At 43.6% G+C, this 140,741-nt stretch overlaps 6 protein-coding genes across 15 annotated transcripts; 4 read left to right on the plus strand and 2 right to left on the minus strand.

The window, feature by feature from the left end:
* The first annotated feature begins 307 nt into the window (after positions 1-307).
* Positions 308-18,958, plus strand: EI24 (EI24 autophagy associated transmembrane protein). 4 transcript variants are annotated; one of them, XM_008259712.4, is made up of 11 exons: positions 308-447; positions 5,361-5,473; positions 9,074-9,219; positions 9,781-9,841; positions 11,568-11,634; positions 12,171-12,295; positions 12,590-12,709; positions 13,018-13,129; positions 14,127-14,238; positions 14,625-14,699; positions 17,794-18,958. In XM_008259712.4, the coding sequence occupies exons 2-11, from the start codon at positions 5,432-5,434 to the stop codon at positions 17,954-17,956; spliced, it is 1,023 nt and encodes a 340-aa protein (XP_008257934.1). In that variant the 5' UTR covers positions 308-447; positions 5,361-5,431; the 3' UTR covers positions 17,957-18,958. The 4 variants fall into 4 exon arrangements, with proteins under 4 accessions (XP_008257934.1, XP_051704206.1, XP_051704200.1 ...); XM_051848240.2 differs by lacking the exon at positions 308-447 and adding an exon at positions 472-610; XM_051848243.2 differs by lacking the exon at positions 308-447 and adding an exon at positions 537-666.
* A 5,763-nt stretch (positions 18,959-24,721) lies between these two features.
* On the plus strand, positions 24,722-56,410 carry STT3A (STT3 oligosaccharyltransferase complex catalytic subunit A). 3 transcript variants are annotated; one of them, XM_008259704.4, is made up of 19 exons: positions 24,749-24,857; positions 25,309-25,491; positions 27,223-27,348; positions 28,737-28,797; positions 32,695-32,816; positions 34,560-34,705; positions 36,238-36,328; positions 37,713-37,819; positions 39,222-39,386; positions 41,859-42,039; positions 42,786-42,941; positions 47,346-47,437; positions 48,385-48,540; positions 48,783-48,971; positions 49,664-49,780; positions 49,898-50,000; positions 53,572-53,760; positions 54,836-54,951; positions 56,133-56,410. In XM_008259704.4, the coding sequence occupies exons 3-19, from the start codon at positions 27,261-27,263 to the stop codon at positions 56,169-56,171; spliced, it is 2,118 nt and encodes a 705-aa protein (XP_008257926.1). In that variant the 5' UTR covers positions 24,749-24,857; positions 25,309-25,491; positions 27,223-27,260; the 3' UTR covers positions 56,172-56,410. The 3 variants fall into 3 exon arrangements, with proteins under 3 accessions (XP_002708712.1, XP_008257926.1, XP_051704167.1); XM_051848207.2 differs by having other exon boundaries at positions 24,772-24,857; positions 25,309-25,458; XM_002708666.5 differs by lacking the exon at positions 25,309-25,491 and having other exon boundaries at positions 24,722-24,857.
* Positions 56,411-60,052: 3,642 nt separating this feature from the next.
* On the plus strand, positions 60,053-94,162 carry CHEK1 (checkpoint kinase 1). 4 transcript variants are annotated; one of them, XM_008259670.4, is made up of 13 exons: positions 60,053-62,670; positions 63,449-63,533; positions 64,629-64,852; positions 65,924-65,988; positions 66,078-66,147; positions 69,749-69,937; positions 71,054-71,158; positions 74,387-74,482; positions 78,339-78,447; positions 78,653-78,830; positions 79,075-79,206; positions 87,800-87,901; positions 89,628-94,162. In XM_008259670.4, exons 2-13 carry the CDS (start codon positions 63,469-63,471, stop codon positions 89,721-89,723), a joined length of 1,431 nt encoding a protein of 476 aa, XP_008257892.1. In that variant the 5' UTR covers positions 60,053-62,670; positions 63,449-63,468; the 3' UTR covers positions 89,724-94,162. The 4 variants fall into 4 exon arrangements, with proteins under 4 accessions (XP_008257892.1, XP_051704189.1, XP_051704178.1 ...); XM_051848229.2 differs by lacking the exon at positions 60,053-62,670 and adding an exon at positions 62,685-62,804; XM_051848218.2 differs by lacking the exon at positions 60,053-62,670 and adding an exon at positions 62,736-62,839.
* LOC103348994 (NADH dehydrogenase [ubiquinone] 1 beta subcomplex subunit 1) lies at positions 93,936-94,112 on the minus strand. Its single transcript, XM_008259659.4, has one exon. It carries the CDS (start codon positions 94,110-94,112, stop codon positions 93,936-93,938), a length of 177 nt encoding a protein of 58 aa, XP_008257881.1.
* Positions 94,163-107,091: 12,929 nt separating the features above from the next.
* Positions 107,092-114,935, minus strand: ACRV1 (acrosomal vesicle protein 1). Of its 2 annotated transcripts, none has more exons than XM_070078296.1 (4): positions 114,807-114,935; positions 112,486-113,127; positions 111,038-111,154; positions 107,092-107,457 (listed from the first exon to the last, which is right to left on the minus strand). In XM_070078296.1, the coding sequence occupies exons 1-4, from the start codon at positions 114,856-114,858 to the stop codon at positions 107,333-107,335; spliced, it is 936 nt and encodes a 311-aa protein (XP_069934397.1). In that variant the 5' UTR covers positions 114,859-114,935; the 3' UTR covers positions 107,092-107,332.
* An 18,954-nt stretch (positions 114,936-133,889) lies between these two features.
* LOC103348992 (protein PIP-1) lies at positions 133,890-135,220 on the plus strand. Its single transcript, XM_008259653.4, has 3 exons — positions 133,890-134,034; positions 134,590-134,703; positions 134,857-135,220. Exons 1-3 carry the CDS (start codon positions 133,965-133,967, stop codon positions 134,985-134,987), a joined length of 315 nt encoding a protein of 104 aa, XP_008257875.1. The 5' UTR covers positions 133,890-133,964; the 3' UTR covers positions 134,988-135,220.
* Positions 135,221-140,741: the final 5,521 nt, after the last annotated feature.

A 140,741-nucleotide genomic window follows, 5' to 3' on the forward strand; every position in this document is an offset into this window, starting at 1 on the left:
GTGATCTCTGTATGAGTATTTTATTGTGCTCCTGTTAACAGACTCCGTAGGATTTTATAAAGACAAACGTCACTGGGCAGGTAAACGGTGACCACAAAGCACAGGATTGAGAACTGGATCCCAGGACAGGTGGCGGGAGCGTTTCGTGCCGCCGCCAGGTGGAGCCAGGAGCCCCAGTGCCCGGCAGCGCGGCTTGGCGACAGCGGGCCCGAACCGACTACATTTCCCAGGCTCCCTCGCTGCACACGGCCCGCCCCCTCGCCGCCGGGCCGCGCCCCTTCGTGCCCGCCCACTTCCCAGCCGCCCCGTGCGGCCGGGCATGCCCAGTGCGGGCTCAGTGGCCCCGGCCCTGGGAGCTCCCCGGCGGAGCGGACGCCGGGCGCGGAGGAGCCGAGCGGCCGGCGGCGGGCGAGGGACCGGGCCGAGCCGCGGCGGCCGGGGTGCGGGGTAGGTGCCGGTTCTTCGGCGCGGGCCTGAGAGGCCCGTGCAGCCCATTCTAGGAGGCCGGGGCCGTGAGGGCAGGCCCGGCTCCGACGCGGGTGCGGGAGGGGAGCCCGGCGGGCAGGAGCTGGCGGCAGCGGGCAGAGTCGGGGCGCAGGATCCAGCGCAGGTGAGACGCGGCCGCAGGTGCTGCGCGGGCGGCTTGAGCCGTCGGTGCGGCTGGAGGTGAGCGTGGTCCGCACCTCATGGACGACTGTGGCTGGGGCGGGAGACCGGCTTTCCGCCGAATTGCCTCGGAGCTGCGGCCGGGAGGAGGCGGGTGGCCGGTGGCGCCCCGGGAGGAGCGAGCACGTTTCCCTCCTGTGTACCTGGGCTGGGGTATGCCAGGTTCCTGCTTTCCGGGACTCGGGTTCAGTGGCTTGAAGATGAGGGTGCATTGCTGTGCCCCGGTAGATGCTTGACATGTTCTAATGACTGTCAGGAATGTAGTGGCCCGCTCTCGTTCAAGGTTTCCCAGAGGTGGTTTGTCGGTGGAGTGCTCGAGTTAAACAGAAATCGTCACAGCAAAGCTCAAGTAGAAAGTCCCGACGGAGCTTTCCAACACCAGTTCGCTTGCTGTAACTTTTTATAAATCCTAATTATTTCATCCGAAAGGCAGGCAGAGACGCATCTTCTTTCTGTCCTTTGGTTTACTCCCCAAATGCTGGCGACAGCCAGGGCTGGGCCAGCCTAAAGCCAGGAGCTAGGAATTCAATCTGAGACTCTGGCATGGGTGGCCCTGGCCCCCATTACTTGAGGCCAGGACTCCAGGATGAACATAAGCAGTAAGCTGGAACCGGAAGCAGAGCCAGAACTCAACCCCAGGGCACGCCGACATGGGATGCAGGTGTCCCCAGTGGCGTCCTGACTGTTGTGGCAAACTTTAGGCCCAGTCGTTCTAACTGTGAGCGAGTCATTTAACCTCCAAGACTTGTATCCTCCACCTGTGAAAGTGCCGTGAGCCAGAGGCATCTTAGTCCCAACCAGCTCAGCTGTAAGATTCCCTGTGTCATTGGGACTGTGAGGGTCTCAAGTGGTGACAGGCTGTTTTTCTTCATAGTCCAGCTGTTTGTCAGATGTATTCCTCATACATCCCTGGAGGCGGGAAGTTAGGATCTCAGCCTAAAGTTGAAGTGACTGATTATCCTTCAAAGGCCACTGCTGGTTAGTGGCAAGAGCCAGGTATTAACTGGCCAAGGTTCAAACAAAGCAAATGAATCAGACTGGGGCAGACAGAAACTAGGACTAGGTTCAGCTTCGCCTCAGTGCCCTGAGAGAAATCCTGCCTGATTAATAGGCTTTCTTGTTACTGTTATTGTTATTGTTATTGTTATTGTATTTATTTGAAAGAGTTACAGAGAGATGTAGAGCCAGAAAGATAGAGAAGTCTTCCATCTGCTGGTTCATGCCTCAAATGGTTGCAATGGCCAGAGCTGAGCTGATCTGAAGCCAGGAGTTTTTTCCGGGTCTCCCACATGGGTGCAGGGACCCAAGCACTTGGGCCATCTTCTACTGCTATGTCAGGCCATTAGCAGAGAGCTGGATCGGAAGAGGAGCAGCCAGGACTTGAACCTGCACCCATGTGCAGTGCCTGCACTGCAGGTCAGGGCTTTACCCTGCTATGCCACAGCGCTGGCCCCCTAATGGACTTTCTTATACCTCAGACCAGCTTGTTCTTCAGTGGGATTATGTTGTACAGATTCTAAGTCTAAGTTTTTATTTTCATTCTTTTCCATGTTATAGTTTTTTAGTACTCTTAATTTTATTAAAAATGATTTTTAAAATTAAAATTAATTTGAAAGAGTTAGGAGTAAAGTTTGTTTTTTTTTTTTTTTTTTTTTTTTGATAAGCAGAGTTACAGAAAGAAAGAGACTGAGCGAGCTCTTCCATCTACTGGTTCCCTCCCCAAATGATCTCAGTGTTCAGGGCTGGGCCAGGCTGAAGCCAGGAACCAGAAGCTTCTTCTGGGTCTCCCACACGGGTGCAGGGCCCCAAGCACTTGGGCCATCCTCCACTGCTTTCCCAGGCACATTAACAGGCAGCTGGATCAGAAGTGGAGCAGCCAGGGCATGAACCAGCACCCAAATGGGATGCTAGCATTGTGGGAGGTGGCTTTACCCGCTGCACCACAATGCCAGCCCCCCAACCCCAAGTACTCTTAATTTATAAGTGAGCCTGTGACTGGTTACGAGGAAGGATCCACAGTTATTTTTACAAAGTAGTGTCTTGCCCATCAGCATTGAGCTTTACTGTTCCCCTGGCATGTGCTTGCATGACTGGAACTCGGAAGTGTTTGTTTTGTGGAGGGAGGAGCCGGGGTACTTCTTATCCTAGATTCTTTACCTGAACTGAGAGCATCTGTTAGGATTTGACCTAAGGAGCAGAAGATGCCAAGGGTGTTGTGCAAGTAGCTTTCCTGCTACTGCAGTCCCTGCTCTTCCAGTTCTGAGTGACCTCGGTCTAGCTGCATCAGTGAGTGCAGTTGGTGAAATGGTTAAAGGTCAGGGAAAGTGTGTTTATGCTTTGAAACTTATACAAGCTGATGTGTGTGACATTCTGTTATTAATGTCATGCCTCTTAATACCTCTTAAATTGAGAATACTGTATTTACTGGTTTAGTGGGAATTGAAAACTATAGAATCACAAATCCTTCTTTTACAATGTTTTTAACTTTATTTTTTTATTTATTTTTTCAGGTAGAGTTATAGACAGTGAGAGAGACAGACAGAGAGAAAGGTCTTCCTTCCATTGGTTCACTCCCCAAATGGCTGCTACAGCCAGCGCTGCACCGGTTTGAAGCCAGAAACCAGGTGCTTCCTCCCCGTCTCCCATGTGGATGCAGGGGCCCAAGCACTTGGGCCATCCTCCACTGTCTTCCCGGGCCACAGCAGAGAGCTGGATCAGAGGTGGAGCAGCTGGGACAGAACCAGCACCCCAACCAGGACTAGAACCCGGGGTACTGGTGCCGCAGGTGGAGGATTAGCCTAGTGAGCCACGGCACCAGCCGGCCCTATTTATTTTTAAATATAACTTTTTAAAAAAGACTCATTTATTTACTTGAAAGCCAGAGTTACAGAGAGAGGAGAGGCAGAGAGAGAGAGAGAATCTTCCACCTACTGGTTCACTCTCCAAATGATCACAATAGCCAGGGCTGGGCCAGACCGAAGCCAGGGGCTTTATCCCACAGGGTGGGGCTCCCACCTGGGTGCAGGGGCCATGGACTTGAGCCGTCTTCTGCTCTTTCGCAGGTGCAGTAGCTGGGGCTGGATGGTAAGTGGAGCATCTGTGCTGCTATCTTAGATGCACACAGCTTAACATGCTATGCCACAATGCTGGCCCCAGTTTTATTAATTTATTAATTTGAAGGAGTTATGTCTAGAGCGAGATCTGCCATTTGCTGGTTCACTCCTCAGGTGGTTGCAATGGCAGGGGCTGTGCCAGGCTGAAGCCAGGAGCCAGGAATTTTCTTGTGGGTCTTCCAAGTGGATGCACAGACCATCTTCCACTGCTTTTCCCAGGCCATTATCAGGGACTGGAAGTGGAACAGCCGAGATTCGAACGTTTGCCCTTATGGGATGCTGGCATTGCAGGCGGCAGCTTTACCCACTATGCCATAACCCTGGCCCCTTAATTTTACTTTTTATAATTTTTATTTATTTGAAAGGGAGAGGGAGAGATCTCCGGTCCACTGGTGTACTCCATGAATGCCCACAACAGCTGGGGCTGTGTAGGCCAGGTGGAACCCAAGTGGCTTGTACTCATCCTCATCTCCCACATGGATGGCCAGGATCTTTGTGCTTGAGCCATCACCTGCTGCCCCAGGGTGTGCATTAGCAGGAAGCTGGGTAGGAAACAAAGGAACCAGAACTTGTACTAGGCACTCTGCTGTGGGATGTGGGTGTCCCAAGCAGCCTCTTAACTGCTGCTCCAAATGCTGCCTCTTGACCTAGTTTGAAATCTGTTTCTTGCATACTTGTTAAAAATTATACATATGTATATATTTAAAATTAGAAAACAGGAAGACCTGTTTAGAGGTCTTGGTTGGTGATTTTATGTCACACCTTAAACTTCCCTGTGTGCTGGAGGGCTCTGTGTTGGACTGAAGTGCCTATTTAGGAAATTTTGTAAGAACTTCTGTCTTGGGCTTGCATTTTCATTCAAGCATTGGAGTGTATACAGCAAGCACAAAAATTGCTTCAGAAGAAACTTTGATGTCATCAAGCTTTTCATCTCTAAAAGTGCTTAGAAAGTGTAGCAGAGAGGCTGGTGCTCTGGGATTGCAGGTAAAGCTGCCACCCTGCAGTGCCGACATTCCAAATGGGCACCCACTGGAGTCCCAGCTGCTCCACCTCCGACCCAGCTCTCTGTTACGGCCTGGGAGAGCAGCAGAGGATGACACAAGTCCTTGGGCCCCTGCACCCATGTAGGAGACCTGGAGGAAGCCCCTTGCTCCTGGCTTTGGATTTGCCCAGCTCTGGCCGTTGCGGCCATTTGGGGAATGAACCGGCAAATGGAAGATATTTTCTCTCTCTCTATCTCTCTTTCTCCACCTGTTTTTCTCTCTCTAACTTTGCCTTTCAAATGAATACATAAATCTTTAAAAAAAACTATAGCAGAGATTGTTAGGTGTATGGAGGTACAAAGGAGACTATTGGTCTGAGAGCGTATTTTCCCCATGCAAAAGTGAAAGAGAAGTTAGTGATTAACAGAAAATATGGATTTTAGGTTTCAGTGGTTCCAGGGACACCTGAGTTCACTGCTAGTGCTGGAGTGTGCTGCTGTTCTGTTAGAACACAGTATGTGGGCTCATCACGTAGAAATGGGCGTGCAGTAACTGCTTTGAGATAAGTGTTTTTTCTCATGTGTTCTCTATTTTCCAGGCCCTTCATGATGAGAGATTTGGGGGCATTTCTCTCTCCTCTGTGTAGTCGATAGATTGGGTAGTGAAGAGATGGCCGACAGTGTCAAAACCTTTCTCCAGGACCTTGCCAGGGTGAGTACCTCTTGTTCATCTCTTGACCATGTTTTTCACTAGGTAATGCTTTAGGTGTTTTTGGAATTTTTTAAAAGACCTTTTTATTTGAAAGGCAGAGGGACAGAGAGGTTTCTTCCATCACCAGTCGTGGCTGGCAAGGCTAGGAGTCAGGACCCCATCTTGGACTCCCGTTTGAGTGGCAGGGACCCAAGTTCTGGGCCATCTTCCCCTGCTTTTCCAGACACATTAGCAGGAATGCTGAATTGAAAGCAGAGCAGGGTCCGGCGCTGTGGCGAAGTGGGTAAAGCTGCTGCCTGCAGTGCTGGCATCCTATATGGGTGCCGGTTCAACTCCCGGCTGCTCCACTTCTGATCCAGCTCTCTGCTATGGCCTAGGAAAGCAGTAGAAGATGGCCCAAGTCCTTGGGCCCCTGCACCTGCGTGGGAGATCCAGACGAAGCTCCTGGCTCCTGGCTTTTGATCGGCGCAGCTCCGGCCATTGTGGCCAATTGGGGAGTGAACCAGCAGATGAAGGAGACCCCTCCTCCCCACCCCTCGCCTCTCCTCCTCTGACTGTGTAACTCTGGCTTTTAAATAAATAAATAATTCTTTAAAAAAATTTCAGAAAGGAAAGAAAGCAGAGCAGCCAGGACTTGAATAGGTACTCAGTGCTACAACACAACATTGGCTCCTCTTAGGGAGTTTTTATCATTTCTGTTGGATCCTTCACAAGTAGGTTTTCATTCTAGTCTGCACTACTCAAGCAATAGGTATTTGCATTTTTCAAAAAAAGATTTTTTTTTTTCTGACAGGCAGAGTTAGAGACAGAAAGGTCTTCCTTTTCTGTTGGTTCACCCCCCAGATGGCCATTATGGCCGGCGCGCTGCACTTATCCAAAGCCAGGAGCCAGGTACTTCCTTCTGGTCTCCAATGCGGGTGCAGGGCCCAAGCACTTGGGCCATCCTCCACTGCACTCCTGGGCCACAGCAGAAAGCTGGATTGGAAGAGGAGCAACTGGGACAGAATCTGGCGCCCCAACTGGGACTAGAACCCGGGGTGCCGGCACCGCAGGCAGGGGATTAGCCAAGTGAGCCATGGCGCCGGCCGATTCATTTATTTTTTAAAGCAGAGTTACAGAGAGAGGGAGAGACCAAGTGAGAGATCTTCAATCTGCTGGTTCACTCCCCAAATGATCACAACAGTCAGGTCTGGGCCAAGCCAAAGCCAGGAGCTTCTTCCAAGTTACCCACGAGGGTGCTGGGGGCTCAAATACTTGGGTCATCTGCTGCTGCTTTCCCAGGCACAGTAGCAGGGAGCTGGATCAGAAGTGGAGCAACCAGTACTCAAATTGGTTCCAGTATAAAATGCCTGTGTCAACAGTTTTACCCATTATGCCACCAACACTGGCCCCAACTTTATTTTTAGGGAAAGATGTTGGATTTGGTTTTTAAGCTTATACGTTGGATTTGGTTTTTAAGCTTTTATTTTTTTATCTTGTTAGGATTAAAATCTTCCATCTGCTAGTTTATTCCTCAGATACTGACAGCAGCTGGGACTGGGGCTGGCTGAAGCTAGGAACCTAGAACTCAATCCAGGTCTCCCACATGGATAGCGGTGACCTAGCTGCTGGAGCCATCACCTGCTGTCTCCCAGGGTGTGCGTTAGTGGGAAACTGGAACCAGGGGCAGAGCTGGACTTGAAGCCAGGCACTCCAGTATGGCATGAGGACATCCCATTGTTTTATCACTTAACCACTGCTCCAGACACCTGCCCCGTTATTTTTATCTGTGAAGAAGCTTGGAGACTGTCTAGTTTCTCTGGTATTAGAACTTTGGTTAGCTTGTGTTCAGAGGATTGGGTTTTGTTTCAAGATTTATTTGAAAGCAGAGCAACACAGAGATAGGTTGATCTTCCATCTACTGGTTTACTCTCCAGATGGCTGCAGTGGTTTCATAGTATTGATGGGTGTGGTGGAATTAGAAAACTACTGTTTTTAAGCCATGTTGGTCAAGGTTGGTTTGGGATGGTAAACTTGGGGCTGGGATGGGGATGGTGTCTTGGTGAGCAGGGCATTTGTGTAGTCTCAGAAATGTCTCCCCATGGATTGTTTATTAGTTGCCAGAGGAAAAATTTGCATCATACAGTGGAGAAACTGGGAAATATCTTGACTGTATGTAAAATGGTCAGCCAGCCATCAGGTACCTCCTGTGACTGAGCCTTGTGGGCACACCTTCACATCTGTGAAATGCCTGCCGAAAGTGCTTAGCCCAGACCTAATCGTGAGGAAGCAAACTCAAGTTGAGGGAATTCCCTAAAATAATTGGCCTGTATTCTTCAGAAGAAAAGCAAAGACTAAGGAGCTTTTACGGTTAATGGAGACTGAAGAGATGCCAGAACTAAATGCAATGTGGTTCTGGACTGAGTTTTTCAGGGGTGAAATGCTGTAGAGAGTGTTACTGGGACAAATGGAGAAATTAGAATATGGAGCAGGTTAAGTATTTCTGTATTAAATTTCTTAAAAATTATCTTATGGTTATATAAAATATTATTCTTGGGAAATGTCCTGAAAGGGCCAGCATTGTGGCACAGTGGATTAATCCTCTGCTTGTGACCCCAGCATCCTGTATCATGGGGTCAGTTCTAGCGTCCGGTCTGCAGTGCTTCCAGTCCAGCTTCTTGGAAATGCTCTTGAGAGGAAGACAAAGTACTTGGGTCTCTGCCACCCACCTGGGAGACATGGATGGAGTTCCTGTCTCCTGGCTCAGCTGTGGCTGTTGAGGCCATTTGGGGAGTAAACCAGTGGATGAAAAAATGTGTGTGTGTGTTTATCTGTCACTCTGCCTTTCAGAAAAATAAATACATCTCAATACACAGGAGAATTTAAAAAAAAGAAGGATCAAGGTACAGTAGCAACTGATTGTCCAGTAATTCAGAAACTGTGTGTGTGTGTTTATAGAGAGGGAGAGAAAGATTGACTTACAAGTAATATGGCAAAATGTTAGACTGGTGAATCTGACAAGGTATTTGGAAGTTCTACATTATTCTTGCAACTGTTTTGTAAGTTGGGAATTATTTCAAAATTTAAAAAAAATAAAGGTCCTTTAAAACCTGTAGAACAATAACTACAATGGTTTCTACTATTTCACTTCTTTCTCTTTTAATTTGAGAGCTCCTTTGAGTCAGTCTTTTTTACCTTTTTAAATGTTCTTTGGTGGGAGGGGTAAAGGTTGTTTTTTTTGGTTTGTTTGTTTGTTTTTTAAAGGCAAGGTTGCAAAGAGAGGCATAGCCTGAGATCTTTCACCCGACGATTGACTCCCCAAATGACCACAACAGTTGAGGCTGGGTCAAGCTGAAAGCAGCCTGGAACTCCATCCAGGTCTCCTTACTGGGTGGCAGGGATCCAGGCACTCCGGCCATCTTCCACTGCTCTTCCGGGTGCATTAGCAGGGAGTTGGGTCAGAGGTGGGGCATCTGGGACTCATATGGGATGCAGGTGTTGCAGGTGGTAGCTTAATCTAGCGTACCACAATGTTGGCGCCTTTTATTTCATTTTTTGTAGCTTTGAAAAGGCATCTTCTCTATCATCTTGCTTCTTTAAAAATAATGTCCTTGTCTATAGGGTATCAAAGACTCCATCTGGGGTATCTGTACCATCTCCAAGCTAGATGCTCGAATCCAGCAAAAGAGAGAAGAGCAGCGTCGAAGAAGGGCAAGCAGTGTCCTGGCACAGAGGAGAGCCCAGAGTATAGAACGGAAGCAAGAGAGGTAAGGAGAGTTGGCTGCTGCCAGGAAGGATCCCAGCGCCACTGTGGGAAGTGACTGGATGCTCATTGTGGAATAAAGCCCCATGTCGTGACTCAGAGCTTCACTATACCCATTTTGTCTCTGTACTTCCTCCCAAATCAGTTTACAGGTGGTTTTTCTCTCCCAACACATTCACTTAAATGGGTGTCTAGCAGTAATCCTTGTTTAAGTGATAATTTTTCAGATGTCACGATGTTGAAGAGAAAGTTAGAATGGTAAATAGAGAACCACAGCAAAATTATTTGGTTTGATGGATACTTCTACGGGTGCCCTAACCCAAGACTTCTTCCTTGAATCCTCCCCAGCCTTCGATTTCAGAAAATCATGTAGTGTTTTTCAGAAAAACTGGTTCATCAGACATATCTTCAGTCATCTCTCTTTGACTGATATTAGAACATTGGGAGAATGTTAGCTGCTGAAAAATAAACCAGGAGAAGGTGTAAAGTGGAGAGCTATTGAATGACGGTTGGAAATAATCTGTCTGTATGCCTTGTAAGATAAAGTATATGTGGTCTTTTCTAGTGAGCCACGTATTGTTAGTAGAATTTTCCAGTGTTGTGCTTGGAATGGCGGAGTGTTCTGGGTATGTACTTTTTCTTCAAATTCCATATGCCTTATAAGCATTTTTAGGTTGTTGCTAGGTTAATTGTTTTCGACTTTTCTTGAAACAGTAAGAAAAATAGCTTTTAGCTATTTGTCAGTGCAGTAACTCAGGATTCTATGCACCTGCAATGATTTTATTCCTATGTATGAGAAAATACTTCTATGTAACAGGCATCAGAGATAGCCCTGAATATATACTTTTGTGTTTTCTAATGAGTCATTTAGAAGTTTTAGTAATATTGCAGATGGCAGTTTTTCTTGGCACTGTCTAGACATTTTGGCTAAGAGCAGCTATTGGGATCAGAGGGCAAGGCAGATATGCCTGAATTAGAGTAGGCTTCTTCCTGCTTCTCATGGTGATTGATTAGACTTGATTGCTGTTGAAACCAAAAGCAGACAAGCTTGCCTTTTGTTAACTGGGAATACAAGCTTAAGAGACATTCGGGTACTTCAAAGAAAAAGTAGTTAATTATTTTTTACTTGGTATCTAGTGTCATTCAAATCATTGTTTTTAAAGATTTTAATTATTTGAAAGAGATACAGAAAGAGAGGAAGGGGAGAGAGGGATTTTTCTTTCCACTGGTTTGCTCCCAAAATGGCTGCAATGGCTGGGGCTGAGCCAGGTCTCTGGAACTCCGTCTGGGTCTTCTGTGTGGGTGCAAGGGCCCAAACCGGTGTTCATATGGGATACCAGCACTGCAGGCAGTGGCTTAACCCACTGTGCCACAACACTGGCCCTTCAACTTATCTTTTTTTCTTTTATAAAGATTTATTCATTTATTTGAAAGAGTTATAGAGGGAGAGACAAAGAAATCTTTGATCTGCTGATTCACTCCCCAAATGACTGCAATGGCCAGAGCTGGGCCTGGCTTAAGGCAGGAGCCTGGAACTCCATCCGGGTCTCCCACAGGGGCCTAAAGACCTGGACTATGTTCTACTGCTTTCCCAGGCACTTTAGCAGGGAGCTGGATCAGAAGTGGAGCAACTGGGACTTGAACTGGCATCATTGCAAGTGGCAGCTTTAACCCACTACACCATGGTGCTGGCTCCTCTTCACTTCAGTGTAAACTTAACATTTCACCATGGGACCGGCGCTGTGGTGCAGCGGGGTAACGCCAAGGCCTGAAGCGCCGGCATCCCATATGGGCGCCGGTTTGAGACCCGGCTGCTCCACTTCCTGTCCAGCTCTCTGCTATGGCCTGGGATAGCAGTGGAAGATGGCCCAAGTCCTTGGGTCCCTGCACCTGCGTGGGAGACCCTGAAGAAGCTCCTGGCTTCGGATCAGCGCAGCTCCAGCTGTTGCGGCCATCTGGGGAGTGAACCAGTAGATGGAAGAGCTTTCTCTCTGTCTCTGCCTCTCTCTGTAATTCTTTCAAATAAAATAAATCTTTAAAAAATTTCATCAGTGGTTTCAGGTGTTAGCTTTAATTTTTAATTAATAAATGTTTCAAGGTACTTAGTAGATGCTTGTATTGTGCCTGAATACTATTGCATATGTTGTTCTATGTCCCCCAGAGTTTCATTGTTATATAGGCAGAATCAGGCTATTTCTCAAGTGAAAGTAGAAATGGGTCTAATTTTGGTGCTTATTCTGCACTTCTGATTAGTAACAGGCCCCTCCATCAGGAAAATAATGACTTTGAAATTTAAAACCCTTGTTTTAAAGAAGGGCTTTTGATGTTTACTGTATTGCTTCTCTCCTTTAGTTCAGTCTCCTCTTGTTTTATCGAGTGTTTATTCCTGTGCTTCAGTCAGTAACAGCCCGCATCATTGGTAAGTGTATATCTTGCTTCCTTGCTTCTGCTGGGGATGGAGGTGGGAGGTATTGAACACTTCCTGTGTGCCAAGAGCTTTAGATCTTTCTTTTTTAAGATTTATTTATTTTTATTTATTTGAAAGGCTGAGTTACAGAAAAGCAAGGGAAGGATAGAGATCTTCTCTCCACTGGTTCACTCCCCAAATAACACAACAGCCAGAGCTGGGCCAGGCCAAAGCCAGGAGGTTCATCCGGATGTTCTGCATGGGTGCTGGCTTCGGCCTGGCCCAGCCCCAGCCACTGTGGCTATTTAGGGAATGAACCAGTGAGTGGAAGATGTTCTTCTCTCTGTAGCTCTGCTATTCAAATAAATAAAAAATAAATCTTTTAAAAAAAAAAAAAAAAAAAAAAAACAGACTGAGCTGGGTGTAGTGATGTGTTAGCACAAAACAGAAAGAAGAGTGGGGAAAGAAAGAATAGTCACAAACCAGGGCTTCATGTCAGGTCTTCCGGTTTTCCATTTCTCCACTTAAGAAGTCTTCCCCTTTCTCAGGTGACCCATCCCTGCATGGAGATGTTTGGTCATGGCTGGAATTCTTCCTCACATCCATTTTCAGTGCTCTTTGGGTGCTCCCCCTGTTTGTGCTCAGCAAAGTTGTGAATGCCATCTGGTTTCAGGTAGGTCCAGGGCAGAATGGGGAGTGGGTCCTACAGCGTGATGGGGTGACAGGTGACAGGCTTCAGCCTGTGTAGGGACCTGTTTCCCAGCCTTTACCTTTATGGCCATGCAGCCAGTGGGTGACCATTGTGCGTTTATAAAATGGAAGAATTGTCTCAAGTCACTGAAGCTTCTCATTGCCTGGGGACTTTTCTTACCTAGCATTTCTAGTGGCCGAGTAGTGGCTTTAGCTTTGGGGACGGATGTCAGAGTCATTTAATTTGTGTTCTGGTGTGCTGCTTTCTCTGTTACAGGATATAGCTGACCTGGCATTTGAGGTATCAGGGAGGAAGCCTCACCCCTTCCCTAGTGTGAGCAAAATCATTGCGGACATGCTCTTCAACCTTTTGCTGCAGGCTCTTTTCCTCATCCAGGTGAGACGGGTCTCCTGGGCACACGGACAGGTTAAAAGGAAGCTTCACTAAAGGGAGCTTCATAAAGACAGGATTTGACATTTGTACTGGTGTATATATATGCTTTCTAAAAGGTAATGATTTTTAAATAAATTTCTCAGAGAACAGCTTGGGAAGTTACAGATCATAAAATTATAAGAAACATGAATTTAACTGCTCCTCTCAGCTATCTCGGGTATTTTCATTCTCCTGCTATTCAGAAATATGACAGGGGATAATATTAGGTTTCTGGAGTTTTAGAATTAAGATTTGCCGTGTTTGTTCTTCAGGGGATGTTTGTGAGTCTCTTTCCCATCCATCTTGTCGGTCAGCTGGTTAGTCTCCTGCATATGTCCCTTCTCTACTCCCTGTACTGCTTTGAATATCGTTGGTTCAATAAAGGTAAGTCCATCAAAAGAACCCCAGAAACTTAGAGGCCCATGTTGGAAATGCTACTGCTAAGTGGATTTAAACCAGTCAGTACTTAACACCCTTGGCAAACCATCTTGGGAAGAAGGTAGCCTCATTTAGCTTAGTGGGTTTAACTGTTAACTTTGAATCTGGGAGAGGTGGCAACATAGCATTATTCTTTTGGTACTTAATATGATGTAGCTCCAACTGGACCACAAGATGACATAAATGAGCATAAGGTTTTTCCTGTGTTAGAGAAATTAAGTTGACAACAATGCATTCAGATTCTTTTGGGTATTATTTAAAAAGACCTTGGCATGTGTGTCTGGTGAGTGTGGTTAAATGAAGGTAACTGATTTGTACAGGATGCAGCCTTATTTGATGTTCTCCTTTATTCCAGACTAGTCTTGACAAAGGAACAAAGGATGCTGGTGCTGAAGTCCTTTTTTTAAAAAAATAATTTTTTTTTATTTATTTGAAAGGCAGAGTGAAAGAGATCTTCCATCCACCATTTCACTCCCCAAAATGGCTGCAATGGCCAGGGCTGTACTAGGCCAACCAGGAGCCTAGAGTTCTTGTGGGTCTCCCACGTGGATGAAGGGGTCCAAGTACTTAGACCATCTTTTGCTGCTTTCCCAGGCACATTAGCAGGGAGCTGGATCAGAAATGGAGCAGCCAGGTCTCGAACTGGCGCCCATATGGGATACTGGCATTGCAGGGGAGGCTTAACCTAGGCCACAACACCAGCTCTGGTACTGAAGTCCTAATTCACTTAGCCTGTCAGCCTTGAAATTGTGATTATTGTAAAACTTTTGTGCACAAGCTTTATATCAGATTTGCACAATGCTAATTTATATGCAGTAGCTGTGTTCTAAGTGGTAGATTTGTACCCAAAATTTAAGCCTTAAATAGTTTGTTGACTGTAGTTATTGAGTTACTTGACTAAAAGGAAATTGCAGTATAATTGCATTTGGCTCACTTATTTTAGGAATTGAAATGCACCAGCGGTTGTCGAATATTGAAAGGAACTGGCCTTACTACTTTGGATTTGGTTTACCCTTGGCTTTTCTCACAGCAATGCAGTCTTCGTACATTATCAGGTCAGTTGGATGGAGGGATTTGAAGTAAAGATCATTCCTGTAGTGAACACCTCCACTCACTTGGTTCTATGCTAGGCCCTCTACATCCTTTTTTATCATTAGGAGGTGTGAGATTTTTCTCCTTGACAGAGACATTTGTCAGCATTAAAATTTAGTCTGCATGCCTCCTTATCCTGTATTGTTTTGTCTGTACTGCCTCCTGGAACAGTATTAAACATCCCAGTGCTTAGAAAAATATTTTTCTCTTGAACAATGTGTTGATATATTAAGGTTTCATTAAGGTGTTTGCAGTAGAGGGAAAGGAATTTGGGGCCTCTTATCTTCTCCAAAGTCATGTGACTAATTATTTTTGTATATCCCGTTTTTATTTTTTTCTTTTCTAACAGTGGATGCCTCTTTTCCATCCTGTTTCCTTTATTCATTATCAGTGCTAATGAAGCAAAGACCCCTGGAAAAGCATAGTAAGTATAAACTAGTAGTGAGTGAAAGTTTTTCTCAGGTAAATGAATGGGGCTGTAACAGTATAACTACATCAATGGGAATTTTTTTTTTTTTTTTTTTTTTGAGCTCTTATATTGGAGGAAAGCCTGAATCTATAAAGATGGAAAAATGCCCTGGATATATCCCAAGATTTTCCCATGCATATATGCACACACTTATATTCCTAAAATTGATTATTTTAAACATTCTGAAAATTTAACAATTCAGGGGTGGGCATTTGGCGCATTAGTTAAGATGCTACTTGGGATGCCCACATCCCATATTAGAGTACCTGGGTTTGAATCTTAGATCCACTTCTTTTTTTTTTTTTTTAAGACATTTATTTATTTGAAAGAGTTACAGAGAGAGATAGATACAGAGAGGTCTTCCATCCGCTGGTTCACTCCCCAGATGGCCTCAATGGCCAGAGTTGTGCCTTTCTGAAGCCAGGAGCTAGGAGCTTCTTCCGGGTCTCCACATGGGTGCAGGAGCCCAAGGACTTGGGCCATCTTCCACCACTTTCCCAGGCTATAGCAGAGAGCTGGATCAAAAGAGGAGCAGCCAGGACTAAATCAGCGCCCATATGGGATGCCGGCGCTTCAGGCCAGGGCTTTAACCTGCTTTGCCACAGCGCCGGCCCCTAAGTCCACTTCTGATTCTAGTTTCTTCCTAGTATGCAGCCTGGGAGGCAGCAGGTGATGACTCAAGTAGTTGGGTCCCTGTCATCCATGTGGGCGATCTGGATTGGGTTTCTAGCTGCTGGCTTTGGCTTGGCCCAGCCCTAGCTCTTGGGGGCATTTGGAGAGTGAACCGGTGAATAGAAGATCTCTGTCTCTCTGCCTTTCAAATAAAAAACAATTAGAATTTACAGGGACCAGCACTGTGGCATAGCAGGTAAAGCTGCCGCTGGCAGTGCTGGCATCCCATATGGGTGCCGGTTTGAGTCAAGCTGCTCCAGTTCTGATCCAGCTCTGGTCATTGCAGTCAACTCTCGAGTGAACCAGCAGATGGAAGACCTCTCTTTCTCTCTCTGCCTCTTATTCTCTTTCTGTGTAACTCCGACTTTCAAATAAATAAATAAATCTTAAAAAAAATCAGAATTTAATAATTAAGTATAAGGCACATGTAGTTAGGCCTACTTTTGTGAGAATGAACATTTATGTAAAGATCCATTTTATTTATTTGAAAGGCAGTGTTAGAGAAAGAGATCTTTGCTCACTTACTCACCAAATGACCACAATGGCTGGGGCTGAGCCAGGCCAAAGCCAAGAGCCTGGTACTCCATCTGGTTCTACCATGCGGGTGGCAGGGTCCGAGGCACTTGGACCATCTTCTGTTGCTTCCCTGGACACAGTAGCAGGGAGCCAATGGGAAGCAGAACAGCCTGGACTGAAACCGCTGCTCTGATATGGGATGCCAACAGTGCAGCCAGCAGTTTAACCTGCTGTGCCAGTCCTGAGAACGTCCAACTTTTTTTTTTTTAAGTTTTTCTATTTATTTGAAAGGCAGAGTTACAGAGAGAGGAAAAAGAGACAGAGAGAGAGAGAGATCTTCCATCTGCTGGTTGACTCCCCAAATGGCTGCCAATTGCCAGGGTTGGGCTAGGTCAAAGCCAGGAGCCCGGAATTCTTCCAGGTCTCCCATATGGGAGCAGGGGCCCAAGCACTTCGGCCATCTTCAGCTGCTTTCCCAGGCACATTAGCAGGGAGCTGGATCAGAAGTGGAATGGCTGGGTTTGAACAGGTGCCCACATGGGATGCTGGCTTCATGGGCGGAGGTTTAACCTGCTATGCCACATGTCAGCCCTGGCCAACTTCTAAGAAAAGTAAGTGAACTATGATCTAGCCACTTGAGTTTATTGATTATGATAGTCAAGGAGTTGGCATTGTTGTGTAGCAGGTAAAGCCACCACCTGTTATGCTGGCATCCCATAAGGGCCCCTGTTTGTGACCTGCCTGCTCTACTTCTAATCCAGCTCCCTACTCAGGCCTGGAAAAAGCAGTGGAAGATGGCCCAAGTGCTTGGGCCCCTGTCACCCACATGGGAGACTTGGATGAAGCTCTTGGCTCCTGGCTTTGGCTTGGCCTAGCTCCAGCTATGTGGCCATCTAGTGAGTGAACCAGTGGATGGAAGATTCTCTCACTCTCTAACTGACTTCAAATAAATAAATTAAAAAATAAAATAAAATATTGGGCGGGCGCCGTGGCTCAATAGGCTAATCCTCCACTTGCGGCACCGGCACCCCAGGTTCTAGTCCCAGTTGGGGTGTCGGATTCTGTCCCAGTTGCTCCTCTTCCAGTCCAGCTCTCTGCTGTGGCCTGGGAGTTCAGTGGAGGATGGCCCAAGTGCTGGGCCCTGCACCTGCATGGGAGACCAGGAGGAAGAACCTGGCTCCTGGCTTCGGATCAGTGAGATGTGCCGGCTGCAGCGCGCTGGCCACAGCGGCCATTGAGGGGTGAACCAATGGCAAAAGGAAGACCTGTCTCTCTGTCTCACTGTCCACTCTGCCTGTAAAAAAATAAAATATTTTAAAATGACTTTTTAGCAAAAATTTATAACAGCTCTGTAAAAATTTTATCACTTCAAAGAAAAATTATTTATTTTGGTTAAACCAATGAAGGATACTTGTATTTAGAAATGTTAGGTCTGTTTGGGACTTTTGTACATTCCCTTTATAGCTATTACTGACATTGGCTTCCTCTCACAATTTTTGAAACCTAACCACAGATAGCATGTGATATATTCAGACATGGCTTGAAATTTGTGCCCTGGAATCGCCACAGAAAAGTACTTCTTTGGTCAGATTTAATCTTAAATATATCTTTATTTCCTGTAAAAGTCATAAAACTTTGAAACTGGTGATTCCTGTACATTCATGGCAGCAGCAGACCTTAGTACATTCTTTAGTTTCCCGTTCAGTCCGCGTGTTTAATGCTAGTACCACCTTGATTGCATTTTGTTGCCTGTCTTTCCCTTTGTAGTTTTATGTTTAATGTGGTCAGATAGGTTGCCACATAACTGAACAATACTTTTGATCTACTGGGATGCTAACCGGTTGGGTCTCCTGCCATTTAGTCTTTTCCAGTTGCGCCTGTTCTCCTTGGTGGTCTTCTTAAGCAACAGACTCTTCCACAAGACAGTCTACCTGCAGTCTGCCTTGAGCAGCTCAGCCTCTGCAGAGAAGTTCCCTTCACCACATGCATCTCCTGCCAAACTGAAGGCTACTGCAGGCCACTGAGTCACCTGCCACCAAAGGGGGTGGGAGGAGGCTGAGGCAGCTCTTTGACCACCTCCCCAACGGGGGAAGGCAGGACCCACTCTGCCAAGGGCCCTCTGCGCATGCCCTTCTCTCTGAGGAGTTGGAGTTTTTGCCTCTGGTGCACGTAAAGCGGAATCTTCTTGACACCAATGTGGGTTTTTAACACCTCCGTGAGTCTGAGAGGACCACAGGTTTTTCTGCAGCTATTTTCTAGCATTTGCCAGCCCCTGTGCCTGGACTGATTGGAATACTTTGTTTTCTCCCTGTGCCATTGGCCCTCCCACCTCTCCTTCCTGCCTTCTACCACCCTTGGATGAATGGGTTTTGTAATTCTAGCTGTTGTGTTTTGTGGATGTGTTATTTTTGTTGTTTTTCTGTGAAGCACATACATTGGATGTGGGAGGTAATGGAGAATCTTGGTTGCTCCTGGTCACTCCCTTTATAGCCATCACTGTCTTGTTTCTTGTAACTCAGGTTAGGTTTTGGTCTCTCTTGCTCCACTGCAAAAAACAAACAAACAAACAAACAAACAAATAAATAATGAGCCTGAAGAGAATGGGGACAGGAGGAGGAAAGACCTTACAGCCAGATCTGTTGGGTTTTGAGGAGTGGTTTTTTTCTTCCCCTTGAAGGGGACAAAGCTTTTTTTGCTGGTACATTTAAAGCTCCCAGCTGTGTGGGGGGGTACCAGTTCTGGACAAGTGCCACTACAACACAGGATGCTTAGAGAACCTGAACTTTTCAACTCTGGAGGGTGGAAATTTACTGTTAGCCACTGCCGGGTCTGCTGTTTCAGAGGAGTATTGGGTGCTGCAAATAGGAACTGAAGGGGTAAACTTATTAAACCCATAAAACCTGTGATTGGTTGGTGTTTTCATGTCATTTTAAGAGAAATATGTGTGTGTGGGGGGATGGGGCAGATGTCAAAACACTTGTACAATTAAAAAAGTCACAATTAAATGTGAGCTGGTTTCCCACAAAGTGTGTAATGGTTGAATTTATAAAACATGACCTTGAGAAATGTGTTCATAAAATATATGATTTTGTCTTAGACAACCTCAGTGTAGAGATTAGCCCTGAAAAATGTTCCTTGAGGAAGTTTGCACTATGATTATAATCATGTTCACATTTTCTGGAAGAGGTGGGGTTGTTTTAAAGTCTATACGTACATCTCTGTACCATGTATTCATTACGTGAGAGAAGCTCCTTCTAGATCTTTCAGTGTGCTGAACATCCCACACTGGTCAAAGGAGGAGCTAGACAGTTGCTTTAACAGAAGCTTTTACTGTGTCCGAGACAAAATAAGGAATTAAAAATATTGTTGGGAGTTACAAACCAGCTTTAAAGTTTGTATGCAATTGATGGAGAGTTTTTACAAAGTGGGCATCTTGGAAGTGATTACTGTTTCCTGATTTTTCACAGAAATTTGTGAAAGACATGATTTAATATTTTCCCCTGTGACATCTCTGGTCATTTGACAAAAATAGCATTGCACAAAACTATGTCCAGGTTGCTATAGGGGTATCTGATTAATATTTCATCAGATTGTAACTGAGAAGCAAACTGCCTTATTTAAACTTAGTATTTTAAACTGAGTTTTAAACAAGTTAGCTTAGTTAAACAGCTACTTTTTTGCTGCCTGGAACTTGTATCAACTAGAAGCATCTCAGTGTAGTTTAGAAGGATAAGGGAAGTTGAGTAGATGAAATGGCATGCCTGGCTATAGGAAGTACTTAAGTTTGGGTGATTGGGCTAATCTAGAAACTCAAGTGGACAGATTCACACATTGACTTGTGTTAACTGCTCTATTTTTTTTTTTTTTTGAAAGAGTTACAGAAAGGTAGAGAGAGAGAGAGAGAGAGAGGTCTTCCATCCTCTGGTTCACTCCCCAGATGGCCGCAATGGCTGGAGCTGGGCCAATCTGAAGCCAGGCGCCAAAAACTTCTTCCAGGTCTTCCAAGCAGGTGCAGGGGCTCAAAGATTTGGGCCATCTTTTACTGCTTTCCAAGACCATAGCAGACAGCTGGATTGGAAGCAGAGTAGCCAGGACTCGAACCGGCACCCTTATGGGATGCTGGCATTGCAGGTGGCGGCTTTGCCCAGTATGCCACAGCACCGGCCCCATTGCTCTACTCTTAATAAAGGTGCTATGGTTTTAAGAGGTATTGACAAGTCCAGAAGAGGGAAACTAATGCTCAGAGGTTTATAAACCACCTTAAAAGGATAACATCTGTGAGAAAAAAAGGGCAACTATGATGTGTTCACTTGTTTATTCATTTTCTTCCCACTGGTATTTTCTAATGATAGCAGTGGTACATTCAGCTTTTGTGCTCGTGTTCACCGCCATCATGGAGGTTGCTCTGGCAAAGGTGATCAGTTCAACCCTAGTGAGGTTCTTAGTTTACCATCATCTCACCCCTCATTAATGTAGTCTTCCTATGGTGTATGACCCACATATAGAAATTAAAATGGCTGGCGCTGCGGCTCACTAGGCTAATCCTCCACCTGCAGCGCCACCACCCCGGGTTCTAGTCCCAGTTGGGGTGCCGGATTCTGTCCCGGTTGCTCCTCTTCCAGTCCAGCTCTCTGCTGTGCCCCGGGAGGGCAGTGGAGGGTGGCCCAGGTCCTTAGGCCCCTGCACCCACTTGGGAGACCAGGAGGAAGCACCTGGCTCCTGGCTTCGGATCGGTGCAGTGCCAGCTGTAGCGGCCATTTGGGGAGTGAACCAACGGAAGGAAGACCTTTGTCTCTCTCACTAACTCTGCCTGTCAAAAAAAAAAAAAAAAAAAAAAAGAAAATTAAAATGAAGATGACTTCAGGGGGTATATGTAACTTACACCTTGGAAACAATGGCAGCCATACATGAATGAAATATGTAGGACAGATTTAAAGTGAGTTCATAGAAACAGTTATTAGGGTAACAAGTAGTAGAGTATGTGCAAGGCGGTAGTAACTCAAGGGTGTACAAGAAAGGTAAATACTGGCCTCTTGACTAAGAGTCCAGTGAAGGAGACAAACAAATTAACATTTTAAGAATTATGTGATCAGGGCTGGTGTGTAGCGAGTAAAGCTGCCGCCTGCAACGCCAGCATCCCATACGGACACCAGTTCATACCCCAGTGCTCCACTTCCAATCTAACTCTGCTAGTGGCCTGGGAAAAGCAGTGGAAGATGGCCCAAGCACTTGGGTCCCTGCCACCTATGTGGGATACTTGGATGAAGCTCTTGACTTTGACCTGGCCCAACCCTGGCTGTTTTAACCATCTGAGGAGTGAACAAGCTGATGAAAGATTTCTCTGTCTCTCCCTCTTTGTAACTTTGACATTCAAAAAAAAATAAATTAAAAAAAATAAATTACATGATCAAATAGTATTTTTCCTTAGATCTCAGAAGTGAATAAAACACTGTAATTTGGAGAAGGAGAGATTACACTATACGATCATAGTCGCATCCTTAGTAATTCTCTGATTTCAAATCTAAATGTTTTGTAGTGCTTTGAGATCTATGGAAAACAGTGACCAGTTGATCATTTGATAAATAATTCATTTAAAAAAAGATTCAAGAGGCAGAGTGACGTCTCAAGAGAGAGATCTTCCATCTGTTGGTTCACTGTCCCAAATGTAACAGCTAGGACTGGGTCAGACTAAACCAAGGAACCAGGAGTTTCATCTGAGCCTCCCATGTGGGTGTCAGGGACCCGTGTACTTGGTCATGACCCACTGCCTTCACTGGCACATTACTGTGGTGTAGTGGGTAAAGTTGCCGCCTGCAGTGCCAGCATCCCATATGGGCATCGATTCAAGACCCGGCTGCTCCACTTCCGATGCAGCTCTCTGCTATGGCCTAGAAAAGCAGTAGAAGATGGCCCAAGCCCTTGGGTTCCTGCAGCTGTGTGGGAAACCTGAAGGAAGCTCCTGGCTTCAGATTGGCGCAGCTGTGGTCATTGTGGTCAATTGGGGAGTGAACCATTGGATGGAAGGCCTCTCTGTTTAACTCTGATTTTCAAAATAAATAAATAAATCTTAAAAAAAAGTGGAGTATCAGAGTCAACACTGGCATAGCGAGCCGTCTGCAGTGCCAGCATCCCATTTGGGTGCCAGTTCAAGTCCCAGCTGCTCTACTTCCAATCCATCTCTGCTATGGCCTGAGAAAGCCAAAGAAGATAGTTCAGTGGGGCCAGCGCTGTGGCACAGCGCGTTAACGCCCTGGCCTGAAGCGCTGGCACCTCATGTGGGTGCCGGTTCTAGTCCCGAGGCTGCTCCTCTTCCGATCTGGCTCTCTGCTGTGGCCTGGGTAAGCAGTGGAGGATGTTCCAAGTCCTTGGGCCCCTGCGCCCACATGGGAGACCTGGAAGAAGCTCCTGGCTCCTGGCTTTGGGTCTGCACAGCTCCAGCCGTTCTCTGACCTTGTTTTCCTGATCTTGATTTCATTTAGACATATGTCTGCTCCCTATGCAGTGGTGTCAAAGACCAATCTGAAAAAATAGGCTTATAAACTTTGACTTCTGAAAATGTTGACTTAATTTTATCACTTGGAAACTTAATAAGAAACTTGTTCAAGAGACCAGGGTTGTGGCAGAGCAGGTTAAGCTGCCACTTGCAACATTGGCGCCCCATATCAGAGCACCAGTTCACATCCTGGTTGCTTTGCTTATCATCCAGCTCTCTGCTAATGCCAATGTGCCTGGGAAAGCAATGGAAGATGGTCCAAGTGCTTGGGCCCCTGCCACCCCGCTCTGGCTGTTGGAACCATTTGGGGAGTGAACCAGCAGATGGAAATTTTCTCCGTCACTCTGCCTTTGAAAGAAATAAATCTTTTATTTAAAGATTTATTTATTTGAAAAACAGGTACAGAGATAGAGAGAGAGGTCTTCCATCTGCTGGTTCACTCCCCAGATGGCTGTAATGGCTGGAGCTATGCTGATCCGAAGCCAGAAGCTAGGAGTCTCTTCTGGGTCTCCCAACGTGAGTGCAGGGGCCCAAGGACTTGGGCCATCTTCTACTGTTTTCCCAGGTCACAGCAGAGAGCTGGGTTGGAAGAGGAGCAGCCGGGACTAGAACCGGTGCCCATATGGGATGCCAGCGCTTCAGGCCAGGGCTTTAACCTGCTGCACCACAGTGTCCCCCCTCCCCCACGAAAGGAATAAATCTTAAGAAAAAAAATATTTTTGTTGTTGTTGGATAACCTTGTTAGGTGGTTCCCAAACCTTTCCCAGGGAGAGTTTAGAGGAATCAGCTGCTGCCCTGTGCCAGGAAGGCTATTAGGTCCAATACATACATGATAAAGCCCTAGGGGGATTTTCACAAATCACCATGCCCAGGAAGCCCTCCACCCACCAATATTCCAGAAGAGGGAGGGGGAATGAGAAACAGTGGGCCCATACCTGTATCGATAAAAACTCCAGTCTGAAGTCTTGGTTCTTTACTGAGATGCCCACCTGGTCTGTCAGGTGCATTCTTTTCACTGAACTTAGTTATTGTGCTCATTGCTACTCTGTCTCACATCTGAAATTAAGTTCATGCGCACGCAACGACCTCTGATCAGCTGTCCTCTGTTAATACTTGGGCCTGCGCCAACCATACGGGAGACCCGGATGGAGCTCCTGGTTCCCGGTTCAGCCTTATGGCTCTCTGGGCAGTGAACCAGACGATGGAAAATTTCTCTCTCCCTCACTGTCACTCTGCCTTTCAAACAAATAATGTTTTTTTTAAGGCACTTTGTTTTGAAGAAGGACTTACTTGAAGGTCTGTAATTCCTTCAGACTCAGGTTAGGTAAAACTACATTGCACACAAAAAAGGAGATGTACTGTATCATAAGCTCCGGGGGATAAGCCTTGCCCCGTGAACTTTGTAAACACTACACGCTTATCTGGAGCACCGATTTATAGAATGCGCCTTCAACCACTTGGCTGGTTTGGGAGGGCAGTCGATGCACCCCTTTCCTTTGGGGAGAAGTGCAGGAGTCCTTGATGATGGGACCCTCCACTGGCCGCACCAGGGCCTCCTGAGGGCCCAGGCTCGGTGGGCAATGCAGCTCTCTCTGGCAGGCACCTTCCAAAGAGGGGAGCCGATGGCGGGGCTACCCGCCTCTGGGAGAACGCTGCCCCTCTGCGGCGGCGGAGAGCCCCCGCGGAACCGCAGCCCACCCTGTAGGCCTGGGTACTCGCTCTCAGAGCCAGGGTGCCGAGGAAAGGGGAAGGCCTCGCTGGGGCAGTTCCCGAGCAGAGACAACAGACCCCGCACAAGATGGGCGATGCGGACTCGGCGGGCGGCGTGTGAGTTTTCACTGCGAACAGGTAGAAAAGTAGTATTCCTTCCTCTTCCTTCCTCTCCTTTAACCTTTTATTAGGTAACGGTCAGTTTTTACCTCTACCAAAGAAAAAATTCCTCAAATCAGAACGGCAGCTTCACAATCCCGCCTTTGAGATCTGTAGTTTCGGCCCGCTCTTTAGCGTATTTCCGCTTCTGATCACATGACTGGGGTAACCTCGCCACACCTTCCCACCGCAGCTCCTTTCCGGACCGCAGACCGACACGTCACTTCTCGACCGTCAACCAAACTGTTCAGAGCACGTTCTTTCCGCGCTCTTCGCTTCCTCGCGCGGGCCTATGACAGCTCGGCGGGAGCACACAGTCCCGCCTCCAGACGGCGAATTGACATTTATGTTGACCAATTAAAAAGCGGTAGAGCGGTGGGGTCCGCCCTTCTCCCCTGGACAGACAGGGCCACAACCCTATAGCTCTCCGGAGTTGTCGTATTGGTTCGAAGCCAGCCAATGGAGTGCGTTCCGGGAGGCGGGCCGGCTGTTGCCAGGGTTGGGTGCGCCGCTGAACGGATGGCAGAAAAGAGCTGAGCGGATTGCTGAGGACCGCTGGGCAGGTGAGCAGGCCATAGGATATAACTTGAGCATGAATGTCAGGAACTGTATAGGGCGTTGGTGGAGCTGAACGAACTGCAGGAGGCAGGGCTCTGAAAGGGGGAGGGGAGGAGGGCATAGGGCCTTGTAGAGGGGGCGTGGGGTGTGGTGTGCGGAATCCCGGAATGGTAGGGTGCGAGGGGTCTGGGGAGGGATTCTGCTTAGGTCAGGAGGAGGTGGGAAAGACCGGATCCTGGGCTGCTCGTGGGGGGAGGGTGCGTAGGATGCCCAGGTGGTGGTGCTGGGTGGGTGGTGGCAGAGGTGTTTGGTTCTGTGAGGGTGGGAGGGAGAGGGAGGTGGGACCCGCAGGAGAAACCAGACGGACGGCGAGTGGAGGGGTGCGAGGGGGTGTGGGACCGTGTGTAGGGCAGCGGGGCTGGTGGGAGTTAGACAGACAGGTGTCACAACCTGCAGGGCCCAGCAGAGGAAGAGTGGATCCCAACAGTCTCCGAGTGCCTTTGCCCTTATTTGCCTTGGTGGAGTGTGCAATTGACCAGAGAGCACACGCTGGAAACTGGCTTACGGTCCTGCCTTAAATGACCAGCTTCCTCACTCAGCTTAAAGGTAGAAGGCCTACACTTAACTCTTACCTTCCAGGTATGTGGTCTGTATCAGTTTAGCGGCGTTAAATTTGCTTCTATTCCAGGCATTTCAGAAAACAGTCCCAAGTCCGAGAGGTAGGGACGGGTTGTTGACTTCCTGTAGTTAGATCTGCATTTTTGATTTCAAGATTTTCCTTTGGGATTTTAATTAAACACGCACCTATCTAAAATTGCTCTTCAGGGATGGTTAATTATGGAAAAGATGCTTAACTTCTCACTGCAGGGCACAGGAATATGTGGTTCTTCATGCCCTTGACCGAGTCCAGCGTTATTTTTTCCTCTTCTCCAGTAGCAGTGGGGAAAAGATCAGGGAGAATACAGTTCCTGTATTTCCATCATAGTCTAGAACTGTGTTATGTATTCTTTGTTATTAGTTTATCACTGGGCCTTGATGGACTTACAGTTTAAGAAGGTGGTACTGTCTTATACAGAAGTAGCTAACTTCTCCAGTAAACATGCTATAAAAATAATTTTTGTCCATCACATGATTACTATTCTGACCTATCTTGCAGACTACCTGCCTCAATATTTTTTAAGTATTTGTTTATTTATTTGAAAGGCAGAGTTTCAGAGAGGCAGAGGCAGAGGCAGAGAGAGAGGCCTTCCATCCGCTGGTTCACTCCTCAATTGGCTGCAATGGCTGGAGCTGCACCGATCTGAAGCCAGGAGCTTCTTACAGGTCTCCCACGTGGATACAGGGGCCCAAGCACTTGAGCCACTGCTTTCCCAGGCCACAGAAGAGAGCTGGATCAGGAGTGGAGCAGCCAGGACTTGAACTGGCACTCGTATGGGATGCTGGCACTGCAGGTGGTGGCTTTGCCTGCTACGCCACAGCGCCAGCCCAATGTTTGGTTTTAAGTTATAATTTTTTTTCCTCTCTGACCTTTTTCTGCTTCAGTAAGAAAAGTTTATTTTCTTTTCCCTCCAGATCTGGTGCCAGGAACTATCTTTGTGTCATGGACTCTGACTTAGTTACAGGGATGCTTTGAAGCATCACCTGAAGGGAGTGTAGACCTGAGCGGTAGATACAGTGTGATGTTGGGAGTTGAAAGTACAGTGATTGTGCGTATTGCCCCCTCCCTTTCTTGAGTGTATGATTGTACCTTGTTAGTGATCAGGCATGCTGCTTTCTCTACCCTACAGCCCCACTGGGATTGGAACAGAAACTCTTGGAGCCAGTTAATTGAAGCTTCAATTTAGGGCTGAAAATTGCGCTGATTCAGTCGTGACTTCTATTTTTCCCCTTTCTACTTTCACTTCTGTACTCAACGCTCATTCCTTGCTTTTTTTCATATCGTCCTGCCTTTTCCAGAAGGCTCTCTCCATTTCATTATTTTTTTACCTTCATTTCCAGCTTTTCTTTTTAATTTTTACATCTTTCCCCTCCACTCTCTTTTTTGTGTTTCTGTTTCTGCTTTACTCTTTTTGTACAGTATGCTTGCCAGTTGTGCTGAGGTACTTGTTAGCTGGGAGGCAGTGAATAATTTAATTATGGGTGCTTTACTCTGATCACTTTATTTTAGTCTTGACGCATAGATCTGGCTTGTGTCTACTTCCTTGCAAGGAGGTCATACTTGAGGCATCACTTGGGTCTTAGTATTAGTTCTGACCCTCTCTGGTGTTTTAGTAGCTCATCTGTATGGTTTTCTTTCATCATAAACCATGAATGTTAATTAAGTGAATTGAAGGTGATCAATATACTGTGGTCTTGACTTTTCCATTTTAGCTGTTTGAGTGTCGTCTGTGGCCACCATTGATGTCAAGATGACTAAGCTTGGATTTTTGCGGTTGTCCTATGAGAAGCAGGACACACTTCTGAAGCTTCTCATTCTGTCAATGGCTGCTGTGTTATGTGAGTGTGCACGTGGTCCTTTCTTTCTTTAGGGATATAATGGAGAAAATCTTAATATACCTTGTTTTTTAAAATTATTTTTATCTTATTTGAAATAAAGATAGAACAAGAGAGAAACACACAGAGATAACCCATGCACTGGTTCATTCCCCAGGTGCCTGAAATAGCCAGGGGTAGGCCAGGCCGAAACCAGAACTGAGAACTCAGTCCAGGTCTCCTATGTGGGTGACGGAGACTCTAAATTATTATTTTTTATTTTATTCATTTATTTATTTGAAAGGCAGAGTTACAGAGAGGCAGAGGTAGAGAGAGAGAAAGGTCTTCCATCCACTGGTTCACTCCCCAGATGGCCATAGAGCCAGGCGCTTCTTCTGGGTCTCCCATGTGGAAGCAGGGGCCCAAGCACTTGAAGCCATTTCTACTGCTTTCCAAGGCCATAGCAGAGAGCTGGCTTGGAAGTGGAGCAGCCAGGACTCAAACCAGCACCCATGAGGGATGTGGCCCTGCAGGTGGCAGCAATCCCCACTACTCCACAGCATTGGCACCTATTATTTTTCAACAGAGAATTTTTTTAAGGATTTATTTATTGAAAAGACAGAATTGCAAAGAGAGGGAGAGGGAGATCTTCCATCTGCTGGTTCACTTCCCAAATGGCCAGGCCAAAGGCAAGAACACGGAATTCCATCCAGGTCTCCTGTGCAGGTGGGCCTTCCACTGCCTTCCCAGGTGCATTAGGAGGGAGCTGGATCGCAAGTGGAGCAGCTAGTACTTGAACCAGTGCTCATATGGGATGCTGTTGCAAGTGGCAGCTTAACCCAGTGTGCCACAATGGCAGCCCTGGGATCCAGGTATTTGAGCCATCATCACTTGCTGCCTCCCAGGGTGTGCATTAGTAATAAACTAGAGTCAGAACTGAGCACAGGCTTGAACCTCGGCATTAGTATTTTTGAAAGATCCTTGACTACTTTCTCTGTTTTTTAGATTTTTCCAGCTCTTCATTAGTCAAAAGTGTTGTCTAGCATGCCATATCTTTTGGTTTGCTCCAAGGTTAAAGTTAATTGTGTGTGAGGAAGGAGTCAACATTTATAAAAGATGACCACGTATGTTGAATTTGGTGTTGATAGGTGAATGTAATTGTTAAGAGGGTTTGTATAGTAAGTAGTTAAGTGGCTCCCACCTTAGTGGAAAATATAGATGCCATTGTCAGAGGAAGACAAACTTCTTTGTTTATTGTACGTGGAGAGAGGTAAAGACTTTATTCAAGTATTCTTTTATATTTGCTATGACCTCTGTGCTGAATAATGCTATTTTCTCAGTAATACTGTCTATCTACAATTGATCTTTCATGGCACATTCCCATGAAAATATTAATTCTCTGGTTTTTGCAGCTTTCTCCACTCGTCTCTTTGCTGTCCTGAGATTTGAAAGTGTTATCCATGAATTTGATCCGTGAGTACTCTGCTTGATCTGGTGTAATTTGCTTTTGGAGGAATTCTGGTATACAGATTTCAGATTTAAGTTCCAGTCAGTTCTCAATGATGAGAATATGCTTTCAGTATGTTTACAGGGAAAAGATATTTAAGTTTTCCAAAGGAGACAATTATCCTTTTGCACCATTCTATTGAAACTGACCAGTGAGTGTTAAGTTCAAAAAATGTGGGCAGTATAGCTGGTGTGCCTGTGTATCACTCAAGACCTGGCTGTGCTGAACTATCTTTTATTTTTATTCATTTTTTTGACAGGCAGAGTTAGACAGTGAGAGAGACAGAGAGAAAGGTCTTTGTTCCATTGGTTCACCCCCGCAAATGGCCACTGCGGCCAGCGCGCTGCGCCAATCTGAAGCCAGGAGCCAGGTGCTTCCTCCTGGTCTCCCATGCGGGTACAGGGCCCAAGCACTTGGGTCATCCTCCACTGCCTTCCTGGGCCACAGCAGAGAGCTGGACTGGAAGAGGAGCAACCGGGACTAGAATCCAGGGTACTGGCGCCGCAGGCGGAGGATTAGCCTAGTGAGCTGCGGCGCCAGCCAGCTATGCGAAGGGAAGTCTGGCTTCTTAGTTTGCTCAATAGCAAATTTAGGAAAAGGGGCCAGGTGTGAACTTAAGGCTCAAAAGAGAATTACAAATCACGAACTGTTTAGCAATTTATTTGATAGAAATTGGTTTTTTGGTTAAATTCTAAGGTATTGAAGAAAATTTAAAGCCATGTTTGATTAGGGATTTTTTTAGATAGATGAATAGGCGAAAGCCCTTAGTGATAGCAGTAACTAACATATTACTAATTATTCATTTTGTTGGAAACACTGTTTCATGGATTTCTCCAAATCACAATAACCCGTGAGATGGAGGTATTATTATCTAGTTTTCACAAATGAGGAGACTTGTGCTGAGAGAGGCAGCTGTCCAGAGTTACACATGTTAGTAAGTGCAGGAGCTAAGATTTGAATAGAGTTTCATTTGATTCTAGAGACTGGAGTCACCGAGTTACTTTCCTTCAAGTAAAGACTCATAAAAATTTGTAGAGCCAGAATAATAAATTTTTGAATTCCTGTTCAACTTGTGGAACATTGATTCTAAAGTTTAATGCCTACACTCATTTGCAATGGCTGAAACTGGGCCAGGCCAAAGCCAGGAGCAAGGAACTTCATCGGGGCCTCCCATGTGGGTGCAAGAGCGCGAGTACTTGGGCCATCCTCTACTGCCTTCCTGGTGGCACTTTAACAGGGAGCTGGATTAGAAGTGGAGTGGCTGGGACTTGAATTGACACCCACATGGGATGCTGGCACGTGGGCCCTTGGAAGAGCAAATATTGAGGTGAGACTGTCAGGGGAAACAAGTATCTGTTCTGTAGTCAGAGCTGGAAGGGACCATGAAAGTATGGGATTTGAAACATGTTTTGTAGAGAAGGAAACTGAGGCCCACAGAGTGACCCTAGTCCAGACATATTTCCATTAACTTATGCTTCTTCTGCTGCCTGCTAGTGGATTAAGGACACACTTAACCCTGTCACTTAAGTTCTGTCACATGTTGACTGTTCTCTTCCCTTCTGTCTCTCTTGACAGTTATAAAAATAACAGTCATCAGTGACAAACAGAAGGACAGAGATTTCTGCTATCTGCTGCTTATACTTCAGCTGTTTTTTTTTTTTTAATGATTTATTTTATTTATTTGAAAGAGTTACAGAGAGAGGTAGAGACACAGAGAGGGGTCTTCCATCTGCTGGTTCACTCCCCAGATGGCCACAACAGCCAGAGCTGTGCCGAGCCGAAGCCAGGAGCTAAGAGCTTCTTCCAGGTCTCCCACGTGGGTGCGGGAGCCCAGGCACTTGGGCCATCTTCTGCTGCTTTCATAGCAGAGAGCTGGATCAGAAGAGGAGCAGCCGAGACTAGAACCTGTGCCCATGACGGATGCCAGCACTTCAGGCGAGGGCTTTAACCTGCTGCGCCACAGCGCTGGTCCCCCTATACTTCAGCTATTAAAACCTGAATGACCAGGGACAATGACAGGAGAATGGATAGTCATGATTATCTGTAGTAATTAAACTAAGTTAGTTTGAGGCCCTATTATTTATTTACTTATTTTTGCTTGCCTTTCTTTTTTTTCATATTTCTTTTAAAATTTCTTTTTAAAAAATATTCACCAGTGTATTTATTTGAAAGGCATACTGACAGAGACAGAGAAGTTTTCCATCAGCTGCTTCACTCCTGACATGGCCATAATGGCCAGGCCACAGCCAGGAGCCTGGGAGTCCATGTGGGTCTCCCACATACGTGGCAGGTCCATCCTCCACTGCCTTCCCAGGTACATTAGCAGGAGCTGGATGGGAAGCAGAGGAGCTAGCACTCGAACTGGCATTCCATGTCAGAATCAAAAGCCATGGAATGCCAGTTTCATAAATGGTGGTGTGCCACAATGCCAACCCCTTCTTTTTATTTTTAAAGTTTTATTTATTTATTTATTTGAAAGAGTGACAGAAGGAGAGAGCTAGTGAGAGAAAGAAAGAAAGTGATCTATTCTCTGGTTCATTTCCCTAATGGCCACAACAGCCAGGGCTTGACCAGACTGAATCCAGGAGCCAGGAATTCCATCCTGGTCTTCCATGTGGGTGACAGGGACCCAAGCACATGAGCCATCCTCTGCTCCTTCCCAGAGAGTTGAATCAGAAGTGGAGCAATGGAGAGACGGGTATTGTGGCATAGCAGGTTAAACTACCTCTTAGAATACTGGCATCCCATATGGATGCTGGTTTGAGTCCTGGCTGCTCCACTTCCAATGCAGCTCCCTGCTGATGCTCCTGGGAAAGCAACAGAAGATGGCCTAAGTGCTTGGGTCCCAGCCACTCACATGGGAGACTTGGAAGAAACTCTTGGCTTCTAGCTTTGGTCTGGCCTAGCCCTGGCCCTTATGGTCATTTGTGGAGTGAACCATCAGATGGAATGTCTCGCTCCTTTTCTCTCTCCCTCTTTGTAACTCTGTCTTTCAAATACAGAAATAAATCTAAAACAATAGTGGAACAGTGGCACTTGAATTGATACTCTGATGTGGAATGTAATCATCCCAAGCAGTAGCTTAACCCGCTGTGCCACACAGCTCACCCCAGCCCACTGTGCCACAAAGCCCATCCTTCTTACTTCTTTTTACAAGTATAACTTAAGAGAAATATTATATAGCGTGGTCCTAAAGAACTTTGTCTTTACTTTTAAAACTTTAAGCATTTTATTTAAGATTTTTTAATGTAATCTCTATTTTTATGGTACTATGTCAAGAGCGTTCGGAATTATTTTAAATAACATGAGTAGATCTTGTTACAAGTTTAAACTCTGATTAAGAAGTTTGTGTTCTTGGCATGGGTTAATTTTTTTGCTTCCTGCATATGGTGTTATACCAACATCTTTCAAAGATGCTCATCACTTGAAGTTATCATTGTGTCCTTGTGTGTGGTATAGAAGTTATTTTTGGCATGTTCCTGTCACTCAGAAAGAACCAACATGTGTTGGTGCCCACATCTTGTTTTCTGGGTGCTTGAATTCCCTGACTGGTCACAAGGGCTTCACATGCCAGCCTGCTAAAATATCGTGTTTGAACTCTATGTGGTAAAGTTATTCTGCGGTCTCATTTTCTTAGGGTGGAAGAAATATTTTAGTTCAAGCAAGTGTGGAGCTAGAAATAAGGAAATTTAAGTAAAGTGATTTTCATGGCACAACTTTTGGTATCAAACTCACTTTCCTTTGAATAGGGATAAATTCCTCAATGGTGTAGCCTGAGGAGCAAAATTCAGAGCAAATTAGTATAAATGTTTGAGTATGAAGAGGAGGAAACATCCTTTTTTTTTTTTTTTTTTTTACTATAGGTACTTTAATTATCGGACTACCCGGTTCCTGGCCGAGGAGGGGTTTTATAAATTCCATAACTGGTTTGATGACCGGGCCTGGTACCCTTTGGGACGAATCATAGGAGGAACAATATACCCAGGTGAGGGGTTAGGATTTAAAAAAACAAAAAGCCAAAGAGCAGCTCAAAAGCAATAGCCCTTTCTGCACGGTTTTGCATTCATTGGTTTCAGTTATGTACAGTTATCCATGATCTAAAAATGCTAAATGAAAAATTCCAGGAATAAATAGTGTGCTGTAGCATGATGAAAACTCCTGCAGTCTTGCTTGGGATGTGAATCTGCCCTTTGTCCGACATATCCACACTGTTTATACCACCTGTCTGTTAGTCATTGAGCTGCTGCCTCCGGTTATGTTTGGTTATAGGGTTCAATACTATGGCATATGTTCAAGGATTCACTGGGGGCCTGTTTTAGTCCATTTTCTATTGTAGTAGATTCTCAAGACTGGGTCATTATTTTGTTTTTTGACACATTTTTTAAAAGATTTACTTTATTTGAAAGGCAGAGTTACAGAGAGAAAGAAGGAGCAAGAGAGAGCGAGAGAAAAAGATATCTTCTATCCACTGGTTCACTTTCCAAGTGGCTGCAACAGCTAGGGGCTGGTCCAGGCCAAAGCCATTAGCTTGGAACTCCAATCATGTTTCCCACTTGGGTGGCAAATGCCCTAGTTCTTGAGCCTTCTTCTGCTGTCTTCCCAGGCACATTAGCAAGGAGCTGGATTGCAAGTGGAGCAGCCGGGACTTGAACTGGTGCTCTGATATAGGATGCTGGCTTCGCAAGCAGTGGCTTAACCTGCTGCAGCACCCATGCAAGCGCCCCCAAGACTGGGCAATTTTTAAAAAAGAGGTTTAAGGGCCTGTGCTGTGACATAGTGGGTAAAGCTGCTGCCTGCAGTGCTGCCATCCCATATGGGCACCGGTTCGAGTCCCGACTACTCCACTTCCGATCTAGCTCCCTGCTATGACCTGGGAAAGCAGTAGAAGATGGCCCAAGTCCTTGGACCCCTGCACTCGTGTGGGAGACCCAGAAGACGTTTCTGGCTCCTGGCTTCGGATCGGCACAACTCTAGCCGTTGCAGCCAATTGGGGAGTGAACTAGCAGATGGAAGACCTCTCTCTCACTCTGCCTCTCCTTCTCTCTCTGTGTAACTCTGACTTTCAAATAAATAAATAAATCTTAAAAAAAAAAAAAAAAGATTGGGCACTAGCATCTGCTTGGCTTCTGATGAGGGCCCTGTGCTTTGTTAAGTTAGGACAGAAAGCAGGGCAAGTGGGCACATGCAGAGTGGAAAAAGAGGGCTGAATTTCCACCACAGCTAACCCATTTCTGTGAGAAAACCATCGATGTCTTCATGCATGTGCAGAGACTGTGACCTAGACACCTCCCGTGAGGCCCTACCTCCCAGCAGTGCTCCATTGTGGAGTTAAGTCTCCACACTGGTTTTAATGGGAATAAAGCGTATTCAACTGCAGCAGAGTATTGGAACATATCCCTTGTGGGTAAGGGGGTACTACTATATCTGTATGCTATAGTACGACATCTTTCACTTTTATTCGATTCTTCTTGTGACACTTGTAATTTCATTCTGATTACAGAGTTTCAAAAGTGTAGCTTATAAAGATAGAATAAGTGTGGGAGAGTAGAGATGGGTGAGTTTACAATCTGGACTTGTGATTGAATATTTAGGAGACAAATTCATAGGCATCCTACAGTTGCCATAGTAGTGTTTCTGGTGGTTTCTTTATTGATACTCTGATTTTCCCTTTTCCTCTTAAGGTTTTTGTCTTATTAGAACAACCTAATGCAGTTTCTTCCTGTTACAGGCTTAATGATTACCTCTGCTGCAATCTACCATGTGCTGCACTTTTTCCACATCACCATTGACATTCGGAATGTCTGTGTGTTCCTGGCCCCTCTCTTCTCCTCCTTCACTACCATCGTCACGTACCACCTTACCAAAGAGCTCAAGGTGAAGGCTTTGGGTGCCTGGAGCTTGGGAATGAATGTTGTTGAGCCTCTCCAGTTGATGCTAGAGGGTTGTGGGACTGCGAGCCTTCGAAGGGCCTGGAGACCAAGGCTAATGACAGCTTTTATTGGACTGAATGACTTGGGTTCATTCCAAGCCCTCCCTAGGATTTATGGATTCTTGTCATTATTAACTGCGTATCCTCATGAAAGAGTGTTTGAGAGTCAAATGTAAATTGCTACATAAAGGGAAAAAAAATAAACAAAATGTCAGTCCTCAAAGTGTAGGGAAGAAGGGAAAAATAACTTCATGAAGTTTTCCAAAGTGGTTAGTTCATCTGCCAGAGATAAGCACTTGGCAATTAATTGCTGACTTTTTTCCAACATTTGTTTTAAAGTTCTTAAAACATTTGACTTCTATAGTAGGTTCAATAATGCTGACTGTCTTTTTCCAGATTTCAGCACTGCTGACCCTTGCTCCCTGGATGCTATTCTTAGTTTTTGGCTGTGGTGCCAGGGAGATACCGGAGAGGTGATAAACTAGTTGGAGGGCTTGGGAAATCTGAGTTTAATTTGGAAAACTGTTCATCCTTCTCCTTGCTGCCCTTGTCCCAGACAATTTCTTGTTGTGTTGGAGTGTGAGTTACATATTTTTCTCCCCACCTCCCGTTTTTTTTTTTTAAGATTTACTTATTCTGAAAGTTAGAATTAGAAGGAGAGATAGAGAGATCCAGATCTTCCACCTGCTGGTTCACTCCCCAGATGAGAGAGAGAGGCGAGATCTTCCATCTGTTGGTTCACTCCCCTGATGGCTCCAATGACTAGTGCTGGGCCAGGCCGAAGCCAGGATCCAGGAGCTTCAATCTGGGTCTCATATGGGTGGCAGTGGCCCAAACAGTTGGGCCATCTTCTGCTTTTCCCAGGCCATTAACAGGGAGCTGGATCAGAAGTAGAGCAGCTGGGACATGAACTGGCACCCATATGGGATGCTCGAATCTCAGGTGGCGGCTTAACTTGGGATGCTACAAGGCCAGCCCTTTTTTCTGAGCTCAAAAGTTCCCTGATGATATTCCAATATAATGATCTAAGCTCCTGGCTTCTTCCTTTTAGGTAGATTATCACCTACTCTGTTGACTTTGTAGCTCAAATAATATTCTTCTTTTGGTTATCCTCACTTGGCATTTAGAAGCATGACTGATGTTTCTGTGATGTACAAATACTGTTAGGGGTAAGGACTGATAAGCCTGGAGGTACTGAAAGTCAATCTGTTCTGGGGCAGCATCGGTGGTTGACAGTTCTCATGGTGTATCTGTCTTCAGCATCTGTGTACTCCGTTTCAGACTTGGTGAACCAATTCCCGTCATGGGGAATTGGTTGTGAAATTTGTAGCTTGCTTGTGCTGTGAGCATTTCTAGCATCCCACATCTACCTTGAAAATTATTGGGCTGTTTTCTGGACCCATTATAAACAGAATGGACTAGTTCTGTATCCCGAGTAGAGTGGTGTGAAGGTCTTATTACCCTTCTTTTCTTGCAGGATGCAGGGGCTGGGCTGCTTGCTGCTGCCATGATAGCTGTTGTCCCTGGATATATCTCCCGATCTGTGGCTGGCTCCTATGATAATGAAGGTGAGACTTTAACATGCTGAAGGAGATTTGTTCAGCTCATTGTCCAACAGAGCTTCATAAGGTTAAGTAGAATGCAGGTCTGCTGCTCAGCATTAATAAAAATGGCATTTGGGTGAGAAGATTAGAAATGGGCAGGAAGGGATCCCAGACAAGTTCATCCCTTCTGGAATGACAGCTGGATGCATTTCTTTTTTCTTTTTTTTCTTTTTTAAAATCTATTTGAAAGTCACAGTTACACAGAAAGAGGAGAGGCAGAGAGGGAGAGGGAGAGGGAGAGAGAGAGGGAGGTCTGCCATCCACTGGTTCATTCCCCAGTTGGCTGCAATAGCTAGAGCTAGGGCTATCCGAAGTCAAGAGCCAGGAGCTTCTTCTGGGTCTCCCAAGTGGGTACAGGGACCCAAGAACTTGAGTCATCTTCCAGTGCTTTCCCAGGCCATAGCAGAGAGCTGCTTCAGAAGTGGAGTAGCTGGGACTCGAACCGGCACCCATATGGGATGCTGGCACTGCAGGCGGCGACTTTACCTGCTACACCACAACGCTGGCTCCATGGGTATTTTCTTAGAGGCTTTTTATTTATCTCCGGACTCAGAGTTAATTGTTCTAACATTATAATCACTTGCTTTATTTTTCTAGGTAAGGGGAATAAGTATCCTTAAAACCATAATGACTTTTATTAACTTATTTTCAAATTCAACATATATTGAATGTTACTGAGAGAACATAGTATTATGTATTATAAAGATAGGTAATGAATAAGACTGTTGGCTTATAATTACTAAGGAAGATAAAAGTGGACCTATAAAAATAACTTCAACGAAAAGTAGCAAGTACTAGGTGTAATGATAGAAATATGAAGAGAATACTTCAGGAATGTAGTGCAAGGAGAGATTAATTCAGATTTGGGGATCAAGGGAGGCTTTTTGGAAGTGGTTCAGGTTAACTGGGCCCTGAAATTGGACTTCTTTTATGAGAGGGACAGTCAGTATAAGGACCAACTTGGGTTAAGGTGTGGAGGCGGGGTGGTGCATGGTGGTGTGGGATATCTTTAGGACCAGGTTAACAGGGGATTTAGTGCCTGCAAAGAGCAAAAATAACAATAACCAACATTTACTGAGTGCTCACTATATGCTAGGTACTGTTTTAAGTGCTTTACATGCATTAATTGTATTTGTCTTCACAACAGTGTAATGAAGTACATACTATTACAGACTCCTTTTTATGGGACCCTGGGGAAAGGGAGGTAAAATGATTTGTCTCCAATTACACTGTTACCTGATAGTGAACCTGAGGTATGAATCCAGGCTGTCCATTTCAGAGCCATATTTATAGCCACTGTGCTAGCATGATGACCTCTTCATTAATTTTTGGTGTGTTTTTTCTGCAGGGATTGCCATTTTTTGTATGCTGCTTACCTACTACATGTGGATCAAGGCAGTAAAGACTGGTTCTATCTATTGGGCAGCCAAGTGTGCCCTTGCTTATTTCTATATGGTAACTTTTCTATATTTTTAAATTTTAAAATTCCCTGAATACTCTTATTTCCTCTGGATATTAATTAGTTGACCAACTTTCTTGCTTTTAAAAATATTTTATTTATTTATATGAAAGGCAGAATTACAGAGAGAGAGGAAGATACAGAATGTGATGGAAAGAAAAATCTTCCATCCACTGTTTTATTCCCCAGTAGGCCACACATGGCCAGGGCTGATCCACACCAAAGCCAGGAGCTGGAACTCCGTGTGGGTCTCCTATGTGTGTGGTAAGGATCCAAGTACTTGGGCCATCTTCTGCTGCCTCCCCAGGCGCATTGGTGGGAAGCTGGATTGGAGGTGGAGCTATGGGGATCAAACTCATATGGGATGCTGGGATTGCAGGTGACAGCTTAATGTGCTATACCACCATGCTGGCCCTAATTTACTAACTTTTTTTCCCTATTTTTAAAGCTTTATTTTATTTATATGAAAGTCAGAGTTACAGAGAAAGGGGGAGAAACAGATCTTCCATCCACTTGGTTCATTCCTTAAATGGCTGCAGGAGCCTGGAACTGTATGCAGGTCTCCCATGTGTGTGCCAAGTACTTGGGCCATCTTCCACTGCTTTCCCAGGTGCATTAGCAGGAAGCTGGATCAGAAATAGAGCAGCCAGGGCATCACAGGTAGCAACTTAACCTGCCATACCGCAACACCGGCCCCATTCAACTTTCTTTTCTGATATTTTCCCCTAAAATTTTTCTCCATCTAATATATTTTTTCTTTTTCTTTTTAAATATTTATTTTATTTGGAAGGCATAGCGGCATAGAGAGAGACAGAGAAAGATCTTCCATCTGTTGGTTCACTCCTCAAATCACCGTGATGATCAAGGCTGGGCCTGGTCAAAGCCAGGAGCCAGTAACTCATCCAACTCTCCTATATGGGTGGTAGGGACCCAGTCTGAACCACAGCTATGATATGGGATGCTGGTGTTGCATGTGGCAGCTTAACCCGCTGAGCCACAATGCTGGCCCCTTTATTGTATTTTTTCCTTTCAATCTTATGTTTATACTTCAGGTGTTTCCCCTAACTACTTCTGTGTGCTTATGTATCCCTAAATCCTTTGTGTGACTTTATACTAGATTGCATCTAGGTTACCCGAGACTTGGGTACTTTTGTTATGTGATCATGACATCAGTAGCCACAAGGAAGCAGGACTGAGATACAGTAATAAGTTTGAATTTTTTTTTCCTACTTAAAAAGTTACTTAAACTTAAACTTTTTAAGTTACTTGGTAAAGTTAAAGTTTATAGTTAATATTATGAGATGCTCTTTAAAAAGGCCACAGGTGACATTCTGAGGTACACTGCTGGTGGTCTGAGGAGGAGTGCTCAGAGGGACTGTTGTTTCTCTCCTGCTGTAGGTCTCTTCATGGGGGGGTTATGTGTTCCTGATCAACTTGATCCCGCTCCACGTCCTGGTGCTGATGCTCACAGGCCGTTTCTCCCATCGAATCTACGTGGCCTACTGTACCGTCTACTGCCTGGGTACCATACTTTCCATGCAGATCTCCTTTGTGGGTTTCCAGGTGAGCCCTAGACTGAGTGCAGTTTTTAGCTTCTATTTTTTCTAAGCCATTTCCAACTACATTGATTGATCTTGGGTTCTTTTAAGAAGAGTAAGACATGTTCACAGCTCTGATCTTGGACTGCTTGTGTTAACTGATGCAACAGAAGTATTGATCATTACAATCTGCTTCCAGGACCAGGTTAAAATATATTTGTTCCAGTAGGTTTGAACTCAGTGACTCTTACTTTGGCTTAAGTTTATGGGAGGTGGAGGGATATTTTGTTTGAGCTGTGTTGATGTGAGTGTTCAAAACTGTGTTTTCCCATCTTTTGTAATTCCAGTGACCTAATTTAATAGCAGTGGATCCCCATGTTTAGATTGAGGACTTTGTGCAAGCCCTTCAGGAAGCAAAGTACATACCTTTTAACCTCATCACTCTGTAGGGTATACGAACAGCTATTAAATCAGAATAATATGTGATTTCCCATTAGAATTCTCATGAAAGTAGAACCATTATTCTGAGGTTAGCAAATATTTCTTTATTGATTGCCTAGTACATGCAATTTGCTAATGACTAGGAAATATAAAAAAGCAAAATTATGGTTCCAGTCCTTAAGACAGTCTCTTTTGGGGGGGGGGGGTAGAGTTACAGAGCGAGAGAGGGAGAGAGGTCTTCCATCCACTGGTTCACTCCCCAAATGGCAGCAACTTAGCGGCTAAGCCTAAGCCAGGCCAATGCCAAGAGCCGGGAGCATCTTCCCACATGGGTGCAGGGGCCCAGGGACTTGGGCTATCTTCTGCTGCTTACCCAGGGCCATTAGCAGGGGGTTGGATCAAAAGTGGAGCAGCTGGGACTTGAACCAGTGCCCACAGGGGATGCTGGCACTGCAGGCCTCCTTCACCGTACTTTCCAACCAAAACCCTGATTCCACGTCTAGATTAGGAAGCTGTCTCCTGCTATCAAGATTCGGTTTTCATTCAAATTACTTCTGTAGATTCTGTACTGGCAGGACATCAGTCTCAGCTTTGGAGTGCAGAGCTTAGCTGAAGGAAGCCACTGGTAGATAGAATTAGCAGTGAAGATTCCAGGAGAACACAAAGTGTGCTATATGGGCATATAGATCAGCAGACAGGTTTTTTACAGATGTTCTTGGAAAAGCATCTGCATCAAGGTTCAAAAGAAAGAATAAACCTCTACTAATAACTGTGGTAGAACTTCAAAAAAGTGAAGCCCAAATACAATGATAAGCTTAGTTGGTACTCAGATATTGATGTCATTAAATAAATATTCTTGTCTGTGAACAAAATATGCCAAATCATGGACAAATAGTCCAAACTGATCTAAAGTGAGTTTCCAGAGTTTTTGCCCAATCTCTGTCGACATTTAGGAATCCAGAGAGCTTCTGCTTGGGGAGACACATAGGTTGGTGAAGAGTTTATGGCCAATATCTTACCAGTTTAAAATACAACTTCCAAATTCTTTTTATTTTTTTTTTTTAAGATTTATTTTTAACTATTTGAAAGGCAGAGTTACAGAGAGAAAGCGAGAGAGAGTGTGTGTGCTTCCATCCACTGGTTCACTCCCTAGATGGCCGCAATGGCCAGGGCTGGGCCAGGCTGAAGCCAGAGCCAGGAGCCAGAACCTTCTTCCAGGTCTCCCACATGGGTTGCAGGGTTCAAGGACTTGGGCCATCTTCCGCTGCTTTTCCCAGGCCATTAGCAGAGAGCAGGATTAAAGTGGACCAGCCGGGACTCAAACTGGCACCCATATGGGATGTGGGCGTCGCAAGCAGTGACTTTGCCCACAACGCCAGCCTCAGTTTCCAAATTCTTAAGCACAGATTTGTTTAGTGATATAATCTCATTCTTATTTGTTTTGGGCCTTTTCCTGCTTTGTGTGTCTGAAAAAAGAATTTAGAAGAAGAAACAAACCACTTGCCATTGTATTTGCAAATATAAAGATTTTTCTAACCAGCTGAATCTTGTAACACAGGTTAAAGATGGGGGTGAAATAGTTTGCCTTCAAGAATTAAGAGATGTTCTAAATCAATTTTCTGCATGCTGTCTTAACATCCCCACTGACTGTGATAGCCACTAGAGTTTGAGAACTGTTAATCTAAAGCAAAGCATGATGAAGTGCTAGAAGAGATCTGAAGTGCTGAGGAACATAGTGGAGAGTGATGGGTTTGGCAGATTAGGAAGAGATGGTGTTTGTATTGGACCTTGAATGACTGGAAATTCAGGGGAAGTTGCAGTTTATATTAAGGAAATGATTATGATGATGTATGGTGTGTTCTTAGGCACTCCTGAAATATCCTTTAGAAAATGTGGCAGGTGAATGAACCCCTCCCTAAATTGGCCCTGCCTTCTTTGGGGGCCTCAGAACTCATTTGACCCTTTGGCCTGAACTAGATCAGGATAAAGCAGTTCTGGGCTGGACTCACTGATTTTTCCCTGAATATTATCACCATCTATTTGCTTTCCCCTGCAGCCTGTCCTCTCGTCGGAGCACATGGCAGCCTTTGGGGTCTTTGGCCTCTGCCAGATACATGCCTTTGTGGATTACCTGCGCAGCAAGTTGAACCCACAGCAATTTGAAGTTCTTTTCCGGAGTGTCATCTCCTTGGTGGGCTTTGTCCTTCTCACTGTGGGAGCTCTCCTCATGCTGACAGGTAGGGAAGGCTCACATTCAGTGCAACTGTATAACTCTGGAAAGAAAGTATTTTGTGACCACAGAAGATTCTTTCCTGTTTGTCTGTTTATTTCAAGCCCATGATGTCCTACTTTTTAACATCTAATCCACTTGTCAGCCCAGCACAGCAGAGAGTGTCTAGTTAGAGTAGCTCTTAGTCATAGCTGGTGAAAGGGCTGTACCTTACCTTAGTAATCTTCCCTTCTTTATATTTCCTACTGATTGAGTGGTAGAAATCCTTATATTGTTTATTATACTCTACAAAGTGGCACCCGTCTAATCCGATGGGAACTAAATCATGCTGTACTTTTACTTATCCATTTTTCGCACTTCTCCTTCTCAGAGGCTAATTTGATTTTGCTCAAGTCTCTGTGCATTGGCCAACTCAGAGCAGGGCCGGAGGACAGTTGACTTGGCCTTCTCTAGAGTTGGTCTTGGTCCGACCAGATTTCACCTAAAGCCTTCCGTTTGGCATTTCTACCTCTGTCCTCTGAATTTATGTGCAGCCTGACTTTATCCTCTTGACTGTGCTGATGAAAGCACTGTCAAGTTGGAAAGAAGGGAAGGAGTAAAACTCCTTAAGTATTGGTGGCATTTAAGCAAAAGCCTAGTCCTTTTCTGTCTCTGAGAATCTCATTAATTTGGGATGTTGTCATTAACCAGGATCAGTTGTTCGTTTGTTTCAGGACTGTCTGTGAAGTAATTTTATTGCCTTTATGCTGCCAGGAAAAATATCTCCCTGGACGGGCCGTTTCTACTCACTGCTGGATCCTTCTTATGCTAAGAACAACATCCCCATCATTGCATCTGTATCTGAGCATCAGCCCACAACCTGGTCCTCCTACTATTTTGACTTGCAGCTCCTCGTCTTCATGTTTCCAGGTTTGTCTGCCTTGTGTTCTTAAGTGTATTTCATCATAAGAATTTCCACTTGATTTCAAGTATGTGAACTACCCTTATCCATGTTTTTGACCTGTGTCATAAAGAGGAAGGTTAAGCATATTTTTCTAACATTTAAAGCAGACTAGAAGTTGAATGGTTATAGATATGGGCAAGTTTAGAGCCTCCGTTTTTCTGCCCATTTATGTTATAAGTTAAAATTCAACTCTGATTTTTATTCAGGTTGCTTTTTTTAAAAAATATTTATTTTATTTATTTGAAAGAGAATTACAGAGAGAGGTAGAGACAGAGAGAGAAGTCTTCCATCCGCTGGTTCACTCCCCATATGGCCACAATGGCCAGAGCTGCGCTGATCTGAAGCCAGGAGCCAGGAGCCTCTTCCAGGTCTCCCACGGGGGTGCAAGGGCCCAAGAACCTGAGCCATCTTCTATTGCTATCCGAGGCCATAGCAGAGAGCTGAATTGGAAGTGGAGTAGCCAGGACTTGAACCTGTGCCCATATGGGATGCCGGCTCTTCAGACCAGGGCTTTAACCCACTGTGCCACAGCGCTGGCCCCAGTCCTCTCCCTTCACCTCATTTTACTTCATGGCAACATTGAAGTTCCAAAATGGGCGCTGCTGAAGCCTCTTCCCTAAGTTACCTGGCCAATCCACATACATTAGAATTTACCAACGTTAACGATCTTTTTTTTATAAAATAGCATTTTTTTCTCATTGTGAAAATAATTTGTATATTGTAAAAATATATATGTAAGTATAAATGAAAAAAGGAAAAATTGCAGTTCTCACCACACATCTCTTGACACTTATTTTATTTTTTAAAGATTTTTTTTTTTATTTGAAAGGTAGAGTTTTAGAGAGGCAGAAGCAAAGAGAAGGCTTCCATCTACTGATTCTCTCCCCAAAAGGCTGCAATGGCTGGGGCTGATCCAATCTGAAGCCAGGAGTCAGGAACTTCTTCCAGGTCTCCTGTGAGAGTTTAGGGGCCCAAGCACTTGGGCCATCTTCTACTGCTTTCCCAGGCCATAGCAGAGAGCAGGATTGGGAGTGGAGCAGCAGGCACTGCAGGTGGCAGGTTTTACCCATTACGCCACAGCACTGGCCCCCTCTAGCCACTATTAATGTTTTAGTTATACGTTTATTCAATTATGTATTTATTTTAAAGATTTTATTTTATTTATTTGAAAGGCAGGGTTAGAGAGAGAGAAAGAGAAAACTTCCATCCTCTGGTTCACTCTCCAAATGGCCAGAACAGCTGGGGCTGGGTCAAGCTGAAGCCAGGAGCCAAGAGCTTTTTCTGCATCTCTTACATGGGTGCAGGGGCCCAAGCGCTTGTACCATCCCTCACTGCTTTCCCAGGCACATTAGCAGGGAGTTGGACTGGAAGTTGAGCAAACAGGACTTGAACCAGTGCCCATATGGGATGCCGGTGCTGCAGGTGGTGGCTTAACCTGCTACACTGCACTATTGGCCCCATCAATTATATATTTATTTTAAAACATTTGAGAAGCACAGGTACCCAAGCACTTGAGCTGTTGTGTGCTGCCTCCCAGGGTATACCTTAGCAGGAAGCTGGATCAGAAGTAGCGGAGCATTGACTCAAACCCGGGCATTCCAGTATGGGCTATGGGCATCCCAAGTGACATCTTAACTGTTAGGCCAGGTGCCCACTCTATCCAGTTATTTATTGAATAGAATAGGATTATGTAGCTTATCCCCCTCTGATTTCTGTAACTTCATAGGAATCATAGTCTCTATATATTTATATATATAGTCTTCTATATATTTATAGAAATATATAAGATATAGCATTTAAAAATTTTTTAAAATACAGAAGTGGGTGCTGGCGCTGTGGCATAGTGGGCTAAGCCTCCACCTGCTGTGCTGGCATCCCATAAGGGTGCTGGTTTGTATTCTGGCTGCTCCTCTTCTGATCAGCTCTCTGCTATGGCCTGGGAAGGCAGTAGAAGATGACCCAAGTGTTTGGGCCCCTCACATATGTAGGAGACCTGGAAGAAGTTCCTGGCTCCTGGCTTTGGATCGGCTCAGCTCAGGCTGTTGCAGCCATTTGGGGACTGAACCAGTGGATAAAAGACCTTTCTCTCTGTCTTTCCCTCTCTCTCTCTCTCTCTCTCAAATAAATAATAAAAATCTTAAAAAGAAAATACAGAGTTATGAAAAGATGTTAAGAAGGCAAATGGTCCTGTGTCTCATGTGATAGTATTTCGTTTTTTCTTTTCTTTTTATTTATTTATTTGAGCAGAGTTACTGAGAGGCAGAGACAGAGGCAGAGAGAGAGAGAGAGTCTTCCACCCCCTGGTTCGCTCCCCAGATGGCTGTAATGGCTGGAGCTGGGCTAATCCGATGCCAGGAGTGTGGAGCTTCATCTGGATCTCTCCTGTAGGTGCAGGGACCTAAGGAAATGGGCCATCTTCCGCTGCTTTCCCAGGCACACTAGCAGGGAGCTAGATTGGAAGTGGAGCAGCTGGGACTGGAATTGGAAACAATATGGAATGCTGGCACTGCAGGTGGTAGCTTTACCTGCTATGCCACAGTGCTAGCCCCCCCCCCCCCCTTTTTAAAGACTTATTTGAATGACAGAGTGACAGAGAAACAGAGACAAAGAGATCTTTCTGCTGGTTCACTCCTCAAATGGCTGCAATAACCAGGGCTGGGCCAGGCCAAAACTAGGAGCCAGGAACTTCTTCCATGCCTCCTATGTGGGTAGCAGGGAACCAGAAACTTGGGCTTCTTCTACCGCTTTCCCAGGCCATTAGCAGGGAGCTGGATCGGAAGTGGAGCAACTAGGACTCAAACCTGGTGACCGTGGCTTAACCTGCTTCCCCACAGTGCTGCCCTGATAAATTCTATTTTTAAAAAAGTGATCTATTAAAAATAGTTGAAGGGCTGGCACTGTGGTGTAATGGGTAAAGCTGCTGCCTGCAGTGCTGGCATCCCATGTGGGTGCTGGTTCAAGTCCTGGCTGCCTCATTTCTGATCCAACTCTGCTATGGCCTGGGAAAGCAGTAGAAGATGGACCAAGTTCTTGAGCCCCTGTACCTGTGTCAGAGACACGGAAGAAGCTCCTGGCTCCTGGCTTCCGATTGGCTCAGTTCCAGCCATTGGAGCCAATTGGGGAGTGAACCAGCAGATGGAAGACCTCTCTCTCTCTGCCTCTCCTTCTTTCTCTGTGTAACTCTGACTTTCAAATAAAAAAGTAAATCTTTTTAAAAACAAGTTTAAAAATTAGTTAATGTTTATTTATTTTCATTTTATTTGAAAGGCAAAGAAAGATCTATCCACTAATTCATTCCCCAAGTGACAACAACGACTCCGGGTGGGTTAGCCCGAAACCAAGAGCGTAGATCTCAATCTGAGTCTCTTGAGCTGTTGTTACCTGCTGCCTCCCAATATGCTCATTAATAGGAGTTGGAATCAAAATAGATTCCATTTTATAAATATACTATAATCAACTCCTTACTGTTAGACATTTAAGTTGTTTCTAACCTTTTTCTATTATTTACTTGTTAAAGATTTAGTTATTTGAAAGTCAGAATTACAGAGAGAGAGGGAGAGACAAAGAGAGATCTCTGTCCACTGGTTCACTCTGCAAATGGCCGCAATGCCCAGGGCCAGTCCAGGACAAAGGCAGAATCCAATAACTGCATCCAAGTTCCCCATGTGGATGCAGGGTCCCAAGCACTTGGGCTCTCCTCAGCTGCTTTTCCAGACACATTAACAGGGAGTGGGATTGAAAGTGGAGCAGCTGGGACTTGAACTGGCACCCATATGCGATATCAGCACTGTGGACAGTGGCTTAACCTGCTTAACTACGGTGCTGGCCCAGATTTTTTTTTTTTTTTTTTAAGATTTATTTTATTTTTATTTGAAAGGCAAAGTTACAGAGAGAGAGAGAGGGAGAGACAGAGAGAGGTCTTCCATCCACTGGTTCACTCCCCAAATGGCTACAATGGCCGGAACTGGGCTAGGCCAAAGCCAGGAGCCAGGAGCTTCTTCCAGGTTTCCCACATGGGTGCAGGGCCCAAGCACTTGGACCATCCTCCACTGCCTTCTCAGACACCTTAGCAAAGAGCTAGTTGGGAAGTGGAACAGCTGGGACTTGAACCAGTACCCAAATGGGATGCCGGTATTGCAAGAGGCAGCTTAACCCTCTGCGCCACAATGCTGGCCCCATCTTTTTCTATTTTAAAGGGTGCTGTAGTAAACATTCTTTGAAAATTTCTATGATTTTTTTTTTTAGGCTACATTGTTGGAACTGGAATTGCCGAGTTAAATGTGTGGAATTATCCGTATAATGAAGCTACTTTCCCTTGTAGGTTCCTATGGACAGGGCTCAGCTGCTTACTTTTCTTCCCTCTTTTGTAGTTGGCCTCTATTACTGCTTTAGCAACCTGTCTGATGCCCGGATTTTTATCATCATGTATGGTGTGACCAGCATGTACTTTTCAGCTGTGATGGTGAGGAATGCTCTCAGTCCTAGCAAACCTTTCAACCCCTAATTTTTTCTGCCTGATAGGATTCAGAAAGTACTGATGATTGTGCCAGTGCTTCCCTCTGAGCACTGGAAGGGCTGAATTATAGAGCTGCCTGTTGTTGATCCTTTCCAGGAACGTGTAAGACACACATTCTGGTTGTGGGATTGGCATTCAACTTTCTTGGATTCATGGCTTTGTGTTAGAAAGCTACTCTTGCACTTCATTGGAGAATGTGACCCTGGGTGTCTCAAAAAGGAAGATAATATTTTTTTCATGAAGGCTGGGAATAATATCCAATGCAAGATTTTTTTTAATATTTATTTATTTGAAAGTCAGATTTAGAGAGAGGGAGAGGCAGAAAGGTCTTCTATCCGCTGATTCACTCCCTACATGGTCACAGTGGCCAGGACTGGGTCAGACTGAAGCCAGGAGCCAGGAAATTATTTTGGGTCTCCCACATGGTGTTAGACACCCAAACACTTGAACCATATTTCACTGCTTTTCCCAGGCCATTAGTAGGAAGCTGAGTTGGAACTGGAACAGCTGGGACACTAACTGGCACCCATATGGGATGCTGGCATTGCAGGTGGTCCTTTTACCCACTGCACTGCAATGCTGGCCTCTAGTGCTAGGAGGAAGTGTATGTATTATAATAAAACAATATTTTTTTCTACTCTTTTTGATTTCAAGCCACAGTTAGTAAATATAATTTATGTCCTGTCGTTACTCAGGACAAACACACATATACAGCTGTATATAACTGAAACAAAGTTTAAGAAATACATAACTTCTGTAGCTCTATCAAGTGTTTTCCATTTTCATTGAAAAATCATGTTTAATAAAAATCCCTAAATTGATATCATGATATAATAGTAGGTTGTTATCTATAAAACACAGATTAGACTGATCATACCTCTTGTGTTTTTTAGGTGCGTCTGATGTTGGTGTTGGCGCCTGTTATGTGCATTCTTTCTGGCATTGGAGTTTCCCAGGTGCTATCCACATATATGAAGAATCTGGACATAAGTCGTCCAGACAAGAAGAGCAAGAAGCAACAGGATTCTACATACCCTATTAAGAATGAAGTGAGAATTAAGTAATGCTAAGGAGAATTTTGGGAAGCTGTTTGTGTGTGTGTGTGTGTGTGTGTGTATGTGTCTGTGTTTGACTTGGGGAGTAACATAGAGCACTATCATAAGTTGTCAGAATTGATGCATGTAGCCCCTGACTTACTTTGATCCATCATATCTACATTGACTGTGTGTAAGCAGCTGTCATATGTTGCGCAAATGTAGTATGGTTTACCACATAATTCTTTCTCATTTAGGTGGCAAGTGGGATGATATTGGTCATGGCCTTCTTTCTCATTACCTACACCTTTCATTCAACCTGGGTGACCAGTGAGGCCTACTCTTCTCCCTCCATTGTGCTGTCTGCCCGGGGTGGGGATGGCAGTAGGATCATTTTTGATGACTTCCGAGAAGCGTATTATTGGCTTCGTCACAATACTCCAGAGGTAAAATTGGAGCAGTGGGACTGTGGGGAAGGGAAGACGTTTGATATTTAGAGAATCATATAACTTTCAAATAGGTGAGAAGCTTGGAGAAATTGGAATTTTAGAATCCTAGTATTGAGTAAGTCTTAAAGGTCAGTCTCCATTCAGTTCAGGGATGTCTTCTATAGTGATCCTGACTGATAATTGTCTAGACATTGGCTACCTCTAACATTTTAATTTATACCTTTCGAGGATCTGAAATGATTTCCTTTACAGTAGCTATTGGGAATAGCATTTCTGAGTCTGATTTGTTAGAAATTAAAACTAAGAATCTGTTAGTCCTTGCCCATTGTTTCCCATGGCTGGTATTTTTGTGATATTGTCAATAGATTATTTAGTTCTCTAATAGTACTAGGCTTTTTTTTTTTCTATTTTGCATAATCTTTCACACTTTCCATTCCATTGTACTTGTTTATATAAAGTGATCTGATGTAAAAATATTGCAATGTTAGATTGTATATAATTTGTGCTAAGATTTCATGATTGTATGTAAATGGTAGAACAAATCCTCAGATTTATTTTTCATTTAAGCATGAATCACTTTATTTAGAAATTGGTTAAAACTATCAGATCAAAGGTGCCATTGTACTCCTCTTGCTTCTGGTTTTTAGAGGCAGTGAGAAGTCAGTTATTTCCATTTCCCATTCTTTCAGGATGCAAAGGTCATGTCATGGTGGGATTACGGCTACCAGATTACAGCTATGGCAAATCGGACAATTTTAGTGGACAACAACACATGGAATAATACCCATATTTCTCGAGTAGGGCAGGTAAGATGAAGGGATCCTTTGACTGTTTGGTCTGCCATGTCTATTGGGAAATATTCCTCCATGAGGGGATTATCTGACTTGAGATTTTCTCTGAGAATTGTACATTTATTTTCATAGGCAATGGCATCCACAGAAGAAAAAGCCTATGAAATCATGAGGGAGCTTGATGTCAGCTATGTGTTGGTCATTTTTGGAGGCCTCACTGGGTATTCCTCTGATGGTAATGTACTTGACTTTATTCTAGCTGCAGGGCATAAATTCCAAGTAAATAAGTAGATGCTAATTTTCTGTTCTTTTACTAATATCTTTAGGATATTTTTCTGATCTGGGAAGCTCCTAAGTATTTTTAATGAGGTTTGAGGTTTGTTTTTTTTTTTTTTCTCAACAAGTATATGTAAATAATTCTGATGTAGATATGCTATAATTATCTAAAGACATAGGAATAATTCTACAATCAGTAACACAAAGAACATGAGGCTTGTGAAAATGAACTTAATTAGCTTATCTGTACTGGCTTTAAACCTTATAATTATCTGCCAGCTTATAAACATTTTATATACACACACATATATATCTGTGTGTGTGTATATATATGTATATATATATGTATATACATATACATATATATAAAACATACATGGGGAACTTGAAAAAGTTCATGGAAACAGGGAATTAAAAGAGTAAAAAATATAATCTTTATTTCTCATCATGAACTCTATCAAGGTCAAGACACTGTTGTAAGTGATAATACCAGCTGTTTAATCCATTCCTGAAGAACTGAGGCTCCTGGGGATTTAACCATGTCAAGGCAGTGTGTTTACTTTTCTTTCCCTTTTTTTTTTTTTTTTTTGAGAGATTTATTTTAAAGGCAGAGAGAGAGAGAGAAAGATCTGCTGGTTTACTCCTCAAATGTCTTCAATAGCCAGAACTGAGGCCAGGAGCCAGGAGCTTCTTCTGGATCTCCCATGTGGGTGCAGGGTCCCAAACACTTTTGGCCATTTTCCACTGCTTTCCCAGGCATGTTAGCAGGGAGCTGGAGCAGAAGTAGAGCAGCTGGGACTCGACCTGGCGCCCATATATGATGTTGGCATTGCAGGCTGCAGCTTAACGTAGTGTGCCACAGCACTGGGCCGTGTTTTCCATTTTTAACTGAAGAAAGATGGGAGGGTGCCATTTAAAGAGTTTTTTTAGATTAGGAAACAAAAAGAAGTGAAAAGGAGTCAAGTTAGAATTATATGGTGGATGCCTAATCATTGCCCATCAAAACTCAGGCAAAATTGCCCTTGTTTGATGAGAGGAATAAGTCAGAACATTGTTGTGAAAGAGAAGGACTGTCTGTGGTGAAGAGTTCCTTGGCATTTTTCTGTGAAAACTTCAGCCACCTTTTTTTTTTTTTTTCCAAGAAGTGATAGTTTTTTTCCTGTAGCCCAAAGTCAAATCACAAACCAGTGTACCCAGATTGGGGATCTTAATGTCAGTTAAGAGTTCTGTTGCGTTTCCTATTAGCTAAGTATCCTAAGAATAAGGACTTTCTCTGACATAGTCACCCAGGAAAGTTAATCATAAATCTCTAACATCACCTAACGTCCAGTCCATAGCCACATTTCCCCAAAGGGCTTAAGTCTTCTGTGGCTGAGTTTTCCAACACTGTGATCCAGTTAAGGTGCACATGCTGTGTTTGGTTGTGTGTTTAAGTCACTTGAAGAGTCCTGGCTGATGCTGCGTGTGTCCTGTGCCCTGGGGTTCTCTGGATGTTTCCTTGTGGTATTTGAGCTGTTTCCTGTGTTTGGTCTGCGGGAGCAATTAGATTCAGACAGCCTTTTTTGCAGCAAGAATAGTGCATAAGCAGCACCCTGAGTTTTGGGTTGCATCCCATTGGAAGGTGCACAACATCAGGCTGTCCCACAGTCAGTGATGACAAGGGCCAGTCCTCGCTTTTAGAGGGCGACCCCTCCCTTGAAAGGAGTGTGTTTTCCTTCCACAATCAATAAGTGATCTCTGCAGCGGGTGGTGGTGCTTCAGGATCCTCTGAATACCCTGATCCCCAGTAACCTGCCACCCAGTGGTCAACCCTTCTTGGTAAAACAGCAAGATCCGGTGGTGGCACAGTTGGAAATGGAACTTGTGAATCAAGACACCTGTCCCCACCATATACCAGCATCTGTCAGTGTCCTTTCCTCCCAGGGAAATGGAGGGCTGCCTGTCTGTCCCAGGCTGGTAGCATGCCCAAGGGGAGAGTGGTGCAGGTCATGTGAGCTTTCTGACTGGTTCAGGGCCTGTGTTTTTAGAAAGCTTTTCAGAGTTTCTAAGTGCTGATTTGTTTGATAGCATTTCCCTGTAATGATGATCTACCTTATTGATACTAAAACCTCAGGTCAAGAGGGAGTTGTCTGAATTAGGGAACTATCTGAGTTGTAGAATAATTCCATCAAATAGGTTTCTCAGACTTAAACACCTCTGTTGGCCAAGCAGGCCCTGTAGGGGCCCATGGAGCCTCTGCTGCTTTAATGATCTGTTTAAAATCCCTGACAATTGGTCACATTTGCGTGAAGAAGTTTAGAGTTGAAGGATTTTTACAAGTGGTCCCAGTTCGAGTCTGAGCGGCCCTGAGGATGATGGGGTGGTCCTTTCTCTTCCGTGGGGCTATGGGGATCCCAGTACCTCTTAGGGAGCCTGGTCAGTGTTGGACCCTCTGTGGGTGTGGCTGGGGATAAAGTCATCGTCCTTGTCACCGTTACAGTATTTTCTTTCAAGGGTCCTGTTGTAGGACGTTTCACAAGTGCTTCAGTTACTTGTTTTCTGGGGTAGGTTAAACATTTTCCTTGCTTGTACTCTCTCTCTACCTTTGGCCTTGTTCCTAGAATGCATTATGGGAAAAAAACAGCACTGCAATCCAACAGCAAGGTCAGTGTGAATTCTGACTCAGCATGCACGAAAGCAGGCAACTGGAGCAGGCACAGCACTGGCCCCCGATATTTTATTATAGCACATCCTGATTTGGACTAGCCACATTTCAGGTGCTCAGGAGCTACCTGTGACTGGTGACTACAACATTCAATAGCTTAGCCCCAGCTAATATTTAGGACTCTTTTTTTAGAGATTTATTTTATTTATTAAGAGTTACAGAGAGAAGAGGAGAGACAGACAGAGACAGAGACAGAGAGACAGAGAGATCTTACATCCACTGGTTCACACCCCAAATGACCGCAGTGGCTGGGGCTGGGTATACTTAGGACTAATTGCTTTCTTTCTTTTTTTTTTTTTTTTTTAAGATTTTTTTTTATTTATTTGAACAACAGAGTTAGAGAGAGAGGGAGAGACAGAGAGATCTTACATCTGCTGGTTCACTCCCCAAAAGGCTGTAACGGCCAGGAATGGGCCTGACCAAAGCTAGGAGCTAGAAATTCTATCCTGGAGTTCTAGATTGGGCCATCTTCTGCTGCTTTCCCAGGCACATAAGCAGGGAACTGGACTCGGTGCCCATATAGGATGCTGGCTTTGTAGGTGGCTTAGCTCAGTTTGTCATAATCTCAGCCCCTAGGTCTAATTTCAGTTGTAGTTTAAGTTTGGACCAATACCATGGATTTGGATTTTAATAATTTCTAAGAAGTTATATATTTTGAGGAAACGTTTTGCCCATATATCATCTTTTCTGTTTTTATAAATTTGAGTTAAATGGTATCATTCACCATTAGAAAAATCAGGTCTTGTCTTAGAAATTTACCTTTTTATAGGTTATTTTACTATAGCAGCCTTTGTGATGTAGCTTTTTTGTTTGTTTTTTCTCCTAGATATCAACAAATTTCTTTGGATGGTTCGGATTGGAGGCAGCACAGACACAGGCAAACATATCAAGGAGAATGACTATTATACTCCAACTGGGGAATTCCGTGTGGACCGTGAGGGTTCTCCAGTGCTGCTCAACTGTCTCATGTACAAGATGTGTTACTACCGCTTTGGACAGGTCTACACAGAAGCTAGTGAGTGATACTTAATAACACGAATAATGGTAGCTTCTACTGTGTAAGTTTTCTGTATGCCAGGTATTACCTTTTGTGCTTCACATCTATTAACTCTTCTAAATCTCACAACAACCTAAAGATAGATATTAATACTATTGTCACTTTATATGACAAAATTGAGGTACAAATAAGTTACTTAACTGCCTAATGTCACATGACTAGTGGTAGAGTCAGGATTTAAACTTGGGGAGTCTGGCTCTAGATTCTGCATTTCTTAAAAAATGTTTAAAAGTTTATTTGGGAGACAGAGAGATAAAGATAGATTGATTTCCTATATGATGATTCACTCTCCAAATGTGCTAGACCACAGCCAGGAAGCTAGCTCAGTCCTAATCTCCCATATGTGTAGCAGGGACCCATCCACTTGAGCCACTACCTGATGCTTCCTAGGGTGCTCATTAACAGGAGGCTGGAATTGGGATCAGAGCCAGGATTCAAACTCAGGCACTCTGATATGGGATGCCGGTATTGCAAATGGCATCTTCAAAGGCCTCCCCCAGGTCCTATACCATAATTTTTATTATGTTTCAGTAAGGGGTATTGCAGTGAAGAAAAGAATGGACAGAGACACAAAGGGCTTTTCATTTCTTCAGATCAATACATAGGCAGTAATTTGAACAGCTTAAGTCTTTCCTTCCAACTTCCATTATCTTGGTTCTGCACTTGGGAGAATTTCCGAAGTGGATTCAGGCTTTTGGCTTCCATTAGGTTCTTCTGTGACCCTTTGGTTACCAGAATGTTATGGAGGCATATGTATGACAGTCCTCAGGAATGTAAGGGGCTTGCAAGTTAGTCCCCTGTCTCTTAGAAAAGAGATAATGTCAAGGATTCTGATATGCATCATCTTGGACAGGATTTGAATAGGATAACACTTGATTTATCCTTGTAACTTAATGGGCTGTTTGTAGATCCTACCCTCTAACCAAAAACTGCAGACTGAGAATAACAATCCAGTTAATAGATGATGTGCCAAATCTTTTTAAGGAAATTAGTACTGTAGAAAGAAGTGTGTTCTTTTTTCGTCCCTTTTTAGAGCGTCCACCAGGCTTTGACCGTGTCCGAAATGCTGAGATTGGGAATAAAGACTTTGAGCTTGATGTGCTGGAGGAGGCATATACCACAGAACACTGGCTGGTCAGGATATACAAGGTGAGCAGATGCTGTATTATCTCAGAAAGCAGCTCTCACGTTTGCAGATTGGTTTTGGTGCTTTGAAAATGGGTCATGTGTTTCTCAAAGTGACATTCTTGTGATGCCTGTGTCTGAGAAGGCTTGCATCTAAGGATTTCCCTGTTTAATTCAGATTGTTCTTAGTAGACATCCCAGTTGACTGTCATTTTGGCAGTTGTTGCAGTGATGTTTTTCCAGTTGGGGCTGGAGTCATCATGTTTGAATCACTGCCAGATTTAAGGGGTGGGTGGGGAGAAAGTGCTTGTGCTTTTTTTTTTAAATTTATTTGAGAGACAGAAAGCTCTCATCTGCTGGTATACTCCCGTATCAGGTAGGACTGGGCAATCTGGGTCTTCCATGTGGGTGGCAGGAACTCAATTACTTGAGCCATCATTGATGCCTCTCAGGGTCTGCGTTAGCAGGAACCTGGAATCCAGAGTTAGAGAACCCAGGTAATCTTGGTGGGGGATGTGGGTATATTAACTGACGTCTTAACTGCTAGGACAAATGCCCACCCATTTGTGTGTGTGTGTTTAATTCGATTATTTTAACTTATTTATTTTAAAGAACAGAGAAATACTGATATCTCATCTACTGTTTCATTTTTCAAATGCCTGCAATAGCTGGGTTTTGGCTGGGCTGAAGCTCAGAGCCTGGAACTCAATTCAGTTCTACAGGAGTGGTAGGGACCCAAGTACTTACGCCATTAGCTGCTGTCTCAGGGTGCATATTAGCAGGAAGCTGCAATCCGGAGTGGAGCTGGGACTCAAGCGAGGCATTCTGATGTGGAATGCAGGTATCCCAATCAGCGTCTTAACTTCTGTGCCAGATGCCTTCCCATTTGTATTTTTAAACCACATTTTCTTCAGAATTTATGGCATAGTCACATGAAGTCCATTAGGAGAATGTTCTCTTACGTAAGAAAATGTCGAGAACCCTTGATCTATATGGAGGGTAGAAAATTTACACTGCCCCTCAAAGGAGTACTCTAGTACTCTAATCAGAGTAGAGCTAGTTTTTAATCTGTGCTCATTTATCCACAACACTAAGCCAGGGAGCAGAAACCAAGATACTTCCTCTCTGGGTTAACCCATTTCAGTAGAAAAGCTTTCCAAAGTTAACCTAATTATAAATATTAAACTGGCATCTTTATGTTGCAGGTAAAGGACCTGGATAATCGAGGCTTGTCAAGGACATAAATGTCACATCCAGCTCAAATATTCTTCGCACTGAGAGCGTCATGTTTAGGACGTTGAAGATTTTTTTAAAATATGCAGTTTATAAGAACAGAGCCGGATGGGATTAGAATTGTCTGAACGTTTTGCCCTGGGCAGTATGGGCTGGGCCAAATTAAATAATTTTTATAATTCTGAGCAGGTTACCAAATGAAATGTCATGGCTTTACTTTGATCAATTAAAGGGGGGAATTTTTTTTAAATGTGCCTTATTTGTTTTGAATTATAACTGGTTTGAGGAAGGTGAAAGCTTATGCTGGGCAGATAGAAGGATAGCTCATCCATGTTCTTGGCTTCCTAAATGAGGCAAGTAGTGGCATTCTTTCTCAGATCAGGAAAACCGTCAAGGACTCGCTCAGATCCTACATATATAAACAATTTTGTTCTTGTTTCTGCATTGCAGCACCTAATACAATGCGTTGCACATAGTTTGTGGATTTTTATCAAATGAATAAATGTGGGACCACAAAAATGCCATTTCTGGGCAAGAAAGACAGCTTTGTTGCTATTACATCTTATTTGTAGTTTCTCCTGTCCTTAGAGGCTCTTTGACCTTATAATGGACAGAAAGCAATTAGCCAGACCTGATCTTACCACGTGTTCCATGGAATAAGCCAGGGTTTCCAGTTTGTTTTTTGAAGCAGGAATAAATCAAGGGTGACTAACTGTGGTTTTGAAGACTGATGACAAAGAAATTATTGTCATCAGTGGAAAAGAAGAAACCTCTCCAACATTATGTAGAGGGCTTAATGATCAGTTCGTATTTTTGAATCAGCTTTAAAATATACAACTACTTGAAATTTAGCTTTTCGTGCTCTCACTAGCCATGACACAGTAAGTTGCTCTTTGCTCATTTTCTTTAGACTCACTAAAACTCCTGTGGTTATTCAAGGTGAGCTCAACCTATTTATTGTTCTGTACTATTATTAAAAAAAAAAAATCTCAATTACTTGGTTTTGAAGCCCTTGACAGATAAGCTACAAAACAGAAGGAGAATTACTTTTAACAGATACCTAGAAAAAGAACAGTGTTGGCCTGATTGTAAGAAAAACTTCAAAACCTTTAAATTCAAAAGCACAGTGTTCCATGGATATTTAATGTAATGACAACTAGCCTTATGTTCAATACAGTAGGATGCCATGTTTATAACACAAGACATATCACTGATGTATACAGACTCTAAGTCATTAAAAAAAATATAAAGTAACTGCCTACTCTTACATGGTCAAAAAAATTGGAATTATATATGGTCTTTAGATTAAATTAAAATGGTGCTGCCAAATGATATGCTTGGTTATACTTGTAAACCCAGGGAACCTAGCCTTCTAAGCTAATTTATATATCCTGAACTTCAAACTGTGGGTGAGATTTAGATTTTATATAAAAACTGGTTTAGTACATGTTAATTCAGTACTAAATTTATATATAGAATTTCTCCCTACTGTAAGGTTATTCTGAATTTTATCAATCTGATTAATACCAGTTGTTGCTCTTAGGAATTTATTTGTGTTACTTTCTAGGCTTCATGAAGCTATCTTTTTTTTTATATATATATACTTTTTGTTTCCATTGTTATAATGCATTTAGTGTTAAGAATCTCAAATAAGCAGGTTTTCTACTTCCCAGAGGCTACTACTTTCAACTCCATGATGTACACATTTCTTGGTTCCACATCATTAAGAAATCTGTTCTATTTTGCTGTTTTGGTTTTTCAATTTTATGCACCAAATATTGACTTTCTGGTGTTGAAACTGAGGATTTATTTCTTTTTCACCATCCTTTTACCCCATGGACACACATTTTTACCATCTTCTATTATAGTTCTAACTATATTTATTATAGTTTTAATTCTATTATAATTTTATCTAGTAATATTTAGTTCTGTTAGTTTTAATTTAGGTTATATCAGTATTTAGTTTTTACCTATGGCTATTCAAAGTAAGCCATGTATATACTATTTCTGCTTTTCTTCCCCTGTGTAAGTTATTTTTTCAGGGAGTTTCTTCACTTGTTTTTTTGTGCTTGTAACTTATACCTTAGTTCTCCATAATTTTTGCCAACCTACTTTTAATATATTTAGGCACACCAGGTTTTTTAGAGATGTCTTTTGTTTGGTATATTCCACTTTGTATTGGTTAACTCACCGGGTTTGCTGCACACCTCTTGGGTTGATGTAGCCTTTCACTGTCAGACTGGGGTGTGTGTGTGTGTGTGTTCCTTTTCTCCCTTTGTTTTCTAAGATTTATTTATTTGAAAGGCAGATTGACAGAGGCAGTTAGAGACAGAGAGGAATAGATTGTCTGTTTGCTTGTTCACTCCCCAAATAGCTCCAGCAGCCTGAGCTGGGCCAGACTAAAGCCAGGAAGCAGGAAGTCCTTACGGGTCTTCCAGGAGGGTGTCAGGGGCCCAAGCTCTTAGGCCATCCTCTGTGGCTTTCCCAGGCACATTAGTGGAGAGCTGGATTAGAAATGAAGCAGCAGTCAGGACTTGACCCACTACTCCAATAGGGGATGCTGGCCTGCCAAACATAATATCCCCCACGCGCCCTCTTATCACCTCTAAATACCTTCCTGACAAAGTGTTTGAAGGAGATAAATTTCTTGAGATTGCATGTTTCTTGTCACACTCAATTCATAGGTTGGCTGGATATTTCAGGTTGGGAATAATTTACTTTAGGATCATTGTGAAGGCATTGGCCTGCTGTTTATTCCAAATTTTGAGAAATGAATACTGTCCTGTTTTTTGGTATGTCTTTTCCCTCCCACTCATTGCAGACCTCTTAGAATCTTTAAAGTTGTTTTTTTTTTTTTAAGATTTATTTTATTTATTTGAAAGAGTTACAGAGAGAGGTAGAGACAGAGAGAGAGAGGTCTCTCCAGATGGCTGCAACGGCCGGAGCTGTGCTGATCCCAATGATGTGTTTTAAGTGAGTCATTCATTTTGCTGAGTACTTTGAATTTTTAAATATGGAAAGTGAAGTTCTTCAGTTCTGGTAAATATTCTTGTATTCCATGTGAATTCCTCCAACCCTCTTTCTTTCTGAAAAATTACTTATTTTGATGTTGAACTTTCTGAATTAAATCTCCTAGTATTCTTGTTGCTTTCCATCTTCCTTCTGGGAGACTTCCTCAACTTTATTTTTCTACTTAAAATAGTTTTTTTCTGCTATATTTTTAGTGATCAAAAGCTTTTTTTTTGGGTTTGAATATTCCTTTGTTTTGACATTTTTCCAATTAAAGACTCTCAAATTCTTGGTTGTCTGCTTTTTTGACTTGGATCCTAAAAAGCTCATTGAAAGGTTTGCTAGGGGCAGAGCTTATTGATATCAGTTTCTTTTCTTTCTTTTCTTTTTTTAAGATTTATTTATTTGAGTTACACAGAGAGGAGGAGAGGCAGAGAGAGAGAGAATCTTCCATCCGCTGGTTCACTCCTCAATCGGCCACACTGGCTGGAGCTGGGCAGATCCAAAGCCAGGAGCCAGGAGCTACTTCTGGGTCTCCCACGTGGGTTCAGGGACCCAAGGAATTGGACCACCTTCTGCTTTCCCAGGCCATAGCAGAGAGCTGGATCAGAAGTGGAGCAGCCGGGACTTGAACTGGTGCCCATAAGGGATGCCAGCATTGCAGGCAGCGGCTTTACCTGCTATGCCACAGCACTGGCCCCTCAGTTTCTTTTCTTTCTTTCTTTCTTTTTTTTGACAGGCAGAGTTAGACAGTGAGAGAGAGAGAGACAGAGAGAAAGGTTTTCCGTTGGTTCACTCCCCAAATGGCCTCTATGGCCGGCGTGCTGCGCTGATCTGAAGCCAGGAGCCAGGTGCTTCTTCCTGGTCTTGGAAGAAGGACTTGGGCCATCCTCCACTGCCTTCCCTGGCCACAGCAGAGAGCTGGACTGGAAGAGGAGCAAACGGGACAGAATCCGGCACCCCAACCGGGACTAGAACCTGGAGTGCCAGCGCCACAGGCAGAGGACTAGCCTAGTGAGCCGGGGCGCCGGCCAGCCCCTCAGTTGCAATCTATTGTGATTGGGCTAGACTGTTAAATTGGGAAATCTCTGACGCTGATATTTTTAGGTTATTTTTCTCCTACATAGGTGAGCATCCTTTGAAAAGGTTTGTGTATCCTCTTACTTAAGTATATAAGCCAAGCTGTCAGTTTTCTGTTAGTATAGTAGGGAAGGAAAATCTAAGGCTCAACCTTCAGTGCATAAACTCAATTCTATTGCTTTAAAGTACTCAAGCAAAAACCATGCCTAACACGGAAATGCTGAACTCAGTTCATATGCCATGCATTTACCTTTTCTAGTATTATCCTAGTTTTGATGTTGACTAGATCCTTGGTGCATGGAGGAATGGGGATAAAAGGGACAGTGGTTTCTTTGTTTCTTATGGTCTTTCTGTCTGTTTTTAACCCCACTTTCACCTCTACATTCAGCATTACCTGGATTCAGCAATTCAACTTGAACCTTTTGGGATTTCTGAGATGTAAATAAGTTGCTTTTCTGTTTTCCTATTGCTATCTTTGGGATTTATCTTTATTTCACTTAAGTTAGTACCTTTCATCTAAAGGTCTTCCATTTTCCAACATTTTATTAACCATTCTTAATGGTTTTTTAAAAATTTATCCCTTACTATTATTTTTGTAAGGTTTCATAAGGGAACGATCTATTCTCAGAAGTGCTATCTCATATATTCTACCTTTAAATGGTATTCTGCCTAAATCTGCATACCCTTTTTCAGGCTAAAATGATGTATTCTATCCAGACTACATGAGAACTGTGCAGCTCCTTTTCCTTTTTTAAAAGATTTTACTTGTTTGAAAGGCAGTTATAAAGGAAAGACATCTTCCATCCACTGGTTAACTCCCCAGATGGTTGCAATAGCAAGAACTGGAGCAGGTTGAAGCCAGGAGCTTCTTGGACTCCCACACCAGAGCAGGGGCCCAAGCACTTGGGCCATCCTCAGCTGCTCTCTCAGGCACGTTAGCAGGGAGCTGAGTTGGAAGTGGAGCAGCTGGGACTCGAACCGGCGCCCATATGGGATGCTGGTGTCCAGGTGGCAGCTTCACCCCCTTTGACACAACGTGGCCCCTCCTTTTCCTTTTTTAATAGTGGCAGATGTCTTCCATTCACTGGTTCATTCCCCAAATTCCTGATCTCACGTGGGTGGCAAGAGCTGAAGTACTTGGGCTAAGACTCTCAGGCTCATTAGCAGGAAGGTGGATTGGATCTCCAACCAAGCACTCTGATAAGTGGGACGTGGGTGTCCCATGCAGTGGCTTAAACTGCTGCAGCACTATGACTGCCTTTATCTGACCTCTTCATATTGTTTGCAGCATACAGTATGCATCTAGAACAGTTGCTGTGTATTACATGAAACCGAAACTGTAATACCATGTTTCAAAGCTTCATACGGAAAGCAGCTGGAGATTTATTCTTGATTTCTGCCCCTAAGTTTGCTTCTTTTCAGTCAGACGTGTGCATATTTGGTGCAATATATTTTACACCTATTACTAGTATGACAGTAGCTCGTTTTGCTAGGTGTATGCGGCTCAGCTTTGAGGACTGGCATACTTAATGGAGATGACCGTGTTGGTACCTTGAATTCTCACTTTCCAGACTGTTTAGTTAAGTCCTTTTCCTCAGAGTTTGGTTTGCCATTCAAGTTTGCTTTTATATTTGTATTGTAAATTTTTATTTTGGCTTCCACTTACCTATTTCTTATACATTAAGAATTAGAAAGCTAGCAGAACTAAACTAGGCAGATGGTCATCCTTCAAAAAGATTGGCTGAAGTATTGTTTTGGAGGCTTTTCACAGACAAGGCAAAACTGGTTCTCCTGACATTACCGCCAACTCCAAAAACATTAGATGCCTCTGGCTCCCACGTCAGAATTCACTCATTCTTCACAGGCTCCACTCTCAACAGCTGTTGCAAGCTTCTCGGCTCGAGAATGGGTCCGGCACTCAAGCTGACACAGTGTTTACGACGCTGCCCGCAGTTCCGCCGTGCAGGTGCGCGGAGGTCGCGGGCCGGTCGCTTTACTTAGAATAGCGACGTAGCCTTTCCCGGAGCAAAGCGGGGACCCCCCGGCCCGCAGGGATGGCCCGCTTTGGGACGGAGGCTTCCCCTCCGCCCAGTCGGGCTCCACACACCGGATGTCGTTTCGCATTTGGCCCAGAGGCCAATTCCCACTGACGGGACGGGCAGCTCCTAAATTTCTTCAACCAGGAACCTCACGGATTACAAAGTAGCCCGTGCCCGGCAGGCTGAAGACGTCCGCTGGAGGCACCGCCTCCTGGCGCGGGGCGTTAGCAGCAGCCAGTCTTCAGAGGAGGCAGGCATGGGAACGTGCGCTGCCCTACTTTACGGCAAGGACGCGCTCGTTTGCGACACGGTGACGCAAGCAAGTTTTGGCGGGAAAAGCGCTGCATTTGGATTCCTGTAGTGGCGGGCTAAGGACAGCCTGGTGAGGAGTGGCCGGTTGGGTGGGAAAGGAACCCGGGGAAGGGGTTCGGAAGTTAGTGAGGAGGAACACAGTGAGAAAGTTATCGTTGACGGGCGAAGGCAGAAGTGACTCCCGCGGAGAGGCGGTTTCGGAAGGTGGAGGTGTATAGTACTAAGGGGGTCTCCGTTGTGTGAGTAGGGGGCGGGGGGAAACGGGAGAGGCTACCACCTTGCCGCAGGCGTCCCCAGAGGCTTGGGCGCCGTCCTTGTGGGTCTCAGCCCTTCCTTCCGCTTCTCGGGGCAGTTTGGCCCCGCCCCGGGCTCCTCCCGGCCTTTGGGACGGGTGCGGGTGGGGTGGGGTGGGGTGGGGTGGGGGTGGGGTGGTGAGGTGGGAATCAGTACCCAGCGAGTGGGGAGGAGGGGCTGCAGTTGGCGTTTTATTCCCCCTCTACCAAGCCGCAGCGCCTTACTGTCGTCCTCAGACTCACCTGTCCCAACCCCGCTCTTGTTCACTGGAAGCCATTTGCCCCTCAGCCCCTCTTCACACCCTTGACTTTCCTGGGGAGGCCGGGTGAGGGCGCAGTTTCGGCCTTCGGTGTGCATGGGGATGGGGTTTGCGATCTACACGGCGAAAAGCCCACGTTCAGAAAACTTGCTGTGGTTTAAAGACTTGGATAAACGTGGATGAGATGTTAAGGGGGAGGCAGCAGGTCTTGTGGGGGACCCAAAGCTCAGTGGTTTTACCGGTGATGGCCGCTTAGACTCATCCCGCATATTCTCTGGGTTCCTGCGTTTTACAGCCGTGGTTCTTGGTGGAGTCATGGCAGTGCCCTTTGTGGAAGATTGGGACTTGGTGCAAACCCTGGGAGAAGGTGCCTATGGAGAGTGAGTTTGAATCCTTATCTTTCCTTGCCTTCATGCTTGCTTTAGTTAACTGTTGGCTTGTGTGCACATTCGTTGGAGTTGTGTTATTTAATTCAGCGGCTCTTTAGAGAACAGATCTTTACAATTGAAATGCAAGACATCTGAAATTGTACAGTCTGTTGTGAGGATTAATATATACTCCTGGCTTCTTATTTATTTTTTTAAACATTTTCTTTGTAAAGAACTGAATTCATGGTTCCCCTCCCACATATTTCTTCTTGGTAAGCATAGTGGTTAAATGGGCAAAAGAACAGACTCCAGATAGCCTTCCTGGTTTCAGATCCTCAGTCTATCACCACGTTGTCGTTGTTTTGTGATCCCCAGGACTCTTCCTAATGTGTGTTTGTGTGTTCTTACCTGTAAGATGGCAATAATGGTGCTTAGAACATTACCATAGGCATGTGTAGTGTGGAATTAATAAATGTTAGATAATGTGATCAAAATTATATGAATATAACATTTAAATATGATGTCGCCTAGAATTGTTGTTTTCCTAACTTAGTTTATGTTATCAAGCATTTATTAAATGACTTTTGTGTGTATAATCAAATTATTTAAAAAATCATTTTATGTATTTTTTTAAGAACAGACACAGAGAGACCTCTTTTCTGCTGGTTTACTCCTCAGATACCTTCAACATCCTGGCCTGGAGCAAGCTAGGACCTGAGAGTATAGTCCAGTCTCATATGTGGTAGAAACTCAACCACTTGAGCCATCATCGCTGGCTCCCAGGATCTGCATTAGCAGTCACCAGGAGTTAAAAGTTAGAGCTAGATTTTTTAATCTAGGCAGTCTGATTTGAGATACGGACATCTTAAGCCAAGTCTGAAAATCTAGGCTAAATGCCTGTCCCTGTAATGACTTCTCTGGCGTGTTACAGTAGTTCATGTTTCAAAAAGGAATAGTATCAATTGTAAACATGGTAGAAACCATGTTTCTTCTTGGTGGAGAAATTAAAGGTAAAGCGATATTGTGCAAGTCATGTTTAATCTTTTGAAGTTTTAAGAGAAATAATATTAAAATATCTGGAGTGTTATTGTAATTCTTCCTTTTCAGAGTTCAACTTGCTGTGAATAGAATAACTGAAGAGGCAGTTGCAGTGAAGATTGTGGACATGAAGCGTGCCATAGACTGCCCGGAAAATATTAAGAAAGAGATTTGTATCAATAAAATGTTAAATCATGAAAATGTAGTAAAATTCTATGGTCACAGGAGAGAAGGCAATATCCAGTATCTATTTTTGGAGTACTGCAGTGGAGGAGAGCTTTTTGACAGAATAGGTATGAAAATATTTAAGATAATTATTCTGTTTCTAATTTTTTTTAATCTTGAGGGGCTGTTTGGTTATTATCCTTTCAGAATTGCTAGTGCAACAATGAAATTGGAATAAGTTGTCTTTTTTCATGCAGCTTGTACTAACACATGAGAGCATATATAGAATCACTGAAAGAAAACCTTTTTTTGAGTGATATAAGTGGCTTTAATAAAGATTACTTTTTTATAGTTTATGACCAGTGAATTGTTACATGGTAAATATCATAAATACAACATACTGTTGGCTTGTATAATTCTTTATAGAAATTATAGTTACATGAAATCATTGTATACATATACATATCCAAAATACTGTTTTTTCTTCTTTAAGTGAAGTAACAGAATTTTCTAGGATTACTTTGTAAATATTAAGTAAATTCTATTTGCTATTCCATGCAAATTCAAAGGATCGATACTGCAGAGCACTTAGAAATGCATAAAATACATTCTGTGAATCTCACTTCATTATTTAAAGCCTACGTATTAAGATTACTAGAATCTCCAGTGTGAATTTCAGGAGAGAGTTGAGGGTAATGGAAATCAAAGTTACCTATAAAAAGGTAATGGACAATAGAACTTTTCTATACTTGATCTTAGTCAAAAGTCTGGGAGTCGATAGAACTTTTCTTAATAGCTTCACATTTATGGCTTTGTAGTGTGAGAGGTTGTATGAAGTTTAAACCTGTTAAATGCATAATGAAATTGGCTTGAATAGCCCTAGATTTCCATGTTGGCTAAATAAATCAGAATTACTATACAATATGCCGGAACTTTTAAAGCATGACTTGTATTTTTGAATGATGGTTTGTTGTTTCTCTAATTTTCCTGTGAAGTTAGTTTATTTTTGCCACTGAACAGACCAGAAAATATGAGTTCAATAGTGTATGTGTTTATAGACTCTTGAGTCTTCTGTTAGCATCAGATTCTGTTAGCTAAAATAGAATCACAGATGTCTTAAGTTTTGAACTGAGAAGCTCTGTGATTGATGCCTGGTTATGTTTATCCAATAAACTAAGCGTTATCATTAATTCTTACAGAGCCAGACATAGGCATGCCTGAACAGGATGCTCAGAGGTTCTTCCACCAACTCATGGCAGGAGTGGTCAGTACAATTGTTTGTTGTCCTTTTACTTAAAATTAGTATGAATGAAATACCAAATTCTGATGTTTTTCCTGGTGCCTCTCCCTTAGGTTTATCTGCATGGTATTGGGATAACACATAGGGATATTAAGCCAGAAAATCTCCTGTTGGATGAAAGGGGTAAGTTTGGCATGATTTAATGCTGCCTCCGATACTTATTACAGCCATTCAAGGTAGGATCAAGGCTTTTGTCTTACTAAATTTCAGGACAAAAAATCTGAGAAGTCAAGGAAAATTGGAAGACTTAGTTTATTTGGACTTTTCAAGACTTTCATTATATCATTGTAGATGAGGTAGGGAAGCCTGACCTTGAGCAAGGGTAGCTCACTAGCTGATTAAGTGTAATACTTGTTTTTAAGTCTTTCATGAATTAATAAAAGTAAGTATCTGTTGTGTCCTGGATCTAAGCTTTGTCCTGGTCACACTTTTTAATTTATGAGTTGGATAAAGATGCAAGAAAATTAGTTATTTTATAGATGTCATATAACTGAGAGGGATAGTTAGTGAAAGTGTTAGATTGTAGAGTGAGAATTTTAAAAAGTAAAGAAATGTTAGCTATGTGAGGAAGAGATTTTTATTTTGTTTAATGCTGTAAACTAGCAAAAAGTCAGCTTTCAGAAATACTTATTAAATGAATGAACTTAGCAGATAAGAGAAGTGGGTCATATCTTTATTTTTTTATTTATTATGCTTTTAAGATTTATTTTATTTGAAAGGCAGAGTTACTGAGAGAAGAGGAGAGACAGAGAGAGGGATTGATCTTCCATCCACTGGTTCAGTCCATAAATGGCCACAACAGCTAGAACTGGGCCAGGCTGAGGCCAGGAGCCAGTGTCTTCCAGATTTCCCATGTGGTCACAGGGGCTGTCTTCTGCTGCCTTCCCAGGCATGTTAGCAGGGAGCTGGATTGCAAGTGGAGCAGCTAGGACTCGAACTATTGCCTATGGGATGTTGGCGCTGTAGATAGCAGCTTATCCTCCTTGGCCATAATGCTAACATGCCCCGCCCCCATCCCCTTTTTTCTTCTTTCTGTGTGTGTGTGTGTATATATACACATTATTTTTTATGGATCAAATCTATTAAGTTGCTTTTGGGATTGTTGACTCCCATGAATGGATCTGTTCAAAACTGGAATAGGTTGCTTTGGGATTTCATAACATCAGAGCCAAACACTAAGTAATTTTTCAAGGATGTTTTTAATTAATATTTATTTGAAAGGCAGGATTACAGAGTGGGAGAGGCAGAGAGAGAGAGGAGAGAGAGAGAGATTGAGCTTCCATCCACTGGTTCACTCCCCAAATAGCTACAATGGCCAGGGCTGGACCAGACTGAAGCCAAGAGCCTGGAGCATTTTCCAGGTCTCTCAGGTGGTTGCAGGGACCCAAGTACTTGGGCCATCTTCCGCTGCTTTCCCAGCGCATTAGCAGGGAGCTGGATCGGAAATAGAGCAGCTGGGTCTCAAACTGTTGCCCATATGAGATGCTGGCATCGCAGGCAGATGCTTAACTTGTTGCGCCACAGTGCCGGCACCAAAAAATTAATTATCAGGAATATTTAAAGATAATTTAAAAACTTGACTAATAGGACTAAGGTACTTTCAAGATCTTGTCCAACCATGTAATTTAGTTACTTAGCCTTCTGCTAGTTTTTTCATAAAGCTTTAAAAAATTTAAAAATAATCTTTTAAAAAATACACTTATCTTCTAATTCCACTTTTCTATGAACTGTGAACCAGTGGATGGAAGACCTCTCTCTCCCTCTCCCTCTCCCTCTCCCTCTCCCTCCCCTCCCCTCCCCTCCCCTCCCCTCCCCTCCCCCTTTCCCCTCTCTCTCTCTCTCTCTCTCTTCCTTTTTCTGTAGCTCTTTCAAATAAATAAACCTTTTTTAAAAAAAGTTACAGATAGCTATTTAAAGGATAGATCACTCTGGCTACCTCTGAAGTCAAATACAAGTAAATATCAGGATTACTTAAATATTATGTTGTGTGAATGTACTTGATTTTTTAAAGAATCAGTCCCCTATTTTGAGGCATTAACTTTCTAACTTAAATAGAATAGTGATTCCTCTTCTATATATTTGTGCACTGGTCCAGCACAAAAACTGAGTCATGTTATAATAAAAATTTGTTACAGCACTAGCCTTTTTCCTGGTTTATATCCCAAAATTCAATGGCAGTGAATGTGGATATATCTTGTGCTTTTTTTTTAAAGTAGCTACCTCCATAGTTTTCATTGTACACATTGTTATGAGATTAAATAGTCTTTTTACTGATGGATGTTTAAGTTATTTACCAATAGTATTGCTTTGAGTATCCTTGTGTTTGAATTTGTGGGATTGTTTCTGTGGATATGGTCTTAGAAGGGGAACGTGCTGGGGCTGGTGCCGTGGCTCATTTGGTTAATCCTCCGCCTGTGGCGCCAGCATCCCATATGGGTGCCAGGTTCTAGTCCCCGTTGCTCCTCTTCTGGTCCAGTTCTCTGCTGTGGCCTGGGAGGGCAGTGGAGGATGGTGCAAGTGCTTGGGCCCCTGCACCCACATGGGAGACCAGGAGGAAGCACCTGGCTCCTGGCTTTGGATCGGTGCTGCGTGCCAGCCGTAGTGGCCATTTAGGGGGTGAACCAATGGAAGGAAGGCCTTTCTCTGTCTCTCTCACTCTTCCTGTCTAATGAAAAAAAAAATGGAACGTGCTGACTCAAGGAATGAATATTCAAATTTTGACATCTTTTGCCATATGGCCTTCTAAAAAGGTTTTATCAGTTTTTATCATCTAAAAAGGTTTATAGATGGCTTTCCCTTACTTACGGGTCTGGGTTAGATCCTTATGATTTTCTGTATTTTCATAAACTTCATGATAATTATCTATTATCTTTTTCAATGATTTATCTACCACCTGCATTGGCTAATATAATATCTGTCATTTGGTTATAGTATTCATCAAGTGTAAATTAAGTTGAAAATCCTGACTGCGGTGTGCCTAATGTGTAACTGTTGTTTTCTTCCTGCCCTCCATGCTATGTGATGAAAGGCATTGCTCTACTTTCAGCTCATGTTTGGAATTTGGGAATGCTCTTTTCTAGAAACACAGCCCCCCCGCCCTTTAAAACATATTGATTTATTTATTTGAAAGGCAGAGTTACAGAGAGAGAAGGAGAGACAAAGATCTTCCATCCGCTGGTTCATTCCCCAAATGACCTCAACTACTGGGGCTGGGCCAAGCTGAAGCCAGGAGCCCAGTCTCCCATGTTGGTGGCAGTGGATCATGTACTTGGGCCATCTTCTTCTGTCCTCCCTGGCTCATTAGCAGGGAGCTGGATTGAAGGTGGAACAGCTAGGACTTGAACTGGTGCCCATACAGGATGCTGGTGCTATAAGCTGTGGCTTAACCTGCTATGCCATAGTGCTGGTCCCACATAGCCCCTGTGACTCCAACATTTTCCTTTAACTTAGTCTAAACTGTTGGTGTGTGTTGATACTTCTCTTAAGTTAATGGAAGAGATGAATCTGTTTCCTAACTTTGGTATAGGTGGTAATGCCTTTTACTTTTTCTTACATTTAAACATTTCTTTTTGTTTATTTTTTTCATCTAAGGTAGAGAATATTTTCATTTAAGGTAGAGAAAGTTCTATGAATTTTAAGTAACACGAGTGATTTTTCCAATAGAAATTAATTCCTTTATCTGTTTGCAAAATGTTCAATGTCATCCTTGTTTCTTTTTGTTTAGATAACCTCAAAATCTCCGACTTTGGCTTGGCCACAGTGTTTCGGCATAATAATCGTGAGCGTTTATTGAACAAGATGTGTGGTACATTACCTTATGTTGCTCCAGAGCTTCTGAAGAGAAAAGATTTTCATGCAGAACCAGTTGATGTTTGGTCCTGTGGAATAGTACTTACTGCAATGCTGGCTGGAGGTAAGACCATGGCAAATTCCTGTCCTAAGAAAAGTCAGATTTTTTTGCACTAAAATCAATTAAATAAACCAAGAGAGTCCATATTATAAATTTTTTGTTTTAAAAAATAATTGAGAGAAAGAGAAAGTATGCACTCACATCTACTGGTTCACTCTCTAAATGCCCAAAATAGCCAAGGCTGGACCAGAACTGAACCCAGAAGCCAGGAACTGAATCCAGGTTTCCCATGTGGCTAACAGGAATCCAATTACTTGAGTCATCACCCCACCTCCCAGGGTGTCCCTAAGCAGGAAGCTGGAGTCAGGAGCTAGAGCTGGGAATGTATTCCATACTCTGGTATGGGATGCAGACATCTTAACTGCTAGTCTATATGCTCATCCTCCTATTATATTATGTTTATATAATAGCATTTTAATCAGTTTGAATTTATACAACAAAGTACGGCAGACCACATGACTTGTAAACAGAAATTTGTAGACATTTCTCACAGATTTGGAGGCTGGAAATGTGAGATCAGGTGCCATGATACCCATGTTCTTGTGAGAGCCCTCTTGCTGGTTTGTAGAAGGCCATCTTTGTGTCCTCACGTGGCATAGAGCAGAAGGAACAGAAGCAAGCTCTGGCATTTTTAAAAATAAGGACAATAATCCAACTTATGAGGGCTTCCCCCTCATGACCTAATCACTTGCCCAAAGCCCTACCTCTAAATACTGTCACATTGTGAGTTAGGATTTCAGCATATATATTTTGGTATTTCAACATGAAGTGAGCAGGGAGCAGTGTACAGACATTAAGTACATCACAAGTAATAACTTACTTATAAAACTTGGAGCATACAATCCTGAAGATTTTTAGAAGTCTTATATATAGTTATTTCTTAAAATCACAATAACAATCTTGATTCATGTGAACACTTTGGAAGAGAGTAGGGCAAAAAGTGGTTCCTCTATCTTTTGAAGTGCCTCTAGAGTTTCTCTAAGTGGCATTCTTAGTTTGAAAACTGTAGTGAATATTAATTTGGAGGAAATTTTTCATGGATTTATATTATTTATTATTTTCTCTTGAAATCTTTCTAATGATATGAACACTGAGAAAACAGATTTCTTTCATTTTTAGAATTACCATGGGACCAGCCCAGTGACAGTTGTCAGGAATATTCTGATTGGAAAGAAAAAAAAACATACCTCAATCCTTGGAAAAAAATCGATTCTGCCCCTTTAGGTAACTATATTATCTTGATTAAAAGTTCTGATTAATTTGATAATGAAGTCTTGTGCTATTTGAATTTTTTCTTGAAATTACTAACATTTAAATGATCATGTAAATAATCTGTGATCCTTGTAAATAAACTAGAGAATATAAATTAAGAAAAAACCTTAAAACCCCAGTAAGTAGCTTTTAAGAAATATTATATGTATTAAATGTGCTTCTACACTTTGTAGTAAATATATATAATAAAAGTATATTTATTATACGTATATATTATTTATAAACAGGTATACTTTCACCAAAAAAAGAGATTATATTCCACTAGCTGTTTCATAACCTGTTTTTTGGCTTTAATGCTCTGTGAACATTTTTATTTATTTTTTTAAAGATTTATTTATTTGAAAGAGATACTAAAGAGGTAGAGACAGAGAGTTCATTCTCCTGTCTGCTGGTTCACTCCCCAAATGGCTGTAATGGCTGGAGGTGGGCTGATCCGAAGCCAGGAGCCAAGAGCTTCTCGTGGGTCTCCCACATGGGTGCAGGGGCCCAAAGACTTGGGCCATCTGCCACTGCTTTCCCAGGTGCACCAGCTTGGAGCTGGTTGGGAAGCAGAGCAGCCAGGACTCAAACCGGCGCCCATGTGGGATGCTAGTGCTGGAGGCCAGAGCTTTAACCTGCTGCGCCACAGCACCAGCCTCATGAACATTTTTCATGCTATCATTGTAGATCTGTGCCATTAAGCTCTGATAATATTCTGTTTCATGGAAAAAGTCTGTTGGAGATTTTAGATTTTTCCTAAATTTTCACTGTCATAAAGAGATGTGAAGGAGCCTCAAAACATTTGTGCAGAGTGGGATTAAAACTTAAGTTTATTTTGATTCAAAACACTTTCAAGTCCATGCATAGAACAGGTCTTCAAAAAGTTAATGGAAAATATATGTTGTGAAAAAAGACATAGATTTCAAAAATTTTTGCACCAAAATAAGCTCTTTTAATTACATTTTCCACAAACATTGTTAATTACCGTCATAGGATAAGCATACATGTAACTTTAAATTTACATGTACTCTTAAATTACTTCCTAAAATAAACCCTTAGAAGTGAAATTGTAGGATTAAAGGTGTGTGTAGTTTTTTTTTTTTTTTTTTAATTTTTATTTTTTTTTTTAGTGTGTGTAGTTTTTAATTATTATGGCTACTTTACCAAATTGCTTTTCTTTTTTTTTTTTTTTTTTTTTTTTTTTTTTTAAGATTTATTTATTTTATTTGAAAGTCAGAGTTACACAGAGAATGAGAGGTAGAGAAAGAGAGAAGCCTTCCATCCACTGGTTCACTCCCCAGTCAGCCACAGTGGCCGGAGCTGAGCTGATCCAAAGCCAGGAGCCAAGAGCTTCTTCTGGGTCTCCCACGTGTTTGCAGGGGCCCAAGGACTTGAGCCATCTTCCGCTGCTTTCCCAGGCCATAGCAGAGAGCTAGATTGGAAGTGGAGCAGCTGGGGCACGAACCAGCGTCCATATGGGGTGCAGGCACTGCAGGTGGCTGCTTTACCTGCTATGTCACAGTGTCAGCCCCCAAATTGCTTTTCAGAAGATTCATATTTCATCAGTCTCATCACTTTTTATTAAAAAGTTTTAACTAATTTTCCAGTTTAAATAATGGTACAATTTTTAATTTTGTTTTAAATTTAATGGTAATAAAGGCTTATACTTTAATGTTTCTTATTTGCTTTCTATTTCGCTCAGTTGTGCTGAGAAGACATAGTTTTTCTTATGCTTTGAAAGTTTTTTAACATATTAATGTGATTTGGCCTTGCAGTTGTCACAAATACTTTTTACAAAATTTGTCATGTAATTTAATTTTTATGCTATTTTGACATGTGGAGGTTTTATTTTTCAAAAATATGGTCATTTGTGGTTTCTAACTGCAATGCCATGTTTAGAAAGCTATTTTCTATACCTAATGCCATTCTATAACGAAAGTGCCATATATTTTCATTTAGTGTCTTTATGATAATCACATTTTAATCTTCAGTTCCTTAGAATATAATTTTGATGTTGAAACGTTTATGGATTTTTTTTTTAAAGATTTACTTATTTTATTTGAAAGAGTTACAGGGAGAAGAAAGAGAGATCTTTCATCTGCTGGTTCACTCTCCAAATAGCTATAAGGGCCAGGGCTGAGCCAGGCCAAAGCCAGGAGCCAAGAGTTTTATCCTGGTTTCTCATGTGGGTAGTGAGGGCCCAAGTACTTGGGTGAACTTCCTCTGCTTTTCAAGGTGCATTAGTAGGAGCTGGATCTGAAGTGGAACAGCTGGTACTCAAACTGGTGCCCACATGAGATACCAGTATTGCAGATGGAGGCTCAACCCACTGCCACAGCGCCAGCCCTGAGACATGTGTGAATTTTTTATCAAGATAATTAAGAGGGTTGGCAGTGTAGTGCAGCAGACTGAGCTGCTGTTTGCAACAGCATCCCATATGGACACTGATTAGAGTCCCAACTGTTCCAGTTCCCATCTGCTAATGTGTCTGAGAAAGCAGCAGAGGATGATGGCCCAAGTACTTGGTCCCCTGTATCCATGTGGGAGCCCCAGAGGAAGCTCCTGCCTTCCACTTGGCCGACCACTGGTCATCCCCCTGTGTCTCTTGCTCTCTCGCTGTAACTATGACTTTGGAATAAATAAATCAGTCTTTAAAAAAAAAAGATAAGATACCTTAGGTTGATGATTGGTTATATTATTGTCTCTTAAAATGCTTTTGGTAAGTAAATTTGTTTTCAAAAACTGGAAGAGGAAGTAGCTTGAGAACATGAAATATTGTAGCAATGAAATTTGATACTGAAAATACTTAAGAGGGCTTGTTTTGTTTTGTTTTTGTTTTTTTGTTTAAAACGCAGAGTGATAAGAAGAGACAGAGTGAGAGAGATCTTCCGTCTTCTGTTCACTGCCCAAATGGCCGCAACAGCCAGGCTGGGCCAGGCTGAAGTCAGGAGTCTGGAACTCCATCTGGGTCTCCCCTGTGGGTGCAGGGGCCCAAATGTTTGGGCCATCTTCACTGCGTTCCAGGCCATTAGCAGGGAGCTGGATCAGGAGTGGAGCAGCTGGGACTTTAACTGGCGCCTGTATGGGATGTTGGTGTCACAGGCAGTGGTTTAACCTGCTGTGTTACAATATTGGCCTTGCCATATGATTTCTAACCTGCATGACTCTATTGTAAATGTTGTCTTATTGTTTTTTCTTCAGCTCTGCTGCATAAAATCCTAGTTGAGAATCCATCAGTAAGGATTACCATTCCAGACATAAAAAAAGATAGATGGTACAACAAGCCACTCAAGAAAGGTAATATTGTTAAAATACATGTATTTTCTCTGCAATAAAAAAGTTATCACACATCAACGATAAAATAACTGGTCTCTGTACTGGGGTGATTATATTAATGAAAAGGATGGTCAGAGTATTAACAGCTAAGCATTTGACTAAATCTTAGAGATTAGGGAAGACCTTTCTTCTTAAGGAAATGACATTGACTCTAAGATTTAAAGATTAAAGGGGAGCTGGTAAGATGAATTGCAGATTTAATTCTAAGCATAGGAAGCAACATTTGGAAAGTCTTAGATTTTAGAAAGTTTTGTGCATTTGAGGAACTTGAAAGGTTATAACATGGATCATGTCTGTCTGGTTTATTGTTGTATCACTAATTATTAGCACAGTGTATTGTGTATATTTGTTGAGTAAATGGTTGAAGACAGAAGAGGGAGAGGTTTTAGATGATGCTGGAGAGGAAGATAGTGCCTAAGTTCCAGAGAAGGACCTTGTAAACCGTGTGAACGATTTGGGGTTTTAGCTTAAGGCCATTGGGGACACTTGAAAGTTTAAGCAAGAAAATGATGTGGTCATTTAAAAAATTTTTTTTCTGTCTATTTTTCTTCATTTATGATGAATGGGATAAAAATCAAAGTCATATAGGTTTTTATACTAGTAGCCTAAATGTGAGAAAATGGTAGCATGGAATATGTTAGTGGCAATAGAAATTTAATAGCTAGAATTGATAGGACTGCTGACTGTTTAGGTGTAGAAAATGAAGGGGAATGAAGAATCTAGAATGAGTCATGGGTTCTGATAATTTAGGAGGAAAAATTTTGGGAAATTTTTATTTGATTTTGGACATACTGATTTGAGGAGCTAAGTGAAAATAGTGGGTGTGTGAGTTTGTGTGTATGTGTAAATGTAACTCAGGAGATAGGACTAGGCACCTCAAACTTTGTGTCCCAAGCTGAGTTGCTGACTTTTCCCCTTCAGAAATACTCCTTTCACGGTTTTGTCTGTCTTGGTTAATTTGCAGGTGCCTCCTTGTCAGAAACCTCGGAGTCATTTTTCAGCCATCTTTATCTCTCACCTCACATTCAGTTCACTAGGATATTCTGTTAACCTATTTTTCAAACATCTAGAATCTGACCATATTTTTCCCACCTCCACCTATCCTAATCAGTCCAAAGTACTGTTTTACTCAAATCCTCTAGTGCTGTGTTTCTTACTCAGAGTATGAACGAAAATCATTTCATGTCCCATGAGATCATGCATAACTTGTCCCTTTCATTACCTCTCAGATCTCAGTACTGCTTTCTATAACCCTTGGCCATAGCTATTTTGTTCTCCTGTTCTTCAGGTACTGGAGGCACATTTCTCCCTCACTGTTTTTGTCATGACTGTTCCCTATGCCTGGTAGTATTTTTCTCTGTGAGAATTATGAATATTTGTAAATCTTATTCTCTCACCTTCTTTGGACATTGACTTTGTTGTCAACCTTTTAACAAGCGTTTCCTGGTCATTCCCTTTAAAACTGTACCTCCCTCCCCTCAACACACTTCTTTATTTTCCACTGTTACATTTAATACCTTTTCTTCTCTGTAGAACCTAGGGTTTAGTCTGTTTTGCTTGCTGCTGAATACTTAACTCTTAGAATAATGATTGGCATGTAGTAGATCTAATAAAATATTTGAGTGAAGCAATCAATAAATAAAAAGGTTGGCTAAGTGTAAGCATGTTGACTGTTTGAATAAAGATAGAGGAACTTGGAAGAGGCTGAAAGTATAAGAGAAAGAGCATTAGTATCCTTGAGGGTTAGTACCCTTGAGGGGGGGAGGAGGGTATGGACTTCATAGTATAGGCAGAGGAATGATTATTTGGTGGGAGGATGGAATGAAGGAAAGGCTGGGGAGCAGTGTAAGTTAGAAATTGTAGTAGTAACAAGTTAAAGTAGTTTCTGTCTAATGGCTTTATGTTCTGAGAGCGGAGATGACATCGTATGCTAAGTAATGGGATGATGGAGGAGGTCATGAGAATTTCAGAAGAATGTAGAAGTTTTGAAATAATCCATGTGGAGAAAGAAAAGGAAACTGACTACAGAAACAAATTGAATTGATTGCCAGCGTGGCAGGTTCAGCTGAGGATTGTAGCAGTGAATTTCTAGTGCCATGATTTTCTATATAATGATCACTGGTAGAGCTTTGCTTCAAAACATGTTTTGGTTTTTTTCTAATTGTTAATTTGGAGGGCGGAATGACAGGACAGAGTCAGATCTATTCACTTAGTTCACTCCCTAGGTCTGGGCCCGGCCAATACCATGAGCAGGAAACAGTCTGGGTCTGACATCTGAGTGGCGTGGACCCAAGTACTGCTAGAATCAGAACCAAAGTTGAATTCAGACCCAAGCACTCTAATATGGGATGTGAACATCCTAAGTAGCAGCTCACTCCTGCCCCCTTAAATTTTTAAGAAAATTTAATTTCTACTTTATTTGAAAGGCAGAGAGAGACCGACAGAGATCTATCTGCTGGTTCACTCTCCAGATGCTTGCAACTGCCAGGGTTGGGACAGGTCAAAGGCAGGAGCTAGAAACACCATCCAGATCTCCCATGTATGTGACAGAGATCCAAGTACTTGAGCCATCACTGCTGCCTTCCGGGGTATGCATTAATAAGAAGCTGCATTTGGAAGTGGAACTGGGACTCAAACCCAGGCACTCTGATATGGGATGCTGGCGTCTCAAGCAAGCAGCATCTTAACTGCTACTTCAGATGCCCACCCATTGGTAAAGCTTTTGCAAGGGAGCTAATAGTGATGCACAGAATAGTTTATACTGTTTATCGCTATTGCCATGATTATTTTTTATTTTAAAAAGTTTTGGTCTTTGGGGCTGGGCTGTGGTGTAGCAGGTTAAGCCTCTGCCTACAGCACTGGCATCACAAATGTTTGCCAGTTTGAGTTGTGGCTACTCCACTTCCGATCAGCTCCCTGCTAGTGGCCTGGGAAAGCAGTGGAATATGGCCCAGGTCGTTGGGCCCCTGAACACACATGGGAGACCGGTAGGAAGCCTCTGGCTCCTGGCTTCAGATCAGCTCAGCTCCGGCCATGGTGGCCATCTGGGGAGTAAAGCAGCAAATGGAAGACCTTTCTCTCTGTCCCTCTCTCTGTAACTTTGCCTCACAAATAAAGTCTTAAAAAAAATTTGGTCTTAGAGGTATATCTCTCTTTCTTCCTAGAACATTTTTATCCATAAAAAGTACTATTAAAATTGTGGTCTTAGCATGATACTCCATACTTGAGCATGCTTACAGGTCATGGTTTGTGACATACATAATTTGACAAGTGGGTCTTAGTTCTTAGTAGATTTGTAATTTGACCACCTTTCTTATACAATCATTTAGAAAGAGCTGCTGCTGTTTTATATCTGTGTTGTGTTAAATAAATGGATTTAGATGTGATTTTACTTGTTCAGATTGCCAGTGGGTTAATTTAAAGATATCTACAAGCCGGCGCCGCGGCTCACTAGGCTAATCCTCCACCTTGCAGCGCCGGCACACCGGGTTCTAGTCCCAGTCGGAGTGCCGGATTCTGTCCCGGTTGCCCCTCTTCCAGGCCAGCTCTCTGCTGTGGCCAGGGAGTGCAGTGGAGGATGGCCCGAGTTCTTGGGCCCTGCACCCCATGGGAGACCAGGAGAGGCACCTGGCTCCTGCCTTCGGATAGGCGTGGTGCGCCGGCCGCAGCGGCCATTGGAGGGTGAACCAATGGCAAAAGGAAGACCTTTCTCTCTGTCTCTCTCTTTCACTGTCCACTCTGCCTGTAAAAAAAAAAAAAAAAAAAAGATACCTACATAGAAGACTTGAAAGCATTTGTATTTGTTTTCTGTTTTTAGGGGCGAAGAGACCCCGAGCCACTTCAGGTGGTGTATCAGAGTCTCCTGGTGGATTTTCTAAGCATATTCAATCCAATTTGGACTTCTCTCTGGTAAACAGTACTTCGAGGTGAGACTAAATAAGATTAAGTAGTTGTTGAATGTGGTATTCTTTATGAAGAATAATGCATGTATATATTTTTATGTGTTTATATATTTTTAAAATAACAAAACATAGTCTTAAAAAAAGTGTGAGAATGGTTGTGGGATAGAAGGAAAGGCCTGGCATATTTTATTTAAAGATATATTTTCCCCCCTCTGTCTTAATACCTCAGTGAAGAAAATGTGAAATATTCCAGTTCTCAACCAGAGCCACGGACAGGACTCTCCTTATGGGACACCAGTCCTTCATACATTGATAAACTGGTACAAGGGATCAGTTTTTCCCAGCCCACCTGTCCTGATCATATGCTTTTGAATAGTCAATTACTTGGCACCCCAGGATCCTCACAGGTAAGAATTAATTTTTCAGATAAATCATAGCAGCTCTTATTTTTTATTGTCTTAGCATCTTTTTTGAATGTTTATTAGGTGTATAGTGTTAATACTTTTAATTCATATGTATTTTTTGACAAGGAAAAAGAATTAGAGGAGACTTTCATGAAAAAGAATCTTGAGTCACAGAAAAGACTAAATAGTTATATGACTGCTTTTGGTTCTAGTAGATTTATTCAGCTTTCCTTTGATTGTCATGTAGAATCCCTGGCAACGCTTGGTCAAAAGAATGACGAGATTCTTTACTAAACTGGATGCAGACAAATCTTATCAGTGCTTGAAGGAGACCTGTGAGAAGTTGGGCTATCAGTGGAAGAAGAGTTGTATGAATCAGGTATATTTTGTTGATTTTCGTCACGTCATTTTCTGCAGAAAATTTAAGTATTTGAATAAAAGCTGTTACTATCAGTATATTTTAGAAATAGAAAGTAGCCGGCGCCGCGGCTCACTAGGCTAATCCTCCACCTAGCGGCGCTGGCACACCGGGTTCTAGTCCCGGTCGGGGCGCCGGATTCTGTCCCGGTTGCCCCTCTTCCAGGCCAGCCCTCTGCTGTGGCCAGGGAGTGCAGTGGAGGATGGCCCAGGTGCTTGGGCCCTGCACCCCATGGGAGACCAGGAAAAGCACCTGGCTCCTGGCTCCTGCCATCGGATCGGCGCGGTGCGCCGGCCGCAGTGCGCCAGCCGCGGCGGCCATTGGAGGGTGAACCAACGGCAAAGGAAGACCTTTCTCTCTGTCTCTCTCTCTCACTGTCCACTCTGCCTGTCAAAAAAAAAAAAAAAAAAAAATAGAAAGTAATCAGTTTACTATGAAAAAGAAACAATTACAATTAGGATTTAAGTAAATGTTTCTTAAGAAATAATATTTCTTGGGGTGGGCATTTGGCCTAATGATAAGTTGCCTGCATCCCATGTTCAGAATATCTGAGTTCAATGCCCAGCTCTAGTTCCTGATTTCAGCTTCTTGCTAAGGTGGACCTTTAGAGACAGCAGTGGTTCAGGTCGTTGGGTTCCTGCCACCCATGTGGAAGACTTGGATTGAATTTCCAGTTTCCTTCTTTGGCTCTGGCCTTTGGCATGCCTGTAGCAGGCACTTGGGAGTGAGTCAGTGGATAGGAGCTTTCTGCTCTCCGTCTGTCTCTCTGCCTCTTCTTACTCACAAGTTTAAGACATCTGTCTCTCTGCCTCTCGAATAAGTAAATAAATACAGTTTGAAACAAAAAATAATACTTTTTAAAAGACCTCACTTAGGTTATTAAAAATAAGTAGCTGGAGTCCTTTTCTTAAGAACTATATACTTATAATCATTAATAATTTACTCCCTTCTATGAAGGAGAAATTGGCAGTTCTATACTTTCTCCCATCATTGAGCACACCTATCATTTTTTGTTGATTCTATTACTATAGCATAGTTACAGTATTCTAATAGGTCTTTTGGCTTTTCAGAAAAATGTCAGTGTCGTAAAAGAAGGGACTATTCAGTATTAAAGGAAACCGAAGAGTTCTGATAACTAAGTGCAGTACAGGGCCTTTACTAGATTGTAGATCAAAACAGCAACAACAGCAAACACCGTAAAAAATGTCATTAGGGGGCCGGCGCTATGGCATAGTAGGCTGTGCCTCTGCCTCCTGCACCAGCATCCAGTATGGGTGCAGGTTCGTGTCTCGGCTGTTCCTCTTCTGATACAGCGCTCTGCTACGGCCTAGGAAAGCAGTGGAGGATGGCCAAAGTGCTTGGGCTCATGTGCTCGCATGGGCGACCCAGAGGAAACTCTTGGCTCCAGGCTTCAGACTGGCCCAGCTCTGGTCATTGCAGCCATTTGGAGAGTGAACCAGTGGTTGGAGGACCTTTCTGTCTCTCCCTCTCTCTGGCTGTGGCCCTACCACTAAAATAAATAAATAAAATCTTAAAAACTACAACAATAATTAAACATCATTTGAATTATTTGGGAAATTTGAATATGGACTGTATGTTAGATAATGTTGACCTGTCAGAGTGTGTCAGATTTTGACACAAAATCAAAATCTGAGCTGTCGGATTTTGGTGGTGTGATGAAACAGGACTGCAGGAAAGATACATTGAAGTAAAGGTGAAACAAAGTGGTGTCTGCAACTTAGTTTTTGAAAAATTAAAGGGCAAATAACTATACATTAGAGAAACACGAGGAAAGACCAGTAAACTTAAGTATAACTGGGTAGGTAAGGCACATGAAGGGTACATTGTTTTAGTATTTTGGTATTTTGGTAGATTTGTAAGTTTTCAAAATTAAAAATTAGGGGGAAATGTTACTGTGTAGAAATCTGAGACCAGCCTCATTTTTTTGTCACCTATATAGATGATTCACCTTTTTAAAAAAACATAGATTAATAGAGATTAAATTTGCATAACACAAAATTCATTACTTTTAACTATTTTAAAGTGTACAATTCAGTGATTTTTAGTATATTCACAAGGTTGTGCAGCCATCATCCCTAATTTTAGAACATCCATCCCCACAGAAGCAAATTGTGCCACTAAGCAGTCATTCCCCCATTCTCCACCCTCAGTATCCGCCAATCCACTTTCTGTAAGGATTGCCTTTTCTGGACCTGTCTTCTTTGATTTAGCATATTTTCAAGGTTCATCCATGTTGTAGCATGTGTCAGTACTTTATTCCTTTTTATGGCTGAGTGATATTCCATTGTGCGGCTGTAATGCATATTGTTTATCCGCTCATCTGTTGATGAACATTTGAATTGTTTCTGATTATAGGGAAAAACTTAGTTTTTGACTATTTTTTTGGTAAAGATTTATTTATTTATTTGAAAGTCAGAGTTACACAGAGAGAGAGAAGGAGAGGCAGAGAGAGAGGTCTTCCATCTACTGGTTCACTCCCCATTGGCTGCAACTGCTGGAGCTGAGGCAATCTGAAACCAGGAACTTCTTCTGAGTCTCCCTCGTGGGTGCAGGGGCCCAAGGACTTGGGCCATATTCTGCTGCTTTCTTAGGCCACAGCAGAGAGCTGGATTGGAAGAGGAGCAGCTGGGGCTCGAACCAGTGCCTATATGGGATGCAGACATTGCAGGAGGCGACTTTACCTGCTTTGCCACAGTGCCAGCCCCAATTTTGACTATTAAGTGTGATTTTAGATGTGGATTTTGCCTTTTTTTTAAACATAAATCTTGATTAAGAGAAAATGGTTTTCAGAATAGATCACAGAGCAAACCCAGCTGTATGCTATTAAGAGATGCAGCTAAACACAAAGGTTTGGAAAACGTGAGAGTTAAATATATACCAGGGAGACACAACTACAAAGAAAGTAGGGGTGGATATACTAACATCACACAACTTAGAATTGAAGACAAAGGAAAGAAGGGTATGTTATTATGTAAGGGGTATAATTCAGTGAAGACAACATTTATAAATATATACCAAATTATATAGCATCCACTTTTTTTTAACTAACACACAACACACGCACTTTTTTAAACTTCCATATGAGAGAAAACACATTTCTCTGTGTGGGACTTACTTTACTAAGCATGATTTCCAGCTCCATCCATTTTGTTGCAATTGCCAGGATTTCATTTTTTATAGCTAATACTCCATTTATGTGTGTGTGTGTGTGTGTGAGTGTGTACCACATTTATTTACCCATTTGTCTTATTACTGGACATCTAGGTTGATTCCATATCTTTTTTTTTTTTTTTTTTTTAAGATTTATTTATTTGCATGTCAGAGTTACACAGAGAAGGGAGAGGCAGAGAGGGAGAGAGAGAGAGGTCTTCCATCCAATGGTTCACTCCCCAATTGGCCGCAATGGCCAGAGCTGCGCCGATCCGAATCCAAGAGCCAGGAGCTTCCTCCAGGTCTCCCATGTGTGTGCAGGGGCCCAAGGACCTGGGCCATTTTCTACTGCTTTCCTGGGCCACAGCAGAGAGCTGGATCGGAAGTGGGGTAGCTGGGTCTCGAACTGGCACCCATATGGGATGCCGGTGCTCCAGACCAGGGTGTTGACCTGCTGCACCACAGCACCGGCCCCAGATTCTATATCTTGATAGTATTTTGAATAGTGCTCTAGTAACCATGGGAGTACAGGTACTTCTTTGATATGCTGACTTCATTTCCTTTGGCTATTTTTCCTGAAGCTGGGTAGCTGGGTCATATGGTAGATCTATTTTTAGTTTTTAAAGAGAATTCTATTCTGTTTCCCATAGTGACTGCTAATTTGCACTCCCCCAGCAGTATGTTAAGGTTTCCTTTTCTCCAGCTGGGTTTTTCATGGGTGTTCTTCATCAGTTTGAGGAAGGTCCTTTCTCTTCCTGGTTTATTGAGTGTTTTTATCATGGAAGGATGTTGAATTTTGTCAATTTTTTTTTTTTTTTTTTGCATCATTTGAGATGAGCATATGAGTTTCTCCCCAGTTAATATATATTGCTTTTTGTATTTTGAGCAAACCTTGTATTCCTGGACTTGCTCACAGTGTATAATCCTTTCATTATGTTGCTGAGTTCAATTTGCTAGTATTTACTTGAGTATTTACTTTATATTCATAAGAGATTTTCATCTGTACTTTTCATGTGATGTCTTTGGCTTTGATATCAGTGTAATATTAGATAAGTTAGGGAGTCTCTTCTGTTTTTTGGAAAAGTTTAAACATTGATGTTAATTCTATATAAATATTTGGCTGAATGAAACCATCTAATTCTAGGGAAAAAAATTAATGATAAGGGTATCTAAGTATGTAGTTACCTAAATATCTATCTTAGAGTTTTTTGTTTTGTTTGATTTGGTTTTTAAGATTTATTTGAAAGGAGGAAGTAGAGAGAGAGTGAATTGGTTTCTATCCATTGGTTCCTTCCCAAATGTCTGCAACTGACAGGCAAGGCTAGGCTGATGCCAAGAGCCAGAAGCTCCATCTTGGTCTCCCACATGGCTGGCAGGAAACCAAATACTTGAGTCATCATCTGCTGCCTCTCAGATAAATTAGCAGGAAGCTGGATTGGAAGTATGATGTAGCCGGGACTTGAATTAGTACTCTAATATCAGATAGTGGGTGTTTCAAGTAACAGCAATCTGCTGTATCAAGATGCCTGCCCTTTGGAAATTTTATGAATACTGAGGGTGTGCTTTGTTGTGAAGCGGGTCAAACCACCTCCTGGGATACCCCTGTGCCATATCAGAGTGGCTGGTTCAACAGTTGGCTCCTCTGCTTCCCATCTAGCTTCCTGCTAATGCTCCTGGAAGACAAGAGATGATGGCTCCTGCAATACACATGGGAGATTCAGATAGTATTCTAGGTTCCTGGCTTCGGCCTGGCCCAGTCCAGCCCCAGCTGTTGTGGGTGATTGGGGAGTGAACCAATAGGTAGACAGTCTTGAAGTGTCTTGGCTTTCTCTCTCTCTCTCTGTTGCTCTTTCAAATAAATTTTTAGAATATTATCTTTTGATTAATGACCCAATGTCTTACAATAGATATGTTCAGGTTTTCTATTCTTGAGTCAATTCTGGTAATAAATATATATTTTTTAAAGATTTGTTTACTTATTTGAAAAGCAGAGTTACAGAGAGAAAGAGAGAGATCTTCTGTCTGCTGGTTCACTCCCTAAATGGCCACAACGGCGAGAGCTCGGCAGATCCAAAGCCAGGAGCTTCTGGGAATCCTGCCTGCGGTGCAGGGCCCCCAGGCCTTGGGTTTTTTGCATGCTCTGGCTCAAGACTAATCAATTATGTTGATCTTTTCAAAGAACTGACTTGTGGCTTCATTGATTTTTTTTTTTCTGTTCTTTATCTCTCTATCTTTATTGTTTTTTTATTATTTCCCTCATTTGGATTTAGCTTGTTCTTCTGTTTTCTTGTGTGATTGCTTTAATTGGTTATTGATTGGAGATTATTTCTTTAAAATAGGTTCTGTTTTTCAGGGCAGATTGCCTGTATACTCCTGCTCCTTTTAATATATCACCTCCACCATTATTGTTACCCATCAGAGTGGTACACTTGTTACAAATGATGAGCCTAAATGGACACATCATTATCACTCAAAGTCCCTTGTTTATGATAGGATTCATTCTTGTGTGTTCTGTTCGCCTGGACAAATGCATACTGACATATCCACCATTATATTAACATACAGAGTAGCTTACTGTCCAAAAAATCCTTTTTGCTCCATCTATTCTTCTTCTCCACCCCCAGCTCTTGGCAGCACTGCTCTTTTCACTGTCTCCATAGCTTTGTCTTTCTGTAATGTGTTAGATAGAGTTGGAATCACTGAGTATGTAGGCTTTTCAGACTGGCTCCTTTTACTGAGTAATATGCATTGTAGTTCTTCCATGTCTTTCATGGCTTGATAGCTCCTGTCTTTTTTTAGTGCTGAATATTGTTTCATTGCCTGGTGTGCTATGATTTTTTGTTTGTTTTTTCATACACTTAGCTACCAAAGAATATTGTGCTTACTTCCAAGTTTTGGTAGTTATAAATAAAGCTGCTGTAAGCAAAGTGCATATTTCTGAGGACGTAAGTTTTCATTTCTTTAAGTATATGTCAAGGAGCACAGTTCATGGAGCAAGTGGTAAGAGTATAATTAATGAGAAATTAACAAACCATTCCCCAAAGTAGCTGTGCTATTGAGCAATAACAATGAGTGAAAATTCCTGTTGCTCTACATCATTCTTGTAATGTAAATGCTTATAGTAATTAATTAATTTACCTCTGAACACTGCTCTTTCCCTCAGTTTGGTATGTCATGTTTTCATTTTCATCTCTATCAGTGTATCAAAGGTTTTTTTTTTTTTTTAAAGATTTATTTAATTTTTTGAGAGGCAGAGGCAGATAGAGATCCTCCATCTGTTGGTTCACTCCCCAGTTGGCTGTAACAGCCAGTGGTGGGCCAGGCCAAAGCCAGGAGCTTCATCTGGGTCTCCCACGTGAGTACAGAGACCCAAGTGCTTAGGCCATCTTCTGCTGCTTTCCCAGGTCCATTAGCAAGGAGCTGGATTGGAAGTGGAGCAGCTGGGACTGGAACTGGCATGAGATTCCGGTGCTGCAAGCAGTGGCTTAACCCACTGCTCCACAGCGCTGCCCTCTTATCAAAATATTTTCTGATTTTCTTGTGATTTCTTCCTTGACTCATTACTTACTTAGGTATGTGGTTTAATTTCCGCATTTGTTAATTTTCCAAAGTTCCTTGTGTTACCGGTTTGTGATTGCATTCCATTGAGATCAAAAAACATATTTTGTATGTTTTTAGTCTTTTACAATTTTTTGAGACTGGGGTTTTTTTTGCCTAACATAAGGTCTATACTGGAGAGTATCCCAGGTACACTGAAGAAACATGTGTATTCTGCGGTTGTTACTGTGTTATATATGTGTTATGTCCAGCTGCTTCATATTATTCCTCAGATGTCTTATTTCCTTGTTTATCTTTTTTCTCATATTTTATATTCCTTATTGATAAAGTAGTATTGAAGTCTTAAGCTATTATTGCTGAACTCACTATTTCTTACTCTAATCCTCTCAGTTTGGTCTCATTTAAGTGTTCATTTGTTATTTATGTATGGATATGTGTTTATAATTGCTCAGTCTTCTTGATGTATTGATTCTTTTAATATTGCGTAATGTCCTTTTTGCCTCAACAAATTTTATTAGTCAATTTTGTTTGATACTAGTATAGCCATACTAGTTCCCTTTTTTGTTTATGTGGACTGTTTTCCTTCCATTTACTTTCAGTCTTTTTCTAAATCTAAAATGAATGTAGGCAGCATATAATTGGATTATGTTTTTTCTGCCACTTTCTGCTTTTCAAATTATTTTTAATGATTTAAAAGTTATTTATTAGAGAGGGAGATAGAGAAAACTCCCATCTATTGGCTTACTTCCCAAGAGCCTCAGGCTGGGGCGAAGCCCAGAGCCAGGAATTCAGTCTAAGTCTTCTGTGTGAGTGGAAGGAACCCAGTCACTTGAGCATCACTGCTCCTTCCCAGGGTCTGCGAGGAAACTGAGGTAAGGAGCAGAGTGGTGTATCGAACCCAAGTACTCTGTTAGCTAGGCAAACACTCGCCCCGATCTCTGCCTTTTAATTGGAGAATTTAATTTGTTTACTTCCATGATGGTTATAAGAAACAGTTTGTTTTCTACATGTCTTAAGTCTTTTTTAGTCCTTAAATTTTGTATTTTTGCATTTTTTTGTTTTCAGGTTTTTTTTTTTTAAAGATTTATTTATTTATTTGAAATGCAGAGTATCAGAGAGAGGAGACATACACAGAAAGAGATCTTCCATCTGCTAGTTCTGCTAGTTCACTCCCTCTCTTTTTTTTTTTTCCTTCCTTTTAAGATTTATTTTATTAATTTGAAAGGCAGAGCTAAGAGAGAGAAATCTTCCATCCGCTGGGTCACTTTTCAAATGGCTGCAAAGGCTGGTGCTGGGCCAGGCTGAAGCTGGGAGCCAGGAACTTCTTCGTGGTCTCCTATGTGGGTGTAGGGGCCCCCAAGCACTTAGAGCCACCCTCCTCTCTTTCCCAGGTGCATTAGCAGAGAGCTGGATTGGAAGTGGAGCAGCTGGGAGTTGAATGAGCACCTATATGGGATGCTGGCGTCATAGGCTGACGCTTAACCTGCTGCACCACAGTGCTGGTCCCTTATATTTTTATTTTCTTTGTTTCTTCTTTCGGTTACATTTTGATAAAATGCTGATTCTTTTGGTGCTAAGATTTCACATAGATTCAGTTTCTTCTAATGGAACTGTACTCTATTTACAAGTTGTTTGGGGTTGAACACATGGCACCCAGAGAAAAATCCTGGATTGAGTGAGATTTTCAGCACACTTACTACTACTCTTGTTATGGAAGTAACCTACAAATTTTTATCCCCGAAGTGTTACTGACTTGAGAATACAGTTTTTGTTAAGAGTATTCTTTACTCTCATATCTGGCTTTACTTTTTTTTCTTTGACCTAGGTTACTGTATCGACTACTGACAGGAGAAACAATAAACTGATTTTCAAAGTGAATTTGGTAGAAATGGATGAGAAGATATTGGTTGACTTCCGACTTTCTAAGGTAAGGTATTTTTTAATATGTTTCATTATATTATTCTGAAAATATTTTTAAATTGGTAAGTTTTAATGGCATTTTATTTGGTTACATTAGTGTCCCTTTATCCATTTTCACTTTATGTTTTCAGTTATCTACTCTCAACCATAGTTCAGAAATATTAAATAGAAAATTCCAGAAATAAGCAGCTGATAAGTTTTAAATATACAGACATCTGAGTAGCACAATGAGATCTTGTGTCATCCCACTCCATCTTACCTGGGATATGAATCATGCTTTTGTTTAATGAATTCACACTGTATATGCCACCTGCCTGTTACTTATTTAGTAATGTTAACTGAAGTAATCAAAGTTAAAGTTTATTTAGCTAATCCAACTGAGGATGTAAACTCAAAAACAATCAGTTACTTGCCTGAGTTGGCTGTTCCCACAAGCCTGAGTTTGGTTATAGGTTTTAAACTTTTCTTAAAGGGTATGTGCATTGCATCAGGTTTGAACAATATAGATTTATATGTGATTATCAATCACTGAAAATTGAAGAATATCTCTTTGAAAATCAAAGAACATATGGTACTAGTTAACAGATTTGATTATTGATTAAGGAGGTAAATTACATTCTCATACTATGTGTTACCTCTGTGCAGGGAGAGGCAAATAATGGGGTCATTAATCACTTGACAATGGCCCGCTGACGTACAGCTTAAATCTTATGGTACAGTAAATATTTCCTAGTTCACCTTTAAAGTTTGTTGAAAGATCATGTTACTGGCAACCAGTGTGGGACAGTATCCCAGCTGTCTTAGACCTTTGTGGTCGTCATTTATTCTTAAGTCCACAATAACCCACTTGGTTATCAGATTGAGTCTCATGGTATCATACTGCTTGGATTCAGGTAATTCCTAATTTTACTTAAACAGTGGCCCCTAAACACAACAGAAGTGATGCTGGCAATTTTACTACAGTACTTTTACTTTCACTATGCTTAACTTATAAATTTATCGTATGTAGAGGAACAAGTAGTATATATAGTGTCAGATTTGATACTATCTGTAGTTTCCAGTATCCACTGGGAGTCATAGAATGTGTTCCCCATGGTTAAGGAATAATTCTTTATGTGATACTTTACAAATTTATGACAAGTTGCTTTTTAGATTTCATATTATGAATAAAAGAATGACAAAACAATTTATGCCAAAATAAACTTTTGATTCAATTTCCCACTTTTTTTTTTTTTTTTTTTAGTTAGCTGCAATGTAGCTAGAACGAAGGTTGAAGGGGTAGTTCACATTCCCTGTAGTGGAGATACGTTGCAGTACTGTGTTTTCCAGCTGCTTGCTATGAAGTCCTAATGAAATCCTTCTCACAACTGAATCTATTGACTTTGTTGTCATAGTATTTGACAAGGCTTCAGGGTAATTATGTAACTTGTTTTTAGTTTACAAATCCATGCTGCCAGTAGAAAATGAATTAATGGTACCAACACTAAACAAGTGAGATAACAGTTTTTCTGTTGTCTTAAGTTCAGTTTGGTGGGAACAGTGAGGACCACAAAATCAAGTCAGAATAATATGAGTTGCCATTTTTTCTACTGGAATATTTGGTCTCCCTAAGAGTAACTGAAAGGAATTGCAGCTTGGATATATCTAAGAATGTTTGTCTCTAGTTGCCAGTAAATAGTTTGATCTTACTGCATAATTTTTGATGTTATTTGTGGATGTTATTCCTGATACAGGGTGATGGATTGGAGTTCAAGAGACACTTCCTGAAGATTAAAGGGAAGCTGAGTGATGTTGTGAGCAGCCAGAAAGTTTGGCTTCCTGCCACATGATTGATCCGCTGCCTCTGGGGATTCCTCGTGAATATAGTGCTGCTATGTTAACATTATTCTTCCTAGAGAAGATTATTCTATTCTGCAAACTGCAAACAAATAGTTCCTGAAGAGTTCTCTTTCCCTTTACCCGATTCTTTGTATGTTTGGCATACAGATAATATGTATATCTTCATTGTAAGTAAAACTTTGGGAAAAGGATGGATAGAATTCTTTAGCTGTGTTTAGAGTCAGAATTTAAAAACTATCTGATTAAAATCTTTGGGGTACCTGAGTTTATCAGCTTTTATCCAAGCACAATATCTCGTTTTTACCAGAACATTGTGTTTCATTCAGAAAGTAACATTTCTTTCATGGTGATGTAATTATAAGGATGGATTAGTGAGAGCTTAGGGTGACTTTGGGATAGTAGATTTGTCATTCTGTGCTGAGGCCAGCTTCAGAAAATACATACCCAAGATTTGTACTTATATTTTTAAAGGGCATGACCAGTTAATGTAGAGCTGTTTTTAAATTACAATTAAAATTGCAAGTATGTGGGATTTTTTCCAGTGTAGTTAGTAATGTATGAAATATTGGTTGCTCTTTCAAGTAGAAGTTGAACATAAACTCTAGTGTTTAGTTAACTTTACTCTAAAAAGTACTGTTGGCACATCTTAAGTATTTTTCTATATGATTTCCTACTTTCACAGCCATATTTTAATTCTTGAATATAGAAATAAATTCTATTTGGAAAATGAATACCTAACTTTGTGAACTTATTGGTGAACAAGATTCTAGATTATAAAGAGCTGGAGGGAGGAAGAGTAAAGAAGCTATTATAGGAATAGATTTGATTTCTGGTTCCTTTACCTACAAAACTGTATTTGTAATAAAATTTATGTTAACTTTTGAATGTATTAGATTGGGGCCCTGCGTTTCTTTCTGTTTGTATTTTTTTAAAGTAAATATAAAATTATATTCATATGAAGCTAAGAGCATGTAGAGTTTTATGATCATATTAATATATACTAGCAAATTGTTTTAGTGAAGTATATCCAGAGGAGGGATAAATTTGAACTTGTTCAATTTATTTGGAACTATTTAGGGGATTCCTAAAAATTGAGCTGTAAATTCTCAAATATAGGAGAAAGTTTGTTCTTGAAAATTATCTGCCTACTAATAGTAATGGTCAAAACCAGAGTTTTCTCTTATTTTGACCTCTTCCCAGAGCTCTAGCCTTTTATAGCAACAACCTACCTGACATTTCTACTTGAATAGGCTTAAAAGGCATCTCATGACCAAAAACAGCATTTGATTCCTATCTTCTCGCCTATTCCTCTCCTCTTCCTCTGCCCCTTCTCCAAATGTTACTCCCCAGTTCCTTCAACCAAAACCCAAGAAATCATATTTAACACATTTTTTTCCATTTTCTATATTCAGTTCAGCAAAGCCTGTTCAGTTCCACAAATACATACAGTTTCTATTCCTCTTCACACCTCTACCCTAGTTGGAGGCAGTGTCATGCCTCTTTTTATGTTTCTTATCCTCAGAACTTTATTTTCAGAAAAACAGAATGATCATCCTAAAATGTGAATCAGACATCCCTGCCCTGTTTTCTGTTCTGACTTCATCACATTTAAGAGAAAATTGAAAATTCTGTTAGCTCTACAGCATTTTTTTTTTTTAAAGATTCATTTATTTATTTGAAAGGCAGAGTTACAGAGAGGCAGGGCAGAGAGAGAGAGAGAGAGGTCTTCCATCCACTGATTTGTTCCCCAGATGGCTACAACGGCTGGAGCTGTTCCTTCTCCTGGTCTCCCATGTGGGTGCAGGGCCCCAAGCACTTGGGCCATCCTCCACTGCCTTCCCAGGCCATAGCAGAGAGCTGGATCAGACATGGAGCAGCCAGGACTTGAACCCACGCCCATATGGGATGTCAGCACTGCAGGCGGCGGCCTTACCTGCTATGCCACAGCGCTGGCCCCACCTCTACTGCTTTACATGGCCACCCTCTGACTACTCCTTGACTTCATCAGCCTCTATCCTTCTTGTTCATTCTGCTCTAGTTATACGGGCTTTACCATTCTCATAAAATAAGCACATTCCCTCTTCAGGTTCTTTCCACTTTCTTTTCCTTCTACCTAGGGTACTTTATTTCCAAATAATTGTTATGTGCTTCACTTTAGGTGCCTGCTTAAATGTCATTTCCTCTTTAAAATCTTTTTGAAGATTTATTTATTCACCTCTGTCTCTCTCCTCTGTAACTCTGCCTTTCAAATAAATATATTTTAAATAATCTTTAAAAAGCGGGGTGGGGAAGCACTTCGGCATAGCAGGTTAAGCTGGTGTCTGTGGCTCTGGCATCCCAGACTGGCGCTGGTTTGAGTCCTGGCTGCTCCACTTCTGATCCAGCTCCCTGCTAATGAGCCTGGGAAAACAGTGGAGGATGACCCAAGTACTTTGCTGCCTGCACCCGTGGAGACCCAGAAGAAGCTCCTGGCCCTTCAGATTGGCCCAGCTCTGACCATTGTGGCTGTTTGGGGGAGTGAACCAGTGAATGGAAGATTCATTCATTCTACCTACCCCCCGCCCCCATCTCTTAATTCTCCCTCTCAAATTTTTTTTTTTTTCCATCCAAGTCTCCCCACATGAGTGCAAGGGCTCAAGGACTTGGGCCTTCTTCCACTGCTTTCCCAGACATAGCAGGGAGCTGCATCAGAAATATAGCAGCTGGGTCTTGAATTGGCATCTATATGAGATGTCAGTGTCCCAGGTGGTGACTTTACCACATTGCTGGCCCCATCTCTGTAAAGTCCTTCCCTGGCTTAAATATCCTGTGGCAGACATTTAGCCTACTGGTTTAGGTGCCCATGGCCCATATTGGAGTGCCCGGGTTAAATTCTTGGCTCAGGCTTCTGATTTCATCTTCTCAAAGTACGTATTGTGGGAGGCAGCAGTTGATGGCTCAAGTGATTGGCTCTCTGCTACCCATATGGAACCACCTGGATTGCATTACCAGCTCCTAGTCAGGCATTTGGGGAGTGAATCATGGATGAACTCCCTTCCCTCACCACCTCTCTGCCTCTCAAAAAAAATTTTTGTAAAAGGTTTATTTATTTTACTTGAGTGACAGAGAGGAGAGACAGAGAGAGGTCTTCCATCTGCTAGTGCACTCCCCAGTTGGCTGTAACGGCTGGAACTGCACCGATCTGAAGCCAGGAGCCAGGAGCTTCTTCCAGGTCTCCCATGCATATGCAGGGGCCCAAGGACTTGGGCCGTCTTCCACTGCTTTCCCAGGTCATAGCAAAGAGCTGGAAGTGGAACAGCTGGAACTCGAACCGGCGCCCACTTGGGATTCCAGCACTGCAGGTGGCAGCTTTACCTGCTATGCCACAGTGGCAGCCCCTCTGCCTCTCAAATTTAAGAAATTTGTTTTAATTTAAAAAAAATCCTCATCCATCACCTTTTCACGTCATTTTTAATGCTTATTAGTTGGTAGTATATTTATTTTGTTTCTATGTCCAGTGTCTGTTTCTGTTTGGAATTTTTTTTTTTTTTAAAGATTTATTTGTTTGAGTTAGGTGACATCTTCTGGTTGACTCCTCAAATGGCTGCAATGGCTGGAGCTGTGCCAATCCAAAGCCTGGAGCCAGGGACTTTCTCCGGGTCTCCTACATGGGTTCAGGAGCCCAAGTACTTGGGCCATCTTCTTTCCCAGGCCGTTAGCAGGGAGTTGGATCGGAAATGGAGCAGCTAGGACTTGAACTGGCACCCACATGGGATGCCAGTGCTGCAGGCCGGGGGCTTTAACCCGCTGCACCACAGCGCCAGCACTCCTTTGGAATCTGTAAGTCCCTTGAAGTCAAAGACCCTATCTGTCCCTTCAGTTCTGGATCCCCAGCATTGAAAGTAGTGCTAGATACATTATGGCATACAACAAATAGCTTTTCAACAAAGAAATAACACTCAAATATTCTACTTTCAGAATACATGTAGCTGTGCACTTCCCTCCACTTCCATTGCTGCTCCTTTGTCTCTTCCCTGTGTTCTGTAATAAAAGCTAAAGTTTTTCCCCCTTTTCTCTGGTCATTGCCCAGTGCACCTTCTTCTCAAGTAATCTTTTGTTTAAATAAATCTTAATTCTTTTTTTTTTTTTTTTTCAAATAGTAAACATGTTTTTATTTCTCCTGCATCTCGTAAAACGCTAGCACTCCATAACTCAGTGCAGCCTCACTTCCAGGTAACTTCTTCATTAGGCCTCAATTCCCTTTTAAATAACATACTCTTGTTCCGGAAGGCTGTTAGCTTTTCATCATTCTTTCTGTCTAGATAACATCCAAAGACAAAGCCCATAGGGACAAGTATGTGAACCCAGTGGTCACGCATAATCTGAAGCAAGTTTGCCATGACTGCGGCGCCGGCGCCCAGCACGACCCCACCGCCAAGGGCAGTGACCCTCCCTCTACTGGCTTTCCATTGCTTCAAGACTGGACTTGAACATAGCATAACCTGCCTGTCTCTCACGATTCACGCTCTGTGATGCTTTTGCTTCCTTATTGGAATGCCTTTCCGTAGTTTGTTTGACTGATACAGCAACATTAAATCTCAGCCCAAATTTTCTGCCACCCCTAGTTACTTTCACATTATTTTGTTTTCTTCATAGGACTGATTCCTATCTGAAATTGTTTACTTTCTAATTTCTCCACCAGACTGTAGGCTTAGACCTTGTCATTCCTTTTTACTCTTGTATATCCTGTATGCAGAACACTACCTGGCATATAATAGGTGTTAATTAAATATTTGGTGAATAAATAACTGAATTAGTATCAGGTGAGGAAAATGCCACAGAATATTATAAGGGAAAAGTGAGTAAATACCAAGACTATAGTGGTATTGGAATTTGTGTAGAATGGTGAGCAGCTCGGGCTGGCACTGTCACCTAATAGGTGAAGCTCTTGCAGCACCAGCATTCCATATGCGTACAGGTTCCCAGATGCTCCACTTTGATCCAACTTCCTGATAACGTGTCTGGGAAAGCAGTAGAGGATAGCCCAAGTTCTTGGATCCTTGCACCCACATGGGAGACCCTGATGAAACTCCTGGCTTTGGACTGGCCCAGCTCTGGCCATTGTGGCCATTTGGGGAGTGAACCAGTGGATGGAAGATCTCTCTCTCTCTCTTCTGTCTTTACGATAAATAAATAAATCCTAAAAAAGGATGAGAAACATTAACTCTTCCATTTTTTTTTAAAGATGTATTTATTTGAAAGAGAGAGGTAAGAGAGGTCCTCCATACACAGGTTCACTCCCCAGATTGCTGCAACGGCCGGAGCTGAGCTGACCTGAAGTCAGGAGCCAGGAACCTTTTCCAGGCCTCCCACGTGGGTGCAGGGGCCCAAGGACCTGGGCCATCCTCCACCACTTTCCCAGGCCATAGCAGAGAGCTGGATTGGAAGAGCAGCAGCCAGGACCAGAACTGGCATCCACATGGGATGCTGGTGGTTTAGGCCAGAGCTTTAAATCACTGGACCACAGCGCCGGCCCCAGCTCTTTCATTTAATTTTGTGAATATTGACAGTTGCCTCCTTAAAGAGGCTGATAATAAGTATTTTTTAGGTTTTTTTTTTTAAATATTTATTTATTTGAAAGAGTTACAGAGAGGCAGAGAGAAAGAGAGACAGGTCTTCCATCCACTGGTTCACTCTGATGGCCACAGTGGCTGGAGCTGCACCAATCCAAAGCTAGGAGCCTGGAGCCTCTTCCAGGTCTCCAGTGTGGGTGCAGAGGCCCAAGTCCTTGGGGCATCTTCCACTGCTTTTCCAGGCCATAGCAGAGAGCTGGTTTGGAAGTAGAGCAGCCAAGAGTCAAACTGGCACCTATATGGGATGCTGGCACAGTAGGTGGTGGCTTTACTACTATGCCACAGCGCTGGCCCCTAGGGTTATTTTTGATCTCCAGTGTATTCATGTGTATTTAGAATGTAGTACAGGTTGGACATTTCTATCTGAAATCTGAAATTCTCTAAAATCCACAACTTAGTCCCAACCATTTTTGGGTAAGTGGTACTCCTACATAGTGTTTTGCAAAAAAAAAAAAAAAAGGCGGGGGACATTAAGTAACTAAAAGGTACCATAATTTTCTCAACTTTTTTTATATGAAAGGCACATTGAGACAGAGATCTCCCATCTGCTGGTTCACTCCCCACATGCCTACAATAGCTGGGGGTGGGCCAAGAACTCCATCCTGGTTTACCATGTGGATGGCAGGCTTCCAAGTACTTGGCCGTGACCTGCTGCCTCTCAGGGTGTACGTTAGCAAGAAGCTGGATCAACAGTTCCCTGCTGATGGCCTAGGGAAGCAGTAGAAGATGGCCCAAGTGCTTGGCCCCTGCACCCACGCTGGAGACCTGGAAGAAGTCCCTGGCTCCTGCTTTGTATTAGCCCAGCTCCGGCCATTGTGGCCATTTGGAGAGTGAGCCAGCAGATGGAAGACATTTCTATCTCTCAAGTAAATAGATAAAATCTTTTTTTTTCCTAAAAAAAAAAAAAAAAAAAAAAAAAAAAAAAAAAAAAAAAAACAAAAACAAAAACAAAAAAACCTGGACCAGAAGTGGAAGTGGGACTTAAGCCCAAGTACTCTAATATGGGATACTCATCCCCCAAGGTGCATAATTTTTCTAGAATGTTCATTGTACTTTTGGGAGAAGGTATTTACTGTTAAAAGCCACAACTGCTTGTTGAAAATTTCCCAAGTGCCATAAAGGAGAAATCGGAGAGGAGGATTTACCATCCCATGATAACAGCTAAGATTTTGATGTTTCTGTGTGTGTAGTAGTGTGTGTGGTTGTTGAGATAAATATAAAAAAATATATAAAATAGGTACAGTTTAACAGAGTTATAAAGTTAACAACTGTGACCACAGCTCAATTGAAGAAAGGTTGTTTGCAGACCATTAGGAACTTTCCATATGTCCTGTCTTCCACCAGCAGTAATCACACAATTGACATTTTTGTTTTTAAAGATTTATTTATTTATTTGAAAGGCAGAGTTAGAAGCAGAGGCAGAGAGAGAAAGAGGAGTCTGCTAGTTCACTCCCCAAATGGTTGGAACTGGCGGAGCTGGGCTGGTCCAAAGCCAGGAGCTTCTTCTAGGTCTCCTATGCAGGTACAGGGGCCCAAGGACTTGGGCCATCCTCTACTGCTTTCCCAGGCCATAGCAGAGAGCTGGATCAGAAGTAGAGGAGCCAGGACTCGAACCGGTGCCCATATGGAATGCTGGCACTGCAGGCAGCAGATTTACCTGCTACGCCACAGAACCGGCCCCCGCAATTGACTTGTGATAGTTCTTTCCTTGGTTTTCTTGTCTATTTATATATTTTTAAATAATCTAGTTTAGTTTGGGGCCAGTGCTGTGGTGTAGTGTAGTAGGTTAAGCCTCCACCTGCAGCTCTGGCGTATAATATGGGTGCTGGTTTGAGTCCTGGCTGATTCACTTCCAATTCAGCTCTCTGCTAATGACCTGGGAAAACAGTGGAAGACCACCCAAGTCCTTCAGCCCCGGCACCTATGTGGGAGATCTGGATGAAGCTCCTGGCTTCAGACCTGCCCAGATCCAGCTGTAGCAGCCATTTGGGGAGTGAACCAGTGAATGGAAGATCTCTCACTCGCTCGCTCGCTCTCTTGCTCTCTCTCTCTCTTTCTCTGTTTCTCCCTCTCTCTCTGTAACTCTGCCTCTCAAATAAATCTTTAAAAAATATATAGTTGAGTTTATACATCTTTAGTTAATGTCGTTTAAAAAATGTTTTTTGTTTATTTGAGACAGCTTCCATCTACTGGTTCACTCCCCAAATGGATACAGCAGTGGGAGGTGGGCCAGAACCAGATCCAGGACCTGGAAATGCAATCCAGGTCTCCCACATGGGTGATGGGAACCTAGTTACTTGAGCCATAACTGCCTCCCAGGGTCTGCATTAGCAGGAAGCTGGATTCAGGATCTGGAGCTGGGAATCAAACCCAGTTAATCCATGGCAAGTAGGCATCTTAACTGTCAGATTAAATACCCATCAGTGTTTTTTTTTTTTTTAATCCATACTTTTGCATGAATTAAATTCACTGATTTAATTATAATATAGGGGCCATTTATGAACATACCACTGATTGTCCATTCCACTACAAATGGATATTTGGGTTATTTGTAGTTCATATTTATGGTTCGATGCTAGCATAAACAGTCCTGCTGAAAACATTGTGGTACATGTCCATGAGTTTCTCTAGGCTCTAGAGCAAGAGTGGAGAAATCCACCCCACAGGCCAGAAAAGGCCCATGAAATCATTTGTTCTGGCCCTGCCAAGGCAACTGGAGGAGGGACTTGAAATTCAGTAAACCCATAACAGGCTAATTTTTAAACTGATAGTTTTATATAACCTGTGAATGATGTTACAAACATCCAAATGGCCCTTGGCAGAAAACGAGGTTCCCCACCCCGCCCTAAATTCTAGGGCATGTACCTGGAATAGAATTGCTAAGTCTTCAGTTATGCATATGTTCAACTTTACTAAGAATAATGGAAAACTTCTGAAGTGAGTGTACTAACGTGTACTTCCATATAAGAAGAATGCAGGCACCGAGCAACTATAGTATAAGAATATAACAATAGAAAGTGTTTAAATTAGGCCGGTGCCGCGGCTCAGTAGGCTAATCCTCCACCTGCGGCGCTGGCACACAGGGTTCTAGTCCCGGTCGGGGCGCCGGATTCTGTCCCGGTTGCCCCTCTTCCAGGCCAGCTCTCTGCTGTGGCCAGGGAGTGCAGTGGAGGATGGCCCAGGTGCTTGGGCCCTGCACCCCATGGGAGACCAGGAGAAGCACCTGGCTCCTACTTTGGATCAGTGCGATGCGCCGGCCGCAGTGGCTATTGAGGGGTGAACCAATGGCAAAGGAAGACCTTTCTCTCTGTCTCTCACTGTCCACTCTGCCTGTCCAAAAAATTAAAAAAAAAAAAAAAGAATGTTTAAATTTTCACTTTGTTGAGGTGTGACCACTCCAATGTTTACCATGTTGTGTGAAAATAGGCGTATGACATTAAGTTGCTTGTTCCTAAGTTTAAATGAGATCAAGCATCTTATGAAGTATGTATTCTAGTCTTTTGGTCATTTTTCTGTTGTCTTTTCAGTAATTTCAAGTCTTCATGTGTTAAGTACTTTAGTCCTTTGTCAGTTTACATGTGTTGCAAATCCAAGTTTACATTTCATTTTGTGGCTTATTGTTCCACACTCATGGCAGTTCATAATTCTGATGAAGTCTTATGTAGACCTATTCTTTGGCTAGTGATTTCTTTTCTTTTTTTCAAGATTATTTATTTTGAAAGGGTGACAAGAGAAGGAGAGAAAGGTCTTCCATCTGCTGAATCACCCCCCAAATGCCTGCAACAGACAGGGCTAGGCCAGGCAAATGCCAGGAGTTAGGAACTCCCTCAGTCTCCCATGTAAATAGCAGGAGCCCAAGAATTTGAGCCATCATCTAGGGCCTCCCAGGCACATTAGCAGGGATTTGGATCTGTAGTGGAGGGGTAGCCAGGACTTGAACTGGTACCCTGTTAAGCAATAGCTTAACCTGCTGTCCCACAATTCCTGCCCCAGCTAGTGTTTTCTTTTCCTACTGAAGGACTCATTCTCTACTCCAGGATCATGAAGATTTTCACGTGTATTATCTTAAAAGACTTTATAGTTTTTTATTCATTTATATATGCAATCCTCCTGAAATTGGATTTTGTGTATAATGTGAAGTAGAGATCAGATTTCATTTTTCTCCCATATCATTAGCTACTTTCACACTAGATATTGAAAAACATTCTTTTGCTGGCACCGCGGCTCACTTGGCTAATCCTCTCTGCATCTCCTCCTCTCTCTGTGTAACTCTGACTTTCAAATAAATAAATGGATTTACATTCTTTTTTTCCCTTGTTTCTTATTTTGCAATTATTTTGTCTTGATATTTTAAAAAAATTATTTGTTCCTTCTCTCCTACTTTGGGGCACTGTGACTTTAGAACCACTTTGAATATATCAAATTCAACACTGGAGCTGTCTTGTGCTCTTCAGGGAGTGGGACTTCGTGCTTCAGTTCTGTGAGAGTGCTGGTTTACTTTAGGTTCTTCTCCACCTGAGGGAATAATTCTTGCAGGGTCTCTGCCTTCTGTGGGGCTGTGAGTTCATTTCTGTCCCTTCTACCCTATGAGGCTTTCAAAATAAAAGTTCCAATTTAGTGAGTGAAAAAATGGCTTCAGTAGCCCATTTCCTGAGTTCTGTTTAACTTTTAACTTTGACCTGTTAATTCCTGTTATTTCTTTAGATACTTAAAATATTTTGCAGTATTTTTAACTATTTTTTCATTGTGAGGATTAGTCCAAATAATCCCACAATTAACTCTCAATTGCTATTATTTTCTCATCTGAGTAAAATTATTATGTGTAAGTATTTCTTCAGAACAACTGTCTTTCCATAGACAACCTAGTTAACAGAAATCAGGAAACTTAACATTGATACAGTATTATTGTTTAATTCACAGCCTGTATTCAAATATTGACAATTGTTCTAATGATGTCTTTTATAAATTTTTTTCTCCAAATGTTCAAATCTAGAGATGGTTTTCGTATCTCCTCCGTCTCCATTCATTGGAGTAGTTCTTCAGTGTTTGTTTCTTAACTTTAGCATTTTTTTTTTTTTTTTTGACAGGTAGAGTGGACAGTGAGAGAGAGAGACAGAGAGAAAGGTCTTCCTTTTGCCGTTGGTTCACCCTCCAATGGCTGCCGTGGCTGGCAGGAGCCAGGTGCTTCTCCTGGTCTCCCATGGGGTGCAGGGCCCAAGCACTTGGGCCATCCTCCACTGTACTCCCGGGCCACAGCAGAGAGCTGGCCTGGAAGAGGGGCAACCGGGACAGAATCTGGCGCCCCTACCGGGACTAGAACCCGGTGTGCCGGCGCCGCAAGGCGGAGGATTTAGCCTAGTGAGCCGCGGCGCCGGCCCTAACTTTAGCATTTTTGACAGTTATTTTGCATAATTTCCCTAAACTTTGTTTTGGCTGACATTTTTGCATGATTAGGTTCAACTATACATTTTTCATAGGAACACCACTGAACTGATGATGTGTCCTTGATTATTATTACTGCTTTTTAAAAATTTATCTGGGAGCTGATGCAGATAAAGTCGCCATCTGTAGTGCCGGCATCTCAAATGGGCACTGGTTAGAGTCCCTGCTGCTCCATTTCCAATCCAGCTCTCTGCTATGGCCTGGAAAAGCAATAGAAGATGGCCCAAGTTCCTTGGGCCCCTGCACCCGCGTGGGAAACCCGGATGAAACTCCTGGATTCTGGTTTCAGGTCAGTGCCTGCTCTGGCCGTTGTGGCCATTTGGGGAGTGAACCAGCAGACGGAAGATCTCTCCGTCTTGCTCTCTGCCTCTTCCTCTCTGTAATCCTGCCTTTCAAATAAAATAAGAAATAAAATAAAAATAAAAATTTATCTGAAAAGCAGAAAGATATAGATGGAGAGAGTTTTTCATCCACTGGTTCATTCCACAAATGCCTACAACAGCCAGGGCTAGGCCAGGCTGAAGACAGGAGCCCAGACTCAATCTGGATTTCCCTCCTGGGTGACAGGGACACAGCCACTTGGGACGTCTTCTGTTACCTCTTAATGTGTACATTAACAGGAAGCTGGATTGGAAGTGGAGCCAGGACTCAAACCCAGGCACTCTGATTTCAGATGTTAAATGGCTTACTGGCTGTGCCAAACCCTTGACCTCTGTCCTCAATTACTATTTTTGTACTTCCTTTTATGTCTGCCATTTTTCTATTGCTCCAACTCATCATTGTCTTTTGTTCTTCCTTTTCTACTTTAAATGAGGTGAAGCAAATATTTTTTTAGAATTCCATTTTAATTTCTTTATTGGCTTATTAGCTATACCTTTCTGCTTTTAAAAAAAAAACTTTTTTGTAAGGATTACTACATCTTACCACATTCAGATTAGTTTATATTATACTACTTCACTTAAAATAAGAACATTTCAAAAGTATAAGTCCACTTATCCAGCTTTTTTGCTATTATTGTCATATATGTTATATTCACTTATACCAAAAATAATGTTAGCTTTAAGCAGGTGTAACTTTTTTTTTAAAGGTTTATTTATTTATTTGAAAGGCAGAGTTACAGAGAGACAGAGGCAGAGAGAGAGAGAGAGGTCTTGCATCCGCTGGTTCACTCCCCAAGAGGCCACAATGGTTGGAGCTGAGCCAATCCAAAGTCAGGAGCCAGGAGCTTCTGCTGGGTCTCCCACGCAAGTGCAGAGGCCTTAGGACTTGGGCCATCTTCTACTGCTTTCCCAGGCTGTAGCAGAGTGCTAGATTGGAGAAGGAGCAGCTGGGACTCGAACTGACCCCCATACAGGATGCTAGTACTGCAGGTGGAGGCGTTATCCCCGATGCCACAGTGCTGGCCCCATAGAAATGGGGTGGGCATTTGGAGCAGCAGTTAAGACACTGCTTGGGAAGCCTGCATCCCGTATCTGAGTGTCTGGGTTGGAGTCCAGGGTCTGCTTCCTATTCCAGCTTCCTACTAATGCATTGCCTGGAAGGCAGAGGGGGTGGCTCAAGTACTTGTGTCCCCACCAGCCATGTGGGAGACCTGGACTGAGTTCTGGGCTCCTGGCTTCAGCCTGGTCCATCCCTGGCTCTTGTAGATATTTGGAGAGCAGATGGAGGCTCTCATTCTCTGTCTACCAAATAAAATGAAAATAAAAACTTTTAAAAATTAATAGTAGGCCTGTCATAAGACTATCTGGTGCTTTTCATTTCTTCCTGTAGAACAGCATTTCTGATGTGATGTTATTTCCCATTACCATGAAGAACATCCTTTAGTTTTTCTTGTCTTGCAGGTCTGCTGTTTGTGGATTCTGTTAGCTTTTGTTTATATGAATGTTTGTTGCCTTCAGTTTGTTTTTGTTTTTGTTTTTTGACAGGCAGAATTAGAGAGAAAGGTCTTCCTTTCTGTTGGTTCACCCCCAAATGGCCGCCACGGCCGGCACACAGCGCCGATCTGAAGCCTGGAGCCAGGTGCTTCTCCTGGTCTCCCATGCGAGTGCAGGGCCCAAGCACTTGGGCCATCCTCCACTGCCTTCTTGGGCCACAGCAGAGAGCTGGACTGGAAGAGGAGCAACTGGGACTAGTACCCGGGGTGCCGGTGCCACAGGCAGAGGATTAGCCTAGTGAGCCGTGGCACCGGCCTTTGCCTTCAGTTTTGAAGCGTAATTATCTTGGAGATAATATTCCAGCTGATAGGTGTTTTTTCCCCTTTCCTTGCTTTAAGGGTGTCATTCTCTTGTTTTCTGTTTTTCACTTTTTTCCCTAACATTTATTTATTTGAAAGGTAGAGTTACAGAGAAAGGGAGAGGGAAAGGGAGAAGGAGAGACAGAGAAAAGATCTTCCATCTGCTGGTTCACTCCCAAGTGGCCATTACAGCTGGAGCTGGGCTGATTCAAAGCCAGGAGCCAGGAGCTTTCTCCAGGCCTCCCACATGGGTACAGGGGCGCAAGGACTTGGGCCACCTGCTGCTGCTTTCCTAGGTGGGTTAGCAAGGAGCTGGATTGGAAGTGGAGCAGCCAGGACTTGAATTGGTGCCCACATGGGATGTTGGCACTGCAGGCAGTGGCTTTACCTGCTAAGCCACAATGGTGGCCCCTTGTTTTTCATAGTTTCTGATGAGAAATCAGCCAATTTTTGTATCAGTGACCTCCTATGTGTTAAACGTATATTTTTCTTTAGATCAATTTTGAAATTTTCTGTTTGAGTTTCAGTAATTTGCCTATTATGTACTAGTTATTTTTCTTTTTTTTTTCCTTTTTTTTATTTTTTGACAGGCAGAGTGGACAGTGAGAGAGAGACAGAGAGAAAGGTCTTCCTTTGCCGTTGGTTCACCCTCCAATGGCCGCTGAGGCCAGCGCACCGTGCTGATCCGATGGCAGGAGCCAGGTACTTATCCTGGTCTCCCATGGGGTGCAGGGCCCAAGCACCTGGGCCATCCTCCACTGCACTCCCGGGCCACAGCAGAGAGCTGGACTGGAAGAGGGGCAACCGGGACAGAATCCGGCGCCCCGACTGGGACTAGAACCCTGTGTGCCGGCGCCGTAAGGCGGAGAATTAGCCTAGTGAGCTGCGGCGCCGGCTAGTTATTTTTCTTTATATTTATCCTGCCTTGGGTTCACAGAACTTTTTAGGCCTATGAGGGGACTTAAAAATTAATAAGAGGGTCTGGCGCTGTGATGTAGCGAGTAAAGCTGCTGCCTGCAGTGCTGGCATCCTATTTGGGCACTGGTTCAAGTCCCAGCTGCTCCACCTCCCATTCAGCTCTCTGCTATGGCCTGGGAAAGAAGTAGAAGATGGCCCGAGTGCTTGGGCCCCTGCACCCATGTGGGAGACCTGGAAGAAGCTCCTGGCTCCTGGCTTCAGATCGGTGCAGCTCCGAGTGTTGTGGCCAGTTGGAGAGTGAACCAGCAGATGGAAGACCTCTTTCTCTCCCTCTCTGTCTGCCTCTCTGTATAACTCTGACTTTCAAATAAATAAATAATCTTTAAAAAATTCATAAGAAACAAAATGTTTATTTTGGCACAAAATTCTTGAAATTCATACATAGTTTTTCATAATACAAATTTTCCATGAACTTTCTAAAGAAAGAAAAGTTTTTTCACCTAATTTGGGAAAATTTTAGCTATTGTTTTTTAGTGTCTTCTCTGTCTTGTTTTCCCTCTCTTTTTCTGGAGCTCCAATTGTATGTTTTTTGATATTGTACCACAAATCATTGAGACTTTTTCATTTTCCTTTTTTTCCTTGGTTCATCAGATTGGATATTTGCTATTGATCTATCTTCAAATTTGCTGAGGTTTCTTTAAATTTATTTATTTGAAAGGCAGAGTCACAAAGAGAGGGGGAGAGACAGAGATCTTCCATCTGCTGATTCATTCACCAAGTGGCCACAACGCTGGAGCTGGGTCCATCTGAAACCAGGAGCCAGGAGCTTCTTCCGGGTCTCCCATGTGGGTGCAGGGGCCCAAGCACTTGGGCCATCTTCTACTGCTTTCCCAGGCTCATTAGCAGGGAGCTGGATCAGAAGTGGAGCAGCCAGGACTCGAACCAAAGCCAATATGGGATGCCAGCACCGCAGGTGCTGTGGTTTAACCCACTACACCACAATGCCAGCTTCTGCTGACTTAAGAGGTCTGCAGTTTGCTGTTAAACTACCTAGTGATTGATTTCCAGTTATTGTACTGCTCAGATCTAAAATTTCCATTTGCTGTTTTTCATAGCTTTAGTTTCTGTGTTAAAATCGCCTGTTAATTCATGTAACACTGTTTTGCTTTAGGTTCTTGAACACATCTTCAGTAGATGCTTTTTGCCTTTATTCACTAAGCCCTGTATCTGGTTCTTTTGGGGGCCAGGGTATATTGATTTTTTTTTTTTTTTTTTTTTGCTGTGGGTCATTCCCTGCTTTTTCTAGGTCTAATACTTTTTTATTACATAGTAGACATAGTGAATGGTTAGCTGTGGAGATTCTGGACTTTGTATGTTCCTCTAAAGTGTGTAGATTTTCATTCTAGTGGATAGTTAGCTTGGAGGACATGAACACAAACTGTCTCCTCTGTAGACTCAGCTAAAATCTCTGCTCAGTTTTTCTAGCTGCTATTGTTGTCAAGCCTCCAGGAGTCAGTGAAATCCCAACAAATTTGGGTTTATTCCCTTTATGGTTCTGTTCTTCGCAGCTGCTCTGCCAGTTCCAAGCTGTGTTCTTGCAATCAATTAGACTGGCTTTTTGTCACTCTGCGATGTGTGGGTTGTGAGGCACAAACGTACACATCTCACCTGCTGTTATTAGGGGTGACTTCTTAATCCTTTTTTTTTTTTTTTTTTTTTTTGACAGGAAGAGTGGATAGTGAGAGAGAGAGACAGAGAGAAAGGTCTTCCTTTTGCCGTTGGTTCACCCTCCAATGGCCGCCACGCTGTGGCCAGCGCACTGTGCTGATCCGAAGGCAGGAGCCAGGTGCTTTTCCTGGTCTCCCATGGGGTGCAGGGCCCAAGCACCTGGGCCATCCTCCACTGCACTCCCTGGCCACAGCAGAGAGCTGGCCTGGAAGAGGGGCAACCGGGACAGAATCCGGCGCCCCGACCGGGACTAGAACCCAGTGTGCCGGCGCCGAAAGGTGGAGGATTAGCCTAGTGAGCAGCGGCACCGGCTTCTTCTTAATTCTTTTGAAAGAACTTTCAAATAGTCATTAATTTTTTAAAATAATTTGAGAGACAGAGATGAAGAGTTCTCATCCACTGGTTCACTTCTCAATGGCCCACAATGACTGGGCGTGGGCCAGGCTGAAGCTAGGAACCAGGAACTCAATGCAGGTCTCCCACCAGTGTGACAGGGCCCCAAATACTTCAGCCACTAGTGCTGCACCACAGAATCTGCATTAGAATCAGGAGGCAGGCACTGAACCCAGGCACTTTGAAATAAGATATGGGTATCTTAATTCCTAGGCTAAACAGCTAAACATCTAAGACCATCAGGCTGAGCTCAGGAACCTTTCAACAGAGGTATTAGGAGCCCTGCCTGAAAGGAGCTGGGCCTGGGCAGGAGGATAGGATTAGTTTCTGGCTATGTGAGAAGAGATCAGATTGAGATTCTATAGATTGGGTTTTGAAATCTGGTTCTGGCTGTCACTAGCTCTGTAAACTTGGTAAACTTGGAACATGGAGTATGAAAAAATAAATATCTTTGTGTCACATTTCCTTATTTATAAAATAAGGATAATGTTGTCTTTTCTAGCTACCCATCAGAGCTCTTTTCTGAAGATCCAATGGGATCATCATATGTGAAAACGCCTTAAGGTGAGAGACCGTTTATTATTTCCACTTAATATTCCTCTATGCTGCGCAGATGATCCGGTAACATACATGAAAGAGACTTAATCTCCAGGAACTGCTGGGTATTTATGTAGCAAATAAGTAAAGTGAAATAATTTTATTATCATTATGTTGTAGACTATTAACGAGTAAAAACTCATGAGCCAAGGAAGGGTTGAGGTTTGCATATCATAATAAGTGGGAGGGGAAATACTGTAAGACAAGGGGAAGGAGGTGTCAGAGAAAAATACTTACGACGTTGTGTAAGCATTGTAAAAGATAATACATACCGTGCACTCCTCTTTTGTTGCTGTTGCTGTCCTAGGTGACCACTTCACTCTCACAACTGTAGAATGGTAACAAAATGCACCCATTTTAGTGTGTGGGGTGGAAGGAAGCTCAGGCTGACCCTGCTGTTGAACTGATGCGAATAAGTCTTTCTGGAGCCTGTGGTTCCTTAATCATGTAGAATTTATTTAAAAAGTAAATCCAGTATTGTGAGAGGGGGAGCAGGGAAGACAGGACAGAGAAGAATGGGAAAGGAAAGGTATTTGGAACCATCCTGTCTGATGCTCAGGCAGAGAGAGATGTGATTATCTGTTGACTGAGGAAGAAACAAAATATAAATGAGCTGACTAGGGCGATGAAGGCCTTGTGCTGCCTGAGTCAGAGCAAGCAACAAGGGCATAGGCTTCTAGACCTTGTTGCAGAAAGATTGATTCCGGCAGCATACAATTTGCATCCTGGTTCCGTGGGAGAAGAGGTTCATAGATGGGCACAAGTTCTCACACCCTTGAACCATGAATTGGAGTTTTCCACCTGAAAGAAGAAGAGACAGACTGTGTGAGCAGAAGGCTTCCTCCTGCAACTGTAGCCTTTATCCATAGTCCCCATGTCTCCACGCAGGGATGGCCAAGACCTCCACTTAGGTATTCTTCCTCCACTTCCCCTCTGTCTGCCTCCTCTAGGACCTTTCTCCCATGGGTTTCCCATTCCTTTCTTTAATGTCTTCTTCTCCACGGTCTCCATTTTCATTTATAAACATGTTCAAGTTCCTTCAAACTCAAAAATACTCTTGGACTATGCTACTGTCCTACTCTCCCCCCTTACCTCTCCAGAGCTGGCTACCCTCACCTTAACTTCCTTCCCATTCACACATTGGCCCGCAGTACTCTGAATCGACACCCCACTGTGCTGAAAGTTGCCTCTCAAAGGTCACTTTAGGTCCACCCATCGAATTCTGTGCCCTTTCTCGGGACTCTTCTTGGCCACGCACATGGTGCTGTTGACTGCACCCTCTTTCTTTTCTTGACTCTGTCTCTGTCATGATCTTTCCCAGTATTCTGTCTACTCCTCTGGGGATATTTACTCTGTCCTCTCAAGTTCAATTCTCCCATTTCCAACTAACTGAATGTCATCTCCATGGTGCTAAGGACATCTAAACTGTTTCCAAAATGAAACTCATTGGCTTCCTCTTCAAACTGCCTTGTTTTCCTTGTATATTGTGTGTACCACCTTCTCGAAACCTCTGTCAGTTGATGCCTGAATTCCATTCCCAGAGATCCTGATTGTTTTGATGCAGCCAGAGCATTAGGATTTTTAAAAAGCTGCGCAGGGTGCAGCCACTTACCAATCTGTAAATATCCCCCAAAGCCTTTCTTTCTGTTTTAAAAGATTATTTGTTCATTCGAAAGGCGGAACAACAGAGAGATGGGGAAGAAGGGTGGAAGGGAGGGAGGAGGAGGGAGGGGGCTGAGGGGGGGGGAGAGAGAGAGAGAGAGAGAGAGAGAGAGAGAGGTGTCTTCCATCAGCTGGTTCACTCCCCAAATGGCTGCAACCACCAAGGCTTGACCAGGCTAAAGCCAGGAGCCAGGAGCTCTGGGTCTCCACATAGGTGGCAGAGGTCCATGTACTTGGGCCATTTTCTGCTGGCTTCCCAGGCATATCAGCAGGAAGCTGGATCAGAAGCAGAATACCTGGGACCTGAACTGCCGTTCCAGTATGGAATGCTGGCATGGCAAGCAGCAGCTTAACCCACTGCATCACAATGCTGAGTTCCCTCAAAACCTTGTCCAAATACCACTTCCTCCACAGACCTTCCTGCACCTCACATCTTGCCTTCCCCTAAACTCCCAGAGCTTTATGTGTGCTTTCTTATGACACCATTTTATCCTCTGTGATATTATTTCACCTATCTTATTTTAGACCATAATCTATTTACACAGTCTGTGTTTGATTAATCCTTCTGTAAGAATTCATGGTATGTGACATTTGTATTTATTAGATGATGGTGGATGAGTGAAGGCACACATGTAGAAATGTGAGCATGATTACATTTTTTTACAATGCATAATCCTTGATGACAGTAAATGGCTATGTGACTGGCTTACACAGTCAACACACTATAAGTTTTACTGCTCTCTTAGAGTGACTATAAATATACATGTTATATGTGTTATTATGCCAACATATAAATGCAGAGAGGGAGAGAGAAAGGCTATAGGGATTGGCTCACACATATTGTGGAGGTTAAATCCCAAGATCTACAATCAGCAACCTGGAGTCTGAGGGGAGGAGAAGGCCAATGTTGCTGTTTGCAGACTGGAAGATTGCATTTCAAACAAGAGACCATCAACTACAAGGAGGGTCAGGCAGTGTGGTTCATGGGATGAAAGTAACTGACATCTCTTACTTTCTTATTTTTAAGTTTTGAAATATTTATTTGAAAGGCAGAGAGAAAGAAAGAGAGAGAGAGAGAGAGAGAGAGAGAGAGAGATCTTCTATCTTCTGGCGCATTCTCCAAATGCCTGGATAGCCAGAGCTGGATTAGGCTGAAGCCAAGAGCCTGGAACCCAATCCAGGTCTGCCATTCAGGTGGCAGGGACCCAGGTACTTGTGCCATCATCATCTGCTGGCTCCCAGGGTGTGCATTAGCAGGAAGCTGGAATTAGAGTGGAGCTGGGGTTCTAACCCAGGCACTCTAGTATCAGATGTGTGCATCCCAAGAAGTATCTTTTTTTTATTATTATTACTTATTTGAAAGTAACAGAGAGAGAGGAACACACATACACACACAGATCTTCCATCTGTTAATTCATTCCCCAAATGGCTATACCGGTGGGGGCTGGGCCAGCCAAGAAGCCAGGAGCCTGGAACTCCATCTGGGTCTTCCACATGGGTGGCAGGGGCTCAAGTATTTGAGCCATCTTCCACTGCTTTCCCAGGTACATTAGCAGGAAGCTGGATTTGAAGTGTAGTGCTGGAGTCAAAGTGGGAGATTGGCATTGCAGTTGACAGCTTATGCTGTGGCATAGTGGCTACCCTAAAGATTTATTTCTTTGAAAGGCAGAGTTAGAGAGAGAGAGGGAGACACACACACACACACACACACACACACACAGATCTTCATCTGGCTACAACACCTGGGGGTAGGTCAGTCTGAAAGCTGGAGCCAGAAACCCCATCCTGGTCTCCCATATGGGAGGTAGGGGCCCAAGAACTTAGGCCATCTTCTGCTGCCAAGCAGTGTCTTAACCACTACTCCAAACACCCCCCACCACCACCACCACCCAAGATGTCTTATGGTAGAAATGAGGAGTGTAAGGGTAGAGAAGTATAGGAATATACACAGACAAGTCTGACCACCTGTGAGTATAGATTTGTTACCATTGTTTATTACTTTATTCAATGTCATTCAATATTTATTCATCCAATATTTACTAAATTCATGGACATTGTGCTAGGTGCTAGGAACATATAGGCATGAAGAACAAGATAGAAACAGTCCTGAATAAGCACCTGGCTCCTGGCTCCTGCCATCGGATCAGCGCGGTGCGCTGGCCGCAGCACGCCGGCCGCGGCGGCCATTGGAGGGTGAACCAACGGCAAAGGAAGACCTTTCTCTCTGTCTCTCTCTCTCACTGTCCACTCTGCCTGTCAAAAAAAAAAAAAAAAAAAAAAAAGAAACAGTCCTGAGCTTACAGTCAAGGTCTCAGTGCCTCAAAAGGCAAGTCACATGTTTCATTAAGGAGAAGAGAGAGCCAGTCTCCTAGCCTCCTTTCAGAAAATCTTAGACCTGCTGGGAAGGGCCTCTACTTTTCCATAAGTACCTAAGAGTCTACTCTTTTTTTTTTTTTTTAAGATTTACTTTATTTGAAAGAGTTACAGAGAGAGGTAGAGACAGAGAGAGAGGTCTTCCATCCACTGGTTCACTCCCCAGATGGCTGCAAGGGCTGGAGCTGTGCTGATAGGATTCTGCTTTTAATCTCTGAAAGATAAGAGTGATTCTCCAAGTCCCTTGATCCCTCCTTAGGCCCTGCCATGCTGCTGCCCCCTAGCAGTTCTTAAGTTGCTTGATGTATTCTTTGACAAAAAATTGCCTCATGAAGTCCCCACATACCTTCAAAGATCTTCTTTAGCATACACTGCTGGGAATTCTCAATGGTGCAGACTCCCTCTCCACGAAGACATTTTCCTTGATCATTCATGAAAGCACACGTGTGGCAATTTACTGCACCTGAAAAATTTAAGATATGCCTGATGACATTTCTGTATGGGCCAGGTGTGAGTCACACATCTGGGGAGGCATGAAGAATAGCAGATAGCCTGGATCCAAGACATTCATTTCTTGATCCTTGTTGGGGACCTGAGACCCTGTGTCTCTTAGTGCATATTCTTTTTTGGTGTCAGGGAAACTCCTTATTCTCACTGCTTTGTCTACCTATGGCTGTCATTGCTGATGAATCTCGAATTTGTCTAATACTGACTTACTCTAATCCATACCCCAATGGCTTCCTAGACATCTATGATTCTGTCATGTCCGACACTTAATAGGAACAATGTATTGTGTGACTGGCTCCCTTTCATACTCCTACCCACAAGGCACAAACACTTTAAAGAGTCAAATTTGACTAATTAGTAAGCTATGTTTGAATGTTCTAGCTCTGCAAACCCTGTAACAAGTGTGCAATACTCTCCATACTCAAATTGACCTATTGAAGGTTACTGGAGCTATTCTCTGTAAAATGCTTCTATATTGCCTCATTTACTATCTCAACTGCTAATCTAGCTCAGGGAACATAGAGAAGTAGAAAGAATATGGGCTTTAGAAAGAGCTAGGTTTATATCCAAGATCTACCACTTCCTATGCACGTGACATTTGGAATATGACTTTAGCCTCAGTTCTGTCATCTGAAAAATTATAATAAAAGTGCTGTGTAACCAGGTGAAAGATGAAGCATTTATGTCTAGTAATAACTGAGGCATCAAACTTGGGTCTTGTTTTCCTTTCTCGAATACCATTTTTTAAGTAAGAGCCAGAAGACTGCAATTGTCCTGGGAACTTATTTCTGGATGTAACAGGCAAAACCATCTGCATGCTTCATGTGTTCAAAAAAGAAAAGATAAAGAAAGAACCACCAGCTGCAGTGCTAGAACTCTGTGGGGTCTACAGATAGCGTCTTCACACAGTCTGAGGCAGGCAGGTTTAGATGAAAGCTAACAAAGGTTAGTCTTCAGAACTCTGCCCGTCCCTGAGCCCCTTCCAGGGGGGTCATGGGCATATGTATTCCTAATTTCTTGTGGGAAGTGGAGTTGGAGGCACTACTGGCATTTTGGCTTTGAGCTAGTTTTCTTAGAGAGAGGCCTTCCTCCAAACTGTTTAGCCTGCAACACCACCTAAAACCTGGAGCATGCCTCCTGGCATCAGCGTGCAGACACCTGTGGGAGAACTGCTTGGGAAGTATTACCAGCTCTTTCTCCTGTGCCATTGACCTAAAATTGTTTTTTCTGACTGTCCGCACTTGCCACCTGAAGACAAGGACTGGCTCTGGCCCAACTGTGGCTCACCTGAGGATGTGCTTGCACTTGGTGCACTTGAAGGCTGTTCCATCGTGGGCTTTTCAGCTGAAGCCTGTTCACCCGAAGCAGCAGCCTGTTCACCCGAACCGTGTTCACCTGAAGTGACGACGGCCTGTTCACCTGAACCGTGTTCACCTGAAGTGGCGGCCTGTTCACCCGAACCATGTTCACCTGAAGTGACGGCCTGTTCACCCGAACCATGTTCAGCTGAAGTGGCGGCTTGTTCACCCGAACCGTGTTCACCTGAAGCAGCAGCCTGTTCATCTGAGGCGTGTTCACCTGAAGTGACGGCCTGTTCACCCGAACCACGTTCACCTGAAGCCGCGGACTGTTCACCCGAACCATGTTCACCTGGAGCAGCGGACGGTTCACCTGAAGTGTGTTCACCTGAAGTGACGGCCTGTTCACCCGAACCGTGTTCACCTGAAGGCTGTTCAGTTGAAGTGTGTTCACCCGAAGGCTTTTCTGCTGCAGATTTTTCACCTGAGGGCTGGTCTCCTGAAGGCTGGTCACCAGAAGTGTGCTCACTTGTGCCATGCTCACTGGAACCATGCTCAATTAACGCGTTCTCGCCTGATGTCTCATATAAAGCCTCGGCATCAGAAGGGTTTCCAAGTGGGAAGTATTCACCTGAAAGTTGATGAATCGAAGACTGATGGTCCATAGAGCCAGGAGGCTCATCAGGCTGACCTGATGCTCCTGGGATGGAGAAGGAAAGAAAAGAGATGGCAGAGATGAGGGAGAGAATTAAAGACTATTTTTCTTTAGAGAGAGGCTAGTTCAGCACACCTAGGTTTCCTGTGGGTCTAGATCAGGTACCCGAAGATAGTACAGATGCCAGGGGAAGTCAACTAAGTGCTCCAAGAGACCATGGGGGACAGAGACCACCTCTGGGATTGGAGGAAGAGTTTGAAGATACGTAATATTAACTGCACAGTTGGATCACTCAGTCTTGAACCAAAAGTGCCCGAAGGAAAATGAACTTGCCTCCCTGCTAGCACCAGAAAGTCCATGCACTGTCGCTCATGTCACTTCATTCTCCCACAACCCTCCCTCCAGGTCCTCAATGAGTGAAAGGCAAGAAGAGTGAGCAGAAAGCAGTTAGTTTCCAATGGCTGAGTAATTTTAGTCTAAATTGAGGGTGGAAGATTTTAAACTTTGTACAGAATAAACTATAGAAGATGACAAATACCTAATGAGCCCACAAGAATTATCAGAAGGGATTATTTTATTTGATAAGGTCGAGTTCTTTCTCATATTCAGCCCACAGTCCATACAGGTTGGGGAAAGCAGAGTTGCTATAAATTATTAAGATCAAAAAATTATTGGGTTAACGTCTTTGAGTTGAGATTCCTCGTGACATACTACTAACACCAACTTCATGGAGTTTTCAAGTGTTCTAGAAAATAAATTGTGGAGTACCTTGTACATTATTATCTAAGGACCAAATAGGACCAAATTAGTTTTGTTTTCTCTCCCCTCATTTTACACTAGGAATTGCAAAACTAAAAGCTTGTTACATAAATATCTGCTTGACTGGTTATTCAGCAGTTAACTAAAGTTTTAACAAGGAGTTGTTTCTGATATACAAAGGAGGTTTGAAAAAGCATGTGAATTTCTTACTGGTTCTTAAGTTCACTGCTTTACCATGTGACTGACACATACTGCCATCTGGTGGCTGTGTATGTTTCTGAGCCAACTTTTCAGTCTAACAAAGCAAGCAGCTAAGTCTCTGAGATTTCACCAATAGTTCAGAGCTCATGCCTTCTCTGTCTCCTGCAGGATTCAGGAGGGAACACAGCCCGTACGGTTAAGAAATTCTGAGAGAGGAGATGCAGACAACTGGGTGGGTGGAACACAGCCATGCCAAGGCTTATAAAGTCTCTGACCTAAGCCCTGCTGTGTTCTGAGATAGCTTTCTGGACACATCACACCCTCATCTCTCATCTTTCCTTGGCGCATTACCTGCGCAGGATCTCTTACACATAGATGGAGGGATAAATCTTCACTGTACTTCTCCTGAACCCATAGGCCTATCCTCCTGTCTCACAGAGCATCAGATATGAATGTGGCATGGCTAGAGGGGTAGAACCAGAGCTGTGCCAGGCCAGTGGTCCCCTCCGACCATAAAACTCTAACTAGGAGAAATCAGCTGGTTTGGAACCTTTCCGAGTTGGGCTTGTTCAGTTACTCTTGATTCTGAGTCAGCTTGGTGTGAGTAGCTAAGAGCTCTGTCTTCCTTCTTCAAGGACTGAAACACCTTAAAGTCCCTTACATATCACCCAGAGCCTAGGTAGTAGAGGACTCACCTCTGGCGGATCCAAGCAGATAAAGACCCATAAGTAAGATAAACTTGTTCATCTGGATTTAGGGAGAGAGGGACCCTAGTGTAGGGCACCCAAGAGCTATGAAGAAACTGAGCAGAATTCTACAACTGTGAGCAGAATTCTAGAACCTCAGAGACAACCCATGTTTCCTCACAATGCTAAGGTCCTCATGTAATCTTTTCAGCCAGGCCAACCCATAATAACCAATGCCAATTCCACTAGTGAAGACTAATGGGTATTTTCTATGTGTAAGAAAGTGTATTGGGTTAATCTGCCCCATCTTAAAACCAAAAGCGTATTACCAAAATAATTTGTGTACTTTGTAATAAAGTTTAAGATGTCTTTTTAAAAAGTATCCTTGGCCCTTTAACTAGGTATGATTAGCTGGTTATTTTCTGTTTGGCTCTCTAAATCAGTTTTTCTTGGCCCTGATCTGTAGTCCAGAAGGTTCCCTCTGTTGACTTGATCACCTGAGTGCTGGTTGGATCTGCCTTCAGGTTGGGTTTGGCCAACGGAAGACTGGAGGGGAAGTGACAGAGGGCAGGAGAGGGAGAAAGGGAGAGGCTGGGTCTTTACATGGCAAAGCTCCTGTTGTTTGTCCTCCCTTCCAAGGCTTCAGCTTTTAACTAGGCTCTGGTAATGTGTTTTTCATCCTTGCCTCTCTGTCCTGGGGTTAATAACCATTTGTTACTGTTGCTGAAACCTGCATATTCTGATTTCCTTTTATTTTGTTTCCTTAACTCTGCCAACTTCTGTGAATAGTGTCTTCCTATGGGGTTAGATCGATCATGGTTTTGGCAGGAAACAGTTGACAAACTCAAATAGGTAAGTGCAGAGAGTTTACACAGATGCAGGCAAAGTAAAGGGATGAACAGGGGTAGTGTCTTGAGCAGTCATTTCATCACGGAGCAAAGTGAGAAGATGGCTGCCGAGAGGCATCCACCTGTTGGAAGTCCAGAACTCTTGGAGCGTTGGTTGGCAGAGATCCTCAGCTCCCGTCTCCTGCATCTTCCCTGACTCGCTCCCTTAACCCACCTTGTTACATGTACCACTGATGGTGCATCTAGACTATGTCTATCTTCCCTGTTATAATTATTTGCTTAATGTTAGTTTCCCCCACTGGACTCCAAACTTCTTGAATGGTGGGACTCTATTTATCTTGATCACCATTGTAGCCTCAATGCCCAGCAACACTGATTGTTACATAATAGTTTTTTTTTTTTTTTAAGATTTATTTATATTTGAAAGCCAGAGTACACAGAGAGAGGAGATGCAGAGAGAGAGAGTCAGGTCTTCCATCCACCGGTTCACTCCCCAATTTGGCCACAACAGCCAGAGCTGTACCGATCCAAAGCCAGGAGCTTCTTCTGGGTCTCCCACATGGGTGCAGGAGCCCAAGGACTTGGGCCATCTTCTACTATTGTGGAGCAGCTGGGTCTTGAACCAGCGCCCAAAGGGGATGCTGGCACTTCAGGCCAGGGCATTAACCCACTGCGCCACAGTGCCAGCCCCGTTTTTTTTTTTTTTTTAAGATTTTTATTTTTATTTGAGAGGTAGAGTTACAGACAGAGAAAGGGAGAGAGAGAGAAAGGTCTTCCATCCACTGGTTCACTCCTCAGGTGGCCACCGTGGCCGGAGCTGGGCCGATCTGAAGCCAGGAACCAGGAGCTTCTTTTGGGTCTCTTATGCAGGTGCAGGGGCCCAAGGACTTGGGCCATCTTCTACTGCTTTCCCAGATTATAAGCAGAGAGCTGGATCGGAAGTAAAACAGCTCAGACATGAACTGCCGCCCATATGGGATGCTGGTGCCACAGGCAGAGGCTTAGCCTATTACGCCTCAGTGCCAGGCCCCATAATAGGTTCTTTTTGTTTCTTTTTTTTAATACAAGTACCATGCTGGTTTTACCAACATAGCTTTGTAGTATACTTTTTTTTAAAAAAGATTTATTTTATTAATTTGAAAGGCAAATTTTACAGAGAGAAAAGTAGACAGAGAGAGAGAGAGAGAGAGTTAGAGAGTTCTTCCATCCACTGGTTCACTCCCCAAATGGCTGCATGACTGGAGCTGAGCTGATCTGAAGCCAGGAGCCAGGAGCTTCTTCCAGGTCTCCCACAGGGGTGCAGAGGCCCAAGGACTTGGGGCATCCTCTGCTGCTTTCCAAAGCCATGGCAGAGAGCTGGATTGGAAGTAAAGCAGGTGGGGCTTTATCCAGTGCCCATATGGGATGCCTACACTGCAGGCTGGGGCTTTAACCTGCTGTGCCACACGCTGGCACCCATATGAGTTCTTAATAGATTTTCCCTGAATGAATGAATTGCCTTTTCTGGGTCTCTTTCTGCCTCGTGAAGAAGACTCTGTAAGGAGTCCCTAGTGTGGCCATGCTTAAGGCTCTGGGTCAGCTGAAGCAAGCAGGATCACCAGGGTCCTTCCCTACTTGACTGAGTTGGAGGATGAAACTAGGATTTCAGGCAGTGTGTGTTGGGTGGGGGGTGGGCTACTTGGTACAGCAGTTAGGATGCCACTTGGGTTTGAGACCCTGGTCTGCTTCCTATTCCAGTTTCCTGCTGATGCATCCCTTGGGAGGGAGCCAGTAGTTGGGCCCCTGTCACCAGGTAGTTGGAGCTCAAGTAGTTGAGTTTATGCCACCAATGTGGGTTGAGTATTGGGCACCTGGCTCCTGGCCCAGCCCTGGATATTGCAAGGATTTGGGGAGTGAACCAGCAGATGCTAGATTGATCTCTCTCTCTCTGCTCGCTGAATAAAAAATAAGTAAATAAACATTAAAAGAGGACTCCCAACCTTTAAAGAAAACAACTAGGATTTTGCAGCGTCTGGCTGGGCTTTCTATTATAGACAGAATCATGAAAGCACATGCTTTTTTCCATGGGGACTAAATTTGGAGAAACAGCTACGGGATCACATTGGATCAGACTTTCTTGGGTTGAAGCAGGAAAGGAGAACTGCTATCTATACAACCTACCAGCTGTTTAAAGCCTAGTGGTACAATTATCAGAATTTTAGGACTTCCCTACCTCATCTCTGGGTTTTCTCCAGACTGAGGTTGGCTTTAGAAGACTGGGTTGCAGTCCCACCTGGTCTGGCTTTCCCTGGGTTCTGGCTTGGAAACTTTCTCCCTGTGCCCAGCAGTCTAGCACTTCACACCCAGATCAGCCCCTGAGTCCACTGTGTATAAGAAGACAGTAGTTCCAGAGTATTCACTGGGACTTGAAGTGTTCTGAGCTAAGGCATCCAGAGGCATTCCAGCCCCTACCTCCTTCCTCTACTAATCTCTTCCATATTCCAGCTTCTAATGCCCCTAAATGAACCAAAGAATCAGTCAGCTCAGCCCTTGTGATTTTTGTGGCCTGGTTCAAAAAGATGAACTGAGTCTAATGGAGTCCTGTCATGGGAATTTATAGTTGTTGCACAGAAATAGAGACAACTAACTCTAGAGAGCGGAGTTGAAAGGTCATTTAGACTCACGTGCTAAGACCACTACTGAGGGCCAAAGGAAGGATGAGCCAGTCAATGAGTCCGGGGGATAGTAATAAACACGTGGGAGATGAGACATGTCATGCCTCCTTCAGTTTACTTTATTATTTTTAAAGGATTTATTTATTTATTTAAAAAGCAGAGTTACAGAGGGGCAGAGGCAGAGAAAGGAGAGAGAGAGAGGTCTTCCATTTGCTGGTTCACTCCCTCAGATGGCTGCAACAGCCAGAGCTGTGCCAATCTGAAGCCAGGAGCCAGGAGCTTCCTCCGGGTCTCCCACGTGAGTGCAGGAGCTCAAAGACTTGGGCCATCTTCCATTGCTATCCCAGGCCATAGCAGAGAGCTGGATCGGAAGAGGAACAGCCCGGACCCGAACTGGAGCCCATATGGGATGCCAGAACTTCAGGTGAGGGCTTCAACCCACTGCGCCACAGCACCGGCCCCACAATGTACTTCTCCTTCTCATCTTCCTGATGAGAACTCTTAACCCTTCACACACTCCCTAGGAAATCTCTTTTTTTTTTTTCAATTAAAGATTTATTTGTTTATTTGAAAGAGTTACACAGAGAGAGAAGGAGAGGCAGAGAGAGAAAGAGAGAGAGAGAGACAGACACAGGCCGGAGATGCGCCGATCCGAAGTCAGGAGCCAGGAGTTTCCGCCAGGTCTCCCACACAGGTATAGGGGTCCAAGGACTTGGGCCATCTTCCGCTTTCCCAGGCCATAGCAGAGAGCTCGATCAGAAGTGGAGCAGCCAGGACTCAAACCAGCACCCATATGAGATGCTGGCACTGCAGGCGGTAGCTTTCCCCACTACGCTACAGTGCCAGCCCCTGTGGGGAGCAACCCGGACTAGACTAAGTTACTGGAATTAAGACTTATTCTATGCATCTGCTCTCCCACAATATGGCGCTGAGAAGGGAGAAACAGCTTCTACGCAGCTGCCTCCAGTTCAACCAATAAACTGTAGGACCTGCTCCTGATTGGAGGAGAGCAGCGTACTCGGCGTGTGGGTAGCAGAGTTGGGATTGGTGGAAAAGGACTATAAAGGAGGAGAGAGACGGCATGCACCAGGAACATCTAAGGGGAACATCTGAAGGAACACCTGTGCAGCCCCCGAGAGAGCCGGCCGGCTGGCGGTGTGCCGCTCCCCCGTGGAAGTGGGGAAAGTGGCTAGGGGGAACCGCCCTTCCACGGAGGTGGAAGGGATGGTAGCCAACCCGGGAAGAACCAGCAGCAAACCCGGGGAGGGCCGAGCAGACAAAAGAACAGCGCAGGGTCCTGTGTCGTTCCTCCACGAAGACGGGGAGCGACAAGTCCCCTCCCTGGGAAATCTTATCCTTGTCAATCACCATCTATGAATTGAAGACTCTCCAATAATTCCAATCTGGTATTAGACCCCTCTCTCCTTAGCTTAGAGTCATATATTGTGTTACTAGATGGACGTTCCTATCTGGATATTCTCGATATCTCAGACTCAATGTTTGTAACATCATATTCATCATTTGCATCCCAGCTGTGTTCCTGGGACCTTTAGCTTGATAACTGTTACTGTCATCATCTCAGACACTAGAACCAGGATCCTGGGTGCTGCCCTGCACTCCTCTCTTGCCCTTCACACCTTACGTTTTACCTCTAACTAGTTTTTCAGTTTACCAGCTCTCAGATTCAGGTTCTCATCTTCTTTTAAATTACTGGAATAAATAGCTCCCTATTTGTCTCTATTGCCTTCAGCATACCTTTCCTTTAGAAGGGGGATCTGTGTTTCTTCCTCTCAATGAATGTGCTTGGTATTTGTTATATGAGAGGCCAACATATTCATTGTCTTAAACTAGAAACTAATACAAGATGCATTTCTGGGAATGAATGATTATAATCTTAGCCTTGGAAAGGGAAGGGCAGAATGGGTGAACATTAAGATATTAGTGTTGTGAAGCTACATTTATTTTTTCATGAAACTAGAATATATCTATTAGCCTTAAATTGCATTGACCACATTGAAGGGATAGAACAGAGGGAACTGATTTAGCAGAGCAGGATGTAAAACCTAACTACCTATAGAGGGAGATAGTGGCAAGAGTCAGCTTATATCTCCCATTACTATCAGAATAAGGTGTGAGTTGATGCAATAAACATTGCTTAGGAGGGGCCAGGCATTTGATGCAGTAGCACAAGCCACTGGAATAGGAATCCTGGCTACTTGGCTTCTGATCCAGCCTCTTGTTAATGTTATCCTGGGAGTTAGCAGGTGATGGTTTAAGTAGTTGTGTTCCTACCACCCACGTGGGAGACCAGGTTGGAATTTCTAGCCCAGCCCTGACTTTATCAGACATTTAGGAAGTGACAGGTGGATAGAAACTCTCTCCCTGTGAGTCTCAGTCTCTGCCTCTCTGCCTTGAAAAGAACAATTTTTTTTTTTAAGAAACCAAGTTTTCGGGGCTGGTGCTGTGGCACAGGAGGTTAATCCTCCTCCTGCGGTGCTGGCATCCCATATGGGTGCCAGTTCTAGTCCCAGCTTCTCCCCTTCCAACCCAGCTCTCTGCTGATGGCCTGGGAAAGCCTTGGGCGCCTGCACCCGTGTGGGAGACCTGGAGGAAGCTCCTGGCTCCTGGCTTCAAATCGGCCGAGCTCCAGCTGTCGCCGCCGTTTGTGAGTGAACCAACGGATACAGACCTTTCTCTCTGTCTCTTCCTCTCATTGTCTGTAACTCTACCTGTCAAATAAATAAAATAAAATATTTTTTAAAAAAAGAAACCAAGATTTCTTAAAAGTTTATATAAGAGGGGCCGGCACTGTGGCTTAGAGGGTAAAGCCGCCGCCTGCACTGCTGGTATCCCATATGGGTGCCAGTTCAAGTCCCAGCTGCTCCACTTCTGATCCAGCTCTCTTCTATGGCTTGGGAAAGCAGTAGAAGATTACCCAAATCCTTGGGTCTCTGTACCCACATGGGAGACCCAGAAGAAGCTCCTGGCTCCTGGCTTCAGATCGGCCCAGCTCTGGCTATTGCAACCATTTGGGGAGTGAATCAATGAATGGAGGACTTTTCCTCTTTCTCTCTCTTTCTCTCTCTGCCTTTCAAATCAATCAATCAATTTTTTCTAAAAAAAAGTCTATATAGGAGGAATTAAGACCTGCAGCTCTTCCCTTTCTCCTGAGTTCAGATCCAGATATCCAGTTTCCAGCTATCCCAATTTCAAATATCTAGGTAAAAACCCCACCCCTACCTCCTTGGGAGACAGGAGATCTGTTCTTTGGTAAGAGGTTTAGTGCAGGGAGCACAGGTACAGGGGTTAGGAGTGGGGATGGGGTGGCATGCTGACAACTGCAAGATTCCATGGAAGTCTGAGTATCTAACAGTGATCTCTGCTGTCCTCTTCTCTTCCCAACGTCCTAAATACCAGTGGGCAGGCTCTGCTTGCCCCTCCCTCCCTCCCTAGAGAAGAGATCTGCACATCTTTCTTTGCAGAAATCAGATAGTTCCGGATTTGATATTTGAGTAAACCAAAGAGAGTAGTTGTTCTAAATTTTGAGAGTTGTTGATTTCTAGTTTTATTCCTTTATGATCTGAGAAGATACATGGTATGATTTCAACCTTTTAAAATTTGCTGAGACTTGATTTGTGGCCTTATATGTGGTCTAATCTAGAAAATGTTCCATGTGATGATGAGAAGAATGTGTATTCTGTAGCTGTTGGGTGAAACGTCCTGTAAATGTCTGTTAGGTTCATTTGCTCAATAGTATATTTTCACTCCAATGTATCTTTATTGAATTTATATCTGTATAACTTGTCAATTGATGAGAGCAGGGTGTTACAGTTACTACCTTTTATCATATTGGAGTCTATCTCTCCCTTTAGGTTTTTATTTCTTTTTTTAGAGATTTATTTATTTATTTATTTGAAAGTCAGAGTTAACACACAGAGAGAAGGAGAGGCAAAGAGAGAGAGAAAGGTCTTCCATCTGCTGGTTCACTCCCCAATTGGCTGCAATGGCTGGAGGTGTGCTGATGTGAAGCCAGAGCCAGGAGCTTCTTCCAGGTCTTCTATCTGGGTGTAGGGCCCCAAGGACTTGGGGCATCTGGTACTGCTTTCCCAGGCCATAGCAGAGAGCTGGACCAGAAGTGGAGCAGCCGGGACCTGAACCGGTGCCCATATGGGAATTCCAGCACTGCAGGGGGCAGCCTTACCTGCTACACCACAGTGCCAGCCCCTTCTCTTTAGGTTTAATAGTATTTGCTATATATATAGGGTGGTCTTATTTTGGGTCCATATATATTTATGATTGCCTTGTCTTCTTGCTGAGTAGAACCTTTTGTCAAAATGTAATGTCCTTCTTTGTCTTTTTTTATAGTCTTTGATTTAAAGAATGTTTCATCTGATATCAGTATAGCTATGCCTGCTCGCCTTTGATTTCCATTTGCTTAGTATATCTTTTTCCATCTCTTCACTTTCAATCTGTGTGTATTTTTGTTTATGATGTGAGTTTCTTGTAGACAGCAAATAGTGGGGTCGTGGTTTTTAATCCACTCAGCCAACCTAAGTCTTTTGGTTGGTGAATTTAATCCATTTACATTCAAGGTTAGTATTGATAGATAAGAACTAAGACTTGCCATTTTGTTGATTGGATAATGATTTTACCTGTTCTATTAGTGATTTTTGTGGTGACATGTGTTTTCATGTTTACTTCCAATGCAGAACCACCCTTCAAAATGTCTTGTAATGCTGCTGGTGGTGAATTATGTTTTTGGTTATCTGGAAAATATTTCATTTCTCCTTCACTTTTAAAGGATAGCTTTGCTGTAAATAATATTCTTGGTTGGCAGTTTCTTCTTTTAAGACTTTAGCTATATCACCCACTGTAGGGTTACTGCTGAGAAGTTGATGTTAACCTAGTTGGTTTTCCCTTATATGTAACTTGATGCTTTTCTCTTACTGTCCTTAGGATTCTTTCCTTTAATTTTGACAATTTGACAACAATATGCCTTGAAGAAGACTTTGTGGTTCTTTGTACATCTTGTATCTGGATATCCATCTCTTTCAAGACCTGGAAAATTTTCAACTATTATTTTATTTAGTAGGTTCTCAATGGCTTTTTCCTTTTCTTCTCCTTCAGGAATACATATAACACGAATATTTGGTCATTAATGGTGTCCCATATTTCATGTAGACTTTCTTCATTCTTTTTAATTCTTTTCTCTTTATTTTTGTCTGATTGGGTTGTTTCAAAATTCTTGTCCTTGAGGTCAGAACGTTTTTCTTCCACTTGATCTATTCTTCTGTTAAAGTTGTCAATCATATTTTTTATTTCACTGATTGAAAATCTATTCTCCAAAATTTCTATTTGGTTCTTCTTAATGAGTTCTATCTCCTTAGTAATATTTTCATTCATTTCACTCATTGATTTTCTTATTTCTTTGATCTATCTGTACTCTTCTTGCATCTCATTGAGTTTCCTTATAATCACTATTTTGAATTCCATTATCTGTCTCTTCATAGATTTCCTTCCGTTCAGGATCTAATCTGAAGGATTATTGCGCTCTTTTGGAGGTATCATGCTACCTTCTTCATGTCTCCTGTGTCCCTCCCTTGACATCTGCCCACCTGGTGTACCCATCCCTTCTTCTCTATGGAGTAGGTTTTATTGGAAAAGAGTTTATGGTTTAGCTGGAATGCAGAATATCGCTTGACTTATTGCTTTGGCTTTGGTTCTAAGTGAGCCCGGGAGTGTATTCTCTGAGTGATTTCTTTTGTCTTAATCAAAGTCAGCTATGGGGGTCGGCACTGTGGCATATCAGGTAAATCTGCCACCTGCAGTGCCAGCATCCCATAATGGGCACTGGTTCAAGTCCTGGCTGCTCCACTTCTCTCTGTTTAACTCTGACTTTCAGATAAATAAATAAATATTTAAAAAAATTACCATTGGTGGAATTGAACTCTCTCTTTTTTCTTTTCAGATTTATTTATTGAAAGGCAGAGTAACAGAGGGATCGCAGGAGAGAGAGAGACATAGATAGAAAAGAGATCTATAGGCTGGTTCACTCCCCAAATGGCTGTAATGGTTGGGGCTGGGGCTGGGCCAGGTCAAAGCCAGGAACCAGGAACTCCATCCAGGTCTTCCATGTGGGTGACAGGGACCCAAGCACTTGGGTTATCTTCCACTGCTTCCCCAGGCATATTAGCAGGGAGCTGGATCAGAAGAAGAGTGGCGGGACTTCAGCTGACATTGTGATATGGGATGCCAGCGCTGCTAGCCTACTGTGCTGTCACTGGAGAAGAGCCTGTGGAAACTGTGAGGTTCTTGGTTTCACACAGAAAGAATTCAGGCGTGAGACAGAGAGTGAAGTAATAAGGTTTTACTGGGGACAGGGCATCTGTCAGAATGGAAAGGACTGGGAGAAAGTGCCCAGTCAATTGGACTCGGGGAGAGCGAGGTAACATGGTTGGATGGAGAGAATACACCTGGGCAGGCCAAGTGGGCAACTCAGCAGAGAGCAGAGAGCTGAGTGAGCAGTCTCTGTTTGGACTCCCGGTTTTTAAGGGAGTCTCTTTACTCCCTACCCCTCCTCCTCCAGGACACAGGATGGGGAGCCCTGGTGAAAGGGTTTGTTGGGTGAAAATTAGCAAATTCCTCCCCAGGTTTGCTGACACCAGGCAGAGTAGAGGGGCTTCCCTTAGGGCATCTGTGAAGGTTTTATTGCCCCATGTTATCAGGTCAGGTAGCCCATTTGGTTCTGAGGAGAGAGAATTCTCCTGGGAGCTTTCCTTGGAGGAAGGGCTGGGACCACCTGGGAGGTTATCAGGGTCTGAGCAGGACTTTGAAGTGCAAGATGCTGGGCTTCTGGAGCTTCCAAAGCAGATGCTGGTTTCTTCAGGCCCTTCTCACACACACAGGCTAATTTTTAACTTCCTACCTTACAGCCCACAATGCAGGCCCCTGAGCTGAACTTTGTAACTTTCTAACTTTTTTCATGACAGCCCCCCAATTCTGAACCTATGTAGGCCTCCTAGTGAGGCCTACATCTCATTAACATACAGAAGGAAATCAATTCCAAGGATTATAGGAGCTTTGTGCCAGGGTCAAAGACCAAAGATACATGGATTTTTTTTGTATTGCATCACAAAGAAATTCCTATGATGACAATAAAGGCAGGTTCCAGTATAACCACTGCGCATCAGGCTTAGGGAACAACCCACCTAGATTAGAGCAAGGAATGGAAGGCTCAAAGTGGAAGTTGCAGAAAAATGACAGAATAGTATATTGGCTGATGGCACTGATGGCCATGTGGAAATTTCCATTGAGGGGCTGTTGGAGGGTGTAGAAAGCTTAGCCACAAGTCAGAGTTAGGCAGATGATAACACAGGTGATTACTATTTGCAGGAAAAAGAAAAAGTGTGCTCATTTGCTTTGCGAGTAATTGAAGTATATCACAGGGCTCAGTTGCAGTTCACAGGAAGTAGTCTGGTTAGCTATTTTCAGCAGAAAGGTAACTAGAACAAGGAATTGGGTGCTTATATATGACCTGACTAGGGCCATTTGCTGGAGGCTGGGCCTCTGGGCATGGCTCCCTGAACTACTCCTAGAACTGGCCCCCTGGAGGAGCTGCCTACTCTGTCACAATCAGGAAAGTCACCCTGGAGTGTTCCCATAGGAGCTGTTGGCCTCAGGAATCGAGATGCTTCTGCCTGCCTGTCTCTTAGCTGTGAATCCACATTATGCCTGCTATATCGGCACCATAAAAAAATGGCTGTCTTGTACCTCTTCACTCAGCATCATAAAGCTGGATATCAGAATGCTGGTCCTGCTGAAAGAATGAAACAAAGCAAAAAAAATCCACAAATTTCTTCAATATGCTCATCACCAGGAACCTGGACACAGCTACGTTCTAAATAATTACTGAAAACATCCAGAACCCTCGTTGCAAAGGCATTTGGGAAATGCAGCTCTTGGCTTCCCAGGAAGAAACAGTCCCAGAAGGGGCTGGAGGTCTTGGGTGCTAATCCACCAAGGCCAGAACAACATAATCTCCCATTTCAATGCCTTCATTTTTTTTTTTTTCAATTAAAAACCTGTTTGTTTCATTTTCTTGAAAGCCAGAGAGACAAATCCAGAGATTGCTTATCTACTGGTTCATTCCCCAAAGGCTTGCAAGAGCCTGAGCTGTGTCTGACCAAAGCTGGGAGCCAGAAACTCCACCCAGATGTAGTGTCAGGAACCAAACCACTGGAGCCATCGCCTTCTGCCTCTCTTGAGCATTACCAGGAAGCAGGAGGTGGGAGCTGAGCCAGCTTTGAGCCCAGATATTCCGATAGGGGATGCTGGCTTCCCAAGTGGTGTCTTAACCCCTGCACCAAACGCCCACCACGGGGGAGGCAGGGTGAGCTTCACATTTCCAGCTTCTTCTGCCTGGAGTCCTTTTCCCTCAGTGACCAAGGTTCCATCCTCGATCTAACTCATCAGGCTCCTCAGAGCCCTCTGCTGAAGGAGGCCTGAACTTGGGTTCCCTCTCCGTCTTTGTGAAATCCACTTTGAGCAAGAATCCTGCTAAATCAGTTTAGTAAAAATCCCCCACCCTGGGTGTCTGATCACCCTCATTATCTTATCACCATGGCCTGCCTCTAGCAAGAATTCTGTTGAGTCAGGCTAGCAAGAATCTCCCTTGCTCTGGTGCTTCCTCTTAGCAATATCCCCTCTACTGCTGCCAGCCTTACTCCTGTACTGTAAAGCCCATTTGTCCTTCTCATTGGTAAAGCCCAATCTCTCTACTGCTGTGATTCCTATGCCTATCATGACAGTCCCCCCTTGAATAGTCGTCCTTATCATTATCAAGAGCGAAGACTTTTTTTTAAGCAGCAGATAGCTGCCTGCTTTCCTCCCCCAATCATTTATTTCATTCAAATGAATGAATGAATTAGTGAATGATTCAAATATCCTTTCTCAGAAGGACGTCCCAAAAAAGACTTCCTGTCATGTCTACACTTTCAAACTCCTTCTCTTTTCTTCATTGCCTTTGTCACTACCAGACATATTTTGTGTCAGATGTTTATCATCTGTGCAGGTTTCATCTGTGTGTTCACTTCTTTATCCCCACAGCCCAGCATATATTAGACGTTCAGTAGAGATCTGAAGGGATGAATAAACATTGATCCATGTTGAATTGTGAGCTAGTTCTACAGAGAGCATGGAGGGGAGGGAAGGGGAAGGTGTAAGGGAGGTAAATCCTGCTGTGTCATAAGAAGTCACTAGGTAATAGCTAAGAATGCTGAATCAGAGAAAGTGATATTTTACATGGAGGTAAGTCCCTGAAGAATAAGCCAAGAGCAACTGGTAAGGTGGGTGGGAGCGCTAGGTGTGGTAGGGGAGTGTAGGGGAGGACTGCTGATCTTCATAAGCAACTAGTCACACATGTAGATATCACCTAATTACCTGAAACTCAGAGAAATCAAGACAAGTATAGTAGGAGAATTTCCATTTCATATGCTTCTTACAACTTGTTCAGCAGGAATTCTTTCCTAACCTTTCTAGGGAACAATCTATGTTTTTGGAAAACCGTTTGCGAAAACTAGCCGTCAAAGGTAGAAGCACCTAGGAGACCAAAGAGGCAGACGAATCCAGGGTTACATAGAATATAACTTATTAGGGACGGAACTGTGTCTTTTGGGCAGCAGCCAAGCGTGAAGATACCTACAACCTGAGGCAGGAGGAAGGGGTTTATATGCCAAACTAAACAAAGGTGGCCTTTGGCCAATTGCAATGTACCTAGACTTTCTCAAGAAACATTAACATAGTGGGCATCAGTTAAGAAACATTCCAGGCATCAGTGACTGTAAAGTGCTTGGTAGACTGTCTTAATGACTTTGTTTATTCAATAGGTTTTGAAATGAGTACTAAAGCCACGTAGTAGCCAAGATTTTGGTTATGGCCAAGATGACTGCCATCGTGGTAAAGCTAAATCCCTACACAGGCCACAACCACCGGTCCATTCTGCTCCCAAAATCTGTTCCTGGAGGTCTCTGAAGCCCAGGTGGTCACCAGGAGGCATCTCTTATAGTTTGTGCTCCTGTGTGCTCTGGATCAGCCAGAGAGGAGGATAAGAACTGAAAGGACATCAGTTGTTTCTGGTGCAGATTCTCCTGTTTTCAGGTCCCAGCATCTGCTGACTTGTGGCTTTTCCCAGCACTGTCAGAAAGGAAGTGCACCATCAGATTTGCATTTTATTTATTTATTTATTTATTTAAAAAAGATTTACTTTTTATTCAAAAAGCAGAGTGATAGGGTGGGAGGGGGGAGAGAGAGAGGTATCTTCCATCTGTTGGTTCACTCCCCAAATTTCTTTTCTCCATCTGGGTCTCCCACATAGGCAGCAGGAAACCAAGAACTTGGGCCATCCTCTGTTGCCTTCCCAGGCCCATTAGCAGGGAGCTGGATTGGAAACAGGGCAGAAGGGACTCGAACCAGCACTCTGATATGAGATGTTAGTATCTCAGGCTGTGCTTTAACTCTCTGCACCATGATGCCAGCCCATAGATTTGAGTTTGAATACAGTCTCACTGGTTTGTGGCTCCATGACCTTGCAGAGAGACCCTTGCTGGGTCTCAGTGGCCTCAGTTGCAAGATGGGGATAATATCAGTTCCTGTGTCTCAGGTTTTGGAGGATTAAATGAGGCAATCTGGGTCAGACACCCAGCATAAAGCTTGGCACAGTGGGCATTATAAAGGGTAGTCACCGAATGCAAGGGTTCTCATTCCCTTTAGGGTTTAAGTTTGGCTGATACTGTAATAAATATTCACTGTATGGCTTGTTATTATACTTTACAATTTACCCATTTATGGCAATGATGCGAGGCATATATTACCCCTGTTTTACAGAGAGCCTGAACTATATGTTGTTTATCTAGTTTATCTTGACTTTTTGTCACATAAATCTCATGACCCCATAATTCTCTTTGACTAATAATAATGTGTCCTGGACATATTCCGGGGCAATGGTTCTAGTGAACACAACCAGGGCAGGTGGCAGGCAGGGAGGAGCCTTAGAGCTCTGAGGAGTTCCCAGCAGGCCTGAGGCCAGCCCCTGACTACAGCCCTCTACTGCTGCTCCGCCATCCTGACCTGGCCATGCACACCCTGTCCCAAAGAAACCATCTCAGAAGCAGAGGGACAAGTGACTTCCTCCCAGAACGCAGTGGGACCCTGCTTGTTTCAACCTTTTTCAGCTATCAGCTTCTGCCAGGTACTGTGGTGAAAGTGATCACCTAATTTCTTCTTCACTTTAACATTTTATCTCGTTTTAAACCTGTGAAAAAGAGGGAAAGAGAGACGGATTCTTTGCAGGATCACATGGTGAATAAGCCATGGTTCTGAAACTTAAGGCAGAGTCCCCAGCTGACTTCAGAGCCTAAGCTATTTTCTGATTTTGATTTATTTTAAAATTACACTGTGTGGTCTCTCAAGAACTGAAAGACATTGTAAAGGGAATGTAAGAGAAGGCAGGTTTACAAATAGTAGTGGTGAGGTGGGCTATGACTCAGTTTTAGGAGGCAGAGTAAAACAAAACCGGGAAATACTGGAGGCAAGGGGAGGGGAGAAAAGTGTCAGGAACAATGTTTATTTATTTTTAAATATTTATTTATTTGAGGGGCAGAGTTAGAGGCAGAGAGAGTGGGACAGAGAGAGGGAGAGGTCTTCCATCTGCTGGTTTACTCCCCAGATGCCAGCAATGGCTGGTGCTGGGTTGACCTGAAGCCAGGAGCCAGGAGCTTCTTCCAGTCTCCCACGTGGGTGGAGGGGCGCTAGCATTTGGGCCATCTTCCGCTGGTTTCCCATGCACATTAGCAGGGAGCTGCATTGAAAGTGGAGCAGCCAGGAGTCAAGCCAGCACCCATATTGCATGCCAGCACCACAGGCGGAGGTTTAACCTACTATGCCACAAGCACCGGCCCCCAGGAGCAATGTTTATGAAATTGGCCATTGGGATGGAACTCTAACAGTGATTCCCACTGAAGGAGAGTTTCTTCTCCAGGATACATTTGACAACGTCTAGACATTTTGGGTTGTCACAACTTGGGGATGGTGAACTATGAGATTGGGAGAGTACTGAGTACAACTGAGGGATTAAGAGTACTAAGCACAAGTGAGGGTCTTTGTGGAGACCTTTGTGGAGGTCACCATGAATGCCAAGGCAATGACTTGGTACTTAATTAGGTGAGCCAGAGAAGAACTTGGAGCCGGAGAGAAAAATGATTGTTAACTGTACTCCAGGAACTCCATCTGGGTCTCTGTGAGTTACAGGCATTCACATACAAGGCCACCATCTACTGCCGTCCAGGCACATTAGCAAGAAGCCGACTGGAAACACAGGAGCAGGAATAGAACCAGCACCCTGATATGGAGTGCAGTGTCCCAAGCAGGGCCTTTACCCATTTTGCCACAACACTGGCCCTGCGGGTTGGTCATTTAAACTTAGTGCAGCCTAGCTGCTCTCTCTGCTTCCTGGTTCACCATGCCTTACAGATGCCTGAAACAGTGGGCTGCTCCATTTTGGATTGTGAACCTCAAACTGGAAGCCAAAGTGAACCTACTAACCTCCTAGGTTTCTCCTCCCAGGTATTTTAGGTCAAGTAAGGGAAAGCTGCCTAATACAGAGAGCAAACAAAAACACCCTGTTCTGCTGTGCACTCTGACACGCTAGATGCAGACGCAGGGAGGAAGAAGGTGGGTGACAAGGAGTGTTACTGTGTTTACAGAGGGTTTGCACTTGGTCGTGAGTAGTCTCATTGCCTCTGCCTTTCGGGGGTGATCTGGTGGCACCAGGCATTAACAGTGGTTAAGTTTTGTGACCTCAGCTCTGGCTTCTCTTGATATCTCTGCAGCATCTTCTATAAAATTCTGCCTTGTTCATTTTTTGTCTCTGTGTTCTTGGATGTAATCAATGCCTCTTGCGATTCCCACCCCTCTAATTTTTTTCAATATGGAAAGTTTCTTTTCTTTTCTTTTTTCTTTTTTTTTTTTTTTTTTGACAGGCAGAGTGGACAGTGAGAGAGAGAGACAGACAGAGAGAAAGGTCTTCCTTTTTGCCATTGGTTCACCCTCCAATGGCCGCCGCAGCTGGCGCATTGTGCTGATCCAAAGGCAGGAGCCAGGTGCTTCTCCTGGTCTCCATGCGGGTGCAGGGCCCAAGCACTTGGCCCATCCTCCACTGCCTTCCCGGGCCACAGCAGAGAGCTGGCCTGGAAGAGGGGCAACCGGGACAGAATCCGGTGCCCTGACCGGGACTAGAACCCAGTGTGTTGGTGCCGCTAGGTGGAGGATTAGCCTAGTGAGCCACAGCGCCGGCCTCAATATGGAAAGTTTCAAATGTGCAGTTTGTACTAGGAAAACAAAGGGTGTGTTCATTAACATATTATATTAATTATATGAATATAATTACTGAAGTGATGCCTGCTTGTCTACCCTAGGGTTCTGGGATTGGCTGCCCCCATCCCCAGCCCACACACAGTGCACAATGTCCTCTGCACTTCCACGGGCTAAAATGAGTCTTTTCTTTTTCAAAGCAGGAAGAAATGTGAGCAGGTGCCCTGGATGGCCCCTGGCCTTGAGGAGTTTGGACAGCTGGGCCCTCTGGAAGGAGGAAAGGGGAGGAGTCCAGGGAGGGTAGGGAGAATCCCCTAGGGCTGAGGGGCACAGCAGGACCCAGGCCCTCTCCACCCAGATCATTCTACTATTAAGCTAAGTAACAGTTGCAGAAGAACCATCTAGTAAAACAGTTACTTTTAGAAGATTATAGAGAATTATGTCTGCTGACCATTTTTGTCATTATGTGGGACTGGTGCTAGGGACCTTCTTCTTCTTTTTTTTTTTTTTAAGATTTATTTGTTTTTTTGAAAGTTAGAATTACAGAGAGGCAGAGGCAAAGAGAGAGAGAGAGAGAAAGAGAGGTAGGTCCTTCATCCGCTGGTTCACTGCCCAGTTGGCTTCAACAGCTGGAGCTGCGCCGATCCAAAGCCAAGAGCCAGGAGCTTCTTCCAGGTCTCCCACATGGGTGCAGGGGCCCAAGGACTTGGGCCATCTTCTACTGCTTTCCTAGTCCATAGCAGAGAGCTGGATCGGAAGTGGAGCAGCCGGGACTCAAACTGGCACCATATGAGATGCCATATGGGATGCCGGCACTGCAGGCGGCGGCTTTACCTGCTATGTCACAGCACCGGCCCCTAGGGACCTTCTTCGTCTAGGGTGGCCATGAGCAGCATCTCTGTCAGTAGGGATCTTGTCCTTGGACACCAACTTGTGGACTCTGGGGACCCCTCCCAGCTCAGGTAGCACTGGCAGTGACTGAAGCCATGGAGCCTGCAGATTGGGGTTAGAATCTGCCAGTTTCTCTCTTTGTCCTCTTAGCAGACTGTTTTCTCATCAATAAATGGATACACTACCAACCACAACATAGGTTGTCATGTGGAGATGGGAAGCAATATTGTTCCAGGATTCTGCACTATGCCTGGTGCGTGGCAAGCTCCTGCCATCTGTGTTGTTCTAGGGTGGGGCAGATGGCACAGCCTCCTGGAACTTCAGAGCTGGGCTGGGGAATCGCGTGCCTCTGGAGGGAGTCCTCCACTTCAGTGGGTTTCCCATGCTTACACTCGGAGAGGGGTGCAGAACGGGAGGGGCGGTGCTAACTCTTCAGCTATCCCATGTGTGAATAAGAATGGATCCAGGATCTGGGATTAGCCTCTGGCTGCAGAGGAGCCTGAAGCCAAAGCTACCAACCTGTTCCTCAATATCACTACTTAAACTTTGCTCCATGTGTGTAAACAAACAGAACTCTGCTTCTAGTCTGCAGCTTGTCTGGACGATAACCTCAAATCTGCTATTTTGGGCTCAGTGCTTTATTTTAGCAACAGTGTTTGTGTACCTGCAGGTCCATCAATGGTGAGATCTGACATTAGGACTCACACCATCCTCAGGGAAGTAGTGTTCTTCAGTGTGGGAGATCATGGCACTGTCATGCCATTGTGTGCCTCACCCACCAGGGCTCATCAGCCCACACGAATCCTGCAAATCATCTGGCTGAGGCAGGCAGCCATGATTCTCTCACTTAAAAGCCAGGATAAATCTGGTGGAAACAAACTATGAAAGCGCAAGGCTTAGGGGCTGGCACTGTAGTGCAGTAGGTTAATCCTCTGCCTGCGGCGCCGGCATCCCATATGGGTGCCGGTTCTAGTCCCAGCTGCCCCTCTTCCAATCCAGCTCTCTGCTACGGCCTGGGAAAGCAGTAGAAGATGGTCCAAGGGCTTGGGCCCCTGCACCCACATGGGAGACCTGGAGGAAGCTCCTGGATCCTGGCTTCAGGTGGAAGACCTCTCTCTTTGTCTCTCCCTCTCATTGTCTGTGACTCTCTCAAATAAATAAATAAAATCTTAAAAAAAGAAAAAGAAAGTGCAAGGCTTACCAGGCAGGACCCGTGGAGGTGAGCAGAGCCAGGGACCCAGGTAGGATTCAGGACTCCGCCCAGGCTCCCTGCTCCTGCTCCAGCCCCTGATCTAGTCTCCCATTGGCCGCTGCTGCCGTGCTGGGGTTATAAAGCAGGGCTTTGCGGGGTGTGGGGCTCATAGCTCTGTGCTCCCTCTGCTGCTCCCTGGTCCTGAGGCCCCACCAGGATGGGTAAACACCTGCTGCTGCTGCTGCTGCTGCTGCTGGGGCTCTCCGTGCTGTTGGGCTGCGTGCAAGGTGAGTCCCTTAGCAGGGCGGGGCTGTGTCTGGGTGCACACAACACACTGGGGAGTTCCGGCCCCAGCCGCACCTTTAGAGGTGATGGTCCCAGCCTTCACTTCCACCCACTGTTTTCCTCTCTCCCCCCACTCCCCCAGCCCTCCCATCCCTCTCTCCTTGGCTTCCTCCACCACTCTGCTCCTCCCTTTCTTCCTCCTCCCTTGCCCTTCTTACTTGGAATCCCCGGCCCTCCCCAATTCCCCCAGCTTCCTGGCCGAGAGCCCTACATTGGCGCTGAAAGGGGGCAAGGAAGGTTCTGCTCGGACCATGCAGACAAATGCTGAGAGGTGTTAGTGAAAGGACAGGGAGGCGTGTTCCCGCCGCGGGTGGACGGTGGGCCTGGGCACCGTCCATGCGAGAGCCTGGCTGCCCGCGGGCTCCCTCTGGGGTAAGCCAGCCCAGCATCAGGCTTATCTTGCCTGCGGCAGGCACGACCCTGTGTCCGCGCATCCCTCCCGACCCGCGGCGAGGGAGGCCGGAAAGACCCTCGCTGCTCCGGGTTTGTCTTTGCAGCTCTAAAATGCTTCCAGTGCCCTCGATTCAACGCCGCCGGGACGTGTGAGAGCCTAGAGGGCGTCTGTGAGACTCGGGGGAGCCAGCAGTGCTTCCTGAAGAAGGTGTATGAAGGTAGGCGGAGCCCGGCCCGCCCACCTGGGCGGTGGCTCTGCAGGTGCCCTTCCCACCTGAACCCGGCTCCTGAGGGCCACGCCCAGTTTCTCCTTATTCCCTGGGTCGCTGCTGCTTCCCACCAATACTTACTGTCAGCTTTATCTCCTGCAGGTGGCAGCCTCCAGCACGGATCCCAGGGCTGCGAGGACTTGTGTGTCCCCATGTCTTTCTCCAGACCCAATATTGAGGTGGATTTTATGTGCTGCGGGGATCAGTCTTTCTGTAACAAGTTTGAGGCTTGAGCCTCGCTGGCTCTGCTCTGTGTTGGCGAGCCTCGCAGTCCTGCGAAGACCGGGCTGCCTTTCTGCCCAAGCCTGGAACCCTGCTCAGTCCTCAGCATAGACAGGCGCCCTCTGAATCTCCCTAATGGATTGACATTTTTAATCATTAACTAATGTCCTTTTTTGTATAATATTTTATTCTTCTGAAATCTACTTTATCTGGCTATAATAAAGATACGCTGGCTTTCTTTGAATTCGTGTTTGCACAATGTGTCTTTTCCTATCTTTTTACTTTTAACGTTATCTATATCTTTGTAAGTATTTAAATTTTTTTAACACAGCATATATTTGGTCTTGGTTTTTGATACAATTTGACCATTTCTGTTTTTAATTGAAGGCTGTCACACTATTTATATTCACTGTATTTACTAATATGGCTGGATTAAAATGTACTACATTGCTATTTTTCCCTTAGAAAAATATCTTCATAATTAATCTTGATATGAATGGAAGGGAGAGAGAGCGGGAAAGGGGAGGGTTGCGGATGGGAGGGAAGTCATTGTGGGGGGGAAGCCAATGTAATCCATAAGCTGTACTTTGGAAATCTATATTCATTAAATAAAAGTTAAAAAAATCTTCATATTTTGTGCCTTATTTTGTGTTACTTGGACACAACTGGCTCCAAAGCCAGGAGCTTCTTCCGGGTCTCCCACATGGGTGCAGGGGCCCAAGCACTTAGGCCATCTTCTACTGCCTTCCCAGGCCATAGCAGAGAGCTGGACTGGAAGAGGAGCAGCCGGGACTAGAATGGTGCCATATGGGATGGCGGTACTTCAGGCCAGGGCTTTAACCCACTGTGCCACAGCACTGGCCCTGCTAAACCTTTTAAGAATGCTAAAACACTGAGGAGAAGTTGCTCATGGGGCAAATATCACTTAAAATTGAATTTGTCCAATTTTTAAAAGTCAAAATCATTTTTTGGTGTGTGAATTGTCATATTTTATTTGCCTCTAACACATTCTGCTTGGAAATTTTATGGTGCTACAGCAAAGGTTCTGGGTGCTTTATTAGATGCTGTGTGTTTACAGCTGGGAATTTAATGTAATGTTTATACTGGAGAAGGGAAACCTGTAGGACAAAGGTGAAGACTGAGACTCCAAAATGCCTTTCCTTTCCTCTTTGCTCTGTGTGTATGTTTTTACACTATTTTAGGCATCACTAGGTACTACGCCTCCCCCTCCCATCCCCCCCCCAAAAAAAAAAAAAAAAAAACAAAGACAGGATTGAGTTTACTGGAGGCTTTTCTCTGTCTAGAGCCATCCATACTGCTACATCCTGCTTTGACTAATTCGGTCCTCCTCAGAGAAGAATGATTACAGAATCAGGTGTTATAGGACGAGCAATAATGAAGTAAACAAAGTAGAAAAGGCCTTCGATTAGAGGTTTATGTATTATTTACATTCTAAACATACATGTCAATGGCAGCATATCAAACTCCCCCTTAGGATTAAACATGACAATAGGTCTGATCTGATTTCATCATCATCTAAAAAAATCATCTATTATTTTTCACTTTATGTTTCTGTGTGGGAGCAAACTGTTGAAATCCTTACTTAATGTGTGCTAGGCTGATCTTCTGTATGTTAAGATAATTGAAAATGGATCTTGATGTGAATGGAAGGGAAGAGCGAGTGGGAGGGGGGAGGGTTGTGGGTGGGAGGGACGGTATGGGGGGGAAGCCATTGTAATCCATAAGTCGTACTTTGGAAATTCATATTCATTAAATAAAAGTTAAAAAAATAAAATAAAAAAAAACTCCCCCTTAGGGGACGGAGTGGATCTGGTGACAAGTTTCCCATTTAGAAGCAAGATACACAGCAGACTCATAGAATGGCGGATATCCTAAATAGCACTCTGGCCTCAGAATCAGCCCTTAAGGCATACAGATCTGGCTGAAAAGCCCATGAGAGTATTATAGAGTATTACAGTCATGGAAAGCCAAAACACTCTGGAAAAAAAAAAAAACACTAAATGAAAGATCTCCGCGAGTGAGATCCCAGTGGAAAGAACAGGTCATCATAGAAGGAGGTACCTTTCTCTGAAGGGAGGAGAGAACTTCCACTCTGACTACGACCTTGTCTAAATATGATAAGAGCCGGTGAAATCAAAAGGCTTCCATAGCCTTGGAAACTCCTGACAAGAGTTTGGGGTGATTACTGATGCCATAAAGAAGAGTGTCAATTTGTTAAGTCAACAACAGGAGTCACTGTGCACTTACTCCTCATGTAGGATCTTTGTCCTTACTGTGCTGTACGTTGTGATTTAATGCTATAACTTTGTGTTTCTGTGTGGGTGTAAACTGTTGAAATCTTTACTTAATATAGGCTAAACTGATCTTCTGTATACAAAGAGAATTGAAAATGATTCTTGATATGAATGGAAGGGGAGAGGGAGTGGGAAAGGGGAGGGTTGCGGGTGGGAGGGAAGTTATGGGGGGGAAGCCATTGCAATCCATAAGCTGTACTTTGGAAATTTATATTAATTAAATAAAAGTTAAAAGAAAAATGTTTCCAATTTAGTAGAGAAAATGGAGCCGGCGCCGCGGCTCACTAGGCTAATCCTCCGCCTTGCGGCGCCAGCACACCGGGTTCTAGTCCTGGTCGGGGCGCCGGATTCTGTCCCGGTTGCCCCTCTTCCAGGCCAGCTCTCTGCTGTGGCCCGGGAGTACAGTGGAGGATGGCCCAAGTGCTTGGGCCCTGCACCCCATGGGAGACCAGGATAAGTACCTGGCTCCTGCCATTGGATCAGCGCGCCAGCCGCAGCGGCCATTGGAGGGTGAACCAACGGCAAAAGGAAGACCTTTCTCTCTGTCTCTCTCTCTCACTGTCCACTCAGCCTGTCAAAAAAAAAAAAAAATTAAAAAAAAAGAAAATGGAAATAGCTTAGAAAAATGGGTCAATTTTGTTATTTTGAACATTGATGGGTTAGCGTACCTACCTAGTCTACTTGGGAAGTAATAGTATTTATATAAGCTGTTAGTATGGATCTGATGTCTTAAATTATTTCTTTAAAAACTTAAATGTTCTTGAATTTATTTAATAAAGTTATCCTTTTATATTAAAAAAAAGAATTCCGGACTGTTTTCTTTCAGTATTAGAAAGCATTCACTCCATTGTCTACTGTATAGCATAATTTTTTTTTGAAAAAAATTTATTTGTTTATTTGAAAGGTAGATTTGCATAAAGAGAGGTGGGAAGAGGTCCTCCATCTGCTGGCTCACTCCCCAGATGGCAGCAAAGGCCAGCGCCGAGTCATGAGCCAGTGGACGGAAGACCCCTCTGTCTTTCCTCTCTCTGTCTGTAACTCTGCCTCTCAACAAACAAATAAAATACTTAAAAAAATTTAGCTCCCACACATAAAAGAGTACATGAGGTATTTGGCCTTTTGCGTCTGGCCTATGTCACTCAACATGATATTTTCCAGTTCCAAACATTCTGCTGTTACCTTTGTCTCTCAATAATTGTGTAGATTTTCTCTGGATATCCTCAGGATTTTCTCTTTATCTTTGATTGCTTTTCAGCAGCTTAAAGGTGTTGGTGTTTTCAGTATTTATCCTGTTTAGGATTTTCCATCTTCTTGGATCTGTGTTTTGATGTTTTTTATTATTTTGGGGAAATCTTGGCTATTATATCTCAAGTATATATTCTGAAAGTTTTCTCTCTTCTACTTCCGGAAAATCAATCACATGCAGATGATTATGTAGAAAGCCTCGTATTATCCATATCTCTAGATGCTATGTGTTGGTTTATGTCTTATTCTGAATAATTCTGTTGATTGATTTCAAGTGCAGTTTTTTCCCCCAGCTGTGTTGAGTTTACTATTGAGCTTATCAATAGGAACTTTGCTGATATTATGTTATTTATAACATCTTCATTTACCTCTGTCCTTGAGATTCCATTTCTTTTCATTTTTTAAAGATTTATTTATTTATTTGAAAGGCAGAGTTACAGAGAGGCAGAGGCAGAGAGAGAGAGAGACATCTTCCATCTCTCTGTTTCTCTGCCTGTCAAATAAATAAAACGTTAAAAATTTTTAAAAAGTTACATACATTTTAAAAAAGATATAATGCCATTGTACACTTAATAGAACAGAATAGCACAAACGTAACTTTTATATGTAATAGGAAATCAAAAATGTGTGTGACTTGCTTTATAATGATACTCACTTTATTGCAGTGGCCGGCACCACCCCAAACAATATCTCCCAGGTATGCCTGCGATCTCTGATCAGTCTCTGTGGTTTGTTCTACTCCCAGGACAGTTGGACAGTTCTTCTGGGCTGTGTCTTTCCCAGATCCTCGCTGGAAAACTTGCTGACCTACAGTATAGCTTATTGTGCACATGGAGACAAGAGCCTCTGCTCGATTGCTTATCACCAATTTTAAGGACCAATTTTATCACCAATATCACCAACTTTAATTTTTTAGACCCCTGTTTTTAAGGAAGAAACCTTAGACCTGAAAACACTGAACTCTATTTCCAATCAAGTTTGTTCCTTTGGGGGAGGGCTTCAGAGATCTCTGTTTCTCTGTTCTTTGTCTTTTTTTTTTTTTTTTTTTTTTTTTTTTACAGGCAGAGTGGACAGTGAGAGAGAGACAGAGAGAAAGGTCTTCCTTTGCTGTTGGTTCACCCTCCAACGGCCGCCGCGGCCAGCGCACTGTGCTGATCCGAAGGCAGGAGCCAGGTGTTTCTCCTGGTCTCCATGAGGGTGCAGAGCCCAAGCACTTGGGCCATCCTCCACTGCACTCCCTGGCCACAGCAGAGAGCTGGCCTGAAAGAGGGGCAACCGGGACAGAATCCGGCGTCCTGACCGGGACTAGAACCTGGTGTGCCGGCACCGCTAGGTGGAGGATTAGCCTATTGAGCTGCGGCGCCAGCCCCATAGGGCTTCTTGTTTAAGTGTTTCTTCACTCGCTCTTAGGACCGGTTCCTGAGGCTCCGCAGGATTGCTTTAAGAGCGTTTCCCAGCAGTGTGGTTGTTTTGCTGGGTGAGGTGGAGGTGGGTCTGAATTCCAAAGAGGACCCTGATAGTCATCCAACATCCAGAATGGAAAAAACATTGTGTTTTAAAGCAATAGTGGCATTAAAATCAACCGTCATTTTTTTCTGCCACAGATCTTGAGGACTTGGGAGGCATTTTTTACTCCACTGCTTGCTGAAACTCAGCGAAACAAACACAGATGTTTCAGTTCCAAGAAGGGAGGCAGCAGCACCACCAGTCTCTGTTCGTGTTCTGGCCTGCAGTTCCCAAGGTTCAGTCACGCTTATTTTCCTGTGTTCATTTTCTTTAAAAGATTTATTTATTTATTTGAAAGGCAGAGTTACAGAGATGCAGAGAAAGAGAGAGAGAGAGAGAGAGAGAGAGAGAGAGAGAGAGGTCTTCCATCCGCTGGTTTACTCCCCAATTGGCCGCAGTGGCCGAAGCTGGGCTAATCTGAAGCCAGGAGCCAGGAGCCCCCTTCAGGTTTCCTTCGCAGGTACAGGGGCCCAAGGACTTGGGCCATCTTCTACTGTTTCCCCAGGCCATAGAAGAGAGCTGGATCAGAAGTGGAGCAGCCGGGACATGAACTGGCGCCCATATGGGATACTGGTGGAACGGAGGCTTTACCCGCTATGCCATAGCACCAGATCCAGCTCTGTGCTCATTTTAATTGGAGATGTGAATGGTTTTATTCACACCATAGTTTGGTATTTCCCTGACTTATGGCAAACCTTG

Source organism: Oryctolagus cuniculus, chromosome 1 (assembly GCF_964237555.1).
Source record: "Oryctolagus cuniculus chromosome 1, mOryCun1.1, whole genome shotgun sequence".
Taxonomy (NCBI): Eukaryota; Metazoa; Chordata; class Mammalia; order Lagomorpha; family Leporidae; genus Oryctolagus; species Oryctolagus cuniculus.

Bases quoted from the DNA above. Each gene is read 5' to 3' on its own strand.
- LOC103348994 (XM_008259659.4), bottom strand. From the start codon at position 94,112: ATGGCAAACTTGCTTCAGATTATGCGTGACCACTGGGTTCACATACTT.
- CHEK1 (XM_008259670.4), top strand. From the start codon at position 63,469: ATGGCAGTGCCCTTTGTGGAAGATTGGGACTTGGTGCAAACCCTGGGA. The intron at 63,534-64,628 runs GTGAGTTTGAAT...CTTCCTTTTCAG, and splicing joins GGAGAAGGTGCCTATGGAGA to AGTTCAACTTGCTGTGAATA. The intron at 78,448-78,652 runs GTGAGACTAAAT...TTAATACCTCAG, and splicing joins CTGGTAAACAGTACTTCGAG to TGAAGAAAATGTGAAATATT.
- STT3A (XM_002708666.5), top strand. From the start codon at position 27,261: ATGACTAAGCTTGGATTTTTGCGGTTGTCCTATGAGAAGCAGGACACA. The intron at 49,781-49,897 runs GTAAGATGAAGG...TTATTTTCATAG, and splicing joins ATATTTCTCGAGTAGGGCAG to GCAATGGCATCCACAGAAGA. The intron at 53,761-54,835 runs GTGAGTGATACT...GTCCCTTTTTAG, and splicing joins ACAGGTCTACACAGAAGCTA to AGCGTCCACCAGGCTTTGAC.
- EI24 (XM_008259712.4), top strand. From the start codon at position 5,432: ATGGCCGACAGTGTCAAAACCTTTCTCCAGGACCTTGCCAGG. The intron at 12,710-13,017 runs GTGAGACGGGTC...TTTGTTCTTCAG, and splicing joins AGGCTCTTTTCCTCATCCAG to GGGATGTTTGTGAGTCTCTT. The intron at 13,130-14,126 runs GTAAGTCCATCA...CACTTATTTTAG, and splicing joins ATATCGTTGGTTCAATAAAG to GAATTGAAATGCACCAGCGG.
- LOC103348992 (XM_008259653.4), top strand. From the start codon at position 133,965: ATGGGTAAACACCTGCTGCTGCTGCTGCTGCTGCTGCTGGGGCTCTCC. The intron at 134,035-134,589 runs GTGAGTCCCTTA...TTGTCTTTGCAG, and splicing joins GCTGTTGGGCTGCGTGCAAG to CTCTAAAATGCTTCCAGTGC. The intron at 134,704-134,856 runs GTAGGCGGAGCC...TATCTCCTGCAG, and splicing joins CCTGAAGAAGGTGTATGAAG to GTGGCAGCCTCCAGCACGGA.
- ACRV1 (XM_070078296.1), bottom strand. From the start codon at position 114,858: ATGAACAAGTTTATCTTACTTATGGGTCTTTATCTGCTTGGATCCGCC. The intron at 111,155-112,485 runs GTGAGCCACAGT...TAAATTTTTCAG, and splicing joins AAGTGCAAGCACATCCTCAG to GTGCAGTAAATTGCCACACG. The intron at 107,458-111,037 runs GTATGTGGGGAC...TTCTTCTTTCAG, and splicing joins GCTAAAGAAGATCTTTGAAG to GTGGAAAACTCCAATTCATG.